At 40.7% G+C, this 144,179-nt stretch overlaps 1 protein-coding gene across 1 annotated transcript; it reads right to left on the bottom strand.

Annotated features, from left to right (window-relative positions):
* Nucleotides 1-24,967: 24,967 nt before the first annotated feature.
* On the bottom strand, nt 24,968-99,157 carry acsf3 (acyl-CoA synthetase family member 3). The gene is made up of 9 exons (XM_053616855.1): nt 98,282-99,157; nt 92,957-93,112; nt 81,570-81,724; nt 77,505-77,650; nt 63,853-63,950; nt 63,619-63,745; nt 32,353-32,487; nt 32,060-32,171; nt 24,968-25,934 (listed from the first exon to the last, which is right to left on the bottom strand). Exons 1-9 carry the CDS (start codon nt 98,963-98,965, stop codon nt 25,817-25,819), a joined length of 1,731 nt encoding a protein of 576 aa, XP_053472830.1. The 5' UTR covers nt 98,966-99,157; the 3' UTR covers nt 24,968-25,816.
* Between the last annotated feature and the right edge of the window lie 45,022 nt (nt 99,158-144,179).

Raw genomic sequence — 144,179 nt, 5'->3', positions numbered from 1 at the left:
TACATTCCTGCCAGTCCACAATGCATTTACATCAGTTTATGTGAACAATGATGTGATACACAGCATGTTTTGGCTTCATACTTGACCACTACCATTTTAAAACCAATTCCCATTGTTTCAGAAGACAGAGCATAATTAGAGAAATGAATATGATCTTAATTAAAATGAGTCTGTTTATTCTCCTCAGAGACTGGAGACTCTGTTCTGAGGCTTTCTGCCCTCAGTCTACATTTTGGTAGACACCCTTATCCAGAGTGACTTACAATTATCTCATTTATACAGCTGAGCAGTTGAGGGTTAAGAGCGTTGCTCAAGGGCTCAGCAGTGGCAGCTTGGCAGTGCTGGGATTTGAACTCACAACCTTCCAATCAGAAGTCCAACATCTTAACCACTGAGGTACCACTTCTCTAATAAATTGTGAATTGGAAGTAAATTGAAGCTCAGTGGGGTTCAGGCTGGATGAATTACTCGACTATTCAAACTATTTTTTTTTTTTTTTTAAACAATCCAATAAGAGTAAACTTTGAATAGTAGGCTTAACATTTCTCAATGTATTGATTTATCATAGGTAACCATTTTGATCTGGTCAGTATCCTGGAGGATTGGGAGCCTATGCCAGGTACAGGGATAAAGCCTGGATGCCAGTCCATCACACACACCAATGCAAAACATGCAAAACAGAGAGTAACCTGAGCTCACGATCAAACACTGGACTCTGGAGCGGCCTTGTACGAGGTATCCGCCCACTAAATTTATATTTGATTTGGTTCGCATGTCATAGTTCAGTGTCATGTACTTTGTCAAAGTTATGTCAGGCATGCCAAGTACATTTTTATACATCTATGAACACAAAAACAGTATAATGAAAGAACATGTCTAGGTCCATGGTACAACATACAAGACAGTCTTCATTTTATAGATATATGAGCTGCTGGAAGCTGAAGAAGTTAAGCAATAAAAGACACTTGACACACACCAAAGGAATGAGCCCACTATCTCTATTTTTATAATAGTAGTATTGCTGCTCCACAGTTTCAGGGTTCCTGTTTCAAGCCTGAGCGTTGCTTACTGTCTGTTTGGAGTTCTGTGTGTTAGAAGGTGATAGACTTTATTGTCACATATCCAAATATAGTACAGTGGAAATGATTTCTTCGCAGTCCAGCTTGTTCGGAAGCTGGGGTCAGAGTGCAGAGTTAGCCATGACATTGCACTCCTGGAGCAGCAAGGGTTAACCAAGAGCAACAGCATGGAAGTGCTGGAATATGATATCATGACCTTCTGACTGGTGGCAGAGAACCTTAACCACTCAGTCAGCACTGCCCCACTCCCCTTGTCTGAGTGTGTGTGTGTGTGTGTGTGTGTGTGTATGTGTGTGTGTGTGTGTGTGGTGCCCTCTGGTGTACTGGTTTCCCACCAGAGTGCATTCCTGCCTCAATTCCCAGTCCTGACCAGGACTGTGTGTGTAAGCGGCCTTCACACTGGCAGTTTAGTCTGAAACAGAGCATGGTTTGCATGAAGAATTGGTCATGTGAAAGCTGTCATGTGAAACAGGAAGTGCACTGCGGTACCGAACCCAAGACCTGCAGGAGGTGGTTTGAGTTCGTTTGCACTGGAACTGAGCCGCGATTCCTGTGAACGTGAATGCGACTCGTACTCGGGTCCGCACTTGTTCAGGAAGTAAAGTAACCTGCACGTGTGTTTTAGCCGATGATGACATTAGTATCCACAACACACGTGTACCATGAGTGGCAGGTGAACGTTGTGTTCTCTGTTTGTAATGACGTAAGATGAACGCAAACGCACCGATGTTCGATAGAATCAAAGGAGTCTGAAACCAGACCAACAGTCTGACTACGTAACTGGACAGCAGTAATCTGATTATTGACCTTATTCTGAATAAAGCAATAGTGTGATTAAGGTGTGTACATGTCTGTAATACACGTCGATAATACGACTAAAACAGGAATACTCCACATGTCTTAATTCGATTTGTGTTTACTTCGAGTCTGACTTTAGTGGGATTAAGGTCATCAGTAATCGCTGTTTATATGCTAGTCTCTTAATCAGAGTATCGTCTTAATCGGGTTCATATCGGATTATTGTAGTCCATGTATACCGACTGTGAGTGGCACCGGGAACAATCACACTCAGATTCGGACCGCAGCAAACGTGCCCAGTGTGAAAACCACCTAATATTAATGAATGCATGCATGAATGAAAAAGATTTAACAAACTAAATTTAAAAAAAAAATGGTACAATTACATTTACATTTACATTTATTCACTTAGCAGACGCTTTTATCCAAAGTGACTAACAAATGAGAAAAGTACAAGCAAAGCGATATCTCTAGCAGAGAACAATACAAGTAGTGCTACCATACAAGATCCATTAATTGAGTTCCAGAAGAAGAGCACAACAAGTGGTGCAACAGAAAACGATCTGTGGCCGGGAGTTCAAGAGAGCAAAATTGGTCGTGCTGTCTGGATGGGAGAGAACTCTCGCGCGCTCTCTCTCTCTCTCTCTCTCCTATCAATCAGAACAGCATTAATGCATTCTTATCATCTGTGAGCTTATGTATGTGAAAGAGGGTAGTGCTTTTCTCTGAGTGCATTCAGCTGTGCTGTGATGTGATGTAGCATGAGCAGCTAGGTGGTAACCACATTTGCCTCACACTTCAGGTGTTGGGGGTTCGAATCCTGCCTCTGCCCTGTGTGCATGGAGGTTGCATGTTCTTCTCTGGGTACTCCGGTTTCCTCCCAAAGACATGCATTGTAGGCTGATTGGCATTTCCAAATTGTCCATTGTATGTGTGTGAGTGATTGTTCCCTGTCCCGGGTGTCACCGAGTTCCCTGGGATAGGCTCACGGCTCCCTTGAGACCCTGTGAAGGATAAGCAGTATGGAAAATGGATGGATGGGCTTCATGTGTCTCAGAGGAAACACACGTTAACACTCATCCTTCCTGGCTTGTAGCTGGGAGAACCTGCTAGCAGCTGGGAATTAAATTAGGGAAAACTTCTTTTTTTTTTTTCCGTAAACAAAACTGAAAAATTAAGTACAATGCATTCTGTGTTTTAAACACCAGATGGTAGTGTTGCGCTTTCTAAAAAAAAAACCCATAACACATTCTTCATTCAAGCTGTTCTCAATAACCCAGCCTTCTCAATATAAAGAAATTCTTAAAAGCTTTATTTATTGATTGATTAAATCAATGAAATAAAAATCGTGTTTATTCTAATACATTTCAAAATCTTTCAACAGCAGCCATCAACAGAAGTGCATCACTACACACAGCCATGATTAATACACGAAACATGAAAGACCTTCCCATTCGATCTTTAGTTTTTTAAGAGCCGTACTGGTGCACAGTTGTTTCAGCCCAAACGCACGTTTGAGATATAGACGAGGATTCATTTATGAAAATAAATTGCCAACTTGTTACCCAGACACTATATCTCATCTTTGCAGTAATAGAGAGCTTTAATCCAGGTCTTTATCTAATGCCCTCCATTGTTCTGCATGGTACTAATGAGCATTCCTTTTGTGTTCCTGTTGTCTGCTCTGAATATTCATAAGCACTTAAGTCTTTGAAATTGCATTTATATTTGTTAGAAAAATGTAAAATAAATAAATGAATAAATAAATAATAAATAAAAATGTATAGTAATGAAGTAATAAGTATAGCTCATTAATGTGGATCTAAAGCTAAACATAACCACAACCTTAACAACAGTAACTAAAAGGAAATCTTTTAGTTTAGCTTCTTAGTACACACACATAAACAAAGAGAGAGAGAGAGAGAGAGAGAGAGAGACAGAAAGAGTGAGAGAGAGAGAGAGAGAGACAAAGAGACAGACAGATAGACAGACAGACAGAGAGAGAGACAGAAAGAGAGAGATAGAGAGAAAGAGAGACAAAGAGACAGAGAGAGAGAGACAAAGAGACAGACAGACAGACAGAGAGAGAGACAGAAAGAGAGAGAGAGAGACAGAGAGACAGAGAAAGAGACAGAGAGTGAGAGAGACAGAGAGAGAGAGACAGAAAGAGAGAGAGACAGAGAGAGAGAGACAGAAAGAGAGAGAGACAGAGAGAGACAGAAAGAGAGAGAGACAGAGAGAGAGAGAGACAGACAGAGGGAGACAGAAAGAGAGAGAGAGACAAAGAGACAGACAGACAGACAGAGAGAGAGAGAGACAGAAAGAGAGAGAGACAGAAAGAGAGAGAGAGGGAGACAGAAAGAGAGAGAGAGAGAGACAGAGACAGAGAGAGACAGAGAGTGAGAGAGACAGAGAGAGATAGAGAGAGATAGAGAGAGAGATAGAGAGACAAAGAGACAGACAGAGAGAGAGAGACAGAAAGAGAGAGAGACAGAAAGAGACAGAGAGAGACAGAAAGAGAGAGAGACAGCGAGAGAGAGAGAGAGAGACAGACAGACAGAGAGAGCGAGAGACAGAAAGAGAGAGAGAGAGAGACAGAGAGAGAGAGAGAGAGAGAATGTTAATTTTGAGCTTTATTCTAATCAGCTAGGTTAAAGCTATTTAAGCTAGATGCATGTTTTAGTTTACTGTTATGCTAGTTAGCATGTTAGCGTGTTCGCTGTGCCTAGTGAAAGAAGGTGACTCCCTCTTAATGACTACATGAGTAGTAGGCAGAATGGAACAGGACACATGCCCCGGCTCTGCTGCAGTTCTACAGTAGATGAAATAAATGACTGGTCTATTACGCTGTCACAACTGCACTATCAGGTACACGTTAATGTAAATTAAATTGCAATCAAATCTCACATGAGTGGAAAAAATGAAAGGGGCACGTGCTCAGTCAGTGTGTGTACGCATGACGCCTCAGACACCCTGCCGGCTCCTGGAACCCACGTCTGTGCAGGATTGGTTCAGAAATAGAGATGAAAATGAGAGCTCAATAAAAATCTAGCCTTTGGTGTCAGTCATGCACAGTTCCAGTGTGATGAGCACACCAGGACTCTGATCAGCGTCTGCCTTTTCAAAGCTCCTCATCTACAGTACACGTCTCTTCTCTCCTCCTTTTCTTCTTCGCTTGCTTTCGTTCTCTTCATCCTTTCTGATATCTGTTTTCCCCTCCGTCTCCATCACTGCTCGTCGCCCTAACCCACACACTTGATCCGTCCATTTTCTGTACCGCTTATCCCACACATGGTCGCGGGAAGCCTGGAGCCTATCCCGGGGGACTCTGGGCACTAGGTGGGGCACACCGGGGACAGGATGCCATCCCATCACATGGCACAATCACACTCATGCCTATTCAAACACGACGGACAGTTTAGACATGCAAATCAGCCTACAACGCATGTGTTTGGAGTAGGGGAGGAAACCGGAGTACCCGGAGGAAACCCCCGAAGCACGGGGAGGACATGCGAACTCCACGCACGCAGGGCGGACATGGGAATCGAATCCCCAACCCTGTAGGTGTGAGGAAAACGCTCTATCCACTAAGCCACTGTGCCCTCTCACACACACGTTAGTGCTGGCACGTCCTCATAAACACCACAAGCACAGAAATACAAAGCAGACATGCATATCTGTGTCTGTTCCTCTCAGTGTTCTGTGTTAGGAATATTTCTCCTCACGGTGTGCATCTTTGCCGTGGATGTTATGGCCAACTGCATAACTGTGTGCTTTTAAAAATGGGAAAAATGTGTTGAGTGAGTTTACTGGAAGAATGTACTTTTGCTCGTGTAGCGTGTGTATTACGGAGTATTGTGTGTGCATGAGTTTGTGTATATGTTTATGTGTGTTTAAATAAATGGATAAAAAGCCTGAGAAAGGTTTATTATGTCCTGCTCTTTGTGTGTGTATGTGTGTGTATGTGTGTGTGTGTGTGTGTGAGGGAGGACAGTGGAGGTGGAGTGACCACGCTTTGCCAATTAAAGTGAACATGATGACACAATGGTGAGTGTTTCGCCTGAATGCTACAGTGACGCGCGTGTGGAGCGAGATAATGGGGTGTGTGTGTGTGTGTGTGTGTGTGTGTGAGAGAGCCTCAATCGATGACACTTGGTCCCCTAGTGCACGACACACACATACAACTGCAAGAGTCACTAAAATGTCAGCGCGCACACACACACACACACACACACACACACAGCGATACTACTCACTAAACAACACTCATTAACAATCATGCACACACAAAACAGGCACTCAAACACACACACACACACACACACACACTTTAATTTGAAATTTATACACACATATTTAATTACACAACATATTACACAAGCAGTTTTGAATGCTTTTTCTCTGCTTATATATTTTTACACCCTCTCCATCACACAGCCTGTTTTCACAGACACTTCCTATTAGTCATAAATATTCATAAATCAGGTGCCCAATGTTCATTAATATTCATAAGTTGACGTGCAAGTTACAAAATATGTCTAGCTTGTTTGACAGAATATGAAGAGGTGTCAAATTCATCTAACGTTTATTTTTATTTATTTATTTATTTATTTATTTAATTAATTTTTTTTTCTCAGCATTTATAGCATATACGTACCTCAACAATGACAGCTTTTCACGATATAGGGCCTTCAAGTGCAAATAACACACTGTATCACACATGTGGGAGGATTAGCTGCCTAGTGTAGAGCAGGTCTTGTGTCGTGCACTCGGCACAACGTCTCCATAGTGTCTCCATGGAGGTGTGTGTTAATCAGAGACTCTCCACAAACACACCTGCTGCCTGCGGTCAGTGGTGTGTTACACACGGCTGGCACATGGCGCGGATTAGCTGTGTCCTGATGAGACAGGAAGAGGAAGATTCTAGTCCATTTTATTATCCTTCCACTCACACTCAGTCACTCACTCACACACACACACACACACACACACACACACACACACACACAAAGTGAGACAAGATATCAGAGCAGTCCAGAGGCCATGCCTGTTCATTTGAAATTTAGTTTTGGTACCAGGTCCAGAACTAGAAATTGTATCTGGATTCTGTTTTTATATTCCGGCTCACGTTTAGGAACCGAAAATCAGATTTGTTCCACTTCAACGCTGAAACATAGACACAAATGTTAGACACACGAACATAGATGAGGTGTGTGATATGCGGTCACATTCACACATGAAAAAAGGTCTTGTTTAGGACATCACATCCAATCACACGTCTTGTTCATAATAGTGGGTGAAATGGACACAGGGTTCTGTGTGTGTGTGTGTGTGCATGTGTGTGTGTGTGTAAGGGACAGAGGACAGTGCGGGGGCACTTGGCTGTGCTGTGCTGGAGGAGTGATGATGGGGTGCTTCGGGACTGACAGTTGTCAGCCAGTGTGAAGCTAATCTTCTCTATCGGCTGTCAGTGCGGTGGACATCAAGAAACACACACACACACACACACACACACTCACACACACACTCACACACACACACACACACACTCACACACACACACACAGACTCTGCTCACTCTACTGGCAATGTCAGCTTGTCAGGCCACATATGTTCGTCGGCTCCAGAGGAGAAGCGAGGACACGGGCAGTCTCCGTCTTTTTCCTGTCTCTCTCCTCACACATATCTTGACCACCCACCCTCCCTCGTTCCCTCCTTCCCTCTCCTCTCTCCCACCCCATTACTATGTCTTTCTCGCTCTCATTTTTCTCCTTTACTCAATAATTCAGCTTTCTTGGAAATCTATAACTCTGTATTTCATCCTCTGTGTATCCTGCAAGACTTTTCTCTTTGTGTTTATGTCTGAGGAGGGCCTTTTGTCGTCATTCTTTTGTGGATCGATACAGCTTTCTTTGTCTTTTTCGAGAGATAAGCACCTCATTTTGAAAGCAGAGGCTTCCTGCCTTGCTGTTGTTCATAGAGCCATTTATAACACACCCGTTCACAAAACCACCCTAGAGTCCTCCACTGTTAACATAGCTGGCATTACAATGTCCCGTTATATTATCAGTGTTTGCTGTCTGGAAAACCACAGACTCTCACTTGAATGTCGTTCACGTTGACTCCTGCTCAAGATGTCTTGGTGTGGGCGTATAGTTTAAGAGCACAATTAGCAATATTTGGTGTAAAGTAGCTGTCAGTTTCGGTGCTTTCTGCTGAAGGAGGTGCGACAGAGGCCGCACCTCCTTCAAAACACAGACCGCGCCTTTTTCACGAGAATTGGCAGAGACAGAGCATGTCTCATTCACATGGACCAAAGACTTCCATTATTGGGGGGAAAGGTGGCTTAGTGGTTAGCATGCTTGCCTCACACATCCAGAGTTGGGAGTTCAATTCCCACCTCTTCCCTGAGCGCACATCGGGAGTTTCCTCCACCAGTCCAAAGCATTGTAGGCTGATTGGCGTTTCCAAATTATCTGTAGTGTGGGAATGGGTGTGTGTAAACCCTTTACCCATCCAGGGTGTCCCCTGCCTTGTGCCCTGGGATAGGCTCTAGGCTCCCCCATTACTATGTGTAGGATAAGCAATACAGAAAATGGATGGACCTTCTTTGGTCTATATTTATGGTCTTTATTTATATTAAGTTTGACATCTTGTATACAACCACAATAGTTGTCTTTCCTATATCCTTAAAAAGACCTAATCAAATCATTCAGTCTGACTGAAATCTTTCCCTCCCATTAACGTTGGCAAAGATGTCTTCAGCCCTGTTCTGACCGGATTAGTTTTAAATGGGGATGTGGAGTAATGTACTTAATAACAGTGTTATCTCTGGGATTTTAGTCCCAGCCGAGTCCATCATGTCAGTGATTTGTATAGAGTGTGCATTTCCATGCCCGAGATTACGCCTTCTTTTACTTAGCTTCCATTGTATTCTATGAGTAAAAGAATTGGAGACGCTCCAGAAAGCATTCTTTTCTGTCAACTCTTGTCAGAAAAGTGACACTTCTAGGGGTTTTAGGCAAGTTATTGTGTTTCTAGCACAGGCATAGCTTACATACAGTATATGTTATGGGAACATAACTTGTATAGCCAAAAGCCCTTTAAGCAAGCAGTTATAATAAAGGCCTACGTAATCAGTACACTTTAAAGATATTAAGTGTATGTAGTACACACAGAACTTTTGGTGTAAAGACCATGCATACATCATGGAGGCACTCTGAAGATCATTTATTCCAGGATAATTTGTCATAAGTCATAAGATGTACTACAGATGTCCTCTGACAAGTGAAGAGATATATATCTGGTAATCTTATCCCATCTGAACGGTACTTTCCCCACATCTTTGTGCTCACTGAATAATATGTGATGTAGACGTTTACTATGTGTAAAGACCAATGGCTGGTTATATTCAAAAGGATAATTAAGCCCCAAAGTTCAGATTGCATGGATAGTATGAAAATACTGTAATCTGCCATGTTGTGGATCAACAAATCCGGTCAAAAATGTACCCGATTTGACACAAGATTTTGATATCCTGTTTTGGTGTCTGGATAATTAGGCACTATAACCCTGGATAACAATTGACATATCCAATGTCTGCCTACTAGTGTACTGACCTGCAGTGTCGAGTTCACGTCTCTCCACTTTCACTACTGAATATAGACAACACATCAAGTCAACATTCATTTTCTTATTCGAGGAAACCTTGCCCTTTCAGTGAATGGTGTCCAGGTGAATGGAGGGGTTCACACACTGGGATAGTTTATGCATGACACTGTAATGAGAGCCAAAGCAGTGACACACTTCAGCATCTGATCTCTCTCTCACTCTCTTTTTCTGTATACATGGATATTGTCCCACAGTGAGAATTCTGCCTCTATCTGAGGTTCCTCCGCATGATATTCCTCTTCTTTTTTCCGCTCTGATTGGCCCGGCTCGGTTTTATCTCCCTCTGTGCAGTTTGGAAACAATAAAAAGAAAAGCGATGTGTCTTGTTCAGGCACTAAATAGCTGTCTCGTTTGGCCCCCCTGAGGTGGCTGCACATCACTGGCCACCCCATTCATCAGCCCTGGCACTGCCGCCTGGCCCACTGAACTCACACTCCACGAATGGAATGATAAAATACTTCACTAGGCCACAGACCACAGCGAGAGAGTGAGAGAGAGAGAGAGAGAGAGTGAGAGAGAGAGAGAGAGAGAGATTCTATTGCCCATTCTATATGGAGGATGTGAAAACCAAAACATTTTCAAAATCACACAATCACACCTGCCGCTTTCCATAACCCCCCCAGATCCTTTCTCTCCAGCGTTGGATTTCACACACACACACACACACACACACACTCCAGTGACCGAGCCATTGCTGCACTGACTGATATAGCCGTTATAGACAAACAGCAATCTTACGTGAACTGAAGAGATTTAAACAGCCTAAACCCAGGGGATTTAGTGTCCAGATAGTAGCCGCTTGGGGTCATGGCACTTTGAAGTCGAACAAATATATAAACACACTTATTTATATTGACTAAATCTTGACCAGAGTGCGCTACATCATGACTACTGTTGAAACCCTCAAACTCCACTAAACCCTCAAGTCCTATGGGACGTTCCATCAACAGGTCTCCATTATGTTGCCTTTTGTGTAGATTAAATCTTAGTTTTTCAGTTCTTTCATCAATCAGTGATAATGCTTCAAGCATGTGGTTATTGTAAAGTTAACCAACTGTTCAGCCATAGACACAATATATCTGAGGTACACCCAGAAAACATGCATTTCATGGGATATCCTGTGTTAACATGATCAGGAATGATCACAGGCTGGACTTTATGGTGCTGTGAATTGATGATCTGATAGTGTGTGATATGGTCATTGGTTAGTATTTTTATTGTAGGCATGCTACAGTAGAACGGATCGTAGGTTGTGGTCAATTCAAACTAACATAAGATCGAATCACTAAATAAATCCAGTAGCTGTGGTATTGGAAAGTATTATTATCACTGTCTAATGGAATGAGTCTCGCAAAGCCCAATTTCTAGCTATCTAGGCATTCTAGAGCATGGGCCAACAACCATGTTCCTCTAGATCTTCCTTCCTGCAGGTTTCATCTCCAAACAAAATCTAACACACCTGTTTTAGTTAATCAAGAACTTCTTATGGCAATGATTAGCTGGGCAGGTGGACACGATTATGGTTGGTGCTAAAGTCTCCAGGAACAGAATGTAGTGCATTTCTGCAATAAAAGTTTCCAAGAGCCAATTAGTTTCACAGAACGGACATTTAACTGTACAAACAGCCAACCACAGAGCATTGTTTGCAACCCACAACAATCTGGAAAATGTGTATTTTGTTCCATGTGAACCAACCTGGAAACTTCAGAGTATACTACCCCAATACCGCAAAGGTTGGGACAGTATGGAAAATGCAAGAAAACAAACAAAACGAGTCATTTGAAAATTCAGTTCACCTTGTACGTGCCCATATCAGGATATCCGTTACAGACTCATGACGGTTTTTAAGACAGTGACGTCTGAGGGATCGGAGATCACACGTATTCAGTAGTGATTTTCGGCCTTGCCCTTTACGCATCGAGATTTGACCGGATTCCTTGAATCTTTTAATTATATTGTGCACTGTAGAAGGTGAAATGCACAAAATTTTACTGATTTGTTTTTTGGGGAATGTTGTTCTCAAAGTGTCGGATTATTCGCTGACGCATCTGTTGGCAGATTTCCGAGCCTCGACCCATCCTTGCTCTTGAAGGACTAGGCCTTTTTTGGAGTCTCCTTATATACTGTGATTAGACAATTGCCTCGCCTGTTTCACATCACCTTCTTATTTCAACTGGTCACGTCGCTATTAGTCCTAAATTGCACCTGTCCCAACTTTTTTGGAATGTGTTTCATGCATCAATTTAAAAAACTATGCAGCTGATTAGGTAAAACATCAAATACCTTGTCTTTATACGTTTTTTGTTTAAATACAAGTGAAAATACATTTACACATCACTCCTCTTTGTTTTTATTCGAATTTTCCATACTGTCCCAACATTTTCAAAAGTGGGGCTGTACTTGACAGATATTTTCCAGGCCTGACAGAGGGGTTTAGCAAAGGGCATCAGTTCAAGAAACAATACAGTGACAACAATAACAGGATAAAAGCTAAACTAGACTACATTAGTGCCATTAGAAGTGTCATTTTAAAGGCAGTACAACATTAATATAGCTTATAAAAACAAAGCAAAGTATGTATGTATACGAGAGAAAACATACCCAGGGCGTGTTTTCTGCTTGGCCACACTGCTCCTTCAAGGCCTGTGCGATTCTAACACTGCATGGCAGGGGCTTCCTCCAGCAGATGCTCCCTGCCACTGGCATCCTACTGCAGTGTGTGTGTGTGTGTGTGTGTGTGTGTGTCAGCATGGTGGTAATAGACGGAGAAATAAATCAAGTCATAGCCATTTAGTAGGCCAGGCTGCCGTGGTGTCATTAGGAATCCCGTCACAAGGGGAAGGGGTTTACATGGAACCACCACGGGCATGCAGGGGAATTTTAATTCTCCCGCATTAAACATGAGTCGAGGGTTGATGGATGGGGTGAGAGGAACGCGATGATGGGCCGCATTCAGAGAGTCAGGATACATACACACATACAGATGCAGAGTAGAAGAGGTTGCAGATAAAAATGATCTGGCTCAATGTGTGTGTGTGTGTAGACGGCAAGCTCGGTAATGACCCTGGACATGTCGTACAATGGCGCATATTTCTCCACCCAGCTGCCACTTTAATGAGCAGCTAAAATGGCCTTCGCTGAATAATTAATACTCCAGCCCATTAAGGAGGCATTAGAATGCATGCTACCTCTTATCGATCCTCTCCACCCCACATCTCTTCCTTTTTTTCATCTTTAACTCTAGTGCTCGTGTTGGAAATGGGAGTTTGTTGTGTGTGTGTGTGTGTGTGTGTGTGTGTGTGTGTGTTACTAGGCTGAAGTGAAACTGAAGTGGACGCTCTGGTTGAAATGTCAGTTGTGTAATTACATGTGTTGAGAGTTGCTGGCTGAGTTATGAAACACACTGACTCACTACAGAGGGTGTAAAAATTATCAAGCAGACTTCAATTAGACCTACTACATCTCTACATGCTTTATATCGTTTGCTTGTTACTGTAGATTCCTGGCTCTGTAGTGTTAATATACACAGATCATTATATAATATCTTCTACGTACAGGTCATTACAGTCATTTTAGACTGGTTATCTGTGGTTATGGTTATTCAGTGCAGCACATACATACTGGGGTCCTGCGTGAGGAATGGCACCACAAGAAGATAAAATAAGAATGTTTATTCTTACGTTTTATCGATGAAATAAAACTGCTATAGGAATATAATCAACAATGGAGTAGTGTAGTAGAGACAGCCTGGTGCAAAACAGTTAACGTTACTACCCCGAAGTTGATTATTTTTCAATAACAGCACATCCTGAAGTGTTTTATTCCTCTTATACAACAGCGATTCATAAACCCTAAAGATATTTTTTCCCAATTAAAGAAGGACATGTCGTACTTTTCATCTGTTTATAGTTACATTTAACGCAATGGAATCTCTGCGAGACAAGTTCCTGTTATCATATATGCTATAGTAGCGCTCTTTCCTTTACCAGTCTCTCTTAAAGTTAATGAGACAAAAGGGGAAAAAAATCAGCTTGTCATATAACTTTAAGTTTCAGCGTTACCTCTGATTGTTAGCACTGACACTGGAGACTCTGAGAATGCTAAATAAAATACTTCCTCACAGAAAGCACAAAATTGCTTAGATGTGAAGCCCTGTGGGAGTTGTTACTATAGAAACAATTATATATTAGAACATTAATATAGAACTCTTATAGAAAATGAATCATCGTCTTCTGATCGATCAAAATCAAGAATGTAACTGAATTCAGTTGAATGGCAATTCTCAGTATTCATAAAACAGTAGGTGAGAAATACCCGGATGACCTGCTGCTTCTGCTGAGGTTCTGCCGTATGCAACCACTGGACACTGTGGATACTGCGATATCCCATAAGGCAATGGGAGTGGTGTGGAAGAGCTGTCAGAATCAGTGCTATGTAGTACATCTGGTCTGTATTCACGCTTAACACTTCTACTGGTCAGTACGTACTGTATCAACAGCCGAGCAGTAGGTACTGAAATGAACGCAGTAGGTTCTGTCATAGTATGCGATTTGGGACGCAGCCTAAGTGTTGTTTTATTAAGGCAAGGTGTACTTTGAGGGTAAACCAGATCAACCGTATGTTGTATGCTAGAGGTGTTTAATTTAAGTGATCAAGATCCAAGCCTTTTCTCATTTGATGTAAATTGTTTCCAATAAAATAAAGCCACAACCACTTCTCAGGACACCTAGAACTACAACTACAACCTTCCCCACTTCAGTTTTGTGCACGTTTGAATGTTCAGAAGGTTTGAAGTGTGATGAAAATTTCAAAAATGTCCAGCATATACGGGTGAGAGTCCAAACACTGGGGCAAAATCGGGAGGGAGAGGATAACACAGAGGACCGCATAAAGGATCTCACACACAGAAGCACATTAAGGAAGCTGTCAGCTGGAACGGCTCCGCCTGAGTGATATTTATGTGCTGCCTCTGATTAGCCGGGATTGAAAACAAGCGAAGTTCAACATAAGGCGTGTCGTTAATGACAGTGTTTAATAGAATGATTCTTTTAGAAATTATCCTCAAAAGATCAGGAGGTTGTGGAGAGTGTACATGCATTTATCGTGCAGAAGTGTCAATAGAAGTGAGAATAAAATGATCGGTATCAGTCATGCTGCAGAAGGATCATGTAGGAGGTGTGACTTTTGATGGAAGATCTGCTACTATTTTATATGAGCTGTTTGTAATACACTGTAATTCGAGGCGAGTGTGGAATGATTTAGGCACGCTGTGTTTACTCGCTACTGTTACGTCTTACGTGATAAGACGCACTCGGACTCACACGAGTGGGCTGAACGTGATCGTGAGGAATGAGACTCGTTGATTTGCAGACTAAAGCCGACAGCAGAGAATCCTACATAAAATCAGGGTAAAAGTCATGTAATGATACCCAAGTTTGTCTTTTGCTGGAGTGTAACTGCTAACATTCACATGCGGTTTCACACAATGCCATTTTCCGTACTCGGTGAACTTTGTTATTTGTTACAGTTATTCATTTAGCAGATGCTTTTATCCAAATGAAGAAATACAAGCAAAGCGATATATCAAGTGGAGAAGATTACAAGTAGTTCTACCATGCAAGAATTATAATTGAGTTCTAGAGAAGCAAAGTGTGCAGAGTAGAGGTGTAAGAGCCAGAGGCAGTGTAATTAATTTTTTTTAATAATGTGGGGTTGGCTTTTTAGGGGTTGGTTAGGTGTTCACGGAAGAGGTGGGTCTTTAGCTGTTTTTTTGAAGATGGTGAGAGATTCTGTGGTCCGGATTGAGGTTGGAAGATCATTCCACCACTGAGGGACAATTAGTGTGAAGGTTCTGGAAAGGGACCTTGAGCCACATAGTGAGTAGGCACTACTAAGCGTCGGTCGTTAATCGATCGCAGATTGCTTGAGGGAACGTAAGCCTTCAGGAGAGAGTTGAGGTAGGGGGGTGCTGTTCCAGACAAGGTCTTGTAGGTGAACATCAAGGCCTTGAATTTGATACGGGCAGCTACAGGAACCCAGTGGAGGGAGATGAAGAGGGGTGTGACATGGGTTCTTTTGTTTAAAAGTAACCTACAAAGATGTCATGATTATGTAACCTGCAGTTGCACAGAAACGTGTTTGTATGATACTACCACAAGTGTATTACCAGCGAATCTCTGTCTTGTGTCATGTTTTTATTGAGTTGTGTGGTAATTACAGCTGCCCAGCTTTGGCTAAAATGGAAGCATCAGTGTATGGCAGCAAGCTCTTTGCACACATACAGTGGTACATTAACACATTCCGTTTCCCCACAGAGCGGCATGTCGATGAGTGACGAAAACACTTCAATTTTTGTGATTTCCTTGTGTATTAAACAGTAAAATATAAAAAAAAGAATGGCTGTCAGTGTAGAATACAGTGCATACAGAAGTACAGATGGCCCAGTGTACAGAAACAGAACAGCTCTATTTGTTCTCACTGCAGGGGTGTGTGTGCATGTGTGTGTGTGTGTGTGTGTGTGTCTATGTATCTCTGCAATGGAGTCATGTAGGAGTGAGTTGCTGGCACCACGATCCGTCGCACGCACACTGAGAGTCTCGATCAATCCGGACGAGGACGCATATAGAGATCAATGTACAGGACATCACACTCCACAGTGAGCCGAGACGTGTGTGAGGATCCAGTGCTGAGTAAGAGAGCAGAAAGTGTGTGTGTGTGTGTGTGTGAGAGAGAGAGAGAGATGAGGCAGATAAATATAAGCAGCTTCAGTTGTTGAGCTGGTCAATAATCAATACGACTTATTGCAGGATTTGAGGGGGGCGCGCTGACTCTCGCACTCGCCCGCATGTCTTACTGTACATCACACTCTATATTATTGATCACACACTTTATGCTGCAAAAAAAGCAAAGAAGTACCTCTCCTAAAAGTACATGTAGACAAACATTATATTTCATACTGTACATTTGAAATATATTCATTTCAAAAAGAGACACACAGCACACACGTACACCTCTGTAAAGGATGCCAGTGAGTGAGGTTTCACGCCAGAACCTAGCTAACTGTCCAGCTGTTTCACAGCAGGTTTAAAGATGTGGTTGGGAAACAGCAGATGATCCCGTAGAAATTTCTCATCATACCATTGTACCCTACATATCGGTGTATATGGTCACAGCATGTGGCATTTACGGGTGAGAGCTTTAGGACTCATTTATAGGGTGATTCATCCATCTGGGAGCCATTTGTGGCCTACTGATACTACACATACAAATACAAATATGCCAAGAAGAAGGAAAAAAGACATTTTAAACATAGGTAAAGTCTCCTTCACGACAAATAACTTCTATAGCTCTTAGAGAACAGCATTTTTGCCTGTCAGAATCCACTACAGCTACACTTTACCTTAAAATATAATCATTAAAATACTTCAGAAAGCTCATTATTTCATTACAGGTTATGAAAAATGAAAGATTTTCCACTGACTTCACCCCTGTGCACAGTTTTTCGGTATATTCCACAAGTCATATGTTTAACAAGAAGTTGCATCATCCAGATTTCCAGACAATTATGGGAACAAAAATCTTTCATTCAATTTAAAAAAAAAAAAAAAAGATATTGTAATATTGGCTGACCAAGTACAATCCTGCTACTCAAATCAGAGACAGAAAGAAAATTATTTATTAAAAAAAAGAAAAAAGTTAAACATTATAATGTCCCTGATATCCCCGTGACATAAGCATTGATGCTAGTTAACTACATTTTGTGTATTTGCTAATTCTATGCTGAACCCCGAATCCTGTTTCAGCAACCAAACCTTGTAAAAATGTGATTGTTTCCTGAAATGGGGTAAGACGTTTTGTAAATGGTTAGATCAGGGGTGTCCAAACTTATCCAGAAAGGGCCGGTGTGGGTGCAGGTTGACACATCTGAGTCTATTGTAAGCCAAGCTGATTAAACAGGTGGAAACAGGTGTATCTCCTGCTTGGTTGGAATGAAAACCTGTACCCACACTGGCCCTTTGCAGATCAGATTGGACACCCATGGGTTAGATGCAGTTTAACCAAAAAGAAGAAAAAAAGAGAAAGTTAAATTTTTTAAAAGTTGCCAGGGCTAAAAGGAACCCCAAACAACTAATAAATGTTCTGTGACACTTTTACTACATAAAACATAGCTAAACCAATAAAAACACTATTGCTTGTCACTAATTAGCTTTGTCAAGTGTCAAGTCAGTCTCATAAAAAAATGTTACTGTTTTGTCTTTCAGTTAGGGCAGCATGGTGGTGCAGCTGGTAGCGTTGCCACCTAACAGCTCCAGGGTTCGCAATTCGATGTTTATTACGCCCAAGACCAGGACAAGACCGAATCTTCGGGGGGTCAAGGCCAAGACAATATCAAGACCAGAAACCATCAAATACTTATCAAGGCCAAGCCTTTACTTCAACTCCGCTCCATTTGGGTATTGCGCCAATGATTAGGCTATGTTTTCCAGAAGTGGGAATTAATTTTTGCAAACTTTGCGCATGTGGAAAAAAAAAAAAGGAAAAGAAAAGACAACACGAGACCAAGTCCATATTTAGTGAGACCAATGCCCAAAATGGAGAAAAGTCCAGGTACATATACCAATAAATCCAAGACAAGTCCAAATCAATACAGAAAATCTCTCAATTCCAAGACTGGACTTGAGTCCTACAGCCCTACCTTCCCCCTTGCCAAAAACATGCCGGTAGTTGGACTGGCCAAAATAAATTGCTCCTAGGTGTGAATACGTGTGTGCGAATATGTGTGTGTGTGTGTATTACCACCTTGCACACAGTGTTCCTGGGATAGGCTCCGTATCCACTCTGACCCTGACTAGAATAAAGCGCTTACTGAAGATGAATGAATGAGTGAATGAGTGTCTTTCAGTTAAATAATGTTCATTTAACCAGGACTAATGGACTTGGACATCCACAAATGGCTTCTAGATTAGATCAACATGTTTAGCATTACCACATACTAATGCCATCTATCAACTGAGTGACATTGATTAAACACTCAATTTTATTTTATTTTTTCTCGCAGAGATCGTCCAATAAATTTGAAAATGCTAATTATATCAATTTTTGGCTTTATCACTCCCCCTTGACCTAGTATCTGTAGCTGGTTATATATGATGTTGTGTGTGGTGTGTAAGGTACACTGGGGTGTATATGTGCTGTGGATGGGCTGCCCTCTCTGGATTGATGGCCAGGTGTTTTATAGTATTTGTGGCTGTGATCATCCATCAGAGCGATCGATCGTGCTCCGAGCCGCATTTATTAATGGCGCTGTCAGCGGGTGAAGCTCCAGGGTGTCGGAGCTCGTCTGGGATGATGGATCATTAGCCACTCTGCTTGCTATTTATTCTCCCATGACCCTGTCTCTGTCTATTGTCTAGCGCACCGAGTTATGAGTGCTGGGACATGATAATTTAATATTGATCGTCGTGGCAGTGAGGAGTTTAGTGTGATAGCCTTGGCCCATCAATAAAAATAGATCACAGCAATCACGACAACAGAAGAGATGAGAGGTGACATGCAAATGAGTGCATGAGGATCATACTAATAAAAGTGCAATAAATAACGCTATTCGCTAGGCTGAGCTTTCAAATATGTTTCCCTTAGAACTGTTAAATCATACAGTTTGGACTTAAATGAGATAATACCAATACACTGCTATCACAGGTACCATAAACACTTTTAATAACACTAACCAACTATATATTATTACTCATGTAGTTGCTAAGTAACAAATATATATATTTTTTACCAGCTGTTTATTTTTTCATGGTAAATAATTGATCGTATAGATGGTAAAGAAATAAAACTTTCATTACAACCAGAGGGTTTGGTCTGAAAAGTCAGAGGTTATTTACTTTTTTAAAAATTTTTTTTGGATAGCACTTTATTAGCAAAAACCCACATATTGTGATGCGGCATTTTCAGACTTCACAGTGTCCATCACCGCTGCTCGAGTTTCACATACGAACAATCGAGAACCACAATTGGTCACCACAAACGAACTATTTACCCAAAATATCCCAAAATATCGTCAAATCAGCTACATCAGAGAGACATATTTGTGTGTGAAATTTGCTAACAAAGCTAAAAAGTAATGGTGCTTGTGCTCCAGCTTAGCATTGTGCATCTTGCCTGGCTAATTTATCACATGGTCATTTCAAAAGACACCCACTGGTGATTCTAGCTTAAAGATGTCAACTACAGTTTTCGCTCTGTGACGCCTTTGATACTTGTTTATAACAGTGCAGAAACCCCACAAACGAATCTGTTTCACATGACTAACCTGACTCAGTTTTAGGCAAAGGTGTGATGATTAAGACGTAGTGTATTGTGATCACTTGGCAATATTGTGCACGGTCTCATCATTTAAGCTACACTACATGGTCAAAAGACTGTGGACACCTGACCAATCACACCCATAGGTGTGAGTCCCCATTTGCTGTAATCTCCACTTGTCTGGGAAGAACAGATTTTGGAGTGTGGTTGTGGTGATTGGCCATTAGTGAGGCTTGGCACACAGTCAGTGTTCCAGTTCATCCCAAAGTGTTCAGTGGGGGTTGAGCTCAGGGATCTGTGCAGGCCATACAAGTCCTTCCACACCAATCCTGGCAAACCATGGAGCTCGCTTTGTGTGCACAGGGTTTGGGCTTCTTAGTTCCAGTGAAAGGAAATTGTAATCAGTCTGTACAGGATTTCGGGCGGCTGTGTCTCAGGTGGTAGAGCGGGTTGTCCACTAATCGTAGGGTTGGCAGTTCGATTCCCGGTCCACGTGACTCCACATGCCGAAGTGTCCTTGGGCAAGACACTGAACCCCAAGTTCCTCCTGATGGCAAGTTAGCAGCTCTGCAACCATTGGTGTGTGAGTGTGACTGTGTAAAGTGCTTTGTAGAACCGCTAAGGTTAAAAATAAGTGAAGACCATTATCATTTCGCAGAGTTTTTTTTCCTTCTGATTGTTGTGGCCAATAATGCTCGATTTTGCTGCAGTTTTTTTTCAAAATTTGAGATGCAATTTGTGGAGGTTTTTGTTGTTGTTGTGGAAAACGACTTGACTTGGCGAAATTGCAACTGCACGAAATTGTTTTGCACGCTCTTTCACAGTGATGTTTGGTGATAAAAATGAGACCTTTTAGCTGTACTCATGTTCGATGCACGTGGCTTTGGCTGAAGGAGCATTGCGATGAAGTCACATGATGCGTCTTGGTCCGAATCTTTTCAAAAATCGAAAAAAAAAAAAAAGCGAATATTGCAGAGTTTCCTTGATTTTGTGTTCATTTCTGCGATCACAAAATCACGCTAAATCCTGTAGGTGACTGTGTGATTCTATACAAGACATTCTGTACAATTGTGCGTTTGGGTGTGATGGACAGGTAGGTGTCCACACACACAGGTAAAAACAAACAACAAAAAAAAAGTATGTTGAATGAGAGCGACAAACAGGGTCAAACAGAAAGACAAACCAGAGAATGAGGTGTATAAAGGAGTAAAAAAAACAAAAACAAAAAAAAAAAAAAGGGAACATGCCTTTTAGCTGGAAAGCACTGAGGCCCGTGAAAAGGCGAGTTGTTGCCTCTGAGGTCCTGTACTTTCTGAGAGCTGTCACATCACACAGCTCTCTCGGAGTCCCTCAAGCTACAGCAGTGTGCTTTTACACGTTTTGTGTGTTCTGTAATTGCGTGCGTGTTCACTGTGTGTTCTGAGGCGATTTCTTTTTCTTTCTGCTCGTCCTTAACTGCTGTTACATTCTGTTCCTTTGCTCCTGCCGTGTCTTCACGTCACACCTTCACTTCAAAAGTTCAAAGACACACTGATATCATCCCCTCACTGGATCACTCAGAGCAAGTCGCTTTCATGTGACATGGAACTGAGACGGAAGAACTCTACGAGAGACTGCGGCGAAGGGGGGGGTTGTGTTTGGTGTGTGTGTGTGTGTGGGGGGGGGTGTTTAAGGGGGGGGTGTGAGGGCAAATTGAACAGGAGTGTAGAGTTAAAACACTGATCACTCACCCAAACACAACTGCTGAATTAATAGCACACGGCCACTTTCGACATGTCAACACACAGCCAATCAGCTTCAGAATGCTCTGGCACTTGCCCGAGTTTTTGAATTGTGTGTGTGTTGGACAAGTCCGGTATAACATTTGCCCTTCTCTCCACAGGACCCTGGGGCCCAATAAGCGTCCATCTGCAGACAGATTCACACACGCTTCAGTAGGCAGGCAGGCGAGGCAGTGTGTGTGTGTTTGTGTGGGTGGGTGTGTTTATGCCAGGAGTGTCTGACTGACGCTGCACACACTCCATCATCTCAGAGCCCTGGGGAGTAAAGCCCCAAACCACACACACACACACACATACACACACATACATGCACATGAACACACACTCAAGCACACACATCCTCATTACCAATAAACTTGCCTGAAGATTTGGGAGCAGGAGTGGGTGGAGAGTTGGAGGTAGGTTTTGGGGGAGATGGCGGTTTGGGAATAAGTGGAAACTGGGCAAGGGGAGGCTTGGGGGAAGTCGGAAGTTTTCAGTTTGGAGGCAGGTTTGAGGAGAAATGGTGATTCGTGGTTGCATGTGAAGGCTTGGGGGAAGGTTTGGGAGAAGTTGGTGTTCAAAGGTAGGTTCAGGGCAGGTGAAGGTTTGGGGCAGGTTTGGCATGCAGGAACAGGTACGAGGAAAGGTTTTGGCATTATAGAAGTTCAGGGCAATTTTAGGTGTGGGCACAGGAGGGGCAAGCAGAGGTTTGATAGCAGGTTTAGGCAGAAGGTGGAGGGTTGTGAACGGATTTAAGGATGCAGCAGAGGTTTGGGTGGGCAGGTGTAGGTCTGGGGGCAGATTATAAGAGGAAGTGGAGATTTTGGGAGTTGGTTTGGGGGAAAGTGGCTTTTCAGTTGTGGAATAAGTTGGGGTAGTTAAGTTTGCGGACAGGTTTAGGGGGTAGATGGAGGGTAGTGGGCGGGTTCTGGAAGCTACATGGAAACAGGTTAAAAAACATGTTTAGGGTGCAGAGGGAAGTTTGTGGGCAAGTGGAGCTTTGAGGGACTTTTACCTGCCTGCCCAAACCTGTCCACAAGCATCTATGCCTCAGCACACCTCCCAGCCTTTCACACCACACCGAAATCGATAGTCCTACTCTCTTAATCAGCTCTCTGGTGACTGCAGCCAGAGAATGAGACACAGAGAGATAGGGAGAAAAACAGATAACCACTGTCTCCCTCAATGTCTTCTGCATGGCTGCCTCCATTCACTCACTCCCTGTTCAACAGTGGAGTGTCCTTGGTGCCATTCTGTGCTGCCAATCGCACTATCACTTACAAATTGAGGTGACTCATTACAACAGAAACTATACACTGTAATGGAACTGCAGAGCTTTTACACTCAACAGAATGCTAATGATACACCAACCTATAATGTGATGGTGATATTGACTTATCTTACTATAGCTAAATAGTTCAAATGACGCCTAAACTCAATTCCCCCCCAAGTTAAATTTCCCAAAGGAATTATTTAGCCTTTTTGAGCGAGAACTCTATTTTGTGTATTAAAAAGTACCTCGTGGGGTACAATTTCTAGACAATGTCAGAGTGGTCATATTTTCAAAATAGGGACACAAAGAGGGTAAAATGAGTAACACACACCCCCACTGATCTGACCTGAGGAACCAACTTGCAGACTGCTTGTATGAAGTCTCAAGGGGAAGACTGAACACTGAACTGAAGAGTCTCTAAAAAAAATAATAAAAAAAAACGGCCCTGGAGACGTCCTTTATTTGTCTTATAGGAATAGAGGACAGCAGTGTCCTTCTGGAATTATCCTTTTACTGTGGTGCAACCTCCTATTAAATATAGACATCACATTATGTTCCAGGGTGAAGCTGAGAAACGTTCTCATCTCCGGCTTTGCCGATATTTTACGATATTATATTTTTTTTGCGAGGCATGTGATGTAAATACGGTCACATGACACTAAAATCTAGATATAAAAAAGGTTCTACTCTAGTTTGATCACGTTTCATGATTTATTATATTATTTATTTAACATAAAATGGAAAAAAAAACCTTTTATTTTAAGCTTTTATTAGATATTAATGTTAGATATTAATGGTAACTGCCATTTCTATCACCTACATCACCAAAAATGGTTTAATGTCAGTAATTGTAAACTTTCAAAAGTGGCATGTTCTGAACCTGATCATTTGGTAACTTAATATATATAACATACAATTATAGATTGTCCATACACTTTTTAAATGAATTTTTTAATTCAATTTAAAAAAAAAAAAAATCTTTCTCTCACTTCTATACTTTCTCTATTCTCTATTCTCCCCTGTGTGCTCCAGTTCAGCACACAGACTTTTCTACTACGAAGACATGCTGTTGTAAAAGATGCAGTATGTGGTTTAGCATTGCCTGGCTGAAATATGCCTTCCCTGAAAATGATGCTGTCTGGATGGGAGTATATGTTGCTCTAAAACCTGTAAATATCTTTCAGCATTGATGATGCCTTTCCAGATGTTCCAGCTGCCCATTCCATAGGCACTAATGCACCCATACCATCAGAGATGCAGGCTTTTGAATTGAGCGCTGATAAAAAGCCGGACGGTCCCTCTCCTCTTTAGTCCTCTTTAGTTTAGAGGACGCGACATCCATGGTGTCCAAAAAGAATTTCAAATTTTGAATCGTCTAACCACAGAACAGTTTTCCACTTTGCCTCAGTCCATTTTAAATGAGCTTTGGCCCAGAGAATACGGCGGTAACCAGCTTTAACCAGCATTTGTGGATGGCACGGTGAACTGTGTTCAGAGACAATGAGTTCTGGAGGTGTTTCTGAGCCCATGCAGTGATTTCCATTACAGAATCATGTCTGTTTCTAATGCAGTGCCGCCTGAGGGCCCGAAGATCACGGGCATGCAATATTGATTTTCACCCTTGTCCCTTGCACACAGAGATTTCTTCAGAGTCTCAGAAGCTTTTGATGATATTATGTACTGTAGATGATGAGATATTCATAGTCTTCGCAATTTTAGTTTGAGGAACATTATTCTGAAATTGTTACACAAATTGTAGATGCAGTTTTTCGCAGATTGGTGAACCTCTGCCCATCTTTACTTCTGAAAGATTCTGCCTCTTTAAGATACTCTTTTTATACCCAATCATGTTACTGACCTGTTGCCAATTAACCTCCAGCTGTTTCTTTTTAGTAACACTTACTTTTCCAGCCTTTTGTTACCCCGTCCCAACTTTTATGAGACATGTTGTGACCATCAAATTCAAAATTTAAACTTTTTTCCTTAAAATGGTACATTTCCTCAGTTGAAACATTTGCTATGTTTTCTATGCTCTATTGTGAATAACATATGGGTTCATGAGATTTGCAAATCATTGCATTCTGTTTTTATTTACATTTTACACAGCGTCCCAACTTTTTTTTTTGGAATTGGGGTTGTACGTCTTCCCTTACAGCAAAGCATTCTGGGAAGGTGTAGGCCACCTCAGACGCGAATGAAGCCAAATATGGCATTATTTGTTATGTTATTGGTCCACACTGTGACTGATTTAAACCAAACTGATGAAGGTTGAACATTACAAATGACAATAATGCTATTTCTACAATACATCAGTACTACAAGAGAATCACAATAACAATTAACAAACAATTAATAATGATTTTATTTTAGAGCCCTGTCGTCATAGCAGCTGCATCTCTCTTTCTCTCTCTGTGTACACACACACACCCACACACACACACACACACACACCTCTACCTTAATGAGTTGCCCTTATGATCTATTCGCCTGGCTGGCTAACGCTGCTAGGCAACAAACAACATTATGCAATTCGTTTAATGTTTAAAAGATGCACTATTAAAAATTCAAAGGAAGAAATGATTAATACTTTACTTAATAATTACTAAAATAAACCAACCTACAGTAACTTGAATCTTTAAATTCTTCAGTCATGTTAATAATCCTTCCTTACAGGAGCTGAGAGCCAAGCGTGCTGCTTTACTTGACAGACAGAATTAAGCAGGTGTACAGGTGATGTGTGCACAGTTCCCTCTGATCACCAGAGATTAGGGTAAACCTGGAGCTTCACTGAATCCGCTGGTGTTCCTCTTCATGACCTGATCCTGGATCAGCCACCCAAGACTTCCACTGTGTAACACAAACCCACAGCACTGACCCCAGGTCAGCGGGTAGAGTGGAGGAGTGGGGAATGGAGAAGACTGTCAGTGGGGGAAGAACTGGCGCAGCAGGTCTCTCTTATTCACTTTTCCCATCTGGTTCCTAGGCATCTCCTCCACCACAATCAGCCCAGTGGGGATGGTGTACGAGGCCATGTGCTCTCTGAAAGATAAAAAACAAACAAACTCTTGTCATACTGTTTATATGGAATTTTCTATTCACTAAATTGTATTATACCCCCCATCTAAAACTATTCTGAATCTCTATAACTATAAGAGAGCCACACAGTATAAAACATTATACTGCAATTGCATCACTACACATTATGTTTGCAATATGATACAATATATTACAGGCGAGTGCAAATGTTTGCACCCCCCATGGCTTTAAATAAATGAAATGTACCCTGTAAGAAGGAAGTAAGTAAAATTTATTTATATAGCACGTTTCACACAGCAAAGCTGACCAAAGTGCTGCACAGAGTAAGGAAAATAACATAGAAACAGAATTAGACCAAATAAAAACAGACAATAGAAAAAACTGCTTAAAAATTGGTTTAAACAATTAAAAATTTGATCAAAAAGCCTGGCAGAAGAGATAAGTTTTAAGCCGATTTTTAAAAGTGGTAATAGAAGGTGCAAGGCGGATGTCCAGTGGCAGTTGATTCCATAGACGGGGGGCAGCAACAGCTCTATCCCCCTTTGTTTTTAACCGGGAACGAGGGACAAGAAGAAACAATAGAAAAGAAAATCCAACACGTATGATATCTAACAAAGTTATAACAGGTGTGTGTGTGTGTGGGGAGGGGGGGGTCATTAATTATCTGCATCATTAATTATGTCAGGGGAAGGTCCTCACAACGATCAGGGTGTTAGTGTGTAACTATAATGACAAATGGACGAACAGACAAACAGAAGACATGACTGCTGGAGAACTGGAGCTTATCTGCCAAAAACTAATGTGGAATGAGAATTTATTCCCAGCACATCCCCATATCTTTACACCCAGCTTTTGCGTGCTGTATTTCAGATCGCTTCAAGACATGTACAATTCAATTAATTCCATAAACAATAAAATTAGCATGAAAAGAAAATAACAAAAAAATAAATAAAATAAATAAAACCCCGAGCCGAGCGCCGAGTTAATTAAATGTGTAGACTTTGTGAAGGCATGGTTGTTATGGTAAGTCCTGGAGCCTTTTTTATTTTTTAAACATCTCACACTTTTTGTTGTGTTCTGTTTCTTCGGCGCACGTCCCTTCCAGCACAGCGTCTGTCTGCGTTTCTTTTTTTGTCTCTTCTGTTCTCTACGCAAACAATCAATTTACCTTTCACACATGTTAGACTCAATGTCTGTTTTGTTGTTGTACTTCGTCTGTGTGTGTGTATTAAAGTGTGTATGTGTATTACGATGTGTGTGTGTGTGTGTGTATTATGGTGTGTGTTGGGGCTCATCATATCTTCTCTCTGTTGCAAATACCATATAAAGACTGACAAATATGAGAAATGACAGCTGGAGTTGGGGCACTGAGGAATGAGCATTCGGTGTGTATGTGTAAAGTAAGAAAACAGAAAATTGGATATATATTCAGGCCTTTCTATGTGTAGAGCACTCACATAGACTCCGCAGCTTTGTATGCATAAGACCATATGCACACGTTACAGTAATGAAGACATTTCAAGCAGCTGTTGGAGAGTAGAACTCTGATTCAAAGCAACAACAAAACATTCACAGTATGTTTTGTGTGGTGTGTGTGTGTGTGTGTGAGAGAGAGAGGATATAGGTGGAATGGAAATTTACCAGATGTATTGGGTGCTTTGCCAAAAAAAAGCAAAAAAAAAAAAAAAACAGACTACCAGTGATTTCCACAATTCAGCATTATCAGGAAATATTAAAGTACAAGCAAGTTATAAAAGATTCTTTTTTGTTCGGTATTGTTGTGGTTTATTGATTCACACTACAAAACCTCAGAAGCAATCACACTGTGGTGCTGATCAAATGGAATTTATGGTACAGCGGAAACCATCTTTATTTATTTATTTATTTACTTACTTACTTACTGAACCATTCGTTTAACCTTAAGAGTTGTGGTCAGGTGAAGCCTTATTTCCAGGGTGTCTGCAGGTGTCCTCAACTTAAACACAGTTTTACAACCTTCTCAATGTCTTACATTAATTACTGAATATATACACACAAAAAGTACACATATGCAAAAACGGTCCAATTCCTCAGCAAGAAAAAAAAAAGTCCTAATTGCAACATTTTGGAAATCACGGAAGCTTCGCAGCATCATATGTAAGTATTTGCTATTCTCCAGCACCTTTTGATTATATTTCCCCATATCGATTCACCTCAGTGTATGTCAGACCGACAGCAAGAGGCTCACCCTCACCTCAATTTAACTCGCATTTAAATGTGAATTTAATTAACATTTAAATGCAGTTTCAGCTAAATGAATACTTTTTTTTAAAAATACATTTGAATCTTTTCCAAAGCATTAAATAATGAAATTGCAAACTTTCAAAAAATTTTTTTAATTTCCCCCGTTATACCTTTTATAGCCAAAATAAATAAATAAATAAAATATACATAAAAAGGTAACGATACTAACACAAACACCCTTCAGAACCGAGAGAGCTGCAGTAATACACATTGCAGTAAAAGTACCTCACTAAGGTGTGTGTGTGTGTAATGCACTACCTCAGGCTATGCTGGCAGGAGCAAGGACAGGTCAACACTACAGTTTCTCAAGCGTATACACTCATGCCAACGAACAAGCGCACACACATGCACGTACAAGCAATAAAACATAGACATGGCACTAAGACCACAAAACCATATGGAGCATTCAGACTCACTAAAATATTCAAGGAAAAAAAATACATAAATAAAATGATGCATGGAGAGAGGGCGCGAGAGAGCGAGAGAGAGAGAGAGAGAGAGGGAACGAGAGAGAGAGCAAGTGAGAGAGCAAGAGAGAGAGATAGCAAGGGAGAGAGAGAGAGAGAGAGAGAGCAAGTGAGAGAGATAGTGAGAGAGTGAGAGAGAGAGTGAGAGAGACAGCGAGAGAGAGAGAGAGAGAGAGAGAGAGAGAGAGAGCGAGAGAGAGAGCATGAGAGAGAGCAACAGGGAGAGAGAGATAGCAAGAGAGAGCAAGTGAGAGAGTGAGTGAGAGAGAGAGTGAGAGGGACAGTGAGAGAGAGATACAGCGAGAGTGAGAGAGAGAGAGAGAGAGAGATACAGCGAGAGTGAGAGAGAGAGAGACAGAGACAGAGAGAGATCATTTGGAAATGTTTCCTAAGAGTTTTGTTTCAGGGGCACAGTAAAGGTGAGTAAAATCATAAAAGATAAGGAATTAAACAGAAGGAACCCATCCTGTGTTGCCAGGCCTTACTATGTGATGAAATGTGCACTATACATGGTGGAAAAAAAACAGTAGCTCGTGCCCTATGCAGTGTTTGTGAGCAGAGAGCCATTTTGGCAGCATCCCTTCATTCATCGCTGCCCCGACTCTATCGGCACACGGCTGCCCCGACTCTATCGGCACACGGCTGCCCCGACGTATACGAGTAGCTGTGGATGTGTGTGAGTGGGAAGAAAAAAAAAAAAAGAAAAAAGTGTACTCGCTCAAAAAGCTGTGTTCTTGAACATCCACATCGATTTGGCAGCGGCCCGGAGGGACCGTCAGCCTGCTGCGTGATTCAACACGCTCCATGCTCTGACGCAAGCCTGCGCACCTCAGCACACACACTCACTCCACGGCACACTCCGTACGCTGTTTTAACTCCGTGCTGCATACGTCGAAATAAACACATTTCATCATCGACGTGTTTCATCAGCTGACAGATTGAGATTGAGTATTTGGAGCATGAGAAAGAAAGTTAACAAATGCATACAGTGTTTGGAGAACTTCCCAGAGAGAAGATGGGTTTAGGAAGAATGTGGATTTGTGCTATAATACTGACGAGCAGGGTTTCTCAGATGAGCAGTGAAACAATGTTTTCCAGACACGGTGTTCAAGGACACAACAGTCAGAACACACCATCGGACACTGCAGGCAACTTTGGGGTTGATCTGGACAACCAACTATCCTTCTCTCCTTATGCAGGATTCTCCTTTACAACATCAGGAAGGTCCGGCCATTTCTATCCCCGGGGCCACTCGGGTGCTTGTTCAGACCCTTGTCATCTCAAGACTCAATTACTGCAACTGGTCCCTGGCAGATCTGCCCCTGTATGCCAAGCTGCCCCGTGCAACTGATCCAGAATGCAGCAGGTTCTCCCACACCACGTCACTACTGCGTTCCCTCCTCAGATTTCCCATAGCTACCACATCAGATTTAAAACACTAACGCTTGCCCACAAAGCCAAAAAACAGACCAGCGTTCACCTACCTTTAAACCACTCAAAAAATCACTACACAGATCTGTGACAAAGTGACAGATTATCCCATTTTTTCAATAGAACACTACACTAGCTACAGTGGCAAACCACAGGCATCTGCGAGCTCGAGTACACGGAAGAGAGCAGTTAGCTCTTTCCTCAGAGTGTGTTTAATCTGCTTTGTCAAACAGCATTAGCAGCAACTCAAAAAGATGAAGTGGTTAGCTTCACGTGACTGGGAGAAAGTATGTGCTAGCCTTTACCTTTCACCGATCGGTGGCCGACATGTGATCGAGGACGGGTATCTACCAGGGGCGAAACCTGACCGGGGAATGTGAAGATTTTTTCCTTTAGCCCTGAATAAATCTCCACTTGTAGCGGTTTGTCACTCCGTAACCGAACGTCCGTAAAAGAAGACGGCGGTGTTGTAATTTTGTACAGGAAAATACATGGAAATAGTTGTATCCTATTGGCCGACGGGTCTCAATGCTGCCAAACGCTAGCTCACACAATCAGTTAGTTACTAGAGGGGGAAAATGGATATTTGCCTATTTTTATTTATTTATTTACCACTAAAGGGGTTGAAACTGAAGCACTAACATCCTCTGATGCTGAGCAGTGAGTCTATATGAGTTACATGAACATGATATGAGCGGAGCATAAGGACAGATAACGTACTTTACATGGTTCTGTAGCAGCTAAACCCATACACTGATAGCTTAGTTGTGCCTCCTCTTGACTAGCGACACCAAACTAGCCTATAGTCTCGAACAGTGATAACGCCCCAGGTAATTTATGATTCCAAAAATCCAACTTTTTGTGCAATTTTAGCATTTTTTAAGCAATTAGCCGTCACATGCAGAAAAAAAAAAAAAAGCATGAATGTCAGTTTATAAGTACATTTAAAAAAGATTTTTGATGGAGACGAATCTGGGCTCAGCCCCGATGGTTTACAGTCCAGCTAACGCCCATGGTAGCTAAACGTACTGAGAATTGACAAATGACTAAAATTACGGGAAATAAATAAAGTGGACTTCATTCATGGAATGATGCACAAATTCCCCAGTTTCAACCAATCCATAGTCACAAAACTAGCAGGAGAATGAATATTAAACTCCGTTACAGAAAGTGATGACGCTCGGACCCCTCAGTGCAGTAATTCTGTGCTTTCTGTAGCACCATTTATGCTGTAACTCCTATAGAACATGGCAGCACGTTAATTCCTAGCTATGACCTTAAATACTTCTACAAAGCATTTGCTACATTCCCAAGGCGATGTAAATAAATCTCTGTGTTAACAGAGACAGTCTGAATACAAGTGAGAAAGAAAAACGCTGCTCCTCATTTGTAATGCTATGGAAAGTAAGGTTTTGCATCTTGCTTAAACATTCTATGTCTCCAGACCTTATTGCTTGCTTTTTCTTCTCCACTCACTCATTTTTTCTACTACCGTAATGTTACTGAAATTTGAAAACTGTAGCTAGAGTATTAGCAGCGATACTCCCCTGGATAAGCTAGGCTAGTTAACTTGCCTAGGAACTGCTGGAAATATCTTTCATTATTTATTTAGACAATAAGATAAGTCGTAATCATACAATTGGATACATGCATAAAATATAGACAGTAGGTAATATAACGATGCCGATCCAAGGAGAATACGAAAGGGAGATGCTAGTTTTACAACTGAGAAGATATCTGTATTTTAATTGAACTCAAGAAATGGCATCCAATAGCACACCCCATCATATTTCTAAAGATACCAGAACAACGGTGATGCGCAATACTACCAGGGATCGGATCGGGATCATTTTTCCACTTTTCTATAAAAGGTATCTCATACAGCACGTGGGGTGTTGTATGGGGTGGGCTTAGTAGAGGGAAGGTGATGTTTCATTAAGGAGATACCTGGCCCAGGCCTTCAGCTCAGGAAGACTGATAGTCTTCCCATTCTTCATCTGCACAACCGCTACAACCTTCTGCCCCCAGGTGGAGTCCCACGCCCCGATTACAGCCACATCTGACAAATAGAAAGAAAAAGCGTATATGTTCTAACATGCACTTATGAATTCAGTCATTGGCTGCTCTAAAAGATACAGGTTACTTCTTATAGTACAACCAATGTGAGAGTTTCACTGCCTTGAGCCCACTATTTTCTTTTTACCAAACCAACTGCATGTTACGCCTTTCCTTCCATGTACCTGTGATGTCAGGGTGGGCCAGCAGGTGGCGCTCCACCTCTAGAGCGCTGATCTTGTAGCCGCCGCTCTTTATGATGTCTACAGAAGTTCGTCCCATGATCCAGTAGACTCCATCTTTGTAGACCGCGGTGTCCCCTAAAGAAAAAACAAAAGAAAACAAAAGGCCAACTTTAGTTGCCACATATTATGATTAACAACGTTCACTACACACTCCCCATGCACTTTATTAGGAACATCTGTATACCTGCACGTTCATGCATTTATCTAATCAGCCAGTCATCAACATGATGCAAAAAAATCTTGCCGATACGGGTCAAGAGCTTTAGTTCGCATCAAACATCAGAATGGGGAAAAAAGTGTGATCTGTGTGACTTTAATCGTGGCATGCATATTGGTACCAGAAGGGCTGGTATGAGTATTTCAGAAACTGATGATCTCCTGGGATTTTCACACACAACAGACACAAATAAAAACATTGCTTTGGACCTCAGTTCCACATGGACATTCTCGCTGTGGTTGCTGGGACTACGGTTGCTGCGATGGCCTTAGGACTGCAATTACCACATACAGTTTTGCACTCAGGTCTCCTTTAGTGAACAGTGGATTAGTTCAACAAAACAGATTTCATATAAAAACCATAATGAACTTTCTTTTACTTTCACACTATCTGTTACCCAGATGAGTCTGGTTCCTGTTGTGGATAAAAAATGTCATAAAATAAACATAAGGGAGACCTAGCATCCAGCAAAGGGGAGAAGAAGAAAAGACGGGCACCAAGACACACAGAAGTAGTGTGAGGCGGATATTGACTGATATTGAATATTGAATTGGAATTACACTTTAAAGATCTTTAAGAGCAGTAGTGGTCAAAAAAGGCAAAAAGAGGTATACGAGCTGAGCTGAGGAGTGCTACCACACACACACACACACACACACTCTCTCTCTCATACACTACACATGAATAACTTTATAAGAATAATGAAAAAGGAGTAATAAGATATTATATCTTATAGTAATAGAGAAACTCTCTATAAAAAAACAGAATAGTAGGATATGCAGGACAGTAGAACTGTAATGATATTAAGAAGTCGGAAGTACAGCAAACCACTTTTCAAGTAGTATAAATATATATATAAAATAAGAAATATAGAGCAAATATGAAAATAAATTATAAACTAGAAATACAGGAAAATGTAAACTTACTCATGACTCAAATGGTGAAGGTTCTTGTCTCACAAAGAAGGCCTTAATTTTAAGAAAGAACCATGAGGAGCCATTTATAAGGGTGGCTGAGTCAAGCTGGCCCCCCCCCCCCCCCCGCGAGATAACAATAAGACCAAGGTCACTCTAGATTGTTTAGTCTTGTCCACTTTCTATTTTACGGGTAATTCAAATTCTCTGGTTTCGATTCTCTGGGTAACTGAAATTCTCTGGTTTTGATTCTCTGGGTAACTGAAAATCTCTGGTTTTTGTTCTCTGGGTAACTGAAACTCTCTGGTTTTGACTTTCTGGGTTATTAGAAATCCCTGGGTTCTGATTTTATGTGTAAATTGAAACCCCTGGTTTTGATTCTATGTGTAAGTGGAATAGCCCTTTTCTGGAACATAAGAGTAAGGTAGATGAGCTCTTTTTTAACCCTATTGGTAGTGAGATCGTAGTCTTCTTGAAACATATGGGTTATTTACTGTGTAAGTACAGTATAAATACTGGAGCTTAAGCTCAGGGTATTGGGATCACTTCTGAGAATTCTCATCGGTGTGGATCTCGTGTGGTGGAATGGAACAATAAAGCTGGACCCTTGCTTCTTCTCACTCACGGCTGGTGTATTTTTTTCCTATCTCCAACTGGGCTGAGAGGTAGATGTGGGTATTGGCTTCTATGTTGAATTTTAAGTGTTTTTGGGTAATAGGCTAAATTTGAGCCAACATTCCTCTCAAGGTTTCTTTCCTCATATCATCTTAGGGGGTTTTTCCTCGCCACCATCACCACCGGCTTGCGCAATAGGGATAAATTCACACTCTTAAAATCTGTGTCCTGTGTTTGTATATTTCTGTAAAGCTGTTTTGAGACAATGTACATTGTTAAAAGCACTATAGAAATAAAAATGAATTGAATTGAAGGATATAGTAACTCATACAAACGGTCTTTACAACCGCGGTGAGCAGAAAAGCATTTCAGCATGCACAAAATATCAAATCCTGAGGTGGATAGGAATAGAAGCAGAAGACCAGATCAGATTCCACTCAGCCAAGAACAGAAAGCTGAGGCCTTCACACCATTCTGTGTAAAATCTAGAGACTGGTAGGGCATGACCCCCAGGAGATCAGCATTTTCTGAAATATTTCCCATTTCTGTTGTTTGATGTGAACGTTACCTGAAGCGCTTGACCTGTATCTACACGATTTTATGCATCGTGCTGCTGTCGTATGATTGGCTGATTGGATAACTGCATGAATGTTCAGGTGTTCGAAATAAAGTGGACAGTGAGTGTACATCCACAATATGCAGATATTATGCTCCAAGATTTGTAGTAAGAGTGGCCACTCTAATCCACTCTACAGATGTCTTTAAGATTACTACTTACTGTACCCAGATGAGACAAATAAAATCTTGGCTGAATTCTATAACAGTCTATGCATTAATATATTCATATCAGATTATACGATCCACTAATAATCCTCTAGCAATCTTCAACCAGAGGTCCATTAGCATGCTTCCTTCAAGTTGAACCACAGACACTAAAGTAGTTGTAGCGGCGCTGTGACTTTCATATATCCTATAATCCAATTCTAAAACCAGCATCCTTCCGCTGGTGGCGTTTAGACGAGTGTTGTACTGTAGCAGTGCTCACACTCTGAGATATTAATAAAAAATCCTGACACTACCAGAACTTTGTCATCAGCTGACACTGCTGATCTCAACTCACTTGTAAATAATTCTTATACAACGTGCGACTGTAGTCTGTGACACCAAAAGCGCCTTGTAAACATTACCAGATTGTCATTTTTTTAAATAGTCACTCCAAATAAAAAAATACTATGTTTAGTGTTTGTCACGGTTACGACAAATGTGTTATACTTGTATAGGCTTTTTAATGAAAACTAAATTGCAACACAGAACCCTTAATCTATATTAGCTATACTGTCAACATGTTTAAGTAAATATGTTAAACAAAAGATGTATACTTATAAAATGTATAGCTGCTATAGCAATTTCATCACAGACTGGAGGTAAACAAACCGGTGATAGATGTCTGAATCACTGTGTGCTTATAGCGGATGCTACACCGGGTACAATTTTCATTAGAATTCATACTTATGACATCGGAGGAAAATCAACAACCGCTAACTTTCACGCACACTTTAAATACTACAATTCACACTACAGTCGAATGAGTCTAGATCTAAAACTTTAAACATTTTTCAGCTCGGAAATGTTTCTGTACTCAACAGTGTGTCAGAGTGAGGTCAGTGCGAGTCAGTTTCAGCTTGCAGCTAATGCAGAGACCCTTAAGAAGGACAAGTGCTCATATCGAAACAATTGATGCTCTAATAGACAAAAAGGAAAATATTTTTAACACATCCATCTGCATAGGCAAAAACTTATGCACGCATATGAAACAAGATGTAAAATAAATGTATTACAAATGCAGTGTTTAATCATCCTCACCCTCCCTTTCACTTTCTCCCTGTAGATTTGATACGAGCACTGTACCTTCGTCTTCACCCTCGTCTTCATCCTCACTCTCTTTCTCCATGTAGGGTTGCTCATCATCTTCCTCATCACTATATACCAACTCATCCTCACTACCATCCACTGGGAGTGATACCTGCTTTTCACTTCACTGAATTTCAGTAGCTCAAAGAGAGATTTCTCTTAAAATAGAATAATGTACTATAATTCTAACATCCATTTTCTGTACCGCTGTACGGTCGCGGGAAGCCTGGAGTCTGTCCCAGGGCACTCGGGGCACAAGGGGAGAGACACTCTGGATGGGGTGCCAACCCACCGCAGGGCACAATCGCGCACACACACACACACTACAGGCAATTTAGAGATGCCGGTCAGACTTCAGCGCATGTCTTTGGACTGGGGGAGGAAACTGGAGTACCCGGAGCACGGGTAGAACATGCAAACCCAACCAGAACGGTGTGAGGCAAACATGCTAACCACTAAGCCACCATGCCCCCTTAAAATATACAGTATATATAGCATATTACAGTATTTTTAAATTGATTACTTCATGGCTATGATGCAAGAATATTCAGATTATTCAAACTGTGTTGCTTGCTAAAACAATATTTATATAACCACCTATTGTTTTCTTTATGGCCTAGTGTGATTACATTATGGTATGTTGTTGCCTCAGGGCAACATGCACAATTTCAGAATTTTCTAACATACATTTATATATTTCTGATATAAAGTTGTCTTACCAATAAACATGGATTAATTTTTTTATTGTGATGATTAATGACTGGAACATTAGTTAAAGAGTCAATGTTTACTAGACAAAATATGATGCTGAATCAAATTGGCTGCCAGTGACCAATTTTTGCATTTCTACTGGTTAGCATTAGGCCCTTCCCCCTTGGTGAAGCATGGACTCAGAAAAATTGTTGATTTTTGCTGCAGCAAGCCAAAATATTTCATGTTGCCTGAAGGCAACACATTACCATAGAGGGATAAAAAGTGGCACATGGATCAAGTTTATAAAACACAAGTACAGCATGAGCTGCAGAACTATAGCAACCGATATGCACAACCACAGCAGACAGTTCGAGTTTAAAACTCTAAGCTGAAAAACTGACTCAGCACAACCTTGGTTCACAGTTGGGATAAGAACCTTATCCCAGCTGTGAAACATGGTGGTGGTAGTTTCATGGTTTGGGCCTGTTTTGCTGTATCTGGGCTGGGACGACTTGCTTTCATTGATGGAACAATAAACTCTGAATTATACCAGCGAATTCTGAAGGAAAATGTCTGTGAACTGAATCTCAAGAGAAAGTGGGTGACTTCAGATTGTAGTTTTGGAGACTTTCTGACCCCAAGACGCAACTAACTTCTGCAGTTCTCCAGCTGTGATCTTTTGGAGATTTCTTCTGGGTGCTCGAACCATCCTCTTCACAGTGCGTTGAGACGATATAGACACATGTCCAATTCCAGGTTGATTCATAACATTTCCAGTTGACTGGAACTTCTTAATCATTGCCCTGATGGTGAAATGGGCATTTTCAATGCTTTTGCTATTTTCTTATAGCCACTTCCCATTTTATGAAGCTGAACAACCTTTTGCCGCACATCACTCCTATATTCCTTGGTCTTACCCATTGTGATGAATGACTAAGGGAATTTGGCCTATGTGTTACCTCATATTTATACCCCTGTGAAACAGGAAGTCATGGTTGAACAATTTCCTGTTCCTAGTCACCTAAGTGTACTAAAACAATTAAAATATCAATGGGACTATACCTCAAATATATTTTTCTCATATGAATTCATAGGGGTGCCAATAATTGTTGCACACCTATATTGAACAAAGATTTTTTTTTGGATAAACCTGTGTTGTGTTTGATATCCATGAGAGCAGAGTATTTTTGTGAATTTTTTGAACAAAATATCAAAAGGTTAAACAATAAAGATATAGAGATATAGAGGCCACAGATATAGAGAACATTCTAAAGGGTTCACAAACTTTCAAGCACCACTGTAATATATTGTAAAAGCAATGGCTAAAGCACATACCCCGACTTACTTGTAAACCCCATCACACATTATACGAGAGAGAGAGAGAGCTCAACCGGCATGACAGCATACGTCACTTTAATACTACCACTCCTCCTCCTCCTCCTCCTCCTATTACTACTACTACTGATAATAATAATATTTAAAAATGGCAGAATGTAGAACTGTGTCAATGAAACATTGACGACAGTGGAGCAGCTGTAATTACAACACAGGTCAATAAAAATGTGACATGAGACACTCAGTAAACAATGTATGTAGATTATGATTTTAAAATAAAGTGTACAAAGTGTGGTTGTATGATTTCAGTGGAATTTATGCATCATTCATGTCCACAACTGAAAAAAATGACATGCAAAACAAATGCAGCGCATGTTACGTCTCAAAATATTTTGTTCTGTTAAGGTTTCATTTCTTTTCTTGGAATAAGTTTACCTGAGGTTAGAGTTTGAGTTGATCAACCAAAGACTTTTTTGTTTTTTTTTAAATAACCTTATTTTACCCATCTTTACCAAGGGTGCCAATAATTCTGGAGCTGACTGTACGTCAATATACATACGCATACAAAATGACCTCGATCAAAATCAATATGAAGGAAATCCTTTGGGGTGACTTTAATAAGATTTGTGGAAAATCCTGAACCAGTCGGGATCATGTAGAGCTAGTCAACTGGAAACTCCTTAATTATTCTCTTTTACACACACACACACACACACACACACACAATATTGTAAGGCTGGCAAAAAGAGGCACTCAGGCAGCAGAAAACCCATCACACACTAACGAAAGAAAGTGTAACACCTATTTCCTCTCCTTTCACAGTGCAGGGGACTGTGGCGAGAGAGAGAGAGAGAGAGAGAGAGAGAGAGAGAGAGAGAGAGTGAGGGAGAGAGAGACAGGTGAGAAGAGCACTCACTGAATGATGAGGGGGCTCAGGTGGGACAGAGCAATGATGAGGAGAAAAAATGGGTCACTGTGGAGGGAAGAGAGAGAGAAGAGGAGAGGAAAAATGAGAGCGAGAGAGGGGGAGAAAAAGAGAGAGAGAGAGAGAGAGAAAGACAGGAAACTATGTGGAAATAGAGGGTGTGAGGGAGAGAGAAAAATGAGATATATTAAGAGAGAGGATGTGGAAAGAGGGGAAACCGATAGAAAGAGAGGAAAAGAGAAGAAAATGGAGAGGTATGAAAGGAAAAGAGAGTGAAAGAAAGGAAGAGAGGGAGAGACAGAGGTGCTGAGTGTAGTGGAGATCATTACAAGCTGCAGGCCCCAGCTGTGGTGGTGTGAGACTCTCTATGTCTTTCGCTCTGTGTGTGTGTGTGTGTGTGTGTGTGTGTGTGTGTGAGAGAGAGAGAGAGAGAGAGACTGGCAGGTGGTGACTGGTTAGAGATGTTCAGTAGGCGATGAGTCACAGTGCTCATAAAGCCTCACCAAACAGCCTGAAGCATCTACACATCAACACACACAGGAAGAGGCACTTCAGCCAATCAGCTCACACCTGCTGCAGCTCAGACCTGCCTGCAGTTAAGAAATCAGCTGTGTGAGGGAGAAGAGTGTCCACCCAAACTGCTGCTTTTTAACTACAACTAGGATTCGCTGTCTTAGAGGTGTGTAGCAGCCTGTACGGACAAATATAACATTTTCAAAACAAATAAACAAGAAACAAACAAACAAAACATATTGTTTGCAATGTTTAAGATCCTGTCTTGTACTTTTAGTTGAATAAAACATATATCGAAACACATTTTCTAAACTATAAAAAAAATACATACAAGGGATATAGGCATACCATATTTTCCACATATTTCTATTATTATTTTGCTCATTAGGGACCAAATAGGTGCGATATCAGTATGTGGTCGATAATTTCCAACTTTTTAGATGCGGCGCAATATCAAATGCTGCTCATATAGCACACGATCTTTGGTTTAAAACAATATTATGCATGTAAATATAGTGAACAGGAAACTATTTAAGATGCTGCCTAACTGTATGTGGGAGGAGCTTAAATAATAATAAATAAAAAAAAAGTAAAAAAAAAAAAAAAAAAAAACCCAAAAACAAGATTCAAAACAAGTGCATGAGGACGAGTTGAAGATGGTTGAAGATTCCAAGTATGCTATGAATTGTAAAATAATATTTATCTTCATTAACAAGAAAATGACTAAATGTACAAAAAAAAAAAAAGATACTAAACGTTTCAAGTAATTCGACCCAGTGTGTGTCTTTACAGGAATCAACAATTCAGCCATACTATATGTAAAGCTATGTGATGTGACACAAGTCAGTTTTGTGCTAACAGGTTCATTTTAAAGTCCCCATGAAATCAAAATTGACGTTTTGTGGCTTCTAGTATGAAGATGTTTGCCTTAAGGTTATCTATAAGCTAGTGCACAATGGCACAATGACAAAATTTACATTTAGAAGATATAGATATATTCATTCAAAATGTCCGGTCTCTCTCTACCATTAATACGGATGAAACATTTTGATGACATCATTCTGCACTTCAGTTTCTCTTCAGATTTTCTGTCCAATCAAATGCTCTCTAGAATCTGCAGTGTCCCGCCTCCAACATGATAAAAATCCATGGTACTGACTGTCAAAAAACGGCTTAGCGTGGGCTGTGAGGTAAGCTTAACTCTATCGGCTATTTAAAAAGGGGCGGCGACACTCGATACGTCCCGCCCTGACTTTCTGTTTCAGTGGAAATGAAGTCAACACATCGAATGTCGCTGCACGTTTCAAGACACTTCACGGGGACTTTAAGTACCGTGAGGACTGTGAGGCCACGCCTCCTTTACTTGGGCTGACCGGGTCAGAGACCACGCCTCCTCAGCTCAGGTGAAACCCGAGCGCTCTCAGGTCATGCACTGAAATGTATGTTCTTCCTCAGGTTAGGATTTCAGTCCACAAGTGGAAAAGTCACAAGTGTCAGTAAGGGCTGAGATACTGTACCAACATGGTAAAGACACTTCAGAAATACCTCTACTGCATCAATCATTCTGAACGGCCCGTGTCTGTACAACATGATCACTTCAGCCCCTCTGACTACATCCATCTTCCCACTGTCTACTACCTCTCACCTTTTCTTCCTACCCTTTTTTCCCCTCCATTCTTTTTTCTTTCGCAAAAAAAAAAACAACAAAAAAAAAAACACTTCTCCTCTAGCTCATACTCAATAAACTGTCCCTCTCTCCTTCCTCCCTCCTTCCCCCCGTGCTCTCTTCCTCTCTGCTGAGAAGCCCGGCGTCAATAGAGGGCCCATCTGTTCCCATACATCATGCTCTTCATTTCAGTTTATTAGCCGGGATAAATCATAAATATTTCATTATACATCACGGGCGGCTGTCGCCGCGCCGACACAATTTATCACGGCCGGCCCTCTCGCCGCTCCGTGCGCAGCAATAAGCTTTCCAGTCTATTAAACAAGATTGATACAGTGTGTAAATTTAGATATTGGGAATTTCTTCACACACCGCTGCTCCTCTCTGATAGGCTTGCAGGGGGCAGGGGTGGGGGGGTGGGGAGGGGGGTTAGATGACTGTGTGCATGCTTGTGTGTGTGTGTGTGTGTGTGTGTGTAAAAATAAAGATCAAGCAAAAAGGAGAGTGAGAAAAGGAGCGAGAGACAGCAACAGAATCAAGAGAGACAGCGAAAGGCAGAGAAAGGGAGAGTGAAAGAGAATAGCGAGCAGAACAGACACACAGAACAGAAAGAGGAAGCTACTGTAAGGAGACAGGGAAAAAAAAAAAACAAGAGAAAGGGGAAAATATGGGAGGAGAAAAAAAGAGACAGGTGGTGACAGGAAGACAAAGAAGAAGAGGAAAAGTCAAGAGGAAGATAGAAAGATATAGTACAAGAGAATAAAGAGAGAGAGAGAGAGAGAGAGAGATCAACTGAAGGAGGAAAAAAAGAGAACAGGGACAGATGGAGACAGGAAGCCACGGTAAGAAAGAATTGAAGGAACGAGATAAAGAGAGAGAGAGAGAGAGAGAGAGAGAGAGAGAGAGAGAGAGAGAGGAGAGCGAGATGGACAGAACTAATCTAGACAAAATGAGAGAACAGAAAGGGAGATGTGAGAGAGATAGAACAAGAGGAAGGGAGCATCTTGAGACAAATAGAAAGAGCTATAGACAGAGACAGGGTGGAAAGCACGGAGTGAGTGAGTGAGGGAATGGGCTAGAGGAGAATGTGCTATAATAGCGACACCCCCCCCCCCTCCCACACACACACACACACACCCCACCCCCCCTTCCCTTGTCTTGTTTAAATACCACACCTAAACGAAGCATGGCATCATTCGGTCACACTCTCATAATTCCCTTCTGAAGGAAGGGAAATGGGGGAATGAGAGCCTGTTTTACATGGGGGGAGATAAGCCGCCTAAATGTGTGCGTCTGTGTATGTATGTGTGAAGTGTGTGAAGTGTGGCCATGCATTTATGAGGCTTTTCAGAATATTAAGAGATCCATAATAACTCTGTGGAGGAAGCAAAGGTCATAGGAAGTTTGAAACCTGCAGGTCATGCCTCTTTTTCAACATTCTGACACTGTGTGTGTGTGTGTGTGTGTGTGTGTGTGTTTCTTCAAAAGACAGAAACATGGCGCACCGTGGAGAGCAGGAGGTGGGATGGCGACTCGGCTCTGATTAGTTGAAAGGAGGTTGATGGGAGTTGTGTTACAGGAAGGCGGTGGTTGTGCGTCTCTCCGTCTCTGCTGTTGTCATGGTGGAAGGCGATACGCTCCAACAACTTTCCTAATTAAAATGATAAGAAGCCTTATTGCACAGGCGGCCCTGTTTTTTCCCCTCCCGCCAGTCTGACGTGTTTAAAGGAAAGATGTCAGACGCCGAAAGCGAAGCAACACAGAACACAACAAAGCGAAAGTTCAACACATGCAACCAAAATTTGTTAAAGCTATGGCTCGAGTCACACACGGCGACAAATACATGGTATTTTGATGCTATCTAGTACATTGCATGAAATGTAAAAGACAGAAATTACCAGGCACATTGTATGTGTAGTAACCCTACATGCCTCTACCGTGCAAGAATGACATCTCAGCACATGAAAAGTGATCAAATGTAGACAAATTTTAATAATAATAGGAATTATTATGGGATTTTCACACAACAGTCTTACACAGAATGCTGCGAAAAACATTTAAAACAATATTTCTGTGGGTGGAACTCCTTGTTGATAAGAGAGGTCAGAAGAAAATGACTAGATTGGTTTGAACTGACAGGAAGTTTATAGTTTCTCAAATAATCACTCTTTTACAACCGCGGTGAGCAGAAGAGCATCTCAGGATGCATAAAACATCGAACCTTGAGATGGATGGGCTACAACAGCAGAAAACCACATCGGGTTCCGCTCCCATCAGCCAAGAACAAGAATATGAACGAAATACTAAAGTGTACGGAATATTAAAGAGCATGGAACGGTGAAGTGTACGGAATATTAAAGTGTACGGAATACTAAAGTGTACGGAATACTAAAGTGTACGGAATATTAAAGAGCATGGAACAGTGAAGTATACGGAATACTAAAGTGTACGGAATACTAAAGTGTACGGAATACTAAAGTGTACGGAATATTAAAGAGCATGGAACAGTGAAGTATACGGAATACTAAAGTGTACGGAATATTAAAGTGTACGGAATACTGAAGTGTACGGAATACTAAAGTGTACGGAATATTAAAGTGTACGGAATATTAAAGAGCATGGAACAGTGAAGTATACGGAATACTAAAGTGTACGGAATACTAAAGTGTACGGAATACTAAAGTGTACGGAATATTAAAGAGCATGGAACAGTGAAGTATACGGAATACTAAAGTGTACGGAATATTAAAGTGTACGGAATACTGAAGTGTACGGAATACTAAAGTGTACGGAATATTAAAGTGTACGGAATATTAAAGAGCATGGAACAGTGAAGTATACGGAATACTAAAGTGTACGGAATATTAAAGTGTACGGAATACTGAAGTGTACGGAATACTAAAGTGTACGGAATATTAAAGTGTACGGAAAATTAAAGAGCATGGAACAGTGAAGTATACGGAATACTAAAGTGTACGGAATATTAAAGTGTACGGAATACTGAAGTGTACGGAATACTAAAGTGTACGGAATATTAAAGTGTACGGTATATTAAAGAGCATGGAACAGTGAAGTATACGGAATACTAAAGTGTACGGAATATTAAAGTGTACGGTATATTAAAGAGCATGGAACAGTGAAGTATACGGAATACTAAAGTGTACGGAACATTAAAGAGCATGGAACAGTGAAGTATACGGAATACTAAAGTGTACGGAACATTAAAGAGCATGGAACAGTGAAGTATACGGAATACTAAAGTGTACAGAATATTAAAGTGTACGGAATACTAAAGTGTACGGAATACTAAAGTGTACGGAACAGTGAAGTATACGGAATACTAAAGTGTACAGAATATTAAAGTGTACGGAATATTAAAGTGTACGGAATACTAAAGTGTAGGGAACAGTGAAGTATACGGAATACTAAAGTGTACGGAATATTAAAGTATACGGAATACTAAAGTGTACGGAATACTAAAGTGTACGAAACAGTGAAGTGTACGGAATATTAAAGTGTTCGGAGCAGTGAAGTGTACGGAATACTAAAGTGTAGGAAACAGTGAAGTGTACGGAATACTAAAGTGTATGAAACAGTGAAGTGTACGGAATACTAAAGTATATGGAATACTAAAGTGTATGAAACAGTGAAGTGTACGGAATACTAAAGTATATGGAATACTAAAGTGTACGAAACAGTGAAGTGCACGGATTACTAAAGTGTATTGAATACTTCAATATTCCGCACACTTCAAATATCCGCACACTTCAATAAGCTGTACATTTTAATATTCCGCACACTTCAATACTCCGTATACTTCAGTATTCCATATTAATCCATACAGTGAAGTGTACAGAATACCAAAGTGTACGAAACGGTGAAGTGTGCGGAATACTAAAGTGTACGGAACGGTGAAGTGTACAGAATACTTAAGTGCACGGAATACTAAAGCGTACGGAACAGTGAAGTGTACGGAATCTTTAAGTGTATGGAACAGTGTAGTGTACAGAATACTAACATGTACAGAATACTAAAGTGTATGGAATGCTAAAATGTATGGAATGCTAAAGGGTAGGGAATACTAAAGTGTATGGAATTCTAAGGGTATGTGCTGACATGCATACAAACGAAAACAGGCCATTTTGCTTCGAGCTCAGGAAGTGGGTGAGTTGACAGTTCTGGAAAAGGGCGGTGTAACAGAGGCCATGTTCCAAGTCCAGCACTCTTACACATCAGTGCACACACACATCGCTCTGACAAGCTGCTATGCTGTTCTTCTAGGTGTTACAATGCCACTAGTGTGTGTGTGTGTGTGTGTGTGTGTGTGTGAGAAAGACAGCATACTCTCTGTAAGGGCATATACAGAGAACTACTTCTAGAATTCTAGCTAGGCACTGAAGTGTCCCAAAATAAAGAACACCATTACTAAATAAGCCACATAAACACCATCCTAAAAGACTGACCATGACCAGTGTATCATGGATGTGTTCCAATCCACACTCTATTTATTAGGTAGACTGTACACTCTGTTTAAAAAAAAAATTAAAAAAAAATAATCTACTTGAATTTAATGACAATTTTAATATATATATATTTTTTAAATGTAGCAGAAAGCTCTATAAAAAAAAAATAAAAAAAATCAGCCAAAAAGATTTTGTACATGTTCACATATTCAGATATTGAAGCAGACAAATATTTGAATATTTCATAAAAGGAGTAAGTTCATAAAATAAATCGATTTTATTCTATTCTAGTTCTAAGACCATTTCATGAGTGCACTACATATTATGCATTTGGACATAAATAACAGAGTGCATCTGTGTAGCGAACGGCACCCAACTCACCATTCCCTCCATTTAAGAATCAAGTGCACTATGTAGTGAATACGAATATAGGCTACAGAATCTGTGATTCAAGTAAACAACTTAGTCTGTCTCAATACACAGACCGTGTGTTTTATTGCAGCTTCTGCACACACACACCACCACAAATGTCTCACCATTATCAGACTACTATGGAGGTGTCCCAAACCATATGCCCTATTCATTACATGTAATTTTTTTTAAGAGGCCATGTAAACACCAATTTAAACTTCTGTCTATCCTCAGCCCATTGTGGATGTGTTCTAGACCACATGCCTTTTCCTTCTATAGGCAACATAAATGCAATTGCGAATGCCTCTCCAACCACAGTACACTGTGGATGTGTCCCAAACCACAAACCCTATTTACTACAGCATATAGACTACCTGAACACCATCACAAATGTCTCATCATCAACAGTTACATGTGTCTCTGTCCCAAATCATCTGCCTTATTCAATATGTAGGCAACGTAAACATAATCACCCACATCACTATATAAACAGTCCACTGTGGATGTGTCCCAAACCATGCATTCCTTATGTAGTAACACTAGGTCAATCGTATCCCAAACCATCTGCCTTATTCACAATACACGCAGGCCACATGGACACCATCACCATCCTCAAATCCAGAGTGGACGTGTTTCAAACCACACACACTTAATTATATAGGTTAGCATCATCATTCTGTAATGGGTTTGTCCCAAACTATACCCCTATTCACTAGATGGGTCACTTTTAAACAGAATTAATGGTATTCTGCACCAACTAAAAAGTGAGGGACTCCACTACCACTCGAAAAGTAATTAATTGCACATAGCATAATATTTTAAGAGCACAACTGTTAACTAAAAAAACCGATACATAATTAAATATATGAAAATCAAGTATGGTGTAAATGACACATCCTTTGCTCACAGTATACGAACGGCCATTTATCCAAAACAGAACGCACAATCTCAAATAATCAAATGCGGAAAGTGGCTTTAAATAAATATAAAAATAGTATTTAAAAAAGTATTTAGCACTGAATTCCTTTCTCAATTAGTTGATCTATATTCTGAATCACACTCTGGCATTCACTACATCCCTTCATTTGATGAGAAGGTTCCAAAAGTGTTACAACAGTGAAGATGATCACAATGTTCTAGAGCAGTGGTCACCAAGCCTCTTCCTTGAGATCTACCTTCCTGCAGGTTTCTTAACTTCTTAAGGCAATGATTAGATGGTCAGGTGGGCATGATTATAGTTGTCTTCAGGAAGGCAGATCTCCAGGTACAGGGTTAGTGACGACTGCTCAACTTGTGTTCTGGTGTGAGGAATAATTTGCCTCGTAATCGTTCAGTTGCGGCTGAACCATGCTGTGTCTGGACATAACTGAACAAATCAGGGTCTGAAATGCAGTTAAGACATTCTCCCAGCCACTCAGACCACTGGTTCTTTGTTCACACTACTACACTGTTGCAAAAAAAGTGACAAACACGACATTACAGATGAATGTAAGTAATATTGTACGGTTGTTAGTGACTTGTTATTTAATTAAGCCTAGTTAAGAGTGCTATACTAGTATTAGTTGATTGAAAGTGAACACATTTCAATATAATTTAAATTGGAATGTTTTTAAATATTTAGATATTTGGTATGTCATTGTTTCGTTCCTTCGTCTTCAGTAAGCTCTGTCTTAGTCAGAGTCGGCATGAGACGGGAACGCGCACCCTGGAGGTGATGCCTGTCTATCTTAGAGGTGTGTATCTAGTATAATTTAAAAAGAGTCCAACTCATCAAAGTAACGTTTCATAGGAATGGAACAGTGAATAAGGTGTGGATTTACATACAGGTGGTGGTTTAAGATTATTAAAAAGACCTGACCAGAGAACAGCGTAATATCATGAAAGAACTTCTGATTTATGTGACGGTTTAAACCCAACATCACATCAAAAGAGTTATAAAGTAATAGTACACACTTAAACATGAGCAGAGCTTAAAATGAGCTTATCTTGTCTAGATGAATGAAGATGCTGCTGATTGATCCCTCTGAAGAAGCAGTAAAGCGTGTGAAGCACGTACATATACACATGAATATTAATATCAGCGCTCAGACGCAGGCAACTCGCTAGAGAAGCTAATGAGGATGAATACGTGACGAGCGCCGACTAAAATCGCAGTTCTGATCATATTTATCTTCTAGAACATTTGCTCTCTTTTTGTCACGTTTTTTTTTTTTTTTTTGAGTTTGTAATTAATACCCTACATGAAAGAGATCTGCACTCTGCTGAGCGAACTAATTTGTCTAATACAATGTAACTGCTTTATGTTAATAACTGAGGTAGTGGCACTGTGTTCGCTGAGAAACCTCAAGATAGGACTGCGCCGAAAGTCTGCTCTCCCATGAATCTCAGCTCCGGGTATCCTTAATGAAAGACATGAATCCAGGTCAGCTTTAAGGATTTGCTGCCGGAAAGACGTTTCTGACCACTGTTCTGCACTTCATTCTATATGATGCATCAGATTCATTCAAATAAAAATCCATCCATCCACTTTCTATGCCGCTTTATCCTTTTCAGGGTCACGGGGAAACCTGCAGCCTATCCCAGGGAGCATCGGGCACAAGGCGGGGTACACCCTGGACAGGGTGCCAATCCATCGCAGGGCACACAATCACATACACATTCACACACTACGGACACTTTGGACATGCAAATCAGCCTACCATGCATGTCTTTGGACTGGGGAGGAAACTGGAGTACACGGAGGAAACCCCCGCAGCACGGGGAGAACATGCAAACTCCGCTCACACAGGGCCACGGTTGGAATCGAACCCCCGCCCCTGGAGGTGTGAGGCGAACGTACTAATCACTAAGCCACCGTGCACCCGTTTTTAATTACGTATTTAAGAAATGCAATTCAACATTTTCTTAGTGAAATCGGCATCATCTACACCAGTTTATCAGACGCGGAACAACTAGGTCTTTAAATAAAATACGTTCTTGTGAAACAATTCCGTTCGATCCGTGTTCAATTCCTACAACTAGCTAAACCTCTCAGTCGCACAACAGCTAACAATCTGGGAGTGTGTCGAATTTTTCACACAGGAGGCAGCAGTCATATATTCACTCATTTCTAAAGAGATGGTGTGGGCAGGCAAAGTGACACAGGTGGAGCAGCAAGCGGTTCACTCCAACAAAACCATCACGTGAACATTCAAGTGAAAAAAATTCTCAGAAAACAGAAAAAGTAAACTCTAAGGAGAGTGGGTCATCTAGTCGGAGTGTTCGGCCCCTCGGTTTTTCTAGGTGAATGTATGTGTGAGTGGGCTGTAACGGAGGCGCTGCTTCGTCAGTCTTAATGTATGAGTGGCACTGAGCCACGCACTGGTGTCACACAAAGCCTCGCTCCATATCTGACCCCGACTGCCCACTGCTGTCAGCATAAGCCAGTGCTGGCCATGGCACAGTCACCACTGCATGTCTGATGTGACCTTTTGTCTTCTTTTGTTCCTAATATCCAAAACAGACTACTTTGAAAGGTTTGACGGTCCCATTACGCGACCAGGTTTACAACACAGCTCGAAATTATATTTACGATCTGTCGTAAGGTGAACATTATCATGAATAATGAAGCGTCTTATTCTTACAAATATAATCTTAACAGCAGTGCAGTAAGTTCTATAACCAGAAAGGAGAACCGCAATGTTTCCTTATTTTGGACCCCCTGATTTTTTGGCAGAGCAGGAGTCTTTTCCTTCTTGATTTGTGTGAACCGGACTACAGATGGACTGTTCACATTTTGGTCAAAACAAAGCGAAGAGGACATGTGTTTTGTTCATACCAAACAAGGTAGGTGTGAAAGCACAAAAACTGTGTTGCACTGTGCGGCAGTGAAAGTCAAACTTTCATTGTGCTACATGTGTACACACAATTGTACAACAATACAGCATGTGTTCAAACAGCCAGACCCTTCCAAACAAACCTTTCTATGTTAGCAGCGGAGCATTTTCTGTGCCAAGATTTAGCAACCCAAACAATCCCTCTAGCCAGAGTAAAGTGAAAAAACCACAAAGGAAAAAAAAAAAAAAAACAGCGGACCAACCGAATCTCACTTTCCTTCATCGCACACTCTGGAGCTGAGGTGGCAGGATGGAGAGGAGGTCTGTGGAGTTTGAGTATACCCAAGGGGAAGTGTGATTTGATTTACGCCAATAAAACCACTACAGTCCATCCTGAAGTGCTTCCTTGTCCCTGGTTGAGTGCGCTCTACTCTTAATCACGCTTCAAGGCTAGACAAATAAGAACAATATATGGATTTTTGTTATGGACTGGATAAAGCCCGGACTATCTGGTGTCAATGCAACATGACTTCACAGCTGAACTAGTCGATCGTGTAAGACCAGCGATGGCTTTCGATCTCAAAATTGGAGCCGAGTTTGAATTTGCATGAGCAGATGGTAGGGTTGTGGACTGGAAAGGTGGAGTAGCAACCATCCGGGAAAAGAGGGTGAATGAAGATGTTGCCTTGATTAAAGGTGCCCCATGGGTGGTGTAATTTTGGGGTTGGGGGGGATTGAACGGCTAGAGGGAGAGAATGGTGTGAACAGAAATCTGGAAAGGGTTCCTTCCATTCTTAAAAGAACGGTTCGTAAACTGGATTTTCTACATAACTCAAATGTAGTCAATCAGCCAAAGCCAATTTGGTGTCTGATGGGTTGCTTTAGTTTTATACAAGGATAATGTAGCTAGCATGTAAGGTCATCATCTAATAAGCCTCCAGTTTAACTTCATTCAAACCCATTCATTCATCTTTAGTGTCTGTTTATCCTGGTCAGGGTCACAGAGCCTATCCTGGGAACACTGGGAATGAGGAGGGAATACATCCTGGATGGAATGCCAGAGATAAAATAAATACCATCAGTTATGTTAAAGATCAGTCAGTTTTTCCTCAGTACTATGGAACTGAATGTGGCGTTGTACACAAGAATTGCATAATAAAGGTCAAAAGTCATTGACATTTTGACACTGTCAAGCATAATGTCAGTAATACTGAACCTAGGGACTGGACTCAGGAGTCTTCCATCCAAAATTATGATTATAATGATTCTCAGGGAAATTTAAAGGTAAGCCAGAATGAAAGCCTAAGGGGTTACAGTATGAACACTTCAACAGGAAGCACAGAGCGTCGCTGCAGGGTGGCTGCGGGAAATGGACACTCATAGCAACAGAGCACATGAGGCAGCTTGACATGTCAAAAAAACTTTAGACCTGTTACAAAATTTACTACAGCTCCACAAAATATAAAGTGACTGGATGCCAAGTCGTGGTTGAAAGGTTGGAGATGAGGAAAAACTCAGGACAACGGACAAGCAGTGCAGGAGAACATTCCTGATGTTAGATGTTCTTTAGAGAGGGAAAGTGAATTTAATCTGAATTATTCTGAATAAGTTTAGCCTCTTGGCGGCTGTTCTAACCCGAGTGCAAGCTGAAATAAACGACTGTGGTGAACTCGCGAGTATTATGTTTAATTAGAGGCATTTCCTCACAGTGAGACATTCCGTGAGTGGCATGAGCGTTGGCCGACATTAGCAGTAAAGCTATAGTGTAATTTACCTAGAACTGAAACTACATTTATATACACTCAATTTAATTTCAGCTGTTACTGAGTAGTAAAACTGCTTTTGGAAAGTGTAATTTGCCAGGGAAGATAGAGTCCAGAATTTCTTCCTTTTGATTTTAACATCCAAGTCATAATGCAACCATTATATCAGTGTGATGTTCAGAATCGGGCCTTTACAGGACACATTTGATGTTCAGCTTAGATCAATGAAGGGGCATCTGAGGATTTCACATACAGTACTGTTAAAAAGCCTTGGGCATGTGCAGAGAAACGCTGCCCAGCAAAGACGCCTTCAAAAGTAAAGAAATTAAATGTTTCTACATTTGAAAAAAAATACTATAGAGTGCAGTAATAAACAAACAGTAATAAATGAAACAGTCAATATTTAGTTTGATGGCCCTTTGCTTACCGCCCATGATACGGTTGAGGTCATAAGTTTACAAAATGTTAATAAATAAAAAAGTAAGAGGGATCATAAAAACTGCATTTAATTGTTTTTTTATTTAGTTCTGTCCTGAAGAAGCTATTTCACATAACAGATGTTTACATATAGTTCACAAGACACAATAATAACTGAATTTGCTGGAAAAGTAAAGAACGTGCAGGACCTGGAGGATTTCTCTGAAGAACAGTGGGGCAGTTTAACTGCTCAGGACAAACAAGGGACTCATGAACAACTCTCACAAAACATAAACACAGTCGCTGATCATCCAGGTAACGACACACAGGATTAAGAACCTAACGTGTGTAAACTTTTGAACCGGATCATTTGTGTAAATTCAGTCATTATTGAATCTTGTAGACAATGTAAACATCTGTTATGTGAAACAGCTTCTTTTACTTAAAAAATAAAATAAAATAATTAACATTTTGCAGATTCTGCAAGGCATATGTAAACTTATGGCCTCATCTGTATAAGTTTCTAGCTTCACACGCTACGCATTCTGACCGTAACTAGAGTAGAAAGATGGCTAGAATTATTTCTCATACTTGAGAAGAGAATAAACAGTCAAGAAAATAAGTATAGTCCCCCAAAAGTGGTAGAAAGCTATGACTTGCGTTAAGTGTAATATACCGAGACTGGTGTGCTGGGTGACGTTGCTTTTATATCGTATGTCTTAGCATGTGATCTTTTTTGCCATTATTCCTGTTAATCTTCTTATCTGTGATCTGTGGTTTGTGGTCTTTTGTTCAACACCACACGAGCACAAGCCTCGGAAAATCCACGTTTCCCCATGGGGACAATATTGTTACTACTACTACTAAAAACCAGCGTGAGCAGAAGAACAGGACACACACTACGGTCGATAATCTGAGCCCATCTGTCTCCGGCACTCCCCCAATGCCACTGTCTGACCTCCACTCAGAGAGGAGAGAGGAGTGGTGGTGCAGCTAGTTAACATCCTTCCCTCCCTTCCCCTCCTCGCTCCTCCGCTCTTCATCCACAGCGGTTATTTATGAGCCCTCGGTCTAATGCGCACTCCCCAGGCAGTGCTTGGTCGAGCGCGGCCAACTTTTAGCATGCCTCCATTATTCATAAGTATGCGCGAGCAGCATTTGGAAAATTGCTAATGCTTTTCCTCTGCGCCCTCCCTCCCCTTGCTTATATATTTATTTATTTATTGTTTCCCGGCGCGTTATTCATTCCGGGAAAGGGGCTCTTCCTCCTTCTCTACCCATGATCTTTCGGTTTCTGTAGCTCACACTTTCTTCTTTTTTCCTTTATCTCTCTCTCTCTCTCTCTATATATATATATATTTATCCAGACAATCAATAATAAATAATACATTTTTCACTTGAAGCTCAGAAGCTACATGGTACAAAACTCAAAAAAAGCTAACAATATATACACAAGATATCTGTTCACCAAATGGCGTCTATTCTATTAGTCATATAGTACACGATGTAGGGCTCGACAAAACCACCACCAAGATTTTCTACTCTTTGAAGTGAAAATACAATATACATATAGTTATATCATTTAACATAGACAAAAGTAAAGGATTAAAAAAAAAAAAAAAAAAAAGCAAGTTTCTATAGACTTATGGTAGAGAAAAAAAATGACATTATTAGATAAAATATTACAGAAATGTGGAAGACACAGCATCGTAATCAGGGGCATTACTTACCTTGAGTTTTTATTGATAAAGTTAGGAATTCACTTAAAGTGCGCTTTAAGCACAGCAGGTTAAGTTTTGCCCAGACTTATCCTTTAAACTGTCGGCGCAATTTCTTTACAGAAGAGCATGTTGAATTTGCAATAAAACAACAGCAACATTATCTTATAATTTGACAACTTGAAATTTAAAGCATGATTAAAAACATAGCCTACGTCCTGTACACATAAATAAAATAATCAAAAATAAAATAAAAATAAATAAAAAAAATCTAATCAATGCAATGAAATGTAACCGGATCAAGTACTGGATCAAGTACTGGATCAAATGTACTGGATCAAGTGCTATTTTAAACGTTTCTCTATAATGAGGGTGGAGGCCACTGTGCTAAATTGAACCAAATGTGCAGTGATTAATGTGATAAGAACACTTACTATGCATGCAGCAATATATCGGCTATATACTAGACTCCTATGTTTATTTAAATTCTTCTCTCTCCAATATCATTACATCTGACAACAGAAATTTCCTTCGTCAGTCTCCAATTTCTATCATGGATATTTTTCAGGCTTAAAGGCAAGTGCCTGTGTTTAAAGGTGGTAGTCTAAACGCTGCTGGGAAACGCCGTCTCAGACACTTCTACTCAAGACAAATCTAGCAACCTCGGAGGCATGAACTACACGCACGTAATTTACATAATCTAAATGACGCGTCCAGAAAATTGACTTAAGCAGGTGCTTAGCCAGTCCCTAAATATGCATAATGTTCCCCTCATAAATACTGACATATCTTCTGGACTCACGAGTATGAATATGACCCATGACTCACTTTATTGTTACAAAAATGTCATTTGTCGTGTTAAACCCTTACACATTACATAAAAACATGAAATAAAATAAACATCTATATGAACGAAACAGCAACAGACTGCATTTAAGGTTTCAGTAATAGATTTTTGTGCTAGACTAGACATGTGTATTAAGCTCCGCCTCCTCTCCATTTTTACACGTAGCCTAGGATTGTGTACCCATACTTTCTGTGCCATCAAATCCTCCTGGGAAGTTCGTATTTACGAGTTGGGAAGTCGTAATTATGACATCGGGTGTGTTCAAGTCACTTTGTTCGGAGCTAGATGGTGGTGTATCTTCTCTTAACTAACTACAAGAAAATACCGCAAGGTTTTTTAACTCTACTTCTAGAAAATGAAGAACAAAAAATGAACATCGGGTATGTTTTGCTTTTTTTTTTTTTTTTTTAAAAAAAATGTTTTTAATCAATTCATGAAGCCACTGTAAACTTTATCATTATATATTATATCGTAATTGTACAATGCTATCGTAAAAATTTTTAATCTATACACAAAACACCCCGTGCAACGTCGCAAATGAAACCATTTCTCTCCTACAGGTGCTTAAATGTTAACCATTTTGTTTGTATTTCAATAACTTCCTGTATATACCAACCGCATTTACTGAGACGAGTAAATAATCAATTTCAACAAATTTACCGTCGATTACAGACATTGTAATCCTCCGTGTTTCCTTACTGACACGCCCCCTAAGTCAGAAACCCTGAGATCAAAGAAAATCCAGTTATGATTTTCCTCACTTGTAATGACAACTTTATGCTGGCGTTCATGTGCGTTCAGCTCGTAAATATGATATTTCCGAAATGACTCGAACGCACCAATACACCCAGCGTATGACGTACCCACAGGCTTGCTCTGATTGGCTACTGGAAGGCAAATAGAGTGAAAGATGAATGTTCACAGTGTAACTACAATGAAACTATTGACAGGTGATTATTTCTATTATCGCCCCAGTCTACTGCTTGCTATTTGAAATGTTTCTCATTTTTCAATCTAAGGCAGCTACTGACTTTCATTTCACTACGATTAGCAACATTCTCCGAGACCTTCTCCTGAGCGACATTTATTTTTCACTTCACAGGCATACAATTGGGCGTGGTAGAAAGTGCTAGAATTTTCCATACGGTTGGACAACAGCAACTTGGCACGAATACCTGATTGGTCAGCACTACATGGCTATTGCTTGTAATTTGCATAAAATCGAACCTTTTTCACCCTGACACTAGTCAGCCTCTCGGCACTTGCAACCTCACAAAGCCTCGCTCGGTTATTTACGACTCCTTATTGAAAAATGACTCGGATTGCGGATTCACTTGCAGTGTGCATGACTCAGAAGTCAGCATTAAAAGACAAGGAGAAACAGAAAGAGACTGAAACACTGAGAAAGAAAATGAGAGACAGGACGACGCTAAAGAACACATGGAAAATCGATGATAACGAACGAGTATGGCGAAAAGTGAGCGCTCAACAGAGTGACAGATTGTCTATGGAGGTGCCAGTCAGAGCCAGTGGCCGCCCGCACACTATTAAAGACAGAGGCGGGCACGCACAAGTCTTATTGATCGCATTTCTCTCAGCCTCTCGCTTTCATCTATATCATTCTCTCTCTAACTTTGCCTCTCTATTCCACTACATCTCCCTCTCTCTCTCTCTCCATGAGACATGGTGAATTTTATACTATATGTGTAAAAACTGATGAACAGAGAATATATTGTATTGTATCCTCTATGTATAACCAATATAATAACTATATTCATAAAACGATACAATCTTACTCTAATACTACGGTTCTGAACATCGATAAATAGAAATGCTTTTTGAACGCAACAGACATTTTGCATTGCAGCTCTTAGAAGCATTATAAGAAGACCAAAGGCGTTCGAAGCCTGACGGGACCCTATACGCAGAAGGAAATGGCGCATTTGAAAAAAAATAAAATAAAAATCTGAAATCTGTATTACCTGAAAAATAATAATCAAAATCCTTTGCGCCATAACTTTCATGATCATTTTATTTAACTGCTCAGTGTGCTCGCTCGCTCGCTCGCGCTCTCACTCTCTCCCTGTAACCAGGCTGGAAGGCAGAAAAAAAGGGTGAGAATGGGAGCAGATTTGCAGGGGAGGGTGTTATATTTCAGACTGCAGAGACAGGAGAGGAGAAGTGATGGGGGAGCCTTGGTGAGAATATTCACTGCAATCAAACCCAATTAACCCTTTGACACATTACTACTCAGTGGGTTGAGTGAAAGAAATTCCTTTCCTTTTCATACTTTTAGACATTCAAAGAATATATTTTTTTTTGGGGGGTGTCTCGGGGTGTAACACATACAGTGATTATTTGTAAAGGTTTGAATTGAACCCTGGTGTGTTTTCTTCTTCAACGCGGTGAGAGCTTTACTCCGACGCTCCAAATAAACCCGATTGCACCGAGAAAGTGTTTTGACGCTGAACTGACCCGAATGCAGGAAGTGAAACAAACGTTGCATGAATTTTGGATCGTGTGCGGTGTTTATTGTAAATGCTAACTGCTACGTTGCAGAAACGTGATGCAGATTCCGCATTTTTGGACTATTGAACAAAAAAAAAAGTAAAAGACAATAAACAACGATGTGATACACAAAACGTTTTTAAATAGTTATTCACTTAACTGTCTAATCATCTATTTAGCGCTGGCACCATGTTATCCGTGACGTTCGAGTGATGTTTATGATTTTTACGTGCAATGGCTTGTTTACCTTCTTCCTCTCGTCATATTTATGTGGAATAAACTAGAGAGTTTACACTTTTTCCAACCTATAATTGGTTTGTTTACTTATGTGCTAAACTGAACCCAATCACTCTGATTCTGACTTGCCAAATGGAATAATAAGTGTGAAAGCACACATACGGTGTCAGAAATGGCAGACACCGAACTGAACTTGACAAGGTTTGAGGTGAGAGACAGAGACTTTATCACGGAAGATTTGGAAGCACTTTAACGTTCGAATCGGAGACAAATAAAACACACTCGCAGTTTAAATAAATAAAGTTTTCTCATCTCCCTCCTCTGGGTTCCTCTACCCACCCGGATCAAATTCAAGGCCTTGATGCTCACGTACAACACCTTGTCTGGAACAGCACCCCCTACCTCAACACTCGCCTGAAGACTTACGTTCCCTCCTACTCAGCGTGGCTCAAGGTCCCTTTCCAGAACCTTCACACTAACTGTCCCTCAGTGGTGGAATGAACTCCCAACCTCAATCTGGACCGCAGAACCTGTCACTATCTTCAAAAAACAGCTTCACAGTCTAAAACTGGATTTAAAGAGAAGCAAATCAGTAAATGAATCACATGAATATGAATCACATGTAAATGAATCACATGTAAATGTATCATATGAAAATGAATAAATAAATTAAAATGGAAAAAAAATGTACAATAACAACAAAAAAACAAACAAACAAACAAACAAAAACAGCTAAAGACCCACCTCTTCCATGAGCACGTAACTAACCCCTAAAATGCCAACCCCACATTATCCTAAAAAATAAATAAATAAATAAATAACCACTTACTCTGGTTCTTACACCTCTACGCTGCGCACTTTGCTTCTCTAGAACTCACTTAAAGATCTTGTATGGTAGCACTTCTTGTATTGTTCTCCGCTTGATATAGCGCTTTGCTTGTATTTCCACATTTGTAAGTCGCTTTGGATAAATGAATAAATGTAAATAAGACACTCTGATTGGCTCTAGTAGGTCACACCACAACCAAAAGATTAAAAGAGCGCACCCGGTATCCTGGGACAGACAGATAGCGTTCTCTGTGCTGTGGATGAGAGCGACACTAACAGATCATGTGTGTCTGTGAAAACAAACATGTCTGTGGTGTGACGTTCAACAGATTGAAAAGATACAGTAGCAGAGCTACATTGACCGAGAGTTGGAGGTGGTATGAGCGAGTTTGCAGGTATTCCTCAAACGCAAGCATTCTTGTGATATTTTTGACCGATCACAGACGGGGGAAAGTCTCAGAACAAAAGACTTCTTGCATCTCAATTCGCCTACCTCTACTGTTCACTAAAATTATGTACTCTTCCCGTGAAGAAAAAGTACCTACTTCTGAGTGTGTAGCAAACGAGTATGCAAGTACTGGGATATACTAGCACGTAACGGAAGAGAACGTTGTTGCCTAGTTACGCACACGGTCACCGTGAACAAACTCCTTGTTGCATTTCAGATTTTCTTCATTCAGTATTCTTTTACCATTCCCTTGATTTATTTTTATTTCTATTTAGTGCTTAACATTTATGTTCTTATACTTAAATACCGAATGATGTTATGCTCATCCGCCATGTTTTCAGGCTGAATTCGGTGACGTGGACAGTCACATAACTTCTCCTCCCTCGTGCAAGGAGTTCTGGGCAACGTTAGCTGGAAAAAAGTGTCCATGGATCCAATCTACTGGAGAAATTAGACCGTCCGAGTACCTTTCAACACACTGTGATTTGGGACACACTGATTCTAATCTCGGACAGGGCTGTGCGATTAATCGGATTTTCGATTTCGATTTCAATTATGGACTCTGACGAGTATGAAAACAAAATAATCGAGATAAAACGATTATTGCGCCGCATTCCATTTCACAATGTTCTCGTTTGGTCTTTTTTTTAAAAAACCGCACGCCATTTTTCTTTACAGCGGTGCGGTGTCGCCCCTCCCTGAAAAGGTCAAACTCACTCCCACCAGGCTGCGGCCTTTTTAGTTCAGCTTGAGCCAAGATGACAGAAACGGAGCCTTCGGTCGACATGAAAGGTTATACCATTTCAGCGGTTTGGAAACAATTTGGTTTCCAGGAGTCTGATGCGGAACAAAAAGAACTGATGTGCAAGATTTGTAGCATGGTGGTGTCTGTGGGAGCGTGTCTACGTTCCCAGGAGCCGATGTTCCCCAGATTTATATGGCACATAATGAACACATGAAAACCGGCAACTGCCTGGAATATGTTGAATATAGTTTACCAAAATGTTGAATATGGCAGTGCAACTACAACATATTTGATATGATTTATTTTGGGCTAATTTATCATTTTTATATATTAAATAAATGTTTAGTAGTTTTCAGTTGGTTGTGGAAGTACATATACATACATACATACATACATACATACATACATACAGGTGCATCTCAAAAAATGTGAATATCGTGGAAAAGTTCTTTTTTTTTTCCGTAATTTAATTTAAAAAGTGGAACTTTCATATATTCTAGATTCATTACACATAAAGTGAAATATTTCAAACCTTTTTTTTTGTTTTAATCTTGATGATTACGGCGTACAGCTCATGGATATCAAAAATCCAGTATCTCAAAATATTAGAATAAAGAATTAATAATACAGAAATGTCGACCTGAGAAGATCTCTAATCAGATAACTAACTCAAAACACCTGCAAAGGTTTCCTGAGCTTTTAATCTCTCAGTCTGGTTCAGTAAACACTACCACAATCACGGGGAAGATGAAAGTAAATGTTGCATTTCATTTGGAAATCAAGGTCCCAGAGTCTGGAGGAAGAGTGGAGAGGATCAGAATCCAAGTTACTTGAAGTCCAGTGTGCAGTTTCCAGAGTCAGTGATGATTTGAGGTGCCGTGTCATCTGCTGGTGTCGGTCCACTGTGTTTTCTCAAGTCGAGAGTCGATGCAGCGTCTAACAGGAGATTTTAGAGCTCTTCATGCTTCCATCCAAGCTTTATGGAGATGCTGATTTCCTTTTCCAGCAGGACTCGGCACCTGCCCACAGCGCCAAAACTACCAGTAACTGGTTTGCTGACCGTGGTATTTCTGCGTTTGATTGACCAGCCAACTCGTCTGACCTGAACCCCATAGAGACTCTATGAGAGACGGCAGACCCAACAATACAGGCGAGCTGAAGGCCGCTATCAAAGCAACCTGGGCTTCCAGAACACCTCAGCAGTGCCACAGGCTGATTGCCTCCATGCCACATCGCATTGATACAGTAATTCATGCAAAAGGAGCATACTTTCCACAAGGTCGACATTTCTGTATTATAAATTCTTTATTTTTGAGATCCTGGATTTTTGAGTTCCATGAAAATTCCAAAATTGATTTAATTTTCTTTTACATATTTTTTTCCCCCAGTTGAATCATATTCAAGGAAATCCACTCTTAAAAATACAATAGAAAAAGTCCCCCCCCCCCCCCCAAAAAAAGCTCAATAAATGCATGATGTTTCCAAAGTCACTGAGTAATCGTGTTTAATAATTGTGATCTCAATATCGAACAAAATAATCCCGATTATGATTTTTGCTATAATTGAGAAGCCCTAATCTTGGATACTATTTAGGCTGGACGGTAGGTGAATTGGGACACAGCATCTGTGTTTAGGAGTCCTGTTCTGATGCTGGCGCATGCCGCGGCATAAGAACTGAAATCGGCGTGTCTTTCTTGCTCACACGTCTTTTTTCTTTTAAATAAACCACCATGTTCCTTTGTTATGTTCAAATAATAAGAGCCCATTTTATTCCACTTATACTACTGAAGAATTACGCTTGGAAAATATTTGCAATTCTGACTTCGTTTTTTTTGTTTTTTTTTTTGACGACTGATAAAATAAAACCAGTTATTGAAAACAGACTCAAATATGTGGAGCCTACTGTATCCATGTAATACATATGCAGACAGCCTGTAATATCAGTCATTTCTCTGCCACACTTTAGCTGACTTAATCATCACTCTGAGCCTGTAATCACCAGCTTTGACAGAAATGAACTCTGAAACATGGAATATTTTGCACCATTAAACACTTTGAGCACAACCCACATAGAGTCAGAGCACACAGAGCATCGAGAGGCACCCGGGACAGCCTCACCGTTCAGTCTCTCTTACTTTCCCCATGGTTTTAACACTAACATGCACGAGCCTGAATTTTGACTGGAGGATGGAACTAGCATGAAGGATGCGCGCATGCGCGCACGCACGCACGCACACACACACACACCCGTACGCACATGCACACACACAGTCTGGAGGGAGCTGATTGCACTGTGACTCATTATAGCGTGGCTGTGTGTAATGGAGTGTGACAGCAGCTCATACACACTGCGGCTCTGTCCTCACAGCCCCTCAGCCAATTACACACACACACACACCTCTCCACAGTGTCTCTATCCTCCATATCATGTTAGTCAAATGCAAAATTATTGGCACCCTTCAAAAAGAAGGTCTGCATGTAATTGTATATGATAAACATTGCACCCAAATATGAACCTTTTCCTCTCAGACAGTAAAAGAAACTACTTTTGTAACAGTAAATAATTCTTATAAGACCTTTTTTTTATATAATAATTTCCAAAACTGTTGTTTAAAAAAAAAAAAAAAAATCTCTCATTCTTCAATAACACCTTGACGCCTTTGTCCAAATATGAGGTTGCCTACATGTCAAAAACTGTGTCATAATGATCATTAGAAAAAAACAAAGCGCTTTCAACACAAGAGACAGAGGGTTGTTGACCTACATAAGTGAGAGGTAACAAATATAAAAATAAATAAATAAATCAATCAATCAAAAGTAAGCACTTAAAATGAGCATTAATTACAATTAGGGCTGTGATAAAGGATTTGAAAGGACTGAAATACGACTCAAATAGTGACGAAGACAAGGAAAATATTTTAGCTCAAAATCCTCTAAATCAGGAAGCTAGGACATGGTTGAATGTGGCACAGTAAAGCATACAGTTGTACTTATAAATTTACACACCCCTTGCTGAATCTGCAAAATGTTAATAAGTATTTTTTTTTTTTTAAAAAGAAGGATTATAAAATTGTCCAAGAAAGCAACATGATACATTAAGAGTCAGGGGGTGTAAACTTCTGAACAGGACAATAGGTGTAAATTGATATTATTTTGTTAAAGATCAAACTTTTTCCATTTAGTACTGGCCTTCAGAAGCTACACACGTCTCGCCTTCTTGAACATCAGTGAATGTTTGCACCTTTTGTAATAGTCGTGTACGAGTCCCTCAGTCGTCCTCAGAGTGAAAAGATGGATCTCAACATCATATAGAGACTGCTGGAAATGGGTCAAATATGCAGAAGATGCTGGAAAAGTAAAGAACGTGCAGGACCTGGAGGATTTCTCTGAAGAACAGTGGGCAGTTTAACTGCTCAGGACAAACAAGGGACTCATGAACAACTCTCACAAAACATAAACACAGTCGCTGATCATCCAGGTAACGGCACACAGGATTAAGAATCAAAAGGTATGAAAACTTCTGACCTGGTTCATTTGTGCAAATTCAGTTAGTGTGTCTGGTGGAGTATACGTAAACATCTGTTATGTGAAATAGCTTCTTCAGGGCAGAACTAAATAAAAAACAAAATGCAATTTTAATGATGCCGCTAACATTTTGCAGAATCTGCAAGGGGTATGTAAATTACTGAGCACAACTGTATACCGAAGATGTAATACGTGCAAAAAATTATTTTAAAAAATAAATAAAAAAGGAGTCTAACAGAAAAACAACTGGCTTCTGAAACTATCTGTATTGTTTTCTGCTAGAATCGTAAGTGTAGAAGCAGTGCGTGCTCTTGTTTGTGCGACCCTAACCCTAACCCTAGCCCCGGCCTCTAAGGTTTAACATATCCAAAAATGGCTTTTAAAGCGATTACAGTCTGCTAGATTCTCACGTTTGGAAGTAATACATGCTTTATTTTCCATAAACCTTAACCCTAGCTCCAGCCATTAAGCATGTAGGTTTAATGCATGCATGAATGATGTGCAAAAAAATTTAAAAAATCAGATCAAAGAACTTTTTAAAAAGGGTCCCAATAATTCTGAACCTAACTGTACATCCCTGTCTCTAACTGCAAACACATTTACACTTCAACCTCATAAGGTTTCATTATTAATTCAACATATGATCAGTTAGTGTGTGTGTGTGTGTGTGTGTGTGTGTGGGGAGCAGGTACCAGTTTTGAACCAGCCATCTTCCGTGAAGCTGTCCTTAGTCTCCTGTGGTTTATTCCAGTATTCCTGAAACACAGAGGAGCCTCGAACCTGCAGCTCACCCTCCCGCCCCTCCAGCCCAGGCTTTACCTACACACACACACACACACACACACACACACACACACACACACTCTCACAGTCAGCGTTAGTGTGGATAGTGAAGTGCATTATGGGAAAGAGAGTTAATGAAGTACCCGTGTGTGCTTGCTGTTGCCCTCGGCGATGTTAGTGTTGCTTATGTTTGTCATGACGATTCGCACTTCAACACCAGGGAGCGGAGCTCCAACTGCACCTGAAAAAAAAAAAAAAAAAACAGACACACACACACACACACAAAATTACCATGAAATTCAAAATGACCTTATTTTTTCCCTTAAAATGGTACATTTCCTCAATTTAAACATTTGATACGTTTTCTATGTTCTATTGTGAATAACATATGGGTTTATAACATTTGCATTCTGTTTTTATTTACATTTAACACAGTGTCCCAACTTTTTTTTCGGAATCGGGGCTGTAGATGTAAATACCAGGAAATAAAAGCTGAAATCCTAAACTCTCGTCTCATATCATACCCGTCTTTTATCCTCAAACCCAAACGTCTTTGGTGTCGAGCACAAACAAATGAACTGCAGCGCATCATACTTTAAGGCCTCCAATTATGAGTCGTCCAAGTGTGTAATCTGGTTAATAAACATTTTGAGTACTATAAGGGCTACTGTTTTTTTTAACTCGTCATGTCTGATAAATGTCTACGTTAAATTCATCAGTGATCTATTTTATGAGCCAAATTTACTGAAGTGAGCTTTAGCAGCTTTCCTTAACTCTCCCTGTAATCTTCTGGCATGTAACAACCCCCCCCACCCTCACCACCATCCTCACCACCCCGCTCTCCCTTCTCTCTCTGTCATGTAGGATGATGTGTTGTTTCTGGGATCATGGCTGACGTGTCCTCAGCCTCAGAGTCCCGGCTGTGATGAGGGAATAAAAGCCGTTCGCTCTTCTCAATCATCGAGTTTCCAGAATCCCTTTAGAGTTGCACTAAAGCAATCTCACCCCCAAACTTTTTTTTTTCGGATGGTGTTGCATTTAATGCACTCTGTTTATGAGCAGAGAGAGAGGAAGTTAAGATCTGCATCCAACACTGACACATTGAAATACTAAAGGATGCCTGCGATGGGGATTATTTTTTATTCTATTAAGCGATTCTTTTTACTGCAGGTTTTCCATCACTGACTACGTTTACATGGACAGCAGTAATCTAATTATTGACCTTACTCTGAGTAAGATAATGATGTGATTAAGGTGTTTACATGAGTCGCTTTTAGAATACTCCTGTCATGTTCCCGTTTTACATGTTATAGAACATAATTAGATTAACAGCCCGCGTCATTACGTCACCACGCAACGCCGTCCGACGTCCCTCCAGAATTTCACGTATCAACATACAGTTCGTCTTCGTTATGGTACCGTATACAGTTTTGGGTGTTTTTATTTATTTATTTTTACGAACGCTTTAAGTGCAGTTAATTATTTGTCATGCTATACGTGCTAATAGACAACTGCTTGAAGCGGTGGGTGTGTCCCAAATCGCGTAGTTACCGTCTATATAGTAGCCGAGATACATGTATTTTTCCCCACTACAGGCCTATAGTAGGAAAGTATGCGATTTGGGACACAGCCGAACTCTCTTGTTCGCCGTAAAACGTAAAACTGCCGTGTGTGATCATGTCCTGTCGCAAAATGCGGTGAAAACCCCCACACGACGTTCATAATGTGATTAAGGTGTTTACATGTCACTACTACACGTCCATAATGCGACTAAAACAGGAATACTCCACTTGTCTTAATTAGATTATTGCTTATTTTGATTATGACCTTAATTAGATTAAGGTAAGTAAAAATTGCTGTTTACATGGTAGTTTCTTAATTAGAGTATGGTCTTAATCGGATTAAGAGTGGATTATTGTTGTCCGTGTAAACGCAGCTAGTGTCTTTACACAACTATGATGCAATAAAAATCATATGAAACAATACTATACCACCTAGCTAATTATCGTTCAACACATATACAGAATGTGGGTGAGTATCTAAAGGTTAGAAAGGTTTTATTAGAAAAATATATGCATGGATGTTTAAAATGAAATATTTTTAAAAATCATATCAAATAAAACATAAGTAATCGTGTCTCTCGTTCCTCTCTCAAAGTTATTAAGACAAAAACACTGTCATGTTAATAATAAACCACAAAGGGCAAAGACCAAATAGTAAGACAGATAGTAATTTTGTGTGTGCGCATGTGTGTGAGCAGGGGGTGGGGGGCAGAGAGAGAAAGAGAGAGAGAGTAAGGGAGAGAAAGAGAGAGAGAGAGAGAGAGTAAGAGAGAGTAAGACTAAGAGAATAAGAGAGAGTAAGAGAGAGAGAGTAAGAGAGAGAGAGAGAGAGAGTAAGAGAGAGTAAGACTAAGAGAATAAGAGAGAGTAAGAGAGAAAGTAAAAGAGAAAAAGAGAGAGAGAAAGAGAGTAAGACTAAGAGAATAAGAGAGAGAGAGTAAGACTAAGAGAATGAGAGAGAGAGAGAGTAAGAGAGAGAGAGAGAGAGAGAGTAAGAGAGAGTAAGACTAAGAGAATAAGAGAGAGTAAGAGAGAAAGTAAAAGAGAAAAAGTGAGAGAGAGAGAAAGAGAGTAAGAGATAGAGAGTAAGACTAAGAGAATAAGAGAGAGAGAGTAAGACTAAGAGAATGAGAGAGAGAGAGTAAGAGAGAGAGAGAGAGAGTAAGAGAATAAGAGAGAGAGAGTAAGAGAGAGAGTAAGACTAAGAATAAGAGAGAGACAGAGTAAGATTAAGAGACAGAGTAAGACTAAGAGTAAGAGAGAGAGAGTAAGACTAAGAGAGTAAGATTAAGAGAGACAGAGTAAGAGAGACAGAGTAAGATTAAGAGAGAGCGAGTAAGACTAAGAATAAGAGAGAGAGAGTAAGATTAAGAGAGAGTAAGACTAAGAGAATAAGAGAGAGAGAGTAAGATTAAGAGAGAGAGTAAGACTAAGAGTAAGAGAGAGAGAGTAAGATTAAGAGAGAGAGAGTAAGACTAAGAATAAGAGAGAGAGTAAGATTAAGAGAGAGTAAGACTAAGAGAATAAGAGAGAGAGAGTAAGATTAAGAGAGAGAGTAAGACTAAGAGAATAAGAGAGAGAGAGTAAGATTAAGAGAGAGAGTAAGACTAAGAGTAAGAGAGAGAGAGTAAGACTAAGAGAGAGAGAGAATAAGAGAGAGAGAGTAAGAGAGAGAGAGTAAGACTAAGAGTAAGAGAGGGAGAGTAAGACTAAGAGAGACAGAGTAAGAGAGAGAGTAAGAGACAGAGTAAGAGAGAGAGAGAGTAAGAGAGAGACTTTGACTTTTTTAAACTCCTTTAATACATCAGTTTGGTATATTTACATATTTAATTTTTTTTAAAAAGAACCCCACCAGACCCCCCACCCACACCCTCCACCCAGGAAGCCCAACCCCTTCAGTCTTACTGTAAATCCATTTTAGTCACATAATGTGTGAAAGTCCACAGCGCTGCTTATATTAAAGCCTTTCTTGCAGCTGATGTCCATTTCCTCAGTCTGAAGCGTCTCCGTGCTGACAGTACGTTCAGATTTTCATTTCTTGTTGTGTGTTGTGTAGATTTGATGATTTTTTTATTCTGCCCGGGAAGCAGTTCGTCAGTGAGATGCTCTGTTTTCCTTTAGTCAGTTCTAAAAAGCAGTGAATCTGTTCTGTGGTGTAAAGTTGTTCCGGCTGTTCTGGAAAGTTAGAAGTATTTGTCTTCCTCCTCCATGTCTGTGAGCGGTTCCTCTCCTGTAGCTCCTGCGCTGCACTCTGGGTCCTGGTTCTCCTGCATCACAACACTGTGCTGTGGCTGTTTGGACGATTCCTCCACCTTGTTCATCTTCTCTCTTCTTGTTTCCAGTTCAGCTTTATTTTTCTCACTAGTGTTGTTCAGTGCCTGTGGGTTCTTCTGTTGTACGGAGTTGTGATCATCCTCCGTGTGGACATGAGGGCTGGGGTCAGTACTGGTAGTGCAAGCTGCTGCTGCTGCTGCAACCCGGCCGTGTCGCCCCCGGAGCTGCACAGCTCTGCGTGGGCAGCTCAGCCATTTATGCCCGATTTCCCCACACCCAAAGCATCTCAGGCATCCGGTGCTGGCAAAGACGGTGTAGCTGTTGTCGCCGTCTTTGCACATGAAATTTACATCCAGTGTTTGGTCTCAGTTGTTTATGAACATGTAAACTTGTCTGCGGAAAGACAGCGGAATAGCCGTGATGGGGCTGGAGAACTTTCCGAAGCGGGCCAGCTCCTTCACGATCAGCTCGTTTTTATGAAAGGAGGCATGTCGGAAATGACGACCCGCGTTGCAGGGGCAGATAGAGGAGTAACGTGCATCATGACACCTTTTAGCCATATTCCTCTTTCAATCAGCGTATCGAAAAATCTTTCCTTTTTTATGAAAACCACCACCGCTTTGTTCATTCGGGAGGCAGAGTAGATGTTCTCGAACCCGACCTGCTCTCCCACAGCTAGCAGAACCTCCTCCACCTGTTCTCCTTTCTCCGGCACACACTTGACGCCATGGCGGAGAGACAGCGTTTCCCCTCCGGCCTCAGTGGCCATGACGTCCCGCTCACTCTCATCCTCTCTCAACTTTTACCGGTCACTGATACTCACTCATGACTTAAACATTCAATAATTAAATGAAAGAAAATCAAAAAGACAAACTCACAGAAAACCTTGGCAAGACACCAAAATGCTCTCACACACTCTACACACCACACTCGCTCCTCCACCGCACATGCACAGAGAGAGAGAGAGAGGGTGAGAGAGAGTAAGAGGGAGAGAGTAAGAGGGTGAGAGAGGGAGAGAGAGTAAGAGGGTGAGAGAGAGTAAGAGAGAGAGAAAGTAAGAGGGTGAGAAAGGGAGAGTGAGTAAGAGGGTGAGAGAGGGAGAGAGAGTATGAGGGTGAGAAAGGGAGAGTGAGTAAGAGGGTGAGAAAGGGAGAGTGAGTAAGAGGGTGAGAGAGGGAGAGAGAGTAAGAGGGTGAGAGAGGGAGAGAGAGTAAGAGGGTGAGAGAGGGAGAGAGAGTATGAGGGTGAGAGAGGGAGAGTGAGTAAGAGGGTGAGAGAGGGAGAGAGAGTATGAGGGTGAGAAAGGGAGAGTGAGTAAGAGGGTGAGAGAGGGAGAGGGAGAGAGAGAAAGAGGGTGAGAGAGGGAGAGAGAGTAAGAGGGTGAGAGAGGGAGAGAGAGTATGAGGGTGAGAAAGGGAGAGTGAGTAAGAGGGTGAGAAAGGGAGAGTGAGTAAGAGGGTGAGAGAGGGAGAGAGAGTATGAGGGTGAGAGAGGGAGAGAGAGTATGAGGGTGAGAGAGGGAGAGTGAATAAGAGGGTGAGAGAGGGAGAGAGAGTAAGAGGGTGAGAGAGGGAGAGAGAGTATGAGAGAGTAAGAGGGTGAGAGAGGGAGAGAGAGTAAGAGGGTGAGAGAGGGAGAGAGAGTAAGAGGGTGAGAGAGGGAGAGAGAGTATGAGAGAGTAAGAGGGTGAGAGAGGGAGAGAGAGTAAGAGGGTGAGAGAGGGAGAGAGAGTATGAGGGTGAGAGAGGGAGAGAGAGTATGAGGGTGAGAGAGGGAGAGAGAGTAAGAGGGTGAGAGAGGGAGAGAGAGAAAGAGGGTGAGAGAGGGAGAGAGAGTAAGAGGGTGAGAGAGGGAGAGTGAGTAAGAGGGTTAGAAAGGGAGAGTGAGTAAGAAGGTGAGAGAGGGAGAGAGAGTATGAGAGAGTAAGAGGGTGAGAGAGGGAGAGAGAGTATGAGGGTGAGAGAGGGAGAGTGAGTAAGCGGGTGAGAGAGGGAGAGAGAGTAAGAGGGTGAGAGAGGGAGAGTGAGTACGAGGGTGAGAGAGGGAGAGAGAGTAAGAGGGTGAGAGAGGGAGAGTGAGTAAGAGGGTGAGAGAGGGAGAGAGAGTAAGAGGGTGAGAGAGGGAGAGTGAGTAAGCGGGTGAGAGAGGGAGAGAGAGTAAGAGGGTGAGAGAGGGAGAGTGAGTAAGAGGGTGAGAGAGTGAGAGAGAGTAAGAGGGTGAGAGAGGGAGAGAGAGTAAGAGGGTGAGAGAGGGAGAGAGAGTAAGAGGGTGAGAGAGGGAGAGAGAGTAAGAGGGTGAGAGAGGGAGAGAGAGTATGAGGGTGAGAGAGGGAGAGAGAGTAAGAGGGTGAGAGAGGGAGAGAGAGTAAGAGGGTGAGAGAGGGAGAGAGAGTAAGAGGGTGAGAGAGGGAGAGAGAGTAAGAGGGTGAGAGAGGGAGAGAGAGTATGAGGGTGAGAGAGGGAGAGAGAGTATGAGGGTGAGAGAGGGAGAGAGAGTAAGAGGGTGAGAGAGGGAGAGAGAGTATGAGGGTGAGAGAGGGAGAGAGAGTATGAGGGTGAGAGAGGGAGAGAGAGTATGAGGGTGAGAGAGGGAGAGAGAGTATGAGGGTGAGAGAGATAGAGGGTGAGAGAGAGAGTAAGAGGGTGAGAGAGGGAGAGAGAGTATGAGAGAGTAAGAGGGTGAGAGAGGGAGAGAGAGTATGAGGGTGAGAGAGGGAGAGAGAGTATGAGGGTGAGAGAGGGAGAGAGAGTATGAGGGTGAGAGAGGGAGAGAGAGTATGAGGGTGAGAGAGGGAGAGAGAGTAAGAGGGTGAGAGAGATAGAGGGTGAGAGAGAGAGTAAGAGGGTGAGAGAGGGAGAGAGAGTATGAGAGAGTAAGAGGGTGAGAGAGGGAGAGAGAGTATGAGAGAGTAAGAGGGTGAGAGAGGGAGAGAGAGTATGAGGGTGAGAGAGGGAGAGAGAGTAAGAGGGTGAGAGAGATAGAGGGTGAGAGAGAGAGTAAGAGGGTGAGAGAGGGTGAGAGAGTAAGAGGGTGAGAGAGTGTAAGAGAGAGAGAGAGAGAGAGAGAGAGAGAGAGAGAGAGAGATTATTTGGAAGGTGCAATCACATACTATTTGACAATCGGGTAAAATAAAATGTAGATAGATTTGCCACTCTAATGAAAATCAGTAATATAAAGTTTACATTCTGCTGTCTGCGTGCTTAACGTCATAAAAAAGTTAGAAGTGGTTTGTTTTATGTGCGTTGCTTGTTATTTGACTTTGAAACACCATGAAAAATTGACGATATAATATTAACGCAACAGCTTCTTAAATATTGCTATCTGTAACAATTGTAATAAAAGCTGGATCCTAATAAACCCAAATTCTATACGGTGAATATGTACATGCACTGATATTAAATGCTCATGTCAGAGCGGCAGTCTGATGTTTGTCACAGTTTATATATTATATATTCACCTTTTTCATTCCTCACTCGGAGACAGTGTCATGTTTTACATAGCTTTGCGCCACTGAATTATGGGATTGCCTTTTTCTGGGAAGAACACATGCAATTATTCTTGAAAGACCTTTAAATGACTGCAGTTACGCTGCCCTACAGTGGGACAGACGTTATCTCAGGAGTGCAGTTGCAGCGCTGAAATGGAAACACAGTAATTGATCAGAGCCGGTCTGGGGGGTTTTGAGGCACTAGAAGAGGTCTTGAGAACAATTCTGCTGAGTAAAAATTCCCAAAACACAGAAACAGAGCATACACAGCAAGTACATCCATCCATCCATCCATCCATCCATCCATTTTCTGTACCGCTTATCCCACACAGGGTCACAGAGGAGCCTGGAGCCTATCCCAAGAGACTCAGGGCATATGGCAAGGGACACCTTGAATGGGGTGCCAACCCATCACAGGGCTACAATCTCACACACTATGGACAATTTAGAGATGCCAATCAGCCTACAGCACATGTCTTTGGACTGGGGGAGGAAACCCGAGGAAACCCCCAAAGCACGAGGAGAACGTGCAAACCGCCAACACAGAGGTGCGAGGCAAGTGTGATAACCACTAAGCCACCATACACCACTGGTAATTTACAAATCTCTGATGATAATCGATCACAATATTTAGCTTTGAGAATCCGGCAGCAAAACAGTAGCGTCACATGAGCAAAAGAACCTCGGAGTTTAACAGTCGAGTGTTGGAGTGGGTCAGTGTTAGACATGCACTGGTGAGACTCGCAGTATGTGAGCAAAACAACATGGATATCATACCGTCATATCGCCATCCCATGTCTGTATAGCAGGAGTATAGGAATGTCTGTGTGTGTGTGTGTGTGTGAATAAAACACATGTTTTATTCAAAGCTGCTCATACACCCCTGCAGTCAAAGATGTCCATGGGGTGTAAAGGGGAGGGAAGGAAAGTGAGGGGGGGAGAGAGAGAGAGAGAGAGAGAGAGAGAGAGAGAGAGAGAGAACAGCAGTGAAAAGGTATAAAGCAAGGATGGTATAAACAAGCAAAGAAAATTTAAACACAGGTTAATATGGACTGATGATAAGCACTAAATAACTCCTTGTTGTGATTACCTTTCTGTGTTTTAAAACAAGTTCCTGCTATAATCCATATAGGAAGTGCAGTGACTGTAGGCTAAACATTTTCATCTTTACTGATTACTGATGAATTTTAAATAATAAATCTACAATTACTTTTTTTTTTTTAATCCAATAACAACTAATAGGCCATACAAAACACCTTTCTCTTCTTTTTGTTAAATCTGGATTTAAAGTCTCCTATACAGCTGGCATTCCTATTATTTTCCGATTCCTATCCTTCCTACTATAGAATTTAGCAGCAATATAAGAAAAACATGTTGTAAATCCTTGGGCTTAACAGAAAGAGAATGACAGAGAGACAGACAGAGCGAGCGCAGAGACAGAGAGACAGAGAGCACAGAGACAGAAGGAGAGAGACAGAGACAGAAGGAGAGAGCACAGAGACAGAAGGAGAGAGCACAGAGACAGAAGGAGAGAGCACAGAGACAGAAAGAGAGAGCACAGAGGCAGAAGGAGAGAGCACAGAGACAGAAGGAGAGAGCACAGAGATTGACAGAGAGAGCACAGAGACAGAAGGAGAGAGCACAGAGACAGAAGGAGAGAGCACAGAGACAAGGAGAGAGCACAGAGACAGAAGGAGAGAGCACAGAGACAGACAGAGAGAACACAGAGACAGAGAGACAGAGACAGAGAGCACAGAGACAGAAGGAGAGAGTCAGAGACAGAAAGAGAGAGACAGAGAGCACAGAGACAGAAAGAGAGCACAGAGAAGGAAGGAGAGAGCACAGAGACAGAAGGAGAGAGCACAGAGAGACAGAGAGCACAGAGAGACAGAGAGCACAGAGACAGAAGGAGAGAGCACAGAGAGAGAGAGCACAGAGACAGAAGGAGAGAGCACAGAGAGACAGAGAGCACAGAGACAGAAGGAGAGAGCACAGAGACAGACAGAGATGGCACAGAGACAGAAGGAGAGAGCACAGAGAAAGAGAGCACAGAGACAGAGAGAGAGAGCACAGAGACAGAAGGAGAGAGCACAGAGACAGAAAGAGAGAGCCCAGAGAAGGAAGGAGAGAGCACAGAGACAGAAGGAGAGAGCACAGAGAGACAGAGCACAGAGACAGAAGGAGAGAGCACAGAGACAGAAGGAGAGAACACAGAGACAGAAGGAGAGAGCACAGAGAGAGAGAGCACAGAGACAGAAGGAGAGAGCACAGAGACAGAAGGAGAGAACACAGAGACAGAAGGAGAGAGCACAGAGAGAGAGAGCACAGAGACAGAAGGAGAGAGCACAGAGAGAGAGAGCACAGAGACGAAGGAGAGGGCACAGAGACAGAGAGAGAGAACACAGAGACAGAAGGAGAGAGCACAGAGACAGAGAGAGAGAGCACAGAGACAGAGAGAGAGAGCACAGAGACAGAAGGAGAGAGCACAGAGAGAGAGCACAGAGACAGAAGGAGAGGGCACAGAGACAGAGAGAGAGCACATAGACAGAAGGAGAGAGCACAGAGACAAGAGAGAGAGCACAGAGACAGAGAGAGAGAGCACAGAGACAGAAGGAGAGGGCACAGAGACAGAGAGAGAGAGAGCACAGAGACAGAAGGAGAGAGCACAGAGACAGAGAGAGAGAGCACAGAGACAGAAGGAGAGAGCACAGAGACAGAAGGAGAGAACACAGAGACAGAAGGAGAGAGCACAGAGAGAGAGAGCACAGAGACAGAAGGAGAGAGCACAGAGAGAGAGAGCACAGAGACAGAAGGAGAGAGCACAGAGACAGAAGGAGAGAACACAGACAGAAGGAGAGAGCACAGAGAGAGAGAGCACAGAGACAGAAGGAGAGAGCACAGAGAGAGAGAGCACAGAGACAGAAGGAGAGGGCACAGAGACAGAGAGAGAGAGCACAGAGACAGAAGGAGAGAGCACAGAGACAGAGAGAGAGAGCACAGAGACAGAGAGAGAGAGCACAGAGACAGAAGGAGAGAGCACAGAGAGAGAGAGCACAGAGACAGAAGGAGAGGGCACAGAGACAGAGAGAGAGAGCACAGAGACAGAGAGAGAGAGCACAGAGACAGAGAGAGAGAGCACAGAGACAGAAGGAGAGGGCACAGAGACAGAGAGAGAGAGCACAGAGACAGAGAGAGAGAGCACAGAGACAGAGAGAGAGAGCACAGAGACAGAGAGAGAGAGCACAGAGACAGAAGGAGAGGGCACAGAGACAGAGAGAGAGAGCACAGAGACAGAAGGAGAGAGCACAGAGACAGAAGGAGAGGGCACAGAGACAGAGAGAGAGAGCACAGAGACAGAAGGAGAGAGCACAGAGACAGAGAGAGAGCACAGAGACAGAAGGAGAGAGCACAGAGACAGAAGGAGAGAGCACAGAGACAGAGAGAGAGAGCACAGAGACAGAAGGAGAGGGCACAGAGACAGAGAGAGAGAGAGCACAGAGACAGAAGGAGAGGGCACAGAGACAGCGAGAGAGAGCACAGAGACAGAAGGAGAGAGCACAGAGACAGAAGGAGAGAGCACAGAGACAGAGAGAGAGAGCACAGAGACAGAGAGAGAGGGCACAGAGACAGAAGGAGAGAGCACAGAGACAGAAGGAGAGAGCACAGAGACAGAGAGAGAGAGCACAGAGACAGAAGGAGAGGGCACAGAGACAGAGAGAGAGAGAGCACAGAGACAGAAGGAGAGGGCACAGAGACAGACAGAGAGGGCACAGAGACAGAGAGAGAGAGAGAGGTTTTATTTCTCGTTTTCATGTAAGCATTTTGCTTGCCATGTTCTCAACTCTTTTCTACGTAAAGTCTACAGGTAGAACAATAAGGTAGATTATACACGGCCTAGAATAGAACCTTGAGAGACAACTAATTTCGGTCTGTGTGAAAAATTAAGAAACCAGTTTGATGATGGTCTGTCTGAGTAGAAAACTCAAGTGGTTGCTTTAGATGACAGAATCAAGAGTAAAAAAAAAATCTGCATATCAATCAATCATATCTAGAGCTGCAACATCTAATCGATAAAGTCGATAATAATCGATTATGAAAATCGTGTTGTCGGCGAATCTCATTATGGATGAGTCGGTCTGCGCACGGCACGGGGAGATTTACTCATCACGCTACTTCTCTTCAGAAAACACGCTTCGGAGAGTAAATACTAAAGCTGTGTCCCACATGAAGTACTGTTCACTTACACTATGCACTGTGTACTCTACTGTCTAGTGTGTGGATTTTAGAAAGGTAACATCATCTCAAAAGGAACACGAGCGGTTTTTTACTAACCGGAAGTATAAGCCGCTTCCTAGTCAGTGGTGCATGACGTCATACACACGTAATGCAACGCCGTTAACTTTAACAGATACCCAGAGTCACCGACGCTGACCTTCTTCAGTGTACTGTTTATATCAGCGTTATCTTTTATTCCCAACATGACCTCAGTCCTCATCGGACCGAGCCGAAATCATCACGTGACTGAGGAAGAAAGTGTGCGACCTCCAAGTCCTCCAAGGCAGGAGAGCATTTTATAATAAACACCGCGGAGAAGATCTATAAACTTCATAGTTCGTGTAGCACGAGCACGACGGTGATGACGTCACGAGTTGCTTAAAAAGTTTAGTTTCATTTAAGTTTATTGTCATTATATGCTGTATCAGTGTAACTTCTGTTCTTTATTATAAGGGAAGTGATCTGTTAGTAACGAGGCCGTGTTGCTCCTCACGCGCGATGCAGACGCACAGCGTCTGTGAGTGCGAGTAAGATCTGTAATGTCTCATTAAAACACTATGATCAAAAGTAAAATAATATGTCTAAAGGCAGTGAGGAACAGGAACCACACGGTGCAGTGAAAGTGAGGTTTTATTATTCATTTAGGACTGGAGTTTAATTCAGTGCTTTTTGTGCATCCATAAAAAGTAACTTTATATTATTATATAATTTTTAAAAATAAATAAATAAATAAATAAATAAATAAATAAAATTATAACCTTATATAAATTAATAAATAATAAATGAATGATATATATTCTGGTGTGTGTGTGTGTGTGTGTGTGTGTGTGTGTGTGTGTATTGGGTTCTTTTCAGTCTTATATAATTGGACAAACAGTTGTGTAAAGTTTTAGTCTTATATGTGTAACACTCAGTTCTTTGTTAGTGGTGTTATTGACATTTGTTTAACCTATTTAATACTGAGACATCAGGAGCAGCGGTAACTGAATGCCTCGCTCCTAATTACCACTTTGGAGAATTAGCATCAGAGGTTTACACAAGCATGGCTATGCTTCGACATCACCTACGACAGCAGCCACTTTGAAGCTTATTGACAAAAAAAAACAAAAACAAAAAAAACTAGCTAGATGCCACACAACCCACTTAACTGCTTTGATAGCGTCGAGTGCAGAACAAGCAGAAGCACCCAATTCTGTCTTGATCTACATCAGTGAGAAAAAGAGACCTCTAGAATCCCAGAAGCCTTTGGGAAGCGTTCTGTTATTTTGGCTGTCATGCCTTTGTCAGAGTCAAGCGTTGTTCAAAAGAACAGCGCGTCTCATTTGTTTGGAACCAAAAGAACCAAGAAAGTCAGACAAAGAACTTTGAAACAGGAGCTTGACGCACGACACTGCAGCGCAGCGTACAATCAACCCGTGAGGAATTACTGTTATTTGTAGACTGCACTTGCCAAAAAACGTCAGGAAACAAAAAAAAACAACCCTCAAACTAACAAAAAAAAAAAGTGGCAGTTATAACAATGAGTTATTAAAGGAGTTAAAGGAGTTATCATTATAATAAATACACTAGGGCAGAGTCTATCAATTAGAGGAACAAGACAAAAATGAAATGATAATGAAATCTACACAGCTTAGCTGGAGTCTTTAGACGTGCTCTGGAGTAATACAGCTAATGTACAGTCGCGAACAAATAGACAACATTAAATCGCCCACAGTTTTTCTGTGTGTCTAAATTATTACGATAAACACCAACGTGTGTAATAACAGGGGGTCATACGGTGAAAGAAACCACATATACGGTTCTAGTTAAGTGTGTTAGGAATTTTTTTTTTGGAAAATTTGTAAAAATAAATAAATAATAAAAAGTAAAAAAAATTCTGAAATGTTAACTTTTTTATTATTATTTATTTTATTATTATTATTTTTTTTTGACAAATTTTCATTTTTTTGACAAATTTTATATATATATATATATATATATATATATATATATATATATATATATATATATAAAAACATTTTTACAAATTTTCTAATTTTTATTATTATTTTTTTTTTTTTAACAAATTTTATAATATTTTAGAAATGTTACAGTTGCAAAAGTAAAATCGTAAGCCTAGTAACGAAATTAAATGTAACTCCCGTACATTTTAATCTTGGCCAAACTATTTCTTTATGGTCTGGAGTGTTATGATTACCGGGGATTCGTGGTCCATTCAGCGGGTTGGACAGTGCCATGCCAATCTCAGTCATGCCGTAGCGCTCCAGCAGTACATGATCCGTGACCTCTCTCCAACGCTCCAGAACGGGCTGGGGGAGAGCGGCCGAACCCGACACCATCAACCTGCAACGAGAAGTAACGTAAACAAGCTTTCAAGACAACTTACACAGAGTACTGTACTGTGACACATCTTCAGATGGGTTTACTCTCTTTCAGGAACAAAAGCTTTATAGCGTATTACAGTGTCCAGTGTAATGTAGAAATTACGGCATAGTGGTGCTTGAAAGTTAGTGAACCCTTTAGAATTTCCTATATATCTGCATAAATATGACCTAAAACATAATCAGATTTTCACACAAGCCCTAAAAGTAGACAAAGAGAACCTATTTAAACAAATGAAACAAAAATATTATACTTTGTCATTTATTTATTGAGGAAAATGAGCCAATATTACATATCCATGAGTGGCAAAAGTATGTGAACCTCTAAGATTAGCGGTTAATTTGAAGGTGAAATTAGAGTCAGGTGTTTTCAATCAATGGGATGATAAGCAGGTGTGAGTGAGCACCCTATTCTTTTTATTAAATAACAGGGATATATCAAAATCTGATCTTCACAGCAAATGTCTGTGGAAATGTATCATGGCATGAACAAAGGAGATTTCTGAGGACCTCAGAAAAAGAGTTTGGACTCCACCAATCCACAGTCAGACAGATTGTATACAAAAGGAGGACATTTAAGACCACTTAAGGTTCACATACTTTTGCCACTCACAGATATGTAATATTGGATCATTTTCCATTGTATCTGACTGGAGTGAGCCATTAAGTAAGAAATGTAATAATAATAATAGTAATAATAATAATAATAATAATAATCCATCCATCAATCCATTTTCTATACCGCTTATCCTACACAGGGTCGCAGGGAGCCAGGAGCCTATCCCAGGGAACTCGGGTACAAGGCGGGAGACATGCTGGTGCTAACCCATCACAGGGCACAATCACACACACACACTACAGTCAATTTGGAAATGCCAATCAGCCTACAGCACATGTTATTGGCCTGGGGGAAGAAAACCGGCGTACCCGGAGTAATCCCCCAAAGCATGAGGAACATATGCAAACTCTGCGCACACAGGGTGGTGGCAGGATTCGAACCCCCCCAACCGCACAAATGCGAGGCAAATGTGATGACCAATAACCCACCATGCCCCCCAATAATAATAATTATAATAATAATAATTATTATTATAATAATAAATAAAAATAAAGTCAGCAAGTGTTTGATTCCTCTTACAGCACAGCAATTTTCAATTCTTACATTTGTAATATTTTAATGTAAGGCATTCCGCACTTTTAACCATTCATAGTTAAATTTAATGCTGTAGAAAGTCCTTGAGACAACAGTTATAAAAGTTGTAATAGTCATCCCCTCACCAGCATCTTTTTTTTATTATTTTTTTTTTTATTATGGTTAATAAGACGGAAAAATGCACGTTACCCAGAAACCACACTGTGCTTGAAAACTCTCCCATGTGAGAAAACTTACTGACTGGTACAAAGCACTGACACTGCAGACTCCTTCCATAAAGGTTCATTTAATGTCTCCTTACAAAATACTTCACCATATTGATGATTATACTTTTTCTTTTCTTTTTTTTAAAAAAAAAAAAAAGCAACCTGCTTTTATTATTATTTAGATTACGTTTAGATTATTTGTTTAGTTTAGATTATGAGCAGCGTACATCATATAAGATTTATGAGTAGTAGTTAGTACTATAGAAGTAGCAGTATGAGTAGTTAGTAATGTATTAGAACAAGCATATTAAAATAAACCTGTCATTTAAATTCCAGCTGGAACTGCTGTCAGAAGTATGAATAAAGCATTCAACAGCACTGTGGTATGAAATAAGGAATCAAATCGTCTAGTCCATCCACTGAAAGATGGACTAGAAAGAGGATGGACCTTTTTACGCTTTCATACCACAATGAACTTTCTTTTACTTTCACACTATCCGTTGTTACCCAGATGAGGACGGGTTCCCTTCTGAGTCTGGTTCCTCTCAAGGTTTCCTCCTCATATCATCTTAGGGGGTTTTCCTTCGCCAATGGCTCGCTCAATAGGGACAAATTCACACACTTAAAATCTGTTTCCTGTGTTTATATATTTCTATGTCCACTGTTAAAAGCGCTATACAAAATAAAATTGAATTGAAGTGAATACCAGCAATGGACTAATCATATAATCTGTACAAGTTTGCAACACAGCGACAACTAGTGATTTCTTGAAAATTATGCGAATAGGTTACGACATGGTAAAGCCACAAATATCCAGATAATGTCTTCAGTAAATTCCTCGGTCCGAATCCTGCAGCACAGGCTGTTTATTTAGAGAATTCTAACTGGGATTTGATCTGAGTGCTATTTCAATATTAAATCCCATTAAAGACGAAGGGAGAGCAAAAAGAGCAGTTTATTGCACGCTAGTGTGACTGGAGGGTTGCAGCTGCACCGAGAACAAATCTTTAAACAAAATAATCATCATTCAAGCGGTTTGGCTGCATCATCAACTTTCTTATTGATTTTAGTCTTTGGTCCAAGAAAGCATTCTTTTTTTTTTTTTTTGTGAGTAATCATTTTGGACTTTTAGTACAATAAAAAAAATGGATCTTGCATCAAAACATGGAATAAAATGAGTTGGAATAAAAAAATAAAAAAAAAATCATTATTCTTGAGTTCAGATGGAAGCTACTTGACCCACTGAGAAAGAAAGAGAGTTTACTAATGTGCTTAGAAGATGTTTGGGGACTGCTCTTTAAAGGCCAACAGTTTATGCATAATCATAATTGGATGTCCATCATGACCATGTACATCATAAGATTAATGAACTAAATGTACAGTGAAAACCTTGGACAACACCTTGGTCTTTTTTATTGCTGGTTATCACAACTATAAATGCATGTATTTTACAGAAAGTGTTTCGAAAACGTAAACTGGCCAAAACAATCATTTCTGCCCGGGGGCCAAGGTTTTAAGTAGTTATTATATTCCATTACCATAGGTATTGCTGTTATCGTATTATCTTATCGCAGTGTTTCCTACACATAGGTTATACTTTGGCAGTGCAGCTCAGGGTTTAGGGGGAAGAGCAGCAACACCATAAATTAACTGGCACAAGAACCGGATGGACCTGGTAAACATAAATATAATACAAATCAATATCAATTTCCTGAACGCTTTCATCCGGATCAGACTGTTTATAACTGACCTGCGCTCAAACAGTCAATACTGATATACAATAATTACTGATAAATATTGCATTTGCATTATTGAATCAGGATTTTTTTTTAAAGGGAACACACACTTACAGTATATCCATCCATCCATCCATCCATCTTCTACACCGCTTATCCTTTTCAGGGGAAACCTGGACAGCGGGGTACACCCTGGGCAGGGTGCCAGTCCATCGCACACTCACACACCCATTCATACACTACGGACACTTCAGACAATCAGCATTGGCATGTCTTTGGATGTCTTTGGACTGGGGGAGGAAACCGGAGATTTATATTTATATAAACTGTATATTTATATGTAGTCAGTTGCAATGCTTCCTCACCCCTCGATATAGCAAACAGAGGTACATGTGATAATTTAGCTAGCTTTAGTAGAACTGTAATTTACCCTTTTTAAAAATAAACACTAACATGCTATGGGTAAGGTTGTGAGAAGTTATAATACTAATATTCCTTTCAGCCCTGCACTCTACCAACACTAACAGGACAAAAATTAAACAAGGCTACACCAGTAAAAGGTGCTGATGCACCATTATAAGGGTAGTGTAAATGTTATGTAAAATAGAGTAACTCCACTTACACACCAAATCAACCTGCATATTGGTCCACACACCCCCCCGCCCATACCCCCAAAGGCGACACAGTTTAAAGGGGTACATCGTGTAATCTGGAGACAGCTGCGGACTATTAACTGTTCCAGGAGTGTGTGTGTGTGTTTTTATGTTGAGCATTACTGGGCATTACCGGATCCTCTCTTTACACACAGCTCTGATGAAGTCCTGTACATGTGGATGTGTGAGGTGCTGGTCATAGTGCTGGATCAGTTTAGAGTATATGGTGGGGACGGCCATGAACACGGTCACCGCTGGAGACTGGGAACTCAGCAACTGCTCCCAGACCTGAGAGAGAGAGAGAGAGAGAGCGAGAGAGAGAGTGTAGACAGAATATAGTATACAGTAACTTGTATAAGAATTCGCACCTTCTTAAACTTTTCCACATTTTGTAGTGTTACAGCCTTAATTAGGATCATACGTCATGACTCTACAACAAATAGCTTACAATTAATTCATAATTAATGATTCGATAATAAATAATAATTAAATATTACTATTATATTAATATTATCACTTAAATAAATAAATATGATCAAATTAACCATTAAATAATGAAAGCGGATAGAGAAAAATATAGTTTGCAAAATTATTCATAAATAAAAAATGTTGTGACTGCAAAAGTATTGTTGCTGTGAAACCCCCTGAATTCCTAAATTAACAGGTTATATTTTTAAAATAAATAAATAAATAAATAAATCCTGTGAAACACCATTAAATCTATTATTAAAAAGTGCAAAGAACGTAAAACATCTGTGACTCCTGTCTAGAGGAAACCGTTCACCAAAAGTCAGTGTCTGGGTAAACAGATGATCATTCAGAGAAGCAACCAAAAGGCCGAGGGTAGAAAAGACGATCCGCGACTCAGACGGGAGAAGCTGTAGACGAGACAGCCATAGTCTGGAGACTCCACAAAGCTGGGTTTTTATGGAAGAGTGGTAAGAAGAAAGCCACTGTTGAAAGGCTGAAAACTCATACATATCACATGTTGGAATCTCAGCCAACACGTGTGAAAAGGTTCTCTGGTCTGATGAGACCTAAAGTAGACGTTCTGACTTTAGCACAACGCAGTGCATTTGGCAGAAACTCAAAGCTGCTCAGCACCCCGAGAACAACACCGGCATAGTAAAGCATGGTGCCGGTAGCATCATGTTATAGGGATGCTTTTCAGCAGGGACTGGGATACTGGTCAAGGCTGAGGGCAAGACGAATAGAGCCATATAAAGATACAAATCCTAGAAGAAAACCTGTAGAGCTCAATTTGAAAAATTGAAAACTGCTGTTCAGCTGACAGAGCTTGAGCAACTGCCAAGAAGAACAGGTAAAACCATCAGGACCCTGATTTTTATAGGTGATAGGCAGATATCCCAGAAGACTTTTGCAGTTGCAGCTGTAACTACAGCCAGAGGTGGTTAATACCAAGCATTCACCCAGGGGGGTGAATACCTATGCAACCAACAAATTTATTTCCGTCACAATAAAATATTTTGCACGTGTGTTTATCAAAACATAACAATGCCAATTAAGTCCATTTCAATCCTAGGCTTTAATGTGGCTTATGCAATGCACTGTATGTATTAGGGATAGGATAGAGTTAGGTGTGACGGAGATGCATGCCCATTTAGATATATATTCCAATAATAATAATAATAATAATAATAAATATATGTCCAGTAAGAAACTCACAAAAAAGGAGAGCACACTAACAAGCCAGGCTGACGTGATAGTACGATACAGGCAAAGAGACACAAAGTTGATCTCATGATTTATTCTGATGCGATCATTGTCATCCAATCAGGACTGAATGAACAGGTGCAGTGTTGGCATAACAATCTCGTTTAAATGATAATAATCATGAACTTTCATCATATAAGTGACGGATAACTGGTAACAAGCACGCATGTATAAATTCAACAAAACACACACAAGCTACAGTAACAAATAACATCCAGACATCAAATACGATCTGCATTTATATGTAGACTTTATTGTTTCTCTCTCTCTCTCTCTTTTTCTCTCACACAGGCACACTCACTCACACACACTCTCACACACATACATACACACAGTCAGTCGCAGAGCGAGGCTGCACGGCTGGCTGCACCTCCACGCCGCTGTGGGAGAAAAGTGTGAATTAATTGAAGGTGAACGACAGATTCTCCTCCTCCACCACCCCAACACCCCCCCGCACCACAAAGGATGCTGCCTTCTTCCAGCCTTCCCTCCTCCTCACTCTCTCCATTTCATTATTTCCTGCTTCAGTGCCTCCGCTCTCTTATCAGTCTCTCTGTCTCACCCCCCCTCCACACACACACACACACAAACACACACACACACTCTCTCTCTCCCTGTCTCTCTCTCTAAGACAGCACACACTCTTTTATTAGCTGTAACTGATTCCCAACTTCTTCTCTCCTCTCATCTCACCTCGTCTTTGTCTCTCTCCATCCATTTCTCAGGGTTAATAGATTTCCTCATTGTCTACATTATTTATCAGCATAACCGTGTTCACGCGAAATATCCATAACCCTAGAAATCACCTAGACCAGACATTTTATGATATACGGCAATGTTTAACGCAGACAAATTTGAAGGTGTATCGCACGTCCTTCTCAAAACTATTAAGTGCAATAATTCTGTTCACTACATAAATACTCCAATGACATAGACATACAGCAAACGTCACCACTGATTCACCTTCAAACAATAAAGAGCCGTTCCTATAGAACACTATACATCAGTCTTACACTTTAAATATATACATCAGCAACACTGCAGTGTTTCTTCCCACAAATCCAGCTCTGTCCTCACAATCAGAAAGCTCAGCTTCTCTAGTTTAAAGTGGAATCTGAAGCATTTTGCTGTCTCAAAAAAAAAAGTTATTCAAGCAGAAATGTGTTAGGTCTTAAAGGAATACTCCAGTGCTTTTTTTTTTGTGTTGTTTTTTTTAACCTACCACTTCTGGAGCGCATGTTTGATTACCATGAACAAGAATTTCGATACACTTGCCTGTAAAGAAAAAAAACAAACCACAAGCCTGTTTACGTGAAACTTACTCACGATTCAAATCTATGGGCAGACGCTGAATTCACTCAACAAACAAACAATCTTGTTTTTGTAGAATGCTTTCATTAATTCAAGATTCAACGTTGAAGGACTTTAAGCTTCCTTGTACAATGCCAGCCTTAGTTTGCATCTCATGGGTGCTACAATAATAAAGTGAATGAACAAAATGATGCAAAAGGTGCAAACAAAGGGGGGGGGGTGTAAATTTTTGAACTGGAAGACTTGTGTAAATTGTTAATTAGAGCCCCCCCCCCCCCCCCCAATTTAGTACTGCTTTTCAGAAGCGACATAAGATGTCTACATGTTTCCCAGAAGACAAACTAATAACAATTTATACCGATCATCCTGTTCAAAAGTTTACACAGCCCCCTCCCCCCCCAATTCTTAATGTATCGTGTTGCCTTCTGGAGCGTCAGTGAATGTTTGCACCTTTTGTAATAGTCGTGTACGAGTCCCTCAGTCGTCCTCGGTGTGAAAAGATGAATCTCAACATCATATAGAGACTGCTGGAAAGGGGTCACATATGCAGAAGATGCTGGAAAAGTAAAGAACGTGCAGGACCTGGAGGATTTCTCTGAAGAACAGTGGGCAGTTTAACTGCTCAGGACAAACGAGGGACTCATGAACAACTCTCACAAAACATAAACACAGTCGCTGATCATCCAGGTAACGACACACGGGATTAAGAATCAAGCGTATGTAAACTTTTGAACTGGTTCATTTGTGTAAATTCAGTCATTATTGTGCCTTGTGAACTATATGTAAACTTCTGTTATGTGAAATAGCTTCTTCAGGGCAGAACTAAATAAAAAATCTAACTGCAATTTTTATGTTTCCTCTTATTTTTCAATTATTAACATTTTGCAGATTCTACCAAAATGGTTTGTGAATTTATGATCACGACGGTACTTTAATTTACTTCAAAACTGATCTGTTCCTATATTTTTGCTCACCTACAAATTGGGTGGTCTGATACAAAAGGGTTCTATGTTTTAAGCTGTTTAACACGTCTAGATGTAATCATGTCCGTCTTCTGATCTCAAACCCAAATGTCTCGTGTAGAGCACAAACAAATGAAGTTCCAATAGTTTCAGAGGGGACTGTAAACAGGGACGTACCCGAGCTTCAGGCTGACGGCACATGGATACCTCCGAACTATAGGCAAAAACGTTTAGAATTACTTTTACCTTTATTGTTAGTATAACGGCTGTAAATGAGTTGGAATTCAAGTTAATTAGTGGACTTCACCAACTGCCCTTAGACTTCCATTATAACCAACTTGGCTCTTTTTCTTAGTACAAAGAAATTTACATTATAGTTTGTGGAAATCTCACACTGAGTGCAGACGTGGCAAATAGACACTAGTTTGCAAAACACTGCAGTAATCCCTCAAGATCCAATGTGTCACTTCAAATTCCGCATTAAACTAGATAAGCAGTTTCCTGAATGCACAATAGATATCTTCAGCGCTCACACAGTATTACTGTCATGAACGCTGCCGAATTTCATCAGCAGAGGCGAGCAAATCTATAATATTTGTACTGGATTTTATTTCTGCATTTATAGCTGTGTTGGCAAGCTTTGCACTTTTCCTTAAACCTGCGACACACTGCTCTTAGCACCTTATTTTCACCGATTTATTTGTTAATGTTGATTTTTTTTTTTTCCCCACATGCACAGCCTTTGTAGCTTATGTTTAATTGATAAAGTAGAAATGCCATGCAATATCACGAGAAACACTCAATTAAAATCCAAGAAAATCCGCACGTTTAATATTTAATATATAGATCCTATGAAGCTCTTTCTTTCTGACTACACACTCCCTGTACTGAGGGGAAAAACAAACCCATTCATCCCTAAATCTGGGTGTATTTTCCACTTGAGCAGGAAGCAAAATTGCATCCTAATCAGTCAAACAGCTCAGAAAAACAAAAGCGCTGCACGGATCGATTTTTCTGCTTCATTAAAAATTTCTGAAGCCTCATGTTGTAAATAATAAAGCCAGAGAACAAAAATAAATAAATAAATAAAAATAAAAAGCACTGATGTTTTTTCGAAAACTGAAACTTCATTGTCTTTGGCACACAAGGTCATATCAGTAAAGAGAATGTAGACTTCTTGGCGTGAAGGTGCTGCTGTTGTTTTGACGGTGTCCTCTCCACCCTTTGCTGTCACGCAGCACCTTGACTCCCATTAAAATCCACAGGACCTTTAAACCTCCTCCTCTTCCAGAGCCGCCCGATCATCCTTCAACGTCAGCGCATCGATTGATCCTCTAGCGAGTCTGCAACACTCGGATACAAAGCCGCACGGGGCAATCCATCACGCGCACTCCAACGCTTTGGTGTGACAGTCTAGTCTCGTTCTCTTACGCGCACACACACACACACACATATCCTGTCAGCTCCTGGTCGCTGCCACTGACGCCTACAGTGGTGGCAGAGCGGCGACGTGGCTACAATTAGCGCGGCCCTGTGACAACTTCCCGATAAGGCTGAACACACACACCACCATCACCACCTCTTCCCTACGATACACACCACACACTGGCTCAAAAACACGGCCCTATAGAGCCCTTAGAGATCACAAACCTGAGGTGCTTAATCATCACACATAAAGAACAATAAATGAAAGGGATAAATGTAATACGGGTATTTTATAAGTACATTCAAAGCTGAAACAACTGCTGAAACTACAGTAAAGCATTTTTGATAACACACCGGAATGAGAACAGACCACAAACTGAGAATAAACATACGGGAGCAAGTAAAATATATACATACATACACACACACATACACACATATACATATATACACATATGCATATATACACACACACACACACACACACACACACACATATATATATATATATATATACGTACATACATATACACACACACACACACACACATATATATACATACATATACACATACATATATATACATACATATACACACATAAATATATATACATACATATACATACATATACACACATACATATATATACATACATGCACACACACAGTATCTCACAAAAGTGAGTACACCCCTCACATTTTTGTAAATATTTGATGATATCTTTTCATGTGACAGCACTGAAGAAATGACACTTTGCTACAATGTAAAGTAGTGAGTGTACAGCTTGTGTAACAGTGTAAATTTGCCGTCCCCTCAAAATAACTCAACACACAGCCATTAATGTCTAAACCGCTGGCAACAAAAGTAAGTACACCCCTAAGTGAAAATGTCCAGACCTAAACCCTATTGAGCCTCTGTGGGGCATCCTCAAACGGAAGGGGGAGGAGCACAAGGTCTCTAACATCCACCAGCTCCGTGATGTCATCATGGAGGAGTGGAAGAGGACTCCAGTGTCAACCTGTGAAGCTCTGGTGAACTCCATGCCCAAGAGGGTTAAGGCAGTGCTGGAAAATAATGGTGGCCACACAAAATATTGACACTTTGGGCCCAATTTGGACATTTTCACAGCAAATTTACACTGTTACACAAGCTGTACACTCACTACTTTACATTGTAGCAAAGTGTCATTTCTTCAGTGTTGTCACATGAAAACATATAATCAAATATTTACAAAAATGTGAGGGGTGTACTCACTTTTGTGAGATAGTGTGTGTGTATATTTATATTTTTATATTTATATATATATATATATATATATATATATATATATATATATATATATATATATACACACACACACACACACACACACACACACACCATTCATTTATTTTGCCAACAACCAACCCAACTATTAACATTTAATTTAATCCAAGGAGTCATTCTAGAATGTTCCACTGGTTTGTTGTAATGTACAGTTGTGCCCAAAAGTTTGCACACCCCTTGCAGAATCTGTGAAATCTTAATACTGTTAACAAAATAAGACTGATCACAAAAATCCCATGCTGTTTTTTATTTAGTTCTGCCCTGAATAAGCTGTTTCACATAACAGATGTTTATATATATAGTCCACAAGTCAAGATAATAGCTGAATTTATCAAAAATTACCCTGTTCAAAGTTTACATACACTTGATTTTTAATCCTGTGTGTTGTTACCTGGATGATCAGCGACTGTGTTTATGTTTTGTGAGAGTTGTTCATGAGTCCCTTGTTTGTCCTGAGCAGTTAAACTGCCCACTGTTCTTCAGAAAAATCCTCCAGGTCCTGTACTTTCTTCACTTTTCCAGCATCTTCTGCATATGTGACCCCTTTCCAACAGTGACTATATGATGTTGAGATCCATCTTTTCACACTGAGGACGACTGAGGGACTCGTACACGACTATTACAAAAGGTGCAAACATTCACTGATGCTCCAGAAGGTGACACGATACATTAAGAGCCAGGGGGATTTAAACTTTTGAACAGGATGAGCAGTGTAAATTGTTATTATTTTGTTTAAAGATCTTTCTCTTTTCATTCAGTAATGCCCAGATGCTAAATAAAATACTTACACGTCTCCCAGAAGACAAAATGCTAACAATTGACCCAGATCATCCGACTTTTGAACGGGGTAATTTTCACAAATTCTGCAAGGGGTATACAAACTTTTGGGCACCACTGTACATGAAATGAGTGGTCAAGCCAAACACCCGCTTCAGTGTCAGTTACACAGGAAAGGAGTTTGGGACATGTGACAGGAATTCACTTTACTATCTGCTAATTATTCCTCTTAACCTGCTAATCTCTAAGCTCACCTAGAGACATGTCCAAAACAATGTCCAATCTTCCATTTCCTACTAATGACAAATGTAAGGAACAAAACACATGGTGTGCTGGTATAGGAAAATCATCAGTAGCAAGCCTGTGGGATGAAGCAGAGTCAATATTACTTGCCTGAAGTTATTCTCCTATAAAAGCATATCCAAGTTGTTTTATTCCACGTATACCACAGCAATTTGACAACGCTAACACTTTTTATGTATGAAAGATAAACACTGCACATTTTATCCATTTGTAGTCATTGTGGAACATCCACGAAACAAATTCGTTCCTCTCACCACTTATCTTCCAGTAGTTATCCACAGACACTCCTTCACCAGACACTTTTTCTCCTCTTTTGAACTTAATAAGCCCAAACAATGCAACTTGTCATGTTACTGAGAAACCATAAAGCCCTCCATTATTAAGAACTTAAGGCAACAGCTTTAGACTCCATCCAGAAATGTTACATAAACGTTATTACACAGAAAAATTCATGTACTGTAGAGCTCCCCCAAACAAGTCCATGAGTAAGTTACTATATAATCGATGCGAGTGGCCTTGCAGCTGGAAATACTATCCTATAACTACTACGCTGTTATAAAAAAAATGAATCGACACCTGTTTAGACAGAAAGCTACTGATGGGATTCTATGAGTGTGAAGTCCCATCAGTGCCACTGGAGTGGTGTGGGTTTAGTGGTGTGGGTTTAGTCCCTGTCGAGCCCAGTAAAGGAGGCATGACCGTTGTAATTGCTACAACCAGTGAAAGAGTTGAGTTAGTTAGTTACATTTATATAGTGCTTTTCTACACACTCAAAGCGCTTTACATAGTACGGGTCGGGGGTATCTCCTCAACCACCACTAGTGTGTAGCATCAACTTGGATGATGTGACGGCAGCCATAGTGCGCCAGAACGCCCACCACACACCAGCTATTAGTTTAGAGGAGAGGAGAGGAGAGTGATGTAGCCAATTCAGGCATGGGGATTATTAGGGGGCCATGATAGAGAAGGGCCAAAGGGGGAATTTTGCCAGGACACCCGAGTATACTCCTACTCTTTTACAATAAGTGTCCAAGGATTTTTGATGACCACAGAGATTCAGGACCTCACTTTAACATCTGAAAGACAGTGCTGTTTTGACAGTATAGTGTCCCCGTCACTATACTGCATCACACAGACCACAGAGTGAGCGCCCTCTGCTGGCCACACTAATACTACTTCTAGCAGCAGTCTAAGATTTCCCCAGGAGGTCTCCCAACCAGGTACTGGCCAGGCTCAACCCTGCTTAGCTCCAGTGGGAAACCAGGCGAGAACTGCAGGAAGATCTGGCTCTGGCATATGAGGCCTTTGTACCCGTTAGGTCTAGTGAAGAACACATTGCCTTTGTACTATTAAGGCCTAGTGAAGGGGCCATGGTCTTGATGCTTTTTAGGGCAGGGGTCATCAACCTGTCAATCATGATCAACTGGTAGATCTTTAAGACTTTCCCTGTAGCTCCCAAAAATAATAGAAAAATAAATACACAAATACACTATCTCTGATTAATGTTCAGTTTTGCAAGCACCTCTCTTTCTTTCTCTTGAGCCAGCTGTTGTATTTTTTCAGCATAGCAGGTGCTTCTTTAAAGTGACCAAAGAGATAAGAGAAAAGTCCCGGTACGTTAAATGTCCTAAACGTCGAAAAAGACAAGCGTGTATGTATGTTGTGCCACCAAACACAAGCACGGTCTAAAAGAGGAAATCTGGAGCAGCACCACAATGCCAACCACCAGAAATTGAAAGACGGCTACCCACCAAAGAGTGCAATCCATGCTAGGAAAGCTGACAAGTTGAAATCGGAGTTGAAGGCCCAACAATCGCTTCGGAAAAAAGCTTCTGCTCAAATTAAGGCCGCTACTGAAGTATCATTTCATGTAAGGCACCTTTTGGTTAAACACAAGAAGCCTTTCAACGGCTTCAAAAACAAAGACATCAAATCCGCACGTGCATCGACAAGTGTTAAGGGATATGTCACTCGGTGAATATTTTTCACTACAGTTCGATGAACCCCTGGACGTAATGGACACAGCTCAGTCTGTGGCTTTCCAAGATCCTGCAACAAAGGAGGATTTCCTCGCTCTTTTGCACTGGACCCGAGATTTCTGACAGATCTAATGGCAAAACTGAACTCACTCAGTAAGGAGTTCCAGGGAAAAGACCCACACCTGCCCCACATGATAAGCATAGTGAATGCCTTCAAGGCAAAGTTCGGTGTTTGGATCACACATCTAAAGAACGGAAGGATGACACACTTTCCCCAACCTGAAGAAAATGTTACAGGCCATCAAAGACACCTGGACAAAGTAGCGACAGAGTTCAATCAGCATTTTAGTCAGTCAGACGTCATGGAAGGTACTTGCTGCTACATCAATGGGCAGGAACGGGTTTGAGACGAATGTGAGTGGAGATGGCTGGTTTGCAAAATGAGCTGAAAGCCAGATCAAGGGGAAGTGACTTTTGGGGAGCAGAGAGAAGTTTCCTCTCCTCACCACATGTGCACTGAAAGTGAGTGCCTACTTTGGATCCATTTTCCTCGGTAAAATGGCATTTTCACAAATGAAAATAATCAAATCAAAGTACAGGAGCTGCCTTACTGACAGACACCTCAGAGACTGCCTCAGACTGGCTGTCTGTAGCTATGAGCCAAACTACAAAGCACTCACAGACACACACACAGGCTTAATTGCACTGACTTAGAATTTTGTTTTCCCATTGAAGCTAAGCAGGGTTGAGCCTGGCCAGGACCTGAATGGGAGAATTCCAGCAGTATCAGTGAGGCCAGCAGGTGGCGCTCACCCCGTGGACCGTGTTGGGCCTAACACCCCAGTACAGTGACGGGGACTCTATACTATAAAAACAGCACCGTCCTTTGGAGTACAGTGACGGGGACACTATACTATAAAAACAGCACCGTCCTTCGGATGAGACATTAAACAGAGGTCCTGACTCTCTGTGGTCATTAAAAATCCCAAGACACTTATCCTAAAAGATTAGGGGTATAACCCCGGTGTCCTGGCAAAATTCCCCCATTGGCCCGTCTCTCTCATGGCCCCCTAATAATCCCCATCCCTGAATTTGCTACATCACTTTCTCCTCTCCAATAATAGCTGGTGTGTGGTGGAAGTTCTGGAACATTGGACCAAAGCATTTCATGTCATTCAAATACAATTAGCCTAAATAAATACCATCAAGTTGGAAGTACAATCTGGGCTGCCTTTTTCTCTCAACACTTCATTAAGTCGATCTTGCCTTTCACCAAGGCTGAGGTCAGGGATCTTGAGCTTAAAAAGATTGGTGACCACTGTTTTAGGGTCTATCGAGGAGGCATGGTTTCTCTGCCCGTCAGTCCCACTGAAGAAGGTGTAACACCTTTCAGGAAAGCAGTTAGTGGTTCATTAATGAGGTGCTATTATTGTGCAGAGCTTCACAATATCTGGCATAATCCTTATGACTACATTGGCTCGTGAGAATTCTGATATGACACAAGGCTACGTGATCTGATCAATTTGATCACTCGGAGCAATGCCAAACATGCGTTTGGATATATCCTGCCATTCATACATTACTATAAATGGTCAAAACGGATAGTGCAGGCTAATCTAACGGACATCGACTGTACACAGAAGATCTTTGGATACGTCATAGGGAAGATCACAATTCACTCATTAATATATTGTACTCTACCTTCTCAGGGCTGAAGTCCGGCAGCATGATGCAGGTGGCCCCCACCCACAGCGGGCACATGAGCGTATTCACAATGCCATGCACATGATGGAGGGGCAGTGTGTGCAGAATCACATCATCTCTGCTCCAAGCCCATTCACTCACCAGGGCCTGGACCTGAGAGAGAGACAGAGAGAGAGGTCCAGAGAGAGAGAGAGACAGATCCAGAGAGAGAGAGAGAGAGAGAGAGAGAGAGAGAGAGAGAGAGAAGGAGAGAGAGGTCCAGAGAGAGAGAGAGACAGAGAGAGAGGTCCAGAGAGAGAGGTCCAGAGAGAGGGAGAGAGAGAGAGAGAGAGAGAGAGAAAGAGGTCCAGAGAGAGAGAGAGAAAGAGGTCCAGAGAGAGAGAGAGAGAGAGAAAGAGAGCCAGGTCCAGAGAGAGAGAGAGAGAGAGAGAGAGAGAGAGAGAGAGAGAGAGAAAGAGAGAGGTCCAGAGAGAGAGAGAAAGAGAGAGAGAGAAAGAGAGAGAGGTCCAGAGAGAGAGAGAAAGAGAGAGAAAGAGAAAGAGAGAGAGAGAGAAAGAGAGAGAGAGAGGTTGTTGTGTTACTGTATTGTCGTTTGTTTAATTGCCTCCTATTTCCTGCCCCACTATGGCCTTCAGCTCATTCACACATGACGCCTTTGTGGAAATGTCTCATATAAAAGGGGTCTATTTGAACAAAATTGAATAAGCATGCATCACACTATTGAAAAGAGCGAGAGAATAAAGGAATGGCAGGGGAATGGGATATTAAACATCTTGATTGAGGTTTCTTTATATTATGCTTTTCACAGAAGTGTAGGTTACCTCAAGAAGCGTGTCAAATGTGATTAATAATGGCAGTGCATACCGCATGACCTGCCACTGGTTTTCTTTCAGCACTAAAATTCCACACAGAGACATGGGTTAGCGGGTATAAACAGTGTGAATAAATAGTGACCTGCGTGTCCACCACATGCCCGAGGACTGATATATGAGTGACACAAAGACACTGATGATCATCAGGCAGCTACAGAGTGACACAGGTCATGCAGGCTGCTGATGCAGTGGACGTGGTCTGAGAGACTGGCTTCACTCGCACCTCACAGCTCAGCATCTTTATACGCAACTGCAATTTCACCGTCATTCTTCAAATGCAAATATAAATCCTTTGTACAGTTGTACATAATTCAGGGGTTGACCTGAACTCATTAAAAGAAATCTCCACCCTGAATATGTCTATATTATAATATTTGTGATGTGCTTAGTGACTCTTTTACTCGTTTATTAGTTGGCGCTGTATTCTCATCATCAGTGTGAGAAGTTAGCGGTCGCGTGCCACTCTAAGGTCACAGGGAGACATTGCTAGTGCAGTTACACTGCTGTTTCATCCATCTCAAACTTGAGGGATACCAGTCAGTTTTTCAAGTTAGCTTCATTTCAACAGCACAAGAGATTTGCTTCTCATTCCCTATTTCCCAGTGACGTTCAATGCCGTATTAATGAGAAATCCCATGTAGAAGTGCTGGAGATGGAAAAAAAAAACAAACACATTGGATTCAAAGTTCCAGAAAGCAACACAGCTACAAGGTGAACCTTGCTCAAACAGATTAGTGTACAAATGAGGAGGTGAGAGAGCTGGACCAAGGGCGTTAGCTGGATTGTTAATCATCCAGGGCTTAGCCCAGATTCTTATTAAGCTTTTACATACACAGACTGTTTCCATGCATTTTTTCTTGCATGTGAGGGTTAATTGCTTTAAAAAAAAAAAAAGTGAAAATCGGACAAAAAGTTGGATTTATCATAACACTTGTCTCGGGTGTAACATGGTCAGGACTACCAGACTGATAAAATATAAAACTCTTTGGCTATCTAACATGAAACTAGGCTAGTTTGATGCCGCTAGTCAAGAGGAAGCACAACTAAGCTATCAGTGTATGGGTTTAGCTCTTACAGTCCCATGTAAAGTACATTATCTGTCCTTATGCTTCGCTCATATAATGTTCATGTAACTTGGATCTCGTATAGACATTTACACACCTTGTTTTCCTGCTCAGCATCAGAGGATGTTAGTGTTTCAGTTTCAAAACCTTTACTGGTTAAACATTTTTAAAAACATCATATATCCATTTTCCCCTCACACTAACATGAGCTAGTATTTGGCAGAAGTGAGAGACTGTCAGCCAATAAGACACGAGTATTTCCATGTATTTTCCTGTAAAACCTGTCTGATTGGTCTCGCCTCCGTTCAGTGAAGATACAAAATTACAGCACCGCCGTCTTCTCTGACTGACGATCAGTTACGTAGTGACAAACCGCTCCAAGTGGAGAATTATTCAACGCTAAAGAAAAACTCTTCGGGGCTACAGTCCCCAATGCCCAGGCAAGGTTATCCGCCTGTGCTGGACAGACTAAAAACCTAAAGAACTTCTGCTTAATACTCTTTAGATAGAGATGACGTGAGGGCTAAATGCCACTGGTAGCACTATCAGCAGGTAGTTATTCAGCATTGTGGGAAATGTAGGAATCTGTTAACCAAAGAAGCAGCAGATGAGTATTCAAAAGTATTGAACGCGCTTAACGTGCACTATAGGAACATAAAACAACAGTTCAAAAAAATGAATACAAATATACACGGACAACATGACAGGTTTGTTTGTGTCTATAGATTACGGCAAGTCATACAGTGTCTTAAATCACAATGACTGAAAGTCTGAGTCATGTTCTTCATTTGCCTCATAACTCCAAAGCAAAACTGAAGAGAAACAAAAAAAAAATTAAAAAATCAGACACTACTGTACACACTTCAAGAGCGATCGTGTAAAAGTTATTTTTCTCCAATTGATTACACTAAGGTTTTGTGGTAAGGACCAGGTGGAGCGAGTTTAAATCCTAGGATGGCCAAAGAACCACAATTACAGCTGTTTCAGACACAGTGCTAGTTCAGCACCAAGGACAGCAACCTCAAAAGTCAACATGAAAACAAAACTATGTGCACCCAAACATGGGTAAGACCAGATCAGCTTTGCATGGCGGCCAAGATTCACTAAAAACTGTTCAGTCTGGCAGATGAAAAAGAAATGAAAGAAACAAAGGAGAGCTAATAGACAAACCAATTCTCATCTCTTTTTCTCTGAAGAAACTAGGCCTCCGGATCAGCAGAGAGAAGAATTCTCTTACTCCCTTTCTCACGCCAACTTTCCTGAGTGTTTGTGTTCTCTTCACGCTACACATCTGGCCATTACAGCTATCTTTAATCACACACAACAAGAGCCTTAATGTCTACGCTGCAGCACTTAGGAATAAAAGATGGGACATTTTTCTTGAGGAAATGTTTCAGCGAAGCTTTTCTTTTTTGAAGTAAAAAGTAAAGTAAAAAGATGAATAAACATGACTGTACCTTCTTAAACTTTTATAATAACATCCTATGGAATCTAATTCAAGCAGATTTTAGGCTTGATTGAAGAATTTGTTTGAATAAAAAACATATTTCTATTTTAATTATGAAAGTGCCAAGTAAGATATACCACAGTTCTCTTGAATTCTCGAATCTGATTGGTCAGAAGGTGATTAATTTCCTATAACTGCAGCTCTGACAATAATGCTGGCTGAAAATCTAATCAAAGGTTTATACTAACATTTGTTCTAATTATTTATCGTTTCTATAGTAACTCATTCACCCAGATTTGTACGGCAGACTTGCCAAATAATCTAAAACTAATAATAAACAGATTTTTTTTAAAGGTGATGTTTAAGAAAGATTATATTATGTAAGAAACTATATTCATTGTTATGGAAAAGTTTTCTGTTTATTTAACATTTATGGAAGAAGTCTCAGGTGTCACTTTGTAACAGTCAGTAAGTTTCCGCCACGAGGGGGTTTTCAGGACAGAGGACTTTGAGCTTTCTCAGAAACATGACAAGCAGTGTCTTATTAACTTTATGTGAGAGAGAGAGAGAGAGAGAGAGAGAGAGAGAGAGAGAGAGAGAGAGAGAGCGAGAGGCTGGTGAGAAAGCAAACTGTTTATAGCAGCGGTAATTAAGTGATAACTTGTCTCACGGAAGTTCCACAACATTAAATGTAACTATAAACAGTTTTTTTTTGTTTTTTAAAGTATGATGTGCCAAATTTCTTTGATCTATCGATCTATCAAAATCAACATTAAATATTTCTGAGAAATGGCTGTGAATTGGTCTGCTATATTATCACTGCAAAGAATAAAGTTCTGTACCAGTGACTAAACTTTATGAGTTTAAATGTCAGGACTGCCATGTGGGGGTGTAAACTTTTGAACAGGATGATCAGTGTAAATTGACATTATTTTGTTTAAAGATCTTTTTTTTGTTGTTGTTTAGTACTGCCTTTAGTACTAAAGTTTACACCCCCCCCCCGGCTCTTAATGTACCGTGTTGCCTTCTTGCGCATCAGTGAATGTTTGCACCTTTTGTAATAGTCGTGTACGAGTCCCTCAGTCGTCCTCAGTGTGAAAAGATGGATCTCAACATCATATAGAGACTACTGGAAAGAGGTCAAATATGCAGAAGATGCTGGAAAAGTAAAGAATGTGCAGGACCTGGAGGATTTTTCTGAAGAACAGTGGGCAGTTTAACTGCTCAGGACAAACAAGGGACTCATGAACAACTCTCACAAAACATAAACACATGGATTGTGGATCATCCAGGTAACAACACACAGGATTAAAAATCAAGCGTGTGTAAACTTTTGAACGGGTTCATTTGTGTAAATTCAGTTATTGTTATGTCTTGTGGACTATATGTAAACATCTGTTATGTGAAATAGCTTCTTCAGGGCAGAACTAAATAAACAACTAAATGCAATTGTAACGATCACTCTTGGGTTTTTTGTTTTTTTTTTAATGATCAACATTTTGCAGATTCGTACGACCTCATCTGTAAGTAGGCCACACAGACTTGCTTATGTGGCTTCTCACACTCTATGACACTCTGTTAACCATAAAAATGGACAAAAGCATGTCATAAACACTAAAGCTGCTAAAACCGAGCTCCATCTTGAAGCCAGAATGTCATGTTCTTTCTCTTCACATCACTGCACACAAACATGCATTAAAGATGTAGTTTTCATGATGTTAAACCTTGCCTGAAAGGTTGTCTTTCATGTGTGTTTTTTTATAAAAAATATAAATTTTATATATTTACTTTCTGGCCATCTTTTAACCCTGAACTTCTCATCTAGGTGCCTTTAGGTATCTCAAATCATTTAATGTTTCAGAAGTGCATCTGCTCAGCTTTCTTCTTGGATTGGATTCACCTGTAAGTGTAGATACGCTTAAATATACCAGTCTCTTACCATCGCCAGCAGGCTGCCGTGTGTGTGCAGGACTCCTTTTGGTCTTCCTGTCGTTCCGCTGGTGTAAATAATCATGGCTGGCCTCTCTGCCCAATCAGAAATCAGCTCTTCAGACTGGCATTGTGGCTCTGCTGCGTGCAGTGCGTCCAAGCTGGAAGTGGGAGGGAGATGCAAACATGGCAGCCCCAGCTTCTGTGCTAGAGGCTCCAGCATGGCAGTGTAAGGCTCCCCAGCCAGCAACAGTGAGCTCTGAGAATCTGAGATGACATACTCGAGCTCAGCAACCGGGTGCTTTCTGTAGAGCGGCACGGCTGTGCCACCACACATCCACGTCGCCCACTGAGCCACCGTGTAGGACGCATCGTTGGCACACAGAAAGGAAATGCGCTTGCCCTGTAGATCTCCTGAGTGGCAGGCTAATGCGTGGTGTATCTGTGCTGCTAGGCCTCTACTACTGTGGTACAAACAGTTATAGCTGTGGTTCCTGTCCTTATCTATAATGGCCACTTTGTCTTCATAAGCCAAGGCTTTGGTGAAAACAGGGGTGACCCTTTCTCGTGATCTGGACGTTAGGGGACCAGAGGACGTCCAGGTTCTATGGACTATGTTTCCCAGCAGCCATTTAAGTGAACATCTACAGGGTTTGTAGTGTAAACAGTTCTGAAAGGATCTCCACACAGCCATCGTGGAAACACACAACACGATGGAAGGTCCTTATTAGAGTCACAATACGAGAACCCTCCTTAATCACAGAAGCTAAGCAGGAAAAACAAAACTCTGTATTAACATTAAGCACAATTTGAGCGATACTTTTTTATTTTTAATTAAAATGTAACATTATTTGACATAAAGGAAATCAGTAATGACAAAAGTCAATCTGCTGTGTGTTATCTAGCTAAATTATAAACAATTATTAGCAATGTTTCATTAATAATGCTCGTTTTCTTCTATTAACAAGATTTTTTTTCAGTGACGTATTTTATAACTCTATTTATATTTATAATTATATTTTTATTATAATTTACAATGCGCATGATTTATGTGTGTTCCACATGCGGTCTAATGTCCAAAAAGTCGGACGAGGAACGAAGCAGAGGAAATACATTACACACGAACCTTATAGAAGTAACACAGGAGAAATAAATTCCGTATAAAATATTACTGAGAATTCGTTCATCTATCTGCAAAAAAAAGTTTAGCTTTAGCATTTAACGTTACATTCGCATTAGAAAATTAAATGCGAAGAATTAGCTGAGACTCGAACACTCTGAAAAACTAACATTAACTTGCGCTTACCTGAAAGACATTCACGACCGTGTACGGCTCTTTAATGTTCCGGGTGGAAACCAAGCCTGGGAGGAACCTTCGGATACGGAAATACACCAATCGCTGTTTACCCGTACTTTTTTTTTGTTGGAGTGAAGTTTTATTGATTGAAAATTGATTTTGAGCCATTTGTATGTACTGTAAACGTCACAGTGTTGTTAATATTAAACGTTACATGTGAATAAGCTACATGTATTTAAGCGAAAACTTCTGCGCATGTGCGCAACAACTGCCACAGATGTTTGGAACAGCTCATGAGAGTGCTGTTAGAGAATGTTATTAGACTACTAATGTGTCAGTAGTTATACTTGTGTTTTTAACACTTATTTACAGCAGGAACTCGACTTTATTTATGTTTTATTAATTTTTATTTATTTATTATTTGTTCAGAAGACTCATTTTTCATATCAATATATGAACATATCAATATATTTGTCAGCTGCAGGTAGCCAATGCACCTACCGGCATGTTTTTTTGGTACGTGGTTTGTTTGGGTAATAGATTATTAGGTTGTATTTAGTCGAAAAGAAGCTGCCGTGCATCGACTACATAAAAGACCTAGACCTAGTAGCTCTGTCAAGGCCAGTATAGGTAATATCCATCCATCCATCTTCTATACCGCTTATCCTTCCTTCAGGGTCACGGGGAACCTGGAGCCTATCCCAGAGAGCATCGGGCACAAGGCGGGGTACACCCTGGACAGGGTGCCAATCCATCGCAGTATAGGTAATATATGTAGCTGTAATTTTGACATAAATGGCTGGTCTCTAAGTGTTTTTGTGTCCTTGAGTGTGTGTGCATGTGTGTGTGTGTGTGTGTGTGTGTGTGTGTGTTTATGTTTCTTTTTAAGTAAGTACAGTATTTCCCAAGTGTAAACAACAAAAAAATGTGCAAGGCCACTGAATGGTGACTTTTTATGTTCTTTTTGTAATACTGCAAAGATGAAGTGGTAAAGTGACTGTTCCGACACTGTACCAAAATATTATCGTGTATAATTTAAAACGATTCATTATGGTGGAGAGAGATAGCAATGTGTTACTGATAAAGGTGTTATCATTCAAGTCATGATGCATTTTAACCTTGGATCCTTCCCCTCAGCCAATAACTAACCAAATAAGCAGGCATGAGTGAAGAAGATTGGAGACTGGTGTAGCCAGCAACACGAACCAAACCCAAAGTTAAATGAACCGATGTTTATACTAACACTTTTCTGTCTTTGTTTTATTCAAGGCAACATACTAAAAAAAAAAAAACAAATGAGGCAAGAGTAGACATATGTAGGTGGCCAGACGGCACAGTTAAATTGGTGGATTGGCACCTAAACATGTGTTGTGCCAACAGGCTGTTGTTAGCCAGCCTCGGTGCGAGCCTCCTGCTTTTGGCAGCGGCTCACAGCACGGGCACATTCAGCCACCAGCTGGCAGTCGCGGGCCTCTGATAAGGACTGCGCAGAGATGGCACTCGTTCAAAAAGTTTTCCCTTCCCTAAACCCCTCCGTCGCAAACGAGGATGGCATGTTCCTGCAAACTGGAAGCTTTGTCTCAGTATCTCCCCTCCAGTTTGAGGAGTAGCATCGTCACTGAGCGGTCCGTTCTCACACAAAGAAGAGAGAATGCCCACTAGAAAACGCTTTTGCTGTGCCTTTAATTGTGAGTATGATGCTAATGGCGTGCTATCCAGCCGAACCTCAGCGCGTAATATGTGATTCTTGTTTTTCCTGAGGACTAATTGGAATGTGACCAAGTCTCTGTGACATGGTTAGCACTTGCACTCATGGGCTTCAGTCATGTTCTTGGCAAAAGCCTCACGGAAAAAGGGAATACAATAACCAAAAAGGATCGCGGCGGCTGTGTGATGGGAAGCTGTCCAGCCCGGCTATAGTACCGCCGACCGATGGGTATCTGCCGTGTTGACGTTCTAAGCCTGGACGATCTTTCAGAAGGTAAAACAATGGATGCCAACTTTCTGGTAGTTTGGCACAGGATTATAGGAACAGCACTGAGACAAAGAGAGTGATCGGAGATACCTCATTTTATATACCACCATGCTACTAGTATGGCTCAGAAATCGAACCGTGTGCCAGAACGCATTGGGTTGGCACCAGATCAGAATTTCTTGGCACGCTCCTCATCCCCGCCTAGCACCCCCACCCTTCTTTGCCCTGCTCAGAACACATGGCACAGTGGTGGTGGTGGCATCTGGCCGAGCTGACTCCCGCCAGCTGCGCATTGTCTTCGCCAGTTGGGATGCTTGGCACTGCCACTTCATCAACTACCTGTAGCTCCTCCCAGGTGCGGGGGGGGGGGGGGGGGGCTATGAATTATTTGGCGGTGCAGCTGCAAACTTGACTTCTTTCCAAGAAATGCAGCAGCGTAGGAAACACATGTCAGACTCGTGCCATGCATACTGATGCACACGCCGAATGAACGGGAGGCGATGACAGATCTGGACCGAATTGAGTTTGCTAAAGGATTCTTATCTGTAGTGAAGCTGAAGCCTTAAAGGTCTGTGTCAGTTTTTGGGCTGAAATGTGGAAGGAGCCAACAGACAGCGAAGGATTCCCAATAATGTTTCAACATTTCTTCTACAAAATTATTGGACTCAGAAGACAAGGCCATCATAATTGTGGAGATATCCTCTTCAGAGATCATTCAAGGTCTTCTCTGGCCTTCTTTACTCTTTAGACTTCCAAGACTTCCACAGCTCTTTCTAAAGCACTGAATGTATTGGGGTTTGTTTTTTTTTCTACCACACTGGTGATGCTGCTAATTAAAATGTTTACCATGAGGGATGCACATGTTTCCTGTTCCAGGAAAATCCCAAAAGCTTCCTATCGTTGCAAATGGCATTGCTTCTGAGATAATTACAAAGCTCTCAGTACTCAGAAAGGATACGTGTCTTTTTCTACGGATAATCCTGTCATGTTCTCTAAATGTTGCCAAAGTGCTAAAACCACAGGAGGGACCGACATGCGGAGAACTTTTGAATAAAGCATAACCCTCAAGTGAATTACATGGTTTGTTTATCTCTAAGTGGAGCAGCTACATCAGTACCAGGAATAGCATCTGACAAAGGCATATCATGGGCATTATTTAAGAGATACAGACATCCGTTTCATTTGGGAGCCTTGTGAGGCTTCGCTTTGAGCTCCATGACCCAGATTGGAATTTTTTTAACATGTTGTATTTATATATTTTTGCGAAGGAGAGCAGATGCTTTCTGTGAAGTTTCAAATAGGCAGCAGCTTGGTGGTGTTATTTTTGTGTTCAGCTGATGATGACCCACTGGGGTTTGGCTCCATCTGTGGTGGGCTGACCCACTTTAGCCCACGGCCATGTCCAACTGCTCTGTGTCCCAAGCATATGTGTGGTGGCAGGGGGATAAGCGATCATCAAGGCACGGCATGAGGCAACGTACTGCTGCTAGGAAACCAGAGCAGGCTCCAGACGCTAGCTATTCAGTAGCATATGCTAGCGATGCTGGACACGCGTATCTTGGAGATGGAGGAGACCCTGCCTTTGCCCTCTGTTACAGGGCTTTCCTTTTAGGTGGCATGAGGAGAGAATTATATATGGTCATTATGAATGTATGTGAATGTACAAGCATGTAAGAGCAATGTATAAATGATTCTGTGTCACATATTGATGCTGTTGTGAGAAAAATCTAGGTTTTTTTTTTTTTTTTTTTTTTACCACTTCATATATGTATTCATAGAAAATTGTCTCTTTCGGTGTATTGGGTTCTTTAGTTGTGACATTGGGTTAGAAGATATTGTGTTAGTGTGTGTTGGTGTCTGTGGCTGAAAATGACACTTGATTTAAGTGTCTTCTTTCTTCTGGAGAACAAATGTTGGTGTTTCTACATTCCATGGTGGCAGTAGTCGATGACTAGCTATAGTTCTTTACTTGTGAACAGAAGGTTGTGAGTTCAGACCACAGGAGTACACTTGAGGAAATCTGCTAAGCTGTATGTTTACATTGAATTCTGATTCACTTGTACACTTGGTTTTGGCTTACACTACTTGCATTGGTATAAGCTGTGGGATTTAAAATGTCATAAACCTTTAGTTCATATTAGAGATGTAACTGAATACGAATGCATTATTCTGAATGAACAGATCACGTGTTCTAAACTGACACAAATGCAGATACGACTTGAAGATGCACTATTTCTATTTTTTTCATAAAGTTCCGCATTGCAATTGTTAACTCAAGTGATTTAGCTGAAGTTAAGGAATTGCAGACGTTCAAGAGTTCAATAAAGCTACACTATTTGTAGTTCTTTTCCCAGCAGACATGTTTTAGACCACACCCACTTCCAGCTTAATTCCGCATACAGATATGAATATTGAGAGCGCTAAACAGATACAAATACAGATAGTACTATCGTGTTGCATCCCTAGTTTGTTTTTAAAAAAAAAAAAAAAAAAAAGTTTAAAGATAAGTTTTCTCTTAAAAGCATGTTCTCCTGTTTCCAGCCATGGGTTCGCGAACTTTGCCAGCAAATCCTTGGCAGGGTCAGAAATTAGCCGTCTAACCAGGGCAGTTAAGCAGGAAATTGCCCAGACGTTAGTGCCACACACGGGCAGCCATGTGGAGGGTATCAATGCACAGACCCCATGCCCGCTGGGACCACAGTGTGTGAACCACATATGCAACTCCATTCTGGTGTTCAGCTGATGCAGTCTGGTCTCGAATCAGTGATGAATCATGCTTAGCAGGTGTGATGTGAAAATCTCACAGGATTTCAAAACAGAGCCAAGCAGGATTTGGTCGATCAGGGAATGTGACATGATGTGTTAATCACAGGGAGTGATTGGCTAAGGAGTGCTGATTGAGTGGCGAGAAGGAAAGTCTCAGAATGGTTATGTATCATGAAGACAACTAGTTCGCTTCCTATTTGGCGCTTTGCATAAACACTGCCTTGGCCGTACCTCCTTAACCGTTTGATCTGATACTTTCCAACTTTCCTTTTATGTGAATCAAACGTAGCATGTTTTTTTTTTTTTTAGTATTATTATTCACTACTTAGATATAATGTGCGGGCTACAATACCGAGCACCCACAACAATCTGTATTTAAGGCTATAAGACCATATAGATATCGGGTGGGTGGGTGTATAATATGCCACATTTGCAACTGATCACAATTACAATTGCAATAAGACTGACATTTTCACCCACAAACTTCCCAAACGCCATGGGTTCCACTCCGTTTGGGAATCAAAGACAGGAGACAGTATGTGTTTATCACCTAAAAATGGCAGATGATGAAAATGGTGAGAGACAAATATTTATATGCACTAGTCTAAACAACAGGTGGAAAATATGATGGAGAGCAAGTTTTGTCATGATTGTGCTTGTATTTTTGTGTATAGTTTCTGTTGTGATGTTAAAAATTAACTCAAGGAGAACAAGAAAGAATGAGATCTGCCAGGAGATCACAGACAACGTGAGCTGTGTCTTTGAGTCGCTAAATCACAGTCTTGGTCTTTAAAGGAAAGCGTTGCCTTTCATATACTCACATGTAGGCTACATTTACAGAGTTAGCACTGGCATGAGTTAACTTTCAATGATTTATTATACTCTATATACTATCAACACTACCTACCTACTACCTAAGCTAATCTGATATAGACATATTTGTATGATCTTCGCTACTAATGGTAGCTAGCTGGCTAACAAGATTTAGCTGACATGAGTCAATTCTCAGGATTTATGAGATTATTTATAAATATTATGATATATACTGCTAATACTAGCTATAGCTAGTTAACACAACTATTCTGACAGGATTTCTGAGAGATTTTACAGCCAATAGTATTGCTATTTATAGTAATCCATACGATCTGTTTGATCTTTGCTACTAATGGTAGCTAGCAAGCAGGCTAACAGGAGTTCACTGGCATGAGTTAACTGTCAAGGTTTGTAAGATTTAATGTCTTCTTTATAAATGTTTATATACTGATAATACTTGTCTATGCTGACAGGATTTCTGACAGGAGAATCTGTCATATTCATAAATCTTTATGATCTTCACTACTAATTATAGTAGTGGATTTCTGAGAAGTCATAGTCATAAATCTTCATAATCTTTACTTTCTAAGATGAGCCAGTGACAGGATTGCTGTGGTAACTTTACCTTGAGGGCAATCATAAAACTGCATTTGAGTGCTAGATGCCTTCTCATAAACATCCAACTCATTCAACTCATGCAGTCCAACAGATCATCCTTAAATCATCAGCCATTAATGATGATGGTACTTGGAAAAGGCTAAAGAAAAAGACTTATGCCCAACTCTATAAGACTTCCATTTAGTATATTAAGGTCAGGACTACGGGATAATTTAGAGGTCTTGTATCATGTCTTTCCTAGTAAAGTCAACAAAATTGCTGTAGCTCATTGCAATTCTTCTGAGATCATGTTTTGAGACCAGGGGTTTGTGAATGTGAGGGAAACTTTCTCTATCTTCCAGCGCTGCTCTAGTCTATGTCTTCTGCCTCAGCAGACTGAGTTCTCAGCACACGCCGGCTCTGCGGATGGTCTCTCTCTAATGAGTTATCGATCCGCCCCGTTCCCTTTCAGCGCTCTCCGAAGGCTGCGGAAATGAGTGAGCGGAGAGACAATCAAGACCTTCCCTTCCTAATCAGACCCACTGCTAGCAGGTCGCTGCATAAAAGCTGAGCCTCATTCTCTTTTGTTTATTTGCTTATTTGTTCATTTATTTTGGGGAACGGTTCAGGCTTTTATACCTCACAACATGACAGAGCTGCTTCCAGATGGTGCGACTTAGATTCTTTTATTCAATCCAGTCGTCCTGTTACACAGCAGTTCTGATTTAATTTTGGATGAGCATGCGCCTGATAATGTTCCTCCACGCTCACAGGACAATGATGCCAGTGATGATGTGGTTTAGGACCTGGTTATGTGCCATGGTCATAAGTAAATCTCCTAGGTCACACTTCCTGTCTGAAATCAGTTCTCTTTCATCCCTACTCCCTGCAGCTTTTCATCCTTCCTGTTTATGCTCTCCTCTGCTTTTCTCAGCTTGGCATGTGTCTGTCATGCTTTTCCCGCACTCTCTCATCTCTTACTCTTGCTCTCTCTCTCTCTCTCTCTCTCTCTCTCTCTCTCTGTGAGACTGTCACGCTGTTCTGGTGGTGTATTCACAGATAGACAGCACCATATGCTGTCTCGGTGCTCAGGGAGAGTGGCTCAGCCATGATGCAGAAAAGACACTGAGCCACCATGAAGCGACAGATAACCCAGATAGAGAGAGAGAATGAAAGAGAGAGATCTTTATTCATGAATGTTAGTTGTCAATCTATCTGAAATGCCCTTTCTCTTGAATCCATGTGTTCTAAGGTGTCCTAAGATTTTTCCTATTTTCTTCATAGTATTTCAAATGTCTAAACATTACAGTATTAAGATTTCTTTTTTTTTTTTTAAGATGAAAAAGTCAATCCAAAGATTCGCTTACAGTTCATAGTAGACATAAATATACATCAATATAACTAAATGTACATGGGTAAAAATGAACTAAGAAGAACCATTTAGAAAAAGTCTCAAAAAAAAAAAAAAAAAAAAAACCAAGAGAAGAATTTACAAGCTAAATCAATATAAAAACAGCTTTTGGCACCTCATGAGATTTTGACATTTTCTTTTGCCAACGTTTCAGTAATTTGCTTAAAGGAAAGGTAGTTTGTGAGCACTTGAGTTGTAAATTTGTCGTCGATGCTGCAGAGCAGAAAGGGTTTCAGAATTCGTCTTATGTACACGTTCATTAATACTTCGCATTTCAAGTCGAGTGGCCCAGCGCCCCACTAAACCGCACGGAGGATTGTCAGGTACCCGTAATTAATTATTTTTCTCCCGCTCCGTTCCCGTGGCGTCTGTACATGCTTTAACGTTGCTGACTGGGCTCCTGCGCTATTGACTTTCTTCAAAACATGAAGCCCGCTTTTGCTGGAAGAGGCCGGGGTCATTAGCCTTAGGGTGGACGTGGAGGACGCTCTCTCTCTGAAGCTCCGTGTCCCCTGCGAGTTAAATGTGCTTTTAAAATATTCATAATCATACTCGATGCACCAGGGAGGCAGAGGAATCAATATTGAAATGTATTCCTGTTTTGGCGTGTGGTTAATTAGCTGTGCTCTTTAAGCCGTGAAGTTTGGGAGCAGATTAAGAGAAGCACTCTCGGTGACAAGCTGATAGATATTCCATCAGAGTGCTTTAATTAGCATGGGAGGACTGAAGTAAGAGCATTCAGCATTGGCTTTTTGTCTCTTGTGCTGTTTGCATACACTTGTTACACTTGGTGTAGTATTTTCCCTCTGAGTTAAAGCCACAGTTCCGTTACGTATTTTATTTTAAGACTACAACAGGTCACGTTATAGCCTCTACAACATTCTTCTTATTTGAGAAGGACACGTACAGTATAATGTTCCGCATAATAAAGCAAGATAGCTGTACATTATCTCACTGCTTATCTAATCAGCATCATCTCTGATAAAACACAGAGGTAGTGGAGATATTTCGAACGATCTCCATTAACGATATACAGTACTGTGCAAAAGCCTTCAAAAATAATGATCTTAAATGTTTCTACGTTAAAAAATTACTATCAAGCGCGGTAAACAGTAATAAATGAAACAAAGTCCTTATTTGGTGTGATGATTTAAAAAATAAAAGTACTCTCAGGTACAATTTGCGCAGTTTTATAAGGAATTGAGGTGCAAGTTTTACTGAGCATCTTACAGAACCAGACACGGTTCTTCTGGAGAAGACTGTCATACTGAATATTTTTGCAGCAAAACCCAGCAGACTTCATTATGTAGTATTCTTCTTTCTTTACTGACATACAAGCGTTCCTGTAACATTTCATTCAAACGTTAAATATATTTGCTATGGAGCAAAAGTTTAACGGTGTGATTTTCTATCATTAAATCAATAATGACCAATTCAGAGATAGGTACAAAGACTGGCTTTGCAAAATGGCTATGCAGTAGAGCTCATTATTTACTTTGGTTTGGGGTTTTTATTACATTATTCCCAGCCCAGAAATAGGCCATGCCCTTACCGAACGAGAGGCGCTCAGCTTTTCATTGTTTATAAAAGACAACTCAAAAGGCATATTTAGTTAACTCGATGGGGGTTGGGTCATCTGGGGAGAAGGAGGAGACTTGTCAATGTTTTAATTGCAATTGCGATTTGCCTTGCAGGCAGCCAAAGGCACAAATAATTACAAACCGCTCCTTTACATACTGTAGCGCCGTTCTTAGAGGACAAAAAGGACAGATGTGAATCGAGGAAGAGTGAAAATGTTCAGAGAACAGGAATTTTTTCAGCAAGTAGATGATTATAATAACATAATCCAGAGTTTACACTGAAACAATAAATAATAAATCATCGCAGCAAGTTAAAATATGTTGAATGTAGTGATATCTAGCTAGTATTTCTTATTATAAGATTACAATAACCCAAACATAAGATCGTTAAACCCATTCCTAGACATTATTACTCTTTTCAAGCTTGTTGTTCTTTCGTTCTATTGGCAGAGCATTTTGCTTCTTTCTAGAAATATGAGTAAATGAGTAAAATTAGAACAAATCCATTTCAAGCTTGAAATGAGTACAAATGGCTTGAAATAGGTTTAATAATCTTATATTTGGTTTATTGTGATCTTATTATAAGAAATATGCGATAAATTTGACTATATTTGAGGTATTTCCACTTGCTGTGGTGTCGTTTTTGCGGTGTAGATGCTAATACGCTAAAGCTATTCCCAGTGTGGCTTATCTAAACCTGGACATCCCATTGTCAATGGACCTAAAGTGTATGTAATGGGTGTACATGAATGGAGGCATGCTGAAAGGTAGAATGCGTAGTGCGTAAAGGTTTCAGACATCCCGAGCAGGGATTTGCTGACAGACGCAGAAAGGAGTCGTATCATTTTTAAAGTGCAAAATCAAAAATCCGTGAGAACAAGATTTAGTGAAAACATGTCTTAGCCTGATCTACTGTAGTCTTTTTTTTTCTTCTGCCTTAGCCTAGTATACACACTGTTACGATGATACTACAGGAATTCTGTAAAAATTTGATGTTATTTATTACGTCATGGTGCGTACATCCAGCTTGGGCTCGCTTTCATGCTTTTGTCGCTCTCTGACAACTGCTTGGTCAATATCTATCGAAGGTACAGCAGATGCATTACAACCATCCTTTGATCACTAAACCAATTTAATATCTTATTGGTCATTTCTCAGCACTGATGGAGTCACTCATTGGGGTTTCCTGTAACGCGTTTATGCGTCTCTCTCGCTGTCTTGCTTGTCGCCTTGTGCTAATGTGGTGTTTGTGAGCGAGGCCTAAACAGAACTTTGATGGGGCCTTTAATGAGGTCAGTGGTTTCATTGCGGCGCAGAGTGGCCCACTAACAAGATTGTTCAGAGCGGCATGACGCGTGGCAGCAGCTTGGGGTCGAAGGGTGACGCCTGAGGTCGTCCTCGCCTGCAGCGCCAGACTTCGAGAATCTGAGCTTTGCGCACAGATCTGTCCTGACAGGACTGTCATGATTAGACAAATGCACTGTGCGCAAGTTTATGCAAATGTGTGTTCTCATGCTCTCTTTCTTTTTCTCTCTCTGTCTCTTTCTATATCGCTCCATCATTTTAAATAATTCAGCAAATGCTTTATGGATATAAATATTAACAACTTTTTTGACTGCCATGTTTGCACAGTTAACATAGATGGGAGAACAGGATAACAACAGCAATAATAATAATAATAATAATAATAATAATAATAATAATAATAATTATTATTATTATTATTATTATTATGCAGTGTATGTGTGTGGTTTCAGCTTTTCTTTGTGGTTTCAGTGTTAATGTGATAAGGTTCAGGTTGTGTGCTATTTATAGCAGTGTGTGACTGCAGAGGGGGGAAATGATGTTCTATAGAACCCAGCCTGTCTGATTGGGCTTCTTTATTTGTGTGTGTGTGTGTGTGTGTGAGAGAGAGAGAGAGAGAGAGAGAGAGAGAGAGAGAGTGAGAGAGAAACAGCAGGGGGCAAATGGCTCAGTGCTGGCAGATGTCACACGGCCTCCAGAACAATACAATTACCAGCACAAAGGGATTGGCTGTTACTATATGTATGTGTGTGTATGTGTGTGTGTGTGTGTGTGTGTGTGTGTGTGTGCGCGCACGCACGCACACATGCATTTCTGGATCATAACTGGTGTTTCAGCTGCTTTTTCTGAGTCTCCCTGACCCCTGCCCAATATGTTGTAATGGTGATGCTCAGTTGACCTGTGAAGGTCATGTGACCTGAGGATTCAGGGGGTTATTTTGCTGGCATGGTTTATGACTACTTGTCCTCTTAGAGGGAAGAGTTACTACAAATCAATACATTCTGACTAATCACCTTTATGCTTTGATGAAAAATGGGCATGAGTACACAGTGAACGGTTTAAAGAGGAGGAAAGTGATGAAAATCAGATGGCATGACCTTCACAATCACTGGATCTCAGACCAGTTTTACACCTACGGGAGATTTAGAATGTTGTGTTAGACAGAGCTTTTAGAACACAAAGTGAGGGAATATTCTTTGGAAGAATACAACAGCTCTAGAGACTTGCAGAGTTGTTCTGGTGGCACGTTATGGTCCAACATCTTATGACAACACTCTATATTGGTTTTTCCTTCAATTGGTCGCCCGTTTAAATTTGTCTTAGGTACACAGCGGGTAGTGTTGTCACCTTGCACCTCCATGGTACCTGGTATAAGCCTGCACTTGGGTTAATATATGTGTGGAGTTTTGCATGTTCTTCCCATGCCCGTTTGGGTTTCCTCTGGGTTCTCCAGTTTTTTTTCCACCTCGGCTAAAATAATTTGGTATGTTGGCATGGTGCTCTGGCATGGACTGGCACCCCATCCAGCATGTATTCTCCTAGCTTGTGTCCCGTGTTCATGGGTTAGATTGACTCTTACTAGGATAAAATGTTTAAAGAAAAACGCATGAATGAATCCAAGCTAATGTCTGAACTAATGTACAAGAGTACACTGTTAAAAATATCTTGTTAAGAAAAAAAAACAAAACAAAGTCAATAGACTGGCAGCAGCAGTAGTACAAAACTGTTAAATTACAGTAATTTACCAGATGGTAAATTGACATTACAGTAATTAACCTTTCAGGAAATTGGACAACTCCTATTATGTTACAGTAATTTACATTTTAATAATGAATTGCCATTATATTAATTCTTACTGTAATATAACAATACAAATTCCATTTCAGTAATTACATATTTAGAAAAAAAAACAACTGTTATTGTACAGAAATATGTGTATTTTTAAAGTTCGACAAAATTATTTTTATTATTTATTTATTTATTTCATTTTTTTATTTTACAAAATTGAATCATGAAAATAAGTATATATGAGTATATATATTTTATAGAGCTTCACCATGTAATCAGATGGGTTCACCATGAATAAACAGTATTCCTTTTAAAGACACTACCATGAGGTGCTTTGACCTCTAAAAATCCTCACATAAAACAACAGTGCTCCAGCACTACCTGCTTGGACTAAAGAAACAAGGTTAATCATGCCTGTGAAAATAAAAAACATAACACAAAATACAAAATTGTCACGTTCAAATTGTTTGAGAAAACAATAAAATTGCCAGACGGAAAAAAAAAGAAAAGAAAAAAGGCATGACAAAACTAAACACACAGCTGAAATATGCTGTATACTCCAGCATTAACTAGACACAGGTGATAAGGATAAACAAATACAGTAGTACACGGCGCATTGAGGGTGTACCACAGTGGATGTGTCCATTTTACACTATATGGTCAAAAGTGTGTGGACACCTGACCATCACACCCATATATGGTTCTTCCGCAAAAATGGTTGAAGCAGACAATTGTATAGAATGTCTTTGTATGCTGTAGCATTACAATTCCCCTTCACTGGAAATCTGGCCCAAACCTGTTCCAGCATGACAATGCCCATGCGCACAAACTGAGCTCCATGAAGACATGGTTTGCCAATATTAGACTAGAAGAACCTGAGGTGCCTGCACAGAACACTGACTTCAGCCCCACTGAACACCTTTGGATAAACTGGGATGCCAGCTGCATCCCAGGCCTCCTCACCTGATATCAGTGCCTGTCCTCACTAATTCTCTCGTTGCTGAATGGGCAAATCCCCACATCCACCTTTCAAAATTTAGTGGAAAGACTTTGCAGAAAAGTGAAGGTTATTATAACAGCAAAGGGAGACTAAATCAGGAATAGGATGTTCCAGTCAGTTGTCCACATACTTTTGGCCGTATAATGTATATTGGCATTACAGTCCTAAAGTTATTCTCCTGTTCTCTCTGCCAAATTTGTAATAGCCAAGGCTTCTGGCTTCAGCGCAGACTGCTTGTTGTACGTATTTTTCTTGACTACGGCGCTCTTGTTATGGTTAACGTGGGGAAAAAACATCTGTTTTTAAAACATGATTAAATATCCATATTAGGAAAGTGTCCCAAATCCCTTCTTTTTTCTTATTATAAGCAAATTGTTAAGTATATTGACTCGACTGATTGATTTGTTGAATTGTATTAAATCTTTCTACAGTACAGCGTGCCACTAGTGTGCTACTTTATCCATACTTCCAGAACAACATTTTCAGTGTTCTTATACACCAATTCAAAATCCTAATAAAACAGCTGGATGGGAAACCAGCTCCAGCTACAGGTGCAAGTGTAGGATGAAGCAGGCCAAGATTTCAACCGCAGCAGCGTGTCCATACATGAGGTTAAGCCCTTGCAGTACATTGCCGTCCATTAGTGCGCTGTTAAAGCTGTGGTCACTAAAACTTAATAGCTGCACTTGGCCACAGACTGAAACGTATTGTAATTGAGTGTGTGGTCAGCTTGTGGTGGACGGTGAGGTGTGTGAGGGAGATGAATGGCATCCCCTGACTGTAATATACTTTTACAGTGGAGAGAGGAAGATACTGGTCTTGGTTTGCTTTAGTTTTGTCGATTGTCTCACTCCCTGTGATCTATAAAAAGCTTTACAGAAAGGTCACATGACCTTTACCTAGTGATTTTTTCCCCTATATTATTTTTTTTTTGTATTTTCACACGTGATTTCTACATTTGTTTTCACATCATATTTTCTTAATTTATTTGCTTTTTACATGTTTTTGCTCATGGTTCGTTTGTTTAAATGCGATTATATACACGATTCATTTATTTTCATGTGATATTCACAACGCATATATTTTTGACATGTTTTTCGTCACATGATTCATTTATTTTAAGTGTGATTTTGACACTTTATTCATTTGTTTTCACGTGTGAGTTTTATATGATTCGTTTATTATTTGGACTTGATTTTTTCCACATGATTTGCTTATTTTCACGTGACTTTGTCACGAGTAATATTTTTAATGTACTTTTACACATTTGATTTAATCACATGTGAAATGCATGTGATTTTCCATGAAGGAATGTTCTAAAGGACGCTTAAGAGGTATAAAAAAAAAATCTGTTGTAGCGCCCATCTCTACGAATCACACTATGGTAGGATTTTTGGAATTGTGGAAAAGTTTTAAGTCACGATTGTCATTAGAAGTGATTTGGTGGCGTAGTGGTTAGCGTGTTTGCCTCACACCTCCAGCGTTGGGGGATTGATTCCCGCCTCTGCAGTGTGTGTGTGGGGTTTGCATGTTTTCCCCGCACTTCGGGGGATTCCACCGGGCACTCTGGTTTCCTCCCCCAGTCCAAAGACATGCTTTGAATGTGTGTGCGATTGTGCCCTGCGGTGGATTGGCACGCCGTCCAGGCTGTCCCCCGCCTTGTGCCCCTAGTCCCCTGGCTCTGGGATCCCCGTGACCCTGGGTAGTATATGTGGTACAGTAAAAGGATGGATGGAAGTGCTTTGGTTGACAATCAAGTTCCAATTTGTGTGCATGTGTGTTTTCTGCTCTCCATTGCAGCATACATGGGTGCTGGGAAAGTGCGTGCCTGTTCGGCTTGGCCTGCTCTCGTCTCTTCCAGCAGAGTGTGAAATCAGAAATTAAACGCTTTGCCTTCACAAAGTCTGATGTGTCTTTCTTTCTTCTAATTGTTTGTTTATTGGAGTCTGTTCAAATGGTAGGTTGTGCTGGGCCTGGGAGCTGGAGGTCATGCTAATTTATATAGATAGAGAGAGAGAGAGAGAGAGAGAGAGAGAGAGAGGACAATAAGAAAGAAAGTAAAGTATAAAAAGAGATAGGATAAGCATGAGAATATTTCATTGCAATGAAATACAATGCAATACTCAACTTAAAACCGATCCTATTGTACAATTAACATCTTTGGGTCATACCTCCTACCTGGGTATGATGCTTGTGTGAAATAATACGAAACTATGTGCTGGTACTGCTCTGAGACTTCCCTCCGTCCATTTTTCATAGATATCTGTGTGTTTGAGGTAAGTATGTGATGATTTGCGTATGCACAAGACTAATGTGCTAAACTGATTACTTGTTATATACATTATATTCTCACCCAAAATAACATGGCTGATTGATCATGATTTTGTCAAAATATTGCTTTAACAGCTTGTTTGATTTATATCGGACTGTGACACCGCACTGTAACCTTCACAGTTTTTGCATTTGTGTTCTGTCTTCATAATATTATCTATGGCACCAAAGCAAGAACTTGCCATGCATGAATTGTTTCTGTGTGCATGTGACAATAAAGAACTTCAACTTGGACTCGAAAGGACACATAGCTTGTCAGTCAGACAAAAGTTTAGTCTAATATTGGCTTGACTGACAAAACGCCTATAGCTGATTTGTAATAATACTACTAAAAAAAACAACATGACATTAAATCACAAATAAATGAACACACTAGTATTATATCTTGAGTTTAAAATATAGGTCTGTAGTAGTATATAACCGCGTTTCCACCTAAATTACACGGAACAGTTAGTCCCAGGAACTTTTTTTCAAGGGACCATTTGGTTCCTCCAGACCTTTGTTGTCTGATTTTAATGATGTAATAATGTAAAATGTTTACTGGTGGTCTAGTGGTTAGGATTTGGTGCTCTCACTGCCACGGCCCAGGCTCGATTCCCGGTAACAGAATGATTTTTTTTTTAAATCTTTAGTTAAAGGATTGTGTTTTAAAAACAGAGTCTATTTTCTGAAATCTGATAACCACACTGCAACAATAACGAGGAGATTCAAGCTGTGTTGCTGTTGATGGTGATGTAATGCTTTGCTAAAAAGGTCATCGAGAAAGCACTGGAGAAGAGACGAGGAGTGGTAGTAAAGCGAATTCAGAATGCTCGTAATGCTAGACTTAAAGTAAGCAAACGGCGGTAGAAGAAGACGGCGGTGCTGTAATTTTATATCTGCAGTGATCGGAGGCGAGACCAATCAGACAGGGTTTACAGGAAAATATGTGGAAATACTCGTGTCTTATTGGATGACAGTCTCTCAGTTCTGCTGAATGCTAGCTCACAGTCAGTGTGAGGAAAAGAAATGTTTTTTAAACCAGTAAAGGGGTTGAAACTGAAACAGTAACATCCTCTCGTGTTGAGCAGGAAAACAAGGTGTGTAAATGTCTATATGAGTCTGTGAATATGCACAGCAAAATCACCAGTGTTGACTTAACATCCACAGTGTTGAATTCACACCCTTCAATGTTTATATGAGTCCATCGGACTCATATAAAAAAGCAGCTGTACAATAAAATGCAAATGACGTAGTTGATTTTCCTCAAAGTGTGGCAATGTAGCTTCAACGTACAGTATTTAGCTACTTCTAAATAAGTATTTCTTAGAAGCTTGTAGTTTAGCTAGCTGCTTTAGGAAAAGAGTAGTCGGGATTGCTAGCTTAAATCGTAAAGTAGCTTCCCCATCACTGGTGGTAATATCAATATTGCACTAAGGCTGGTTGGAGGTTTGCATGGTTGGAGTCAAGAGGTCAAGATTAAATGTTCAGTCTGACCCCCCGACCTGATTCTTACACCCAATTTGACCCCAAAATTTATGACCTCACATAGACCCCACCCATCAAGACTCTCTCTCTTTTTGTGTCTTTCCCATCAGTTTTAAGGTTTCCTTATTTGCCTGATGGATTTCGTCACAGCTCTATAAAAAAAAAAAAAAAGGAACCGCAACGTGACAAGAGCTATACAGCAAATAAGACAAACTAAACAGATACTAACAATAAAATGTAAACTAGGGGTAAGGTCATGTGACTTATTAACATGGTTTTGCGTCACAGTACCTACTTTCATTAATGATAACACTAAATGCCATATAACACGGTATAGTGTGTGTGTGTGTGTGCGTGTGTGTGTGTGTGTGTGTGTGTGTGTGTGAGCTGCAGAGGGCAGTAGGAACCTTACGCACCAGCTTCCTTGCTTTCCCACGGCCAGAGTTATTGATCTGGTTAAATGGATCTCTGTCTGCATGGCCGGTGCGTCAAAAGCAGCCGTTATCCCTCTGCCCCATGCATAAACGCCATATGCCATCTGTCAACCTCCCCCCACTGCTGCACACACACCGCTGTGAGATATGACAACGTGTGTATGGGTGTGAGAAAGAAAGCAAGGTTACAGTCAGAAGTTCCCTTGCTCAGTATCTCAATGTCTAGTATCAATAAGGTGGAGATTCAACTGGAAAATTAAGAATGAATGAAAGGCAAAAAAGCCATGGAGTGATGGATCCATACAAGGTCAGCTCTCTCTGTTCATGTCTGTTATGCCCTAGCAGGAGTGTGTGATATGCTGAGTGACAGCTGTGTGGCGGAGAACAGGAACACACACTCCCCAATTTAACCAAACGCTTATAGTGTTAAGGAGTGCAGAGCACGGCACGCGTCATCTGCCTAATAACTCCTTGCAATCACACACACACACCCTCACACACAATAAGCTAGTAACACACTAGGGGACTGAGTAATGAAGCACCACTGGAGATGCTTATAATAATCCCCACATTAGGTGTTAAACCGTTATACAGCCTTGTTGTTGTGAACAATAAAAATGATATATTGCTTTTTTTCATTTTTACTGTATCATGAAATGAGGGCTATTACATTACAGCCTGGAAATAACTCTGTTGCTATACACCATATTTAAAGTGGCCATGTGTCCTGTACTAATATTGCCCCTGTCCTGTTCATTACTGTATGACAAATAGGCAGGATGTAAACGGTTCCACAAAAGAGAAGGGGGGAAAAAAAGCACGTTATAGCTGGGTAGCACTTCACTTAGCATGACAAAGCAGAGCCGAAAAGCAAGAGCTCTGCCGAGTAATTACCAATAAGTTGGAGAAGGAGCTAGAGACGAATCAGAGGAGACTCACTTTCCTGTGTGACTGTGGCTATATCAGTGGAGTGTGTCTCCTAAATAGCTCTCTTGAATAAGCAATTAAACAATCCAAGCTCAGGCTGGAGACCAGAATGCATAATAACGGGAGATAATTTGGGAAGAAACAAAGGGGCCCTGATTAGAGGGAGTATGGAGGCGCGCGCATGTGTGTGTGTGTGTGTGTGTGTGTGTGCGTGTGTGTGTGTCAGGGAGGAAATTGTGTTTCACTGTGCAGTGTGATTGCGTTTGGCTCGGGTGAGATGGTAGAGCGACCTCCTCTCTGAACATTATATACTGAACCCAAGATCTTAATGGATCTTACACATAAGTTATGGTCAGGTCCTGTTGGTTTTCATGTCAGCGGGCTCAGAAATAAGCCTTAATCATTCAGGACTATAACGAGTTACGCTCTTCTATCTGCAGTTTTTCATGAGAGGCTGTATGGATTGATGTGAATTTGTATATCTGGTATGAATTAGGTTACATCCTAATCTGTGCACAGCTGAAACTACTAAACTACTGCTAAACCACTACTACAATGGCACCACACTACTAAACTATATCCTACATATAGTGTCACCTTTAGTGCTATATTACTTTTAATATGTTACTAAATACTTATAATTACAGTAAATATACATTAATACATTACTGTATAATTATAATTATATTAATTATAGTGCTATAGTACTAATGATTCATCTAATATGGTCACACTTTTAATTAAGTACTAACATATCTACGGGTCTACCCGTTGATCCAGCATGAATTTATACCAAAGGCACTGTGACTTAGTGATTATCATGTTTGCCTCGCACATTAGCATGTTTGCCTCATTGGGGCATTGATTCCCGCCTCCGCCCCGTGTGCCAGGAGTTTGTACGTTCTCCCCGTGCTTCCGGGGTTTCCTCCATGTACTCCAGTTTCCTTCCCCAGTCCAAAAACATGCGCTCTAGGCTGTTGGCATTTCCAGATTGTCCGTAGTCTGTGAATGTGTGTGTGATTGTGACCTGAAATGGGTTGGGACCCCATCCAGAGTGTCCCCCAACTTGTGCAACGAGTTCCCTGGGATAGGCTCCAGGCTCCTCTACGACCCTGTGTAGGATAAACCCTACAGAACATGGATGGATGGAGGTACCTTGCATCCATCCATCCATCCATCTTCTATACCGCTTTATCCTTTTCAGGGTCATGGGAAACCTGGAGCCTATCCCAGGGAGCATCGGGCACACGGCGGGTACACCCTGGACAGGGTGCCAATCCATCGCAGGACACAATGGTACCTTGCAATGATTATTAAATAATTTGAAGACAATAAGTGATGACTGGGTCATGAATCAGTATATTGTGTACACGAGTTCAGGTACCGGTAAGGACCCTGGCTCACTACACATTGGGTCACTGATGGCTCGATTTCCGACGACATCACTATGTATTCGCGGACGTAAGTAATCATTTGAGAGCTACAGCAAGGATAACAAGCTACTTACATTTGTAGATGAAGTTGGCTGAGAGTTCGTCCGCCATTTTTCTTCAAGCTGAGAGGCTGCCGAAAATAAGACACAGTGAGCATTGATGCGCCCTGGTTTTTGCGGTACATTGAGGGATTTTTTAGGGAACAGTGGTGGCTCAGTGGTTAAAGGCTCTGGGTTACTGATCAGAAGGTCAGGAGGTCAAGCCCCAGCAATGCCAAGCTACCACTGTTGGGTCCTTTGGCAAGGCCCTTAACACGCAATTGCTCAGTTGTATAAATGAGATAAATGGAAGTCGATCTGGATAATGGCATCTGCCAAATGATATAAATGTAAATGCAACGTTTCAGTGCACCGGAAGGATTTTGCGATTGAGACAGCCGTTAAAATAGCCGACTCCCTGATCAGTGCCCTGACTACTGAACTAGGGAGCTGATTGAGACGCACCCTCATACAAAATTGCCAATTATATGTTCTCTGTGATTGTTGCTAATCGTTACCAAGCCTTGTATTTTGGTGTTCTGACACTCTGGTATTTTGATCTCGTTTCTGGTTAACCCGGCTCTATATGTTTGCCAATTGCCTGACCCTTGCCTGTGCTTTGTTCCTGAGATTGTCTCACGATCTGGATTTGTCTGCAAGCTTTTTAAATAAAGCTTTTGTTTACCTGCACTTGTGTCCGTCCCTGCCGCCTGACAGCGTGATGTTGTGCAGTTTTGAAGTGTTGCTTCCAGATTTCAACATAGTGCTACCATGAGGCACTGCAGTAGCATAGCCAGGAGTTCGTTTCAGGAGGGATGAGGAAATATATGTACAAAAACATGACCATGTGATCTGTACTATGAAAACGAGAAGTGCGATGCGCTCGTGCGTTATAGGTGGATGTCAGACAGCAGTGATGGCAAGAGATGCTATGAAATTATTTCAAATAGTTTTAAGCCATGATCTTCCATCAAGGAATCTTGCCATATTAATAACACTTAATGATAGACATATCATAGAAAATGATTGTAGTAAGATTAAAGTAATACATGAAATGATATTTTATTTTATATCACCAGATCTATGCTTGTGTTTTTCCTCCTGCAGTAATCCCATAGTACTTCACCGGTTTTCACCTCAATATTCCTGAGCTCAGACTGTCGCTAGCTGGCTTTCAAATAGAAATGTGAAAATGCACTATTCTGATTGGTTAATCCTGTATCTCACCATAGCCAGTAGTAGCTTATAGCCATATTTGGACTGTAAGTGTACTATAATGATGATCATTAGGTACAGTACAGTATATCTACATATAGTGAGCTGTACTATATGTGTGTTGTGTTCATCACCCATGACTGAGCATTCAAAACCTGAATATATTACAGGGGGGTCCAACTGAAAATCCAGGTCTCTGGTCAGTCCGTACAGGATTTCAGGGTTTGATTGAACTGCACGAAATTGTTTTGCACGGTCTTTTGCAGTGATGTTTGTAAGTAAATGAGAACTTCTAGCTGTACTCACGTTCGACGCACATGAATCGAAGAGGGCTTTGGTTGAATGTGCGTTGTGATGATGTCACATGACGCCTAAATCTGCGGTAATTAAAAAAATTGCAAGCTCCTCCGAATATTGCGGAGTTTGCTTGGTTTTGCGTTCATTTCTGCGATCGCAAAATCCTGAAATCCTGAAATCCTGACTGGTGCACTGCAGCGATCTGGAAGGAATAGGGTGTGGTGTGGATTTGCAAGTGGACACGAACTGTAGCGTCTCTTCTCGTCATGCAACAACACGTGATACACAAGTATGCAGCTGTGAAAAGTGTGCTAATAATGATACCACTGATACTGATATATATATATTTATACCGCATTGCTACCAGGTGTATGGGGTGAAATTTGTAAAATGTAGGACTGTATAATGAGATTTAGATGTGTGTGTGTGTGTGTGTGTGTGTGCGTGTGTGTGTGTGTGTGTGTGAGAGAGAGAGAGAGAGACAAGAGAGGACAGGGAGTGTGTAAAGTGTGTGGGCAGCAGATGTCAGAGCTCTCACCCTCCCCCATCCTTGCAGCACCTGTTGGAAGATGGCCATCTGGAGGCAGGGGGGCAGTGCTATCTGGACAGGCCTTATCACACACACACACACACACACACACACACGCGCTATAACATACACACTATCAGAAAATGGCTGTTCCCCTGAGCTAGCATTTCTCTCTCTCTCTCTCTCGCTCTCTCGCTCTCTCTCTTTTAATTATCATCCATTAAAACAAAGGCTGTCGCTGTGCAGCTCTTGTCGAGGGAGCGATGCCACCATGACACCCCAACTCAGTGCAGCTGGAGCTTCTACCCATCCATCACACCCTCTCCTCTCACCTCCACCTGCAGAATAGAATAGAGAAAGTGAGAAACTCTGTGTGTGTGTGTGTGTGTGTGTGTGTGTGTGTGTGTGTGCGTGCACTGCTTGCAGCTCCAGATGTGCTTCCCTGTGGAGACGCAGGAGAAACATTAGAAAGCACTACAGATGGATGAATAATATATGCCAGAGAGGAGTATGCACTGTGTGAGTGTGAGTGTGTGTGTGTGTGTGTGTGTGTGTGTGAGAGAGAGAGAGAGAGCGAGAGAGAGAGAGAGAGAGAGAGACCACAAGAGAAACAGAAACAGTGTGAGCACTGTTATCTCAAATCATGATGTTTTGTCTCTTGATGGATAGCGCGTTATTTTTGAGATTTGAAGTTAGATTTGTTTTTTTTTAGCTAACCCTCGCATCTCTTCCTGTCAAAAATAAAATTGTAAGTTAAAGCAATTACAAATGATTAACTTAACTCCCCACTACATCTGTCAAAAATAAACTAGCTATGTGTAAATTATAAGCTAGTTAGCTCGCTAACTTGCACTGAAGGTCCATTTGGCTAGATGAAATGAAGTAATTACATAACTGCTGCAGCAAATACAGCTGGGGTCTTAAGTTTACATACGCCTTGCAGAATTGGCAAAATGTTAATAATTGAAAAACAAACAAGCAAGAGCGATCATAGAAATTGTATTTACACTCAATTCTTAATCCTGTGTGTTGTTACCTGGATGATCAGCGAGTGTGTTTATGTTTTGTGAGAGTTCTTCATGAGTCCCTTGTTTGTCCTGAGCAGTTAAACTGCCCACTGTTGAACTGGTTCATGTGTGTAAATTCAGTTATTATTGTGTCTTGTGAACTATATGTAAACATCTGTTATGTGAAATAGCTCATTCAGGGCAGAACTAAATAAAAAAACAACTAAATGCAGTTTTTATGATCCCTCTTACTTTTTTATTATGAATATTTAGCAGATTCTTCAAGGTGTTTGTACCAAGACTTATGACCTCAACTGTGACTGCACTAGCTATTTCTGAAATAAAATCTGAAACGTTCTGTCAACATGGTTTCAAATATCACAAATTCTTCGTAACTAAATATGTCACGTGATAGGCTTGTCGAGTCGCTTTAAGAAATACAGTACGTATCCATCCATCCATCCATCTTCTATACTGCTTATCCTCTTCAGGGTCATGGGGAAACCTGGAGCCTATCCCAGGGAGCATCGAGCACAAGGCGGGGTACACCCTGGACAGGGTACGGTACGTATCCTTGAGTACAATTTAAATATAGTAACATTTTGATCAACTAACATTTCCACCCAATTAATACGGTGAGCATTTCAGATTTGTTGATATAATGAATGACAGTTGTATCTCTCCAGCTTTTCTGCTTATTTAGTGTATCACATTGGTGACTCCAGCCAATCAGAACATGTGCATTTGTGTCCGTAGGCAACACGCAGTGAGCCAAAGGCTGACGGAGCATGACATGCTCGAATGGGAAATACATTTAGCTCAAAGCAATAACTCATTTTGCAACACATGTACGCATATTATGCTTGTGTAACAACAGCCAGCTGTATCCCAGCAACCGCTCCCCTCCCTCCCTCCCTCCCTCCCTCCCTCTCTTACATTCCTTCCTCTTTACTTGATTATGAGGTCCAACAGTGAGGTGACACTAACCCGAATGTCATCATGTCCGCATGCACCTACTGGACGCCTACATGTCTGGCAGTGTGTGATGTGGAGGATGGACAGATTTCAGGGTCAGGTTTTGATAAGCCCTTCAGGGATTTGATGACAGTCTGTCAGAAGCAGGTCGAGGGTGCGTCCCTCCACAGCCAACGCAGGGCATAATTAGTCATTCATTATCATATCGTTCATTACCGCTCTGGATGCTTTCTCTTCGGAAAAGGTCCTTCTGGGTGCCAATCTAGGACAGCTCATTTCTCTCGCTTTTTGTCCTTTATTATTGCTGCCACCTTATTAAGGGTGAGATGGAAAAACAATAGGCGCAGTGGCATTGTGACCGCTCTGGAAGCCATCTGTGCCAAAGACAGGACAAAACTCCTCCATATGGTCAGGGATTCACGACTCGGAGGCGGCTGACTGCTAAACTGGAAAACTTCCATTCTGCTTAAAGCAGAGATGAATCACGACATGGCGAGGCATGGTCTGTTCACTATTTAGCAATGTTCTGTCCCATTGACCAAGACTGTGCTTTAGATTTCACAATAATATCTTCTAGTAATATAAGCACGAGCAAGTGATGGAAATGGAACCACAAGTCTTTTCCAACCATAAAGGCCAGTCATTTTTTTAAAAACTGACTTGGCTATTCTCATTATCATTTGAACAGGAGCTTAATTTGGAAAATAAATAAATAAATAGTAATCAAATTTACACAAATGTCATCATCTTCTATTTACCCCAAATGTTGTCAATCAACCAAGACATGGCTCTTGTAGGTTACAAACAATCAAGGTCTCTTTTAAAAGCTTTTCTATAGATAAATGAGCAGGTATTTTTATGTGGTTTAAGATCCAGTATGACTGTGTGTAATCTATAAACACAAACCAAACCTCAGTTTGTTGATGTAAGAGTAAGGAGGCCAGTTTGGACAATCTGAATCACTTTTTTCTTAGCGCAGTGTAGTGCCAAGTTTTAAAAGCAAATTAAACCAGAAAGTTGGACTTTCATTGAAGATTACAAAACATTATGTTAAAGGAAACTGTTCGACCATGAGGTGGTGTGAGCCCACCCCAAATCAATGTGCCAATGATAACTTGTTTTTGTTATTAATTCAAAAATTATATTTAATACTTTTTTTTTTTTTAAAAAGTACTAACTTTTTATAGTTACATATAAAACAAGTGTTTTAGTAGGTACTGTACTGTCTTGTGCTGTTTGCACACATTTTGCATGTGCACTTTATGTCTTATTTATTTATTTCTGTGTAGACTCTTGTAGTCCGGCGTCGTTTTATGTAGCACCGTGGTCCTGGAGGAATGTTGTTTCATTTGACTGTGTACTGTACAAGCTGGTGAGCTGACAATAAAGCCACATGGCTTGAAGTACTGCAAAACAAGTTAATTATTATATAACAGCAATAAATAGTTGTTCTCTCACCAGCCTCTTTTTCCCCCTCTATCTTGAAATTAATAAGACAAATAATAAAGCATGGGTTGTTACTGTTACTGTTCTGTCCTGAAGACTTTCCCTAAAGAACAGCTTTACTTCTGACCGGTAAAAAGCTCTGACACTGGAGGCTCCTTCCAAAAATGCTAAATATCTCCTTAAAGAAGACCTCATCATACCAATACTTACAATTTGTTAATGCGGAGCTTCCATCATACAAGTCTGTGTTTATTGTGCTATATTGTGATGTATATTGTGCAAACAAATCAACAGCACTGAGTTACTGTATATGGATGGTATTATATACACTCTGAAATATATATATATATATATATATATATATATATATATATATATATATATATATATATATATATGAGAATTGGGTCATTTGTCAGATTTGTCAGAAAAGAATGAAAAGGCTGAATGTGACTCAGACGGCTATATATGTATATATGTCCTCTCATTTGGAATTGATTCTAATCAGGTTTTAATATTACTATAGCACACGCCTTTAAAAAAATTATGCAAATGAGTTGAATTGTGGTTAAAAAAAAAAAAAAGATCATATGCTGCATATACTGTATGTGTGAGTCTGTCGTGTAAAGACGGCGACTGTTTCACTTGTTCCTTATTGACATATTAAAAGACACTAGGGCCTTTGGATGCTTATTAATATTTCTGCCTCATCTTGAAATATTTTGCCCCTAATCCCCCACCGCACACGCTCAAACCACTCTGCGCTTTTTTAGACATAACCATCTGCTGTCTCGCACCTTCTAATCTTTGCCCCAACCCTTTCTGCACACACACACACACACACACACACACACACCAAATTTACACCAATGGCGTATGTGCTACGATGTGGTTGTGTGTGCTGAGATAAAGGGAAGTGTCTGCGTGCATTTCATACGTTAGATTAAGTCGTCCATATGGTGCTTATTGTTTAGTGCTGGGCATTTTGAGGCTTTCACAATTTCTGCATCCTCCACGCTCTAAAAATAAACATGTCAACAAATGCAGCTGCACAACGGTAAACTCGTAGCGCACGCCAACTTGGACTCTGAAAAAAAAAAGATTCATTTATACGAATTCATTAATATGAAATCTGGGCAAATTGTTTTTGGTAATTAAAGTAATGAATTTTTGTGAGCTTCAGTGGCTGTAACTGCATTTGAGGCATTGTATTGGATATATGTAAACGTATATGGCTGTACAATTAAGTGCAAAGTTTATACACCCTTTAATAAAATAAAAACAAATTGAATGTACAGCAACTACACATTTAGTGTGTTGGCTTCCACAGATGTTGCTTATCACAAGTAACAAAAAGGCTAAATTTGGGTCCTGTAAGTCGGTTTATTTCCATCTCACATTTACAAACTTGTAACAATTCATAGGACTGACGTTAATAGATTTGATGGCCGGGGCTAGCATTGATACTGACTTCGGTTGTATTAGACTGAATGAAATCCTAAGACATTGCCTACGTGTTCAATTTCCTCCACTTTTCTATGGAGATCAGATTCATTTTCATCTGTATTAAGAGTGTCAGTTCTTCTGTCTTTATATTACCTCTGAAAAATGTCCTGTCAAAAATAGCAAATTGTTTTTTTTGATGAACTCAAGAGTGGGCAGATCACGTTAGTCCCGCACTTTGTCATTTTTACATGATGTTGTTGCTTTATTGTTGTCCTCAGTGTCAATACACACCATATTTCTTTGTCTTTGTGTGGCAATCACAACATTTTTGAGAACGTCTGGGAATTACAAAATGTAATGTGTGTTAATCATTTAGTTGGTGGGAGTCATAATATTTCACCTTCATATTGTCTTCACTGGGAACATGTTACAAGGAATAAATAAATAAATAAATAAATAAATAAATAAATAATGAGGGGCTCTGTAGGAAAAAGCTCTATCTCTTGCTGTAGTCTTCATTATTCTAGGTACTGATAAAACACCTTAGGAAACAGATATGACGGATCATGATTGACCAAAATGTCACTTAGGTACTGCGGTGCAAGACCATTCAATGCTTCATAAGTCATTAGTAGTATTTTATAATCAGTGCGACTTGTTTACTAGGATATACATCTCAACGCTCTGACACTGTGGGTATACAGGGTGTCCCAAGAGTCTCTATACGTAGAGGAATGTAACACTTTTTTTTTTTTTTTTTACCAAAATGTCTTCCAAAATGTTTCATAATTAGTTTATATTATATATATTTTCCAGATAGGCTTTAAGAACGTCTGGGGCAAAAGGAGAACGTATTGAAATCATTCTCATGGCTGGATCGGGAAGCTGTCTCAAGGTTGTGATGGACTTTAACAGGAAACATGGTGAGCACTTCACACACAACACTGTTGCTAAAATTATTAGCGAATTCAAAAAGACTGGAAGTGTTGCGGACCGACCGAGACATGGACGTCCTCGAACATCCACTGACGAAGGCACAACCGATGTAGTGCTGGCAAATATAGTCCCCTATGTATGGAGATTTTTGGGGCACTCTGTATTTATCTAGTGAAGCCCAGGTTGAAGGAAAAAGGTGGACTTGCTATTGTTTATAATAACACCCTTAATATTAGTTGATGAGATTACTGTGATGTCATTTTGCCAAATGAATGAAAAGCTTTTCCTCTCTTACTGAGAAAAGCGCCATCTCTGACCTTATCTCTAAATCTTCCTGTCTGTTTGATCCTGGCCACACATGTCCTCTTAAGAAGTGTCTGTCCATCATCTCCACACCCATCTGTCATCTCATTAACATGTCACTTAATGCAGGTTATGCTTGTACTGCTCTGAAAACCACAACTGTCACACCCATTCTTAAGAAATATGATACTGACTCTGCGTCCTATGAAAAAAATCTGTGAGATAATTTCTAATCTTGGACAAGGTTGTAGCCCCATACTTACCAACCTTCCTAAATAATACTAAACCTTTTGTACCTTTTCAGTCTGGCTTCTGAACACTACATCAAACTGACGTAGCTTTGTACTCCATGGTCTCAGTGCTGCCTTTGATGCAGTAAATCACGAAATACTCATTACAAGTCTCTTAGCTATTGGGGTTATAGGATTAGGTCGTGCCTGGTTAAAATCTTATCTTGCTAACAGACATCATTTAGTCACTAATGTACTCTCAGGTCTTCTGATATTGGACTTTGAGCTGTCCCGGAGTTTAGACTGTCATCTATAGGAGGCTGGTCTTTAGTGGTTTAGCACATAAACCTTGGAACACACAACCTCAATCACAGGGCTTCTCTTTTAAAGCCGAGCTGAAAACTTTTCTGTTCTCCCAATACTTTACCTTTCTTTGCCTCTAGTAAGGGCTCTAGTTAGGTTTTGTTTTTTTTCTTTCAGTTTTCTCAGTTTTCAGTTTTTGTCAGTTGTAAAATTAGCTTGCGTTTCAGAAAGGGAGAGTAGTAGTAGTACTAGTAGTAGTAGTAGTAGTAGTAGTAATAATAATAATAATAATAATAAACAAATAAATCTGAATTTTCAAATAAACAGTAGCTTCAGCCATCATTAAGTTGAAATCACTTCCAATGTTTAAGGTTAATTTGCATATTATTGTTATTATTATCTAGAAAACTATATTAAATACATTGTATTTATTTATAAATATGTGCATTATTATTATTATTATTATTCGGTTAAAAACATTTTTATTTACATTCCACTGAATATGTCTGAGAAGTTGCTTAAGCATATATAAATCTAATATTGTAGCTGCCATGTTGAGAGTGGCTCAATATCATAAAATCACAGAAATATCAGTTGTCTTTTAAGATGAGAATTAGCCTCAGTGCTCCAGTGCAAGACTAAAGAAGCATATTCCAGACATCAGACATGCTCTGCCTGATTGGTTATGCTTGGGGTGAAGCAAAGACTTAATTCTTGACCTAACTGCTTCTTTAATGACCCACCTGAGCAACTGCTTAGTGATGGTTTGGTTATTACAGTTTAATACCTACACGGGTCACGTAGCTACTGTGACACAGAGTGCATTAATCTCCGTCACCGCTCGTCCTGGGTTTGATTTATTGACTGCCTGCTTATGTTGTCCAGCCAGAGTCAAAGGGCAGAGAGGCAGAGACAAAATGAGGGAGAAAGAGGAGAGCGGAAGAGAGAGAGAGAGAGAGAGAGAGAGAGAGAGAGAGAGCGCAAGGACGAAAGAGCAGGGTCGTGTTATTGTTGTTCTGCAGGCAAGCTGTGTAAAGCAGCCAGAGGCCAAGGCTGCACCCTGTGTGTGCGTATGTGTGTGTAGTGTGCCGTCTGGGGAGAAGGCCCTAATCCTTGTAATTCCACTGAGCAGGAGGCAGGGGGTATGAGCTGTTCAACAAGATAACAGAGCGAAAAAGGAGAAGAGAGGCCTAAGAGGGAGCGAGGGGAGGGGAAGAGAGAGGGTAGAAGATGACAGAAGGAGAACACAGCAGACATACGGGAGGGTGTGAAAACTAAGAGATGTGGAGCATTGAGAAAAGAGAGAGAGAGAGAGAGAGAGAGAGAGAGAGAGAAACAAAGCACGAAAGGATGAAGCTTTAGGCTGTTTAGATTTGATGTTTACCCCCGCTGTATCTTTCTCTCTCTGACTTTCTTCATTGCACTGTCATATCGCTGCATCTCTCCATCTCGCCAAATCAGACCGGAAAACAGAAAGCACCGTGGCACCGGATTAATTGGCTTTCAGCATTTGTAATTAAGACTGTGTCTGCGCGTGCTGCCTGTGTATTGTCGTCCATTAATTTCTGATTGCTCTTGTCATTTTCACATTACGCCTTTGCAACAGAAAATTACGGCGTGACAGATCCCCCTCCCGTTCATTTCTCACATCTAGAGCAAATCTCGGGTTCTCTGTCTGATTAAAGAGCTACGCACCAAAGACTAATGCAGCACAATGCCAAAGCAAATTAACTGCATATAAAGTCAGAGAGAGAGAGAGAGAGAGAGAGAGAGAGAGAGAGAGAGAGAGAGAGAGAGAGAGAGATCTTTTTGATGATGAAAAGCTGCGAGCTGGTAATTACTGAAGAATAATAAACCTCATTTCATACAAAATTTCTAGCATGATTTGAAAACATCGGACCTCATATGAATGAAGTTGTAAGAAAAGCTACAAGCTTTGACCCTGCCCCTCCACCTCACCTTAACCATCTTCAACTTTACCTTCCAAGTTGGATCACATGTTCAAATTATACCAGAGACTCATAATTCAATTGTCTTCATCTGTCTTCCATCTAACAGTATTCATTAGTCTAAAATAGTGTATAAAGCATGCAAAGATCTTTCTTTGAAATGAACATGCTTTTCTCTTACACTAAATATAGTCAACATAAATGGTGTCTGATGTTTGTTTCTTTCTTTTGCACTGGAGCTATGAGACTACTGTAGCTAAAAGGTTATGGAAGATTAAAGCTACCAGTTTCGCATCATACAAACTGCATCGCACGCCTCAAAAGACATCATTTGGCTTAGTATTGTGATTTGTACATCAACCTCTTTAAAACGTAAAATCAGTTTTGAGATGGGGGTTAGTGACGTTTTTAAGCAATAGTGGTAGCTTTAATGTTTAGATAATTATTAGCATCATTAGCTTCAGTACAAATCTACTTCAGACAGTAAACATGTCTTTGAGATTTATGGTAAGATGAATATGCCAAATTGTACTTTTGATTAAACTATTGCTTTTAGCATCTGTAGCAAATAATTTAAACAAGCATCTTTCACACTGTTTTGGCTCTGCCTTTCTATGTCCACATTTTGCAGTGTATTCTGTTTTCCTTTGTGAGAGGCAGCCATTGGCCGATAAGGAGATATTAGTGTGTTTACTCAAGCAGCATTTTCCTATGAGCTTGTTTTATAGCATGAGCTGAACAATAGATAGACAATCAAGCCTGTCTTCCCCGAGGCGCTGAGGAGAAAGTAGGCATTCTCTTTCCATATTTCCTTTCATCAAAAGACTGGCATGTCTTCGAGGCAAGTCTGCGTCCCCCTCTTGCCCCTCAATTCCGTCCCTGAGGTCTGAGCTTACAGTGCCCATGGAGACAGCTGGAGTCTCTCACCTCCTCACATCTCCCAGCCTGAGCTTAGACAGGTCACTTGGCTCAATACCCAGAATGCTTTGCAGTAAGGACACTCAGGTCATCAGTGTTTTGTTGTTTTTTCTTCTTTTTGCTCCATTTGACTATAAAAAAGCCATGCATTTCTCCAATACCATCCATTTATTAAAAAAAAAAAAAAACCCAAAAAAACATCCTTAGCTGAAAGGTATAATTATTCGACTCCTAAAATATCCCACCGGCTGCTCTTGCCCTGCTGCTGCACACTGCTCGGCACATATAATTTAATTTGAATTCATTACCCCACTCCGTTAATGTATTCATGACTTTCAGTCCCCCGTGCTCTCGTACCACCTGGAGTGTCCTGCCTTATCTGTGTCAGCTCTGGGGCCCCTGGGAGGCAGTGAAGAGGACAAGGGGCTGAGACGAGAGATGCCCGATGTCCCAAGTGTCCCAACGGTCATTAGGCTGCACTGGAATGCGTCATTTGGAGCAGCTGGGACGGGGGACGGAGGAGACACCTGGAGCCCAGTGTGATGAGATGGGGTGTGGGGTGGGGGGGGACCGAGGTATGGGTGGAGGGGGGGGGGTTTAGAGTGAGGATGAAGAGGGGGTCCCGGGGGCCTCATCATAAGAAGGGCTAAGATGGAGACAAACACATGCACTCATCAAAGAGAGTCTTAGGGACAATGAGAGTGTGATTTTTATCTCTACAGGGTCATGCATGATTTGAATAGCTGTGGAACGAAGCGAGCGACGCGAATGCTTTGATTTGGGTCAGACTGAAACTTACTGAGCAGTGCAAGAAGTGGAAAAAAGGAGTGGATATAGCAGATGGTTATGGCATTAACACTGTAGCTGTGGAAATTTAAGCCTCTGAACAACATATCTGGTGACTGTGATGGTCATGGCATATGGTTTGCATTATTCTCATCCTCATCAAACCATTCAGTGAGCCCTCATGCCCTGTGGATAGAGGCGGGGCCATCCTGGAAGAGAGCACTCCCATCACCATCAGATAAAAGTGATCAGGGAGGATAACTTCGTATTGATTTGCAGTGACTCTTCCCTCTAAGTGAGCGCAAAACCACGAGAGCTTCATCTTGTTAGAATTTGCAGTGTGAACACACTACTCACATGATTTATACTAGAAAAATGGTGTAGAATAGCGCGTTAGTATGCGATTTGGGACGCACCTTGAGAAAATAGTTTATTTTTCAATAATAAAATTATTAATTCTATCTATTTTTAAGAATCCCTCCAATAATACTTTCTTTGGGTCTTGATTAGGCTTGTCAGATGGCCTCCAAACCAGGGGCGTTAGCTGGACAGTTAATCATCCGGGGCTTCTGATGGTTAAAATCTGAGCCCAGATTCTTGTCCATGAAAAAACTTTTTAAAACATACCTCTACACAGTCTGTTTTTCTTTTTTTTCTTGCATGTGAGGGTTAATTGCTTTAAAAATGTGAAAATTGGACAAAAAGTTGGATTCATCACAGAACTTGCCTCAGGTGTTATCACTGTTTGCAGGAATACCATACGGATAAAATCTCAAACTTTTTGACTATCTAACACGAGACTATGCGAGTTTGGTGTCGCTAGCCAAGGAGGAAAAACAAATAAGCTATCATTGTATGGGTTTAGCTGTAGTGATGGGAAGTCCAGCTGTTTTTATTGAACCAGATCATTTGACTCAGCTCAGCAATAAGAACCGACTCTTTCAGCTCCCAAACGGCTCTTCATTGAGTGCCACTTCTGGCTTTTATAATTCAGCCAAATTTAGCAATATTTTGACCTATGATTACTATGTGCGTACATATATCACTTAAATGATTCAATGTGATTATATACTAAACCTTTAATTGTACATACTTTTGAATTATGTATAGCATAAAAACCTTAAATAAGGTAAAAACATCAAACACTATTACCCATATGTATTGAACGTTTTATTTATATTGATCTATCCCAAACACAAACCGTTCTAAACAGTTCACACTCACTGCACTGTTGGATGCACAGGTCTAATATGGCTGTGAAGGATGTCAGTAGACCCTGCTCCATATGATATTTTTACCTTACAAATTCTACATTATGCCTTTATGTTGTCTATGTTATTAAAACACATGTATTAAATGTATTCAAATGGAGAATGTTATCACACGTGATTTGTCACACGCACATAGTGCGTTATCTGTCCTTATGCTCTGCTCATATCATGTTCACGTAACTTGGAACTTGTATAGACATTTACACACCTTGTTTTCCTGCTCAGCATCAGGGGATGTTATGGAGTGTTTCAATTTTAACACCTTTACTGGTTAAAAAAAAAAAAACAGCAACGATTTTTAAAAATCGGTGTATATCCATTACCTCCCCCTCCGTACTGACTGTGTGAGCTAGCGTTTGGCAGAATTGAGACCTGTCAGCCAATACGACACAAATATTGCGGCTGTGGCTCAGGTGGTAGAGCGGGTTGTCCACTAATCGTAGGGTTGGCGGTTCGATGGCGGTTCCCGGCCCACATGACTTCACTATATAAATGCAGACCATTTACCATTACAAATTTTTCCACGTATTTTCCTGTGAACCCTGTCTGATTGGTCTCACCTCCGTTCACTGAACATACAAAATCACAACCCTGCTGCCTTCTTTGATTGACGTTTAGTTACGTAGTGACAAACCGCTCCAAGTGGAGAATTATTCTGGGCTAAAAAAAAAATTCGGTGCTACAGCCCTCAATGCCCTGGCCAGGTTACACCCCTGCTCCAAACTAGCGCCTCACACCCCTTTGACCTCACGTTTGAGATGACATTTCAGATTTGTTAGCCCTATGCTAAAACATATGTGGTTTCCAAGTGGAACCGCCACATTGTTTTATGCCTTTTTCATTTATTTTATTTCTTTTATTTAATATCTTGCGTCCTGTTCTCCTTCTACTCCATCTTTGTCCGCTGACGGAGAGTTGCAACCTGTGTTGTAATATTTCACTGCTGGAGTGAAAGGAGAAGATGTGTGGAGTACACATTTACCACTCACAGGGCAGAGGTGATGGAGGTGATGTACCTGCACTTTGACAGATGTAAACACACACATACACACACACACACACACACACACACACACACACACACACACACACACACATACACAATTATATTCTATTTCCACTTAGAGTATGATCATATGAGAAAAACACATAAACCATTATTGTTAATCACTATAACACAATAATAACATGCTACAACACTCTAATAACACTCAGTGATAATATCTATCTCTTACCAGTGTGTGTGTGTGTGTGTGTGTGTGTGTGTGTCTGACTGACAGGCTGTAATTACTATTCATTTACTGTCATTAACAGACTGAGAGAGAAGCAGTTCACATCAAGGCCTCCTCCTTATTAATAATGCACACACACACACACACACACACACACACACACACAGAATGTCCAAACAGTGCCAGCTACTACTATCAGGACCACAGACAGGGGGTGGAGATGTAACAAAGCCCCACCCACCCCACTGCTTTCAGCTTGTTAAATGCTACAGTATTTGTACTGTAAGGTGACAATAACAATGTTGGTACACAGGTATACAGGTATAATGTTTTGCTTTTAATCATAACAACACATTATACCTGTACTAGAAGTCTTATTGAGATATGCAGCATGTTTGTAATAATATAATTATTCAATTACCTTCAATGTTTTAGGTTGGTGGTTTGCTTCATTGTTTATTATTGAACTTTAGAGAACACCTATCCAGATGTTTGCTTCTTAGCTTAGGGAGCTTTCTCAGGTTTAGAGAACTACAATCACTGTAACCATAAGGAACTGCTTGTGTGACTCGACTGTACGCAGATACAGTTAAAGTGGGATATCACATTGCGTAGTTTCCTTGCAACATTAAAACACTGACTTTGTCCCCCAGATTCTGACCTGATTGGTGAAAAAGTGCTTGAGATAAGATTTGGTGTGTTTCTGAAATTTGCAAAGTACCCAACTGTGAACAAACAAACTAGCAAACATAAAAAATAAATAAATAAAATAAAAAATAAAATAAAATAAAATAAAAAAACCCGCTGGTGTCTGTACCTTTTGTTGTATCCTTTGTTTCAGGTATGATTATTCATGTACTGTTATTTTGTGAAGTGTTATCAGAAAAGGCACCAAGTGTGAACGCACCCTTACTTTTACCACGCCTGTAATTCAGACTTTAGATTACTAAAGTTTTTTCTAGCTTGCTGTGTGACATGAAAAAACTCGTATGAACACCAATGAAGGCGACCTCCAAATTACGACTAGCAAATCAAGTGTGGGCTTCATGCAGGGGAAGACTCACCATACACAGTCCATGTAAACGCCGTCGAAACATCCATCGGTGAGTAGACAGAGATCATGCAGCAGTTTATTTTCACAATAGCACACACACACAAAAAAAAAAACGAGTCTGAGGACAGTTTTGCTTAATGCTGCACTACTGCTTTTGTCAGCGCTAACGCCTGGAAAGAGAGATTACAAAATTATAGGAATTTAATTGAGTTAGTGAAAGATTGACTGAACATTTTAAGGGGGATGAGATCAATCATAGTGGGGCTGAACCCCTTAAATAGGCTCTAATGTAGAATCACTAATGCTGGTGGCTATAAGCGACTCTGGCTTGTTAGCAGCATGTTTGTGTGCATTTATATTTAGGATGAAACACATCAATCAACTCTCTCTCTCTCTCTCTCTCTCTCTCTCTTTCTCTTTCTCTCTCTCTCTCTTTCTCTCTCTCTCTCTCTCTCTCTCTCTTTCTCTTTCTCTCTTTCTCTTTCTCTCTCTCTGCACTTTAGCTCATCTTTATGTGCGTATGGCTTGTCAATGCTGATGATGAATCTGTTTATGAGTGCAGAGCACTGATTTCCCCTGAGTAGGAGCTCTGTCTCTCTCTCTCCTCTCCCCCCTCCCCCCACTTCTCTTTCCCTCCCTCTCTCTATATTCCTTGCTCGCTCTCTTTCACCAATCACCAATCCATCATTACTGCAAATTGTATCCAGTAGGATAGATAAGAAAACCAGAGTGCCTATATTTAAAGAAACACAAAAGCTGCTCCAATTTGTTAAATACATCACGTTCCTATTAAAATCACGGCAGATCGAGATGTTGTAGTTACAGTACAGTCTTTCAGAATGGACGCCGTAGACTAGGAAATGGAATCAGCATCTAAATATGTCTAGAGTGTACTGTAGGTAATGTTGAATGGGCAAAAATTAGATTGAAAAGCCTGGTTAGGATAAAACCATCAATGAAATTTGACTTCAACAAACTTCAACAAATACAGCTACTCTAACACAAACCCTAATGAGGATTTACCTAAGCCTAAACATCTTCACCATACCAATAATGTTCATGACTCGGAAAACAAAATGTGAAACGTACACTCTTTTCTACTTATAAGTAATTTGTTGCTTATTTAGTTCTGTACTGGAGCACTGAGGCTAACGTTTCAAAAGGATGTCGCTGAGCTAAAAACAAAAGCAGCAGCCATTTTTCTTCCTGGGCATATACAAGGTGTCCCAAAAGTCTCCGTACATAGGGTAAATTAACACTTTTTAGCAAAATGTCTTCCGAAATGTTTCATACATACAGTTTATATTATATATATATATTTTTTTTCAGATAGCCTTGAAAAACACCTTTGACAAAAGAAGAATGTATTGAAATCATTCTCATGGCTGGATCGGAAAGCCGTCGCAAGGTGGCGATGGGCTTGAACAGGAAACATGGCAAACACATCACACACGACACTGTTGCTAAGTATAGGCATAGGTGTATAGGCATAGACGTATAGGCATAGACGTATAAGCATAGGCGTATAGGCATAGGCGTATAGGTATAGGCATCTAGGCATAGGCGTATAGGCATAGGTGTATAGGTATAGGCATCTAGGCATAGGCGTATAGGCATAGGTGTATAGGTATAGGCATCTAGGCATAGGCATATAGGCATAGGCGTAGCGTATAGACATAGGCGTATAGGCATAGTCGTATAGACAGAGGTGCATAGGCATAGGCGTATAGGCATAGGCGTATAGGCATAGGCATATAGGCATAGGTGTATAGGTGCATAGGCATAGGCGTATAGGCATAGGCGTATAGGCATAGGTGTATAGGCGCGTAGGCATAGTCGTATAGGCATAGGCGCATAGGCATAGGTATAGGCATATGCACATAGGCGCATAGGCATAGGCGTATAGGCATAGGCATATAGGCATATAGGCATAGGCGTATAGGTATAGGCACATAGGCGCATAGGCATAGGCGTATAGGCATAGGCGTATAGGCATAGGTGTATAGGCGTATAGGCATAGGCGTATAGGCATAGGCGTATAGGCGCATAGGCATAGGCGTATAGGCATAGGTGTATAGGCGCATAGGCATAGGCGCATAGGCATAGGCGCATAGGCATAGGCGCATAGGCATAGGCGTATAGGTGTATAGGCATAGGCGTATAGGCATAGGCGTATAGGCGTATAGGCATAGGCACATAGGTGTATAGGCATAGGCGTATAGGCGCATAGGCATAGGTGCATAGGCATAGGCGCATAGGCATAGGCGTATAGGTGTATAGGCATAGGCGTATAGGCATAGGCGTATAGACATATAGGCATAGGCACATAGGCGTATAGGCATAGGCATATAGGCGCATAGGCATAGGCGCATAGGCATAGGCGTATAGGCATAGGCACATAGGTATAGGTGTTTAGGCATAGGCGCATAGGTATAGACGTATAGGCATAGGCGCATAGGCATAGGCGTATAGGCATAGGCGTATAGGTATAGACGTATAGGCATAGGCGCATAGGCATAGGCGTATAGGCATAGGCGTATAGGTATAGGTGTATAGGCATAGGTGCATAGGTATAGACATAGAGGCATAGGCGTATAGGTATAGGCGTATAGGCATAGGCGCATAGACATAGGCGCATAGGCATAGGCGTATAGGCATAGGCGTATAGGTATAGGCGTATAGGCATAGGCGCATAGGTATAGGCGTATAGGTATAGACGTATAGGCATAGGCGTATAGGTATAGGCATATAGGCATAGGCGTATAGGCATAGGTGTATAGGCGCATAGGCATAGGTGCATAGGCATAGGCGCATAGGCATAGGCGTATAGGTGTATAGGCATAGGCGTATAGGCATAGGCGTATAGACGTATAGGCATAGGCACATAGGCGTATAGGCATAGGCATATAGGCGCATAGGCATAGGCGCATAGGCATAGGCGTATAGGCATAGGCACATAGGTATAGGTGTTTAGGCATAGGCGCATAGGTATAGACGTATAGGCATAGGCGCATAGGCATAGGCGTATAGGCATAGGCGTATAGGTATAGACGTATAGGCATAGGCGCATAGGCATAGGCGTATAGGCATAGGCGTATAGGTATAGGTGTATAGGCATAGGTGCATAGGTATAGACATAGAGGCATAGGCGTATAGGTATAGGCGTATAGGCATAGGCGCATAGACATAGGCGCATAGGCATAGGCGTATAGGCATAGGCGTATAGGTATAGGCGTATAGGCATAGGCGCATAGGTATAGGCGTATAGGTATAGACGTATAGGCATAGGCGTATAGGTATAGGCATATAGGCGTAGGCGTATAGGTGTAGGAGTATAGGCGTATAGGCATAGGCGTATAGGTATAGGCGTATAGGCGTATAGGTATAGACGTATAGGCATAGGCGTATAGGTATAGGCATATAGGCATAGGCGTATAGGTGTAGGAGTATAGGCGTATAGGCATAGGCGTATAGGTATAGGCATATAGGCATAGGCGTATAGGCGTAGGCGTATAGGTATAGGCATAGATATAGAATATAAGCATATAAATATACTTGATTTGCAGATTTATTTTTTTAATGAATTTCAATAATGTTCATGTAGTAGTACTGGGAAAAACAATGTCTATTGAAGTGAGTATGTGATGGTTTAGACTTGCAGTTTGATTGATGCTAAACTAGCTTTCCTTACGCGCTAGCAGCACTAAAGGAAAATGACATACTGAAACACATTACATGTGTTTATATTGAAATATTATATGTGCTTAGCGATTCTGGTGATAATTTGTTGACTGATTCTAATTGTAGTGAGAAGTTACAATGGCATTCAACAGAAGGAGAAAAAAAACTCAAATATGGGATGATGCTCAGGTTTTGCCCATTTTCCAATGATATTTAATTTCCTATTCATGAGAAATCCAACATTAGAATCAGTGAAGACAAAATGTTCCACACTGTAAAACCAGAAAATTCATTTAACTCAAAAAATTTGAGGAAAACTAATTACCTAAAAAATTTTAAGTTGATAAATCAATTTATTTAAGCTAAATACACTTAAATATAACAGAAATTTAATTCAAACGTTGTAATTTAAGATTAATTTTTGTTATATTTAAGTGTATTTGGCTTAAAGAAATTGATTTATCAACTTAATTAGTTTCCTCTAATCTAATTTTTTGACTTAAATGAACTTATCCGGTTTTACAGTGCAGGATGCAATGCAGCTAAATGACTCAGTCGCTGAGTTGCGGCAGAGACTTGGCTTAGCGACAATGACTGCAGTACTAGCATTAGATTAGAAGGTGAGAGAGCTAGACAGACTAAGGACTAAAGAGCTGCTGCATCGTTCTCTTTAAGTAACAACCACTAAATCCGACTGGCACCACTATCAGCAGGAAATTGAATCACATTGTAGGTTATGTAGGAAACCAAAGTGACGTCGTTAACCAAAGTGAAAATGGACCAGTATGATGCAAGGTATTTTATGGTATAGTGGTTCGCATGTTAATTATAAAGAGTAAAATGCAAGTCATTCAGGGTGGATTTTTTATTTAACCTTCTACCTCAAATGCAAACGAAGTCATCCCATGTCTTGGCTGATTGATAACTTTTAAGACCTAACCCAAATCCTAAACAGCCTCGCCTTGTCACAAACCCATCACTATTCATACTGCTGCTTAACAGAAGGCTGTGGTAGCTGCAGATTTTGTAGTTTTGTGAACACATGTGAGTTAAAATTCCAGCAGCTCAGGTCTCTGTTGGAGGTGGTGAAAGAGGCGAATGTTATCGGTTCATCTCAGCTGGCTCTGCTCTCCCAGAGACTCGGACCATATGGCTCTCTGTCAGACCCGGCTTTTAATTTACCCATTGTGTCTTTCCTCCATACACACACACACCAACAATTTATCTGAATTGCTGATTTAATCAGGAGTGCCAGAAGCACTGGAGAAGCGCAAGACTCTAGAGCATACACACACACAAACACACACACACACACACACGCACGCACGCATGCAGACCTACTCACACACACCCTCGTAGACTTGACCCTAAAGGTCACTAAATGACATGGAAGTGGCTGCACATCTGAGCAGTAATTCTCCAAAAGTTGTTGAGATGTGACCTTCAAAGGGAAAAAAAAGCCAAACCACATTTTCATCTGAAGATGAAATTGTAAATTATACCCTGGTATTTGTAAGATATTACTTTTTAAAAATTTTATTAGTGACATTTTTCTGTGCATAATTTGGGCCAATGTGCATACTGTAAATTACACTGTCATGCATAAGTACACGCCCCTTTGTACTTTTCCACATTTTGTATTGTTTGTAATCTAACTGGATCTAACTGGGATTTTATCATTTTATTTACACAATATGTCTGACATTTGAAGGTACAAATATTTTTTATTGTGACACAAAATGTTAATTACACAAAAATCTATGCTTTGAAAAAAATCTTTGACAGTTGCATGTCAATACCCCTAGGCCAATGTAAGCTATAAGTCTATAAGCTTTGCATGTCTGGATCCTGATATTTTTGCCAATTATTCCAAATATCCACTCTGTCGGATCAAGACAGCTGGTAAACAGCGAATTTTAAATCTTGCCAAAGTTTTTCAACCGGATTAAGGTTTGCGATTTGACTGGGCTATTCTAACACATTCTTGAGTTCGAACCACTCGAGTGTATCCTCCTGCACAGTCATAAGTCTCTTGAAGTCTTTCTTATAGGATTGTCCTGTATTTGGCTCCGTCCATCTTGCCATCAGCTCTGATCAGCCAGTGCTAATGAGAAACACCTCCATGGCATAAAGCTACCACTACCATGCTTCACTGCGCGGAGACTGTTCTAAGGGTAACGAGCAATGCTGGTTTTCTGCCAAATGTAGTGTTTTGTGCCAAGACCAGAAAGTTATATTTTGGTCTCTTTATACCAGAGAATAATTATCCACATTTTTTACTGAGTCTCCAGAATAGGATCTGTTTATGATCCAGTTTCATACCCAGAAGACGCATTAAGTATCGCACTTTATATTTTGTGAATGTTCGCAAATCGCCTTCCCGAATGTGCTTGATAGCAAATTCCACTGCTAATGCAGCTAAAGTTACCATTGCTTCTGATTGTATTTACAGAGACCAGAGCTATGTCCTCCTTTTTATTTTTAACCCGAAAACGCTTACTGCCTATATAATTCATACATTCCGGTTCGTACATATAGGGCTGAACACCGGTATTTACGGTGTCAGTCATACTGGTTCACCTAATTTGCTGTTGCCATAGTATCCGAAGCACGAGCTGTAAAAGCACAGCCCTCTTCTGGAAAGGGGGTGAGGAACAGCAGCTCATTCGCATTTAAAGAGACACACATGAAAACAGCATGGTTTTGCTTCCACCCAAAAAGGGGCATTTACAGCACGGTATAATAAATAATCCGTGGGGTATTTTGAGCTGAAACTTCACAGACACATTCTGAGGACACCTGAGACTTATAATACATCTTGTAAAAAGGGGCATAATAGATCTCCTTTAAAGTAAGAAATAAAACACAGCAGGTCCCTTTATAGGAAAGACACGATGTTGTGATGTCATATAATACAAATCTGATAATAGCACAATTAAGTTGGGATTACTTAGATCCATGCAAATGGTTCTCTCCATTTTGTAAAGTGGAACACACATATGGACGCACTTCATTTTCACACGTCAAATGCAGCAGCTGCTGTTGAACCCTCTCATACAGTTATAACTCCTTACACATGCATGCACAGACACATATATACAAACACCAGAGGTTAGCAGCAGTGTGTGCAGGAAGTATTGTGTCTGCATAAATGCATGTTTACATTTCTTATAGTACCTACATAAGCATTACACCTTTTCAAATTGGCAGAAACGGTGCTGTGTGTCTGCATGGTAATTATTGGCGGCGGTTTCAGGAGCGCTTCAGTTTACCGACAAACATCTGATTTCACAGCTGCAGGGTTTAGTGTACTAGTCCATGATCTGAGATTGAATGTGAGCAAAAGATCATAGCTGCCAAACCCCATGAGCTTCTACACATATTTAACCTCCAGCTTCCATAATTACACCTTGTCACTCTTACAATAGAATGATCTTTTTTTTGCTTCTGTGTAATTAATGAATAATATGACTTAAGGTTAAATATTTTCTAAGGATCTAAGGGAAATTTAACAAACTTCCACTTTATGCACTTTTTAAACAGTCCCTTAAAGATTCACTACTGATATTCTGTGTTTCTGGGAAAAAAAAAAAAAAAAACAATGCTGTAAATGTTTTTATTTTACTGCAAAATACTGTTGTTTTTTTTTTTATTTTAAAAGGTTGTTTAGTAATTGATTAGGTAGTAAGAGCAGTGCAGTGGTGTACAGTGTAATACTAGGAAACACAATGTATAATGGGATATCATCAATACCATTTTTGGCAGGGGTGAGAAGAGAAACAAATAAACCATTAAGGTCAACTGTATATTCTAGTAAAAACTTTTAAAATTTATTAATTCAGTGTTACAGGTGATTGAATCAATGCAAGCTCAGTGAATATGGCTTTGAGTTACACTACAGGAGAGCAAGTGTTCAAATCCCATTGCCGCCATAGTTGGGTTCTTGACTAAGACCCTCAACCTTCTGCTCAGTTCTATCCTGCATGAACAGTAAGTTGATATTTAATTTAATTTACCGTATTCTGCTGCCAGTAAATTTTACAGTAAATGTTTTACAGTGTACCTTTCCAGAGCGTTTACAGAAAATAAGCATATTTATTTGTTTTCTTTATGAGCAATTAGTAGTAAAGTCAAATCTCAAAGTGGAATCAAACTCCTAAAGGGATGCTATTTGTCTGCCGGTTGTGGATTATGCATACAGTATATTAGACATTACGAATACAGTATATTAGATAAATGATGTCTATACATTTAAAATACTTTCCAAGCTAAATAATTTATCTACAGCCAAATCTCATACCAGTCTCCATTTCTATCTTCTCTTCCGCATATCCTACACAGGGTTGCGGTAAGCCTGGACCCTATCCTAGGGGACTCGGGGCACAAGGCAGAGGACACCCTGGACAAGGTGTCAACCCATCGCAGCTCCCCATGAAACACTATATATGTGGAAACCATGTTTAACTGCTTTGTTAAATGTATTATATTACTTTAAGTATTACGGTACATTTGGAAATACTAGTTACTGGTACTGGAAATTAAAAGCAGTGGGACAGATCATTTGAGTTTTGGTTTTGGGGATAATATTATTGACTATTGGATTGGGTGTGTCATGCAGATCTGGCAAAAACAAAAGAAGTTTTTAATGACTGCTAAGCCTATGAGGCACTTGTTAACTGTGTATTTACTACAGAAAATCACATTTAACACTGTGTTTAATATTGTATTTTTATAGTTTCAGTTTGCATACAGTGGTGCTTGAAAGTTTGTGAACTCTTTAGAATTTTATATATTTCTACATAAATATGACCTAAAACATCATCAGATTTTCACCCAAGTCCAACAAGAACACAATTTAACAAATTTGAAAATATTATTCTTGGTCATTTATTGAGGAAAATGATCGAATATTACAGATCTGTGAGTGGCAAAATTATGTGAACTTTTGCTTTCAGTATCTGGTGTGACCCCCTTGTGCAGCAATAACTGCAACTAAATGTAACTGTTGATCGGTCCTGCATATCGGCTTGGAGGAATTTCAGCCCGTTCCTCAGTACAGAACAGCTTCAACTCTGGGATGTTGGTGGGTTTTTTCACATGAACTGCTTGCTTCAGGTCCTTCCACAACATTTCTATTGGATTAAGGTCAGGATTAGATGGAGGCCATT

This window comes from Ictalurus furcatus, chromosome 27 (assembly GCF_023375685.1).
Source record: "Ictalurus furcatus strain D&B chromosome 27, Billie_1.0, whole genome shotgun sequence".
NCBI lineage: Eukaryota > Metazoa > Chordata > Actinopteri > Siluriformes > Ictaluridae > Ictalurus > Ictalurus furcatus.
The sequence above is the reverse complement of the archived record's forward strand: the minus strand, read 5'-3'. Positions and strand labels throughout refer to the sequence as shown.

What these genes read in the sequence shown, in the direction of transcription:
- acsf3 (XM_053616855.1), bottom strand. Translation starts at nt 98,965, where the DNA reads ATGGCTGTGTGGAGATCCTTTCAGAACTGTTTACACTACAAACCCTGT. An exon ending in GCAACAGCAAGCACACACGG is followed by an intron (nt 63,746 to 63,852) that starts GTACTTCATTAA and finishes GTGTGTGTGTAG; the next exon opens with GTAAAGCCTGGGCTGGAGGG. An exon ending in GGCCCACCCTGACATCACAG is followed by an intron (nt 32,172 to 32,352) that starts GTACATGGAAGG and finishes TCTATTTGTCAG; the next exon opens with ATGTGGCTGTAATCGGGGCG.